The sequence below is a fragment of the Salvia hispanica genome, chromosome 1, assembly GCF_029641045.1.
Source record: "Salvia hispanica isolate PSC_SH4W2 chromosome 1, Shi_PSC_v1, whole genome shotgun sequence".
Lineage (NCBI taxonomy): Eukaryota > Viridiplantae > Streptophyta > Magnoliopsida > Lamiales > Lamiaceae > Salvia > Salvia hispanica.
The window spans coordinates 9,187,401-9,291,551 of record NC_142692.1 but is presented as its reverse complement, the minus strand read 5'-3'; the positions used below and the strand labels follow the sequence as shown (position 1 = coordinate 9,291,551).

Below are 104,151 nucleotides of genomic sequence, written 5' to 3'. Positions count from 1 at the left end.
CATTTGGGTAAGGGCTTAACTATAAACGTAGAAATGCTTGACCATGAACATGTATACGGAGCCTAAAACACATATAAATAAGAGCATAGGGGCGGTACCTTTGATGTTTTCTTATATCGTGGCACCAATGATTTGGATGAACAAGGCTGAAGATGCCGCAACCTGCGACGCGGAGGGCCGGACGGTGGAGGCTGGTCGACGGAGACGGTGGAGGCTGGTCGACGGATGGAGGAGTGAAGATATTTCTGCCGTTGTAAATCCTTATTTTTGATTTAGTGTATTAGGTAAAAGAGTATAATTTGATATGAGTTTGACTTTGATAATATTTGATTGATGAATATTTTGATAAAAGATAGTAATTTGATATGCCTTTCCTTTTATAATTAATTAATATTTATTTATTTATTCAATTATTATTTAATTCAAAATAAGGGTATATTAGTCCATATAATAATTTGGTTTATGTCAAATTGACATAGAGGTATTATGTCTTGAAGACATTATGTCACTGAATCATCCCTCAACTAACTAATGCCAGTCACTAGTAACAAAATTATTAATAGTTGATGAAGATAATATTAGACCCAAAATTATCTTGCCAACTTAGAAGAGAAATATAGAACTTGGGGTCAACTATGGAGTTATTATTTAAATATAACAAGATGTACACTTTTCGAATGAATTAGTTTAAATACAAGCTCTCTTCAATACATAAATCACTACTAGTTTAAATACAAGCTCTCTTCAATACATAAATCACTACCTACTCTTAATACAACATTACTTCCACAAAACTTAGAGATTATGCCCCACATCCCCACCTCATTGTAGTCTTTCTCCACTATAAAACACAAACTACACATTTCACATACACGTCCTATTATCAATAACACCTACTGAAATCAACATCTCTATCTCATTATGGTATCTCTCCACCGTAAATATATACAAACTACACCTTGATCTACACCCCCTCCTACTACCAAGAACTGCTATATTCCTCACAACTCACAATATCCACCGCACATTTCAAGTGAGTCCACTTGTGTTTGTTGGATTGAATAAAACAGTGTTACCGGATTTAGGTAACATTCCCAGCAACACATTATATACTGTACATAAATTAATATCAAAATTAATGTTGTGTCATTTTGAGTTATCAACTGACATGTCAGACTAGGCACAGGTAGTTGGTATATGAAGTACTACACGAATTCCAGTGAAACAACTCCAACACATTTTATCAAGTACAGATTCATTACCATTATGAAACATGACTCAATAAACATGAATTCCAAGTTATACAAAGCTCACGTCATTATTAACCTTTTTTTCCATCAATATTCTTATATACAGCTCACAAAAACCAAAGAGCAAAATAGAAAAAAACATCCTGATATTTGACATTCTTTGTTGCGACACTAGAATGTCGTCAACATCCTATGTACAAGAAAGTAGAAAACTACCCAATAACCGAAAAATGGGCCACCAATTTCAGCTTTTACCTCTATAGACTGTAATAATTCTCCTTTCAAAATTTGCGACATTGTCAGTTCACTGCAACTGCCAAGTCGATACGGCCTATGTGGCTTAATGGTTGCCTTCTTTTACGGTTGCATTCTTAGCTTTAGCACGCTTGAAATCTTCCATGCTACGATATTCCTCTCTCAGCAGCCTATCCAATTCCGGGTGCTTCTTCACTGCCTCTTTCTCGTCCCGTGCCTCCCGGAAATGGTGAAATGCCCTGATAGGTCAAAGTGAGAATTGTCAACAACACAAGAAAGTGAAATGGTGAAGGGTGTAGAATCCAAAAACTAAACCGTCTCGTGGTGTTGAATTTTCAACAAGTATCTTGTATTTTTTGACTCACTAGTTAATCGTGGTTTCTGAAATCACAATGACAGATAAGAGATAACAATTACCAGTACTTCTCCAGGCCATACAAGTTCCCTGTTTTGTAGAATTGAAGTGTTAACTGTTCAAAGTCATCATAAAGATCAACTTTGAATTCCTTCTCCAAGCCATAACTGAGAAAAGAAATTATAATATATGTAATTGTAAATGAAGAAAGATAAGTGTAGGAAAGATGCTGATGAAGTTATAGAAGCCTCCAAGTCTTATCTTCTATAACTGCATCAGATGCACTTGGTACATAGTCTATCTCAATATCATTTTTCTATAATTTTAATAGTAGTATTTTTTTAAAAATTTCAACTTCCAGTGTTTTAGTTTAATGTTACAGTTACAAATTAGGCTTCAATAATCTGAGTAGTGGTCCATCTATAGTAATTATTCTATTTTTATATTACATGATATTAAAATAGTGAAACTAATAGTGGGACATACTGAAGCACAAAAAATAGTGGGACATATTGAGGCACAAAAAATAGTGGGACATATTGAGGCACAAAAAATTGTGGGACATAGGATCCCAACTGGGAAAGGCGGCTGTGAAAGAGAGAGGACATGAAGAAAAGATGAGAGAATAAAAAGCTATAAGCATCAGGAAAAACAACCCAACACATGCAAAGACTGTACCTATAGAAGCGGAATAGACATTCTGTTCCGTAATTGTAACCAGCAGCAGCATCTTCTAGAGCCAGCTTACGGAACTCATTGTACATGGAAGGGACAAACATGTTCCTTAAGAAAAAACACCAAAACCTGTATAATGTGTTCATCTCCTGCAAGTAAAAAGCAGTTTGCATCAGCCTCAATGATATACGGTACCACCAAAACCCAATGCAGTTTAACCAGATTATTTACTAGCCAAAACCACAAGGGGAAACATCCATTACATCCATGACCTTAAATCTAATGAAAAAATATCTTCAAGCTGTTCAAAAACAGAAATTCATCTATAATTTCCAAGATACCTCACTGCAACCAATGCCCATTTTCTTTCGTTCACTCAGGCAGCGTTTTTTATATTTACTGTACCTGGACAAAGAAAATTTACCAGCTTAATATATAATAGGGACACAATTCAGCTGGCCAATTAACTAGTCCTTCCTTGATTAGGTATGCACTCAAGCAACTATAGCATAAAATTCCTTTAAATTGTGTATCTTCTTACAACTGCTGTTTGAAACCATTTTCCTCCAGAAGTTTATGGCTTGCATGCTGAAATGGAGGAAATGGCTTTGGTACTGAACCAACTGGAGGACTACTTCCTGAGAGATTGCTGCTTTGAGGTGAGGCACTCAACTTTGAATGCCTGAACCTGAAAAAGAAGGTTTTCATGGGACCTTGGAAAAAAACCAACAAATCTAAATAAAATTTAGATGTTTCACTCGTGGACAGCTGATCCATTAGTGTTTATGTTAAAGAATGTAATGTTGTGATACTCACCCATGACTATCTGGGGGCGTCGAACCAAAGAAAAAACCAACTGCATCACTAGGCGGACTTCCAGATATCGCTCCCATAGAGTTCCGGCCACTTACATGACCTTTTAGATTCCCATATGACAGTCGCTGCTGTTGCTTCAAGTTGATTTTATTTTGCTTTTTACGGGAGTAGGAATGTCCAGGCCCCTCGGAGCTGCTTTTTCCTGTGGAATGATCAAGAACCCTAGAGTTTAATGTGGCAGCACTTTCAGCAGAATTTCTGGAGTTGTCATCCCTGCCTTCACTAATAGGCTGATTATGTCTACGATTTGACCTTTTTAAGCTCAGTTCCTGCAAATGGAATGATAGACTGATAGTATTAGTAACAATTGCTTTCCGTTCAATATTATGTGTAAACAAATATACGAACCTGCTCATAATAGTATAGGCCATCATTTATCTCGGAAGCATGCTCACTGGACAATGGCTTTGATTTCTCCCCGGCTCTCATTCGACTATTCTGCATTGCAGAACCTAGTTATTCACTAACTTAAAGAATCTAGCTGATAACGCTTTTCAATTGCAACTTTTTATTAATGTCCTACCAGCAAAGCATGTGTTTAATGGACATTGGACAAAAGACATTTAAATGGGATAGACTCCTCAGCCTAACAAAACAAATTTGATGATAAAGAGAAATTGAATACTTCATAGACATGCATCAATGGGATAGGATCAATCATGTACCGCAGATCTATTTTACCCTATGACTGAACCTCAAATAAATAGCAGAGTTACAGAAACTGAATAGATCCAGAGAACATCAGCAGAGCGATAAGCATTTTAGAAGAATATTTAAAGAATATTTTAAATAACAGGCTAACAGAATGACTCAAACAAGCCTGGCAAGGAATCATGGTCTCACTTGAGTGACAATTACAAGCCTCTCAACAGCTTGATCACTAATACTGATTTCCTCATCTTCATCATCAACCCTGCAGACACCCACAATTAAAAAAGATAATGCACTGAGCACATATTATGAAGCTTACATGCAGCTGGGACTGTGAGAAAAAACAAGCACTTCAAAAAACAGCAGGATACCAGAAGGATGTAGACTGAGAGATGGAAATGAACAACTTAATAGGCACTACAGTACTAAAATTTAACAGGCGTTCAATCTGCTGGCAATGGAAAAAGGTAACAATTAGAATAAATCGATGTGAAAGATTCAACGTTATGTCCAAAAGCTTGTAGAAAGATTTAACTATGAAGCCTGAACAGTAGGTGTTCAAACATTTGCACAAGATTACATCAAGGGGGTCTGTAATAGAGAAAACTTCTACGATGATCACCCAATCATTGCAAATGAGGCAATAATACACACATGATTTTATAGATCCTCAGTTGGTGATATGGTCCACACTCCATAATATCCCCGATCAACTGCTTACAGAATTATTACTTGCAGAACTGTACTACTGAGTCGAGTGGAAACAGAGAAACTATGTAACTACAGGAAAGAAGGATTATATGAAATAATATACCACATCTACATGATTAGGAACTAATGACCTCAACAGCATTGCCAGAATTGAAGCAGACAACTGGAATTCATGTATTGAAACTCTACCTCTGATGTTGAGAAAGGACATAGCCAAAATGTATAAAGTGGGTCCAAGGGAGATGAAAATAATTAAATCATTTACAGAGGAAGGCAGATAAATGCAGAAATAATGTCTATGCGAATATCAGAAATGAACAACTCAATATAATGTAAGAACACATGTATAACTTAATTTAGTACGGAACCATAGATGTTTGCATAACCAAAATCACTAAGTAACATCCATGTTTCTGTCAAAATGACGAGTTTCATACTGGTTTCATTGTATAAATGCTACATACCGGATTCATTGTACATTTCTGCTACAAATATGAGCTACAGCTACCAATATTTTCATGTCCATCACAAGCATATGCATTTCCATTTGAACAATTTTACACGTAAGAAAGAAACAGATTGGTGCATTTAACAATACTACCACCGTCTTTGAAAAATAGAAACTTTTGAAATGGTACGGGTTTTAATGCACACTTGGTAAAGTAAGAGAGATGAAGAGAAAAATGGGTAAAGTAGGAGAGAGGAAGAGAAAAATAGTGGAAGTAGTGTTAGTGGATTGTGGGGTCCACTTCCTAAAATAGAAAGTTTCTATTTCTAAGGGACGGACTAAAATGGAAATAGTTTTTATTTTTTAAGAGACAACGGTAGTATTAGATAAATCAAGCAGAAAGAAAACCTAAAATACCTTCCAGCAGTAGACGGATGGTCATGCCCCGTCGTTTTCCGCTCCAACTCCAGCTCTTCATCAAGCATAAATGTGCTTGAAAAATCATCAGATGACTCAGCATAGTTCTTTACTTTTGGTTTTGAAAGAGCCTGCATTTTTTTGTTTTCACTGTTTTCGAATATGACTGACTTCACAGAATCAGCTCCTAGTGAATTTGCTTGGAAATTTGATCCACCGCTATGTACACTTGCATTGTTCTTAGAGATCTCTAATCTCAAATTACTGTTTCCTAAAGCAACTCTCTGTTCTTCACTTTCCTTGCTATGTTCTGTAGAACTTTTAATGGTGCTTACCAGAGTATCTGAAGCCAATGGCAAAGAATCCACTAAGCTTTCATCTGGAGGAAGCAACCCAGTAGTTCCATCAGGATTATCTCTCTTATTCTCATTCCGATCATCATTTTTTATGGAATTTCCACCTGTGGATTTAGACTCACTGTTTACAGATTTTGAAATCCACTTAGACCACTCATTGCGTCTTCTCATCTTCTCACCCTGCAGAGAATGAGATCACACATTCAAGAAAGAGTTCAGAAGAAAGGAACTGAAAATATGAAACAAAAGCATAAGAAATAGCTTTTTGTACAATCACCAAAAGATGAAAAGACATTTGACTGAAAAATGCGAAGGACGGGGAATTTATTGAACCTGCACTTCAACGGTCTCCGATGTTTGCAATGCGTCTATGATAAATGGTATCTCTACATTCATTTGTTTCACCTGAAACTCATTCCATGAAAGCTTTTAGAAGAAAAAGACTCAGACAGAAACAACTCACCCAGGAGAAGCAAGTCAAGTGTAAGAGACAATGGATTTGCAGCAGACCTAGGTTATATAATTATGCACCCTAACAACCAAGCTTACCAACCTATTGGACAGAATAGCAAAAGCTTTTTCTCCCTCAGTTCTTTTGTGAATTGGGGGGAGGGGAAGGGAGGATTTCTCCAAAGATCATGGACCCAAGCTCAGAGAATGAATAATGAAATATTACCCTTTTAAAGCCTGCAATACTCGATACAGGGACCCAGCCCTGGTTGTCCATCAAGGAGATCAAGTAGGGATCATTCTGCAGATTCTCATCACTGCCAAAGTATATTAATATTCAATGCATAGTTATCAGGATAAGTTCTCTCGGTAATCCCTTTGTTAGTTTAAAAAATCTCAAACATGACCAAATAAAATTAGAAGCATTAGCATGTTCTTGAAATACCACTAAAAACTAAAGAATGATCTATGAAGTTTTTCAAATCAAAGCTGATCAACATCAATTTTTACGAATGCAGTTGATGCACACACAACAGTAAGCTTGAAAACATGTTTTGGTTCTTATAGAACTAGTTCCAACCCCCCTGTTGTGTAGATTGAATTTCAGAGCATGAGATCAGTTTAAATAATTCACCTGAAATAATACTCAATTTGCTTAACAATGCTGGCCCTCAATGTTATCATTGGCGTGGGTGATATGGGAACTCCAGGGCTCAATGGATATGGAACTAAAAATGGTGGATAAGGAATCCTAACAGAGCCTGGGGGCGCAGCAGGATAGTAAAAGAAAGCTCCTGGTGGACCTGTATAAAAAAAAATCTATTCGGTAAGTGTTCTCCAATAATAATAGATGAAAAAGTGAGGAGAATGAAAAGAAAGTGAACAAAATGAAACAGAGAATATATGATGTCAACTTAATAAAACAATATGTCAAATATACTTCCACATTGTAGCACATATACCGGGATAGTTTGGCCCGTCAATAACGCCCGCAGGCCCAAAATATGGATGCCTTATCAAATGTCTTGGCCCCACATTTTGTTGCATAGAGAAGTTGTTAGAGGCAGCCCGTTGATTGTTGCGGGAAGGATTTGTTGGTCCATATTGTTCGTTCGTATTATGCCTTCTTCCACCAGAACCAGAATCCTGGCCACTTGAATCAGCACCCGCTGAAGGTTGAATATTAAGATTCATTGGTGGAACATAGGTCTGTGCAGGATCAGTACCGGACTTCGGCATTTGAGCATCAGCTCTAGGAAAAGGTCTGGCGGGAAACTGATAACCGTATCCAGGAACAGAAGTTGGTGAAATTGGAAACATATTATGGAAAACTGGGGTTATTGTTGGCGGATGGTAAGGTAAGGGAACGGCAAATGGAGGTATATTATTTGGGCCATGCTTGGGGCCGTTTTTATTATGATGTGTTGCATATGGTCTTCGGGGAGATTTTAAGTTACCACGGCCATGGAATTTCTGCGGCTCAACAGTAACCTGGATGTCCACAAGAACTGGAAGATAAGCTACCAATTTAAACAAAAGTATACTAGTTCAAACAGATATATAGCATCTTAAATAAAACATTTAGCAATATCTTATCCCAAACCAAGAAACAGAGTTTTAGTATGTCATGCCAAACCAAGAAAGAGGATAAGGGGCCAATATGCCTACTTAAGGTAGTTGAAAACATGATAAAACTGAGAGAATAAGTGAATTGAATAACCTATTGAATTCATATGGTCATTTTTCAAACACCTAGGGAGATTATTTCTTTATTACTTACCAGCACAGAGGCTCCTCCAATAATAGTTTCGTTGTCTATTCTCTCATGTGTTTGTAAGTTGTAACATTGAATTAAGTCAATGATAAAAAATCGACAAATCCTATAATCCATCAACAAACTAAAACTGCATACCAAATTTTCATATCAAGAAATTAGGCATAGTTTCCATGCTAAGAATCTCAGAGGTGTTTCGGGTATATGAAAAACAATGAGTGTTCCATAATATGATGTGCCCTATCATTCTATCTAAAATCAATTGTGTTGCCTAACACGCCAGCGATCTTACTCTTACTGTCTCCCCTCAACTTGCAATAGAAAGTGAGAATCTTTACAACCGAAAAAATCAGGCTTAAAATGTAGCTAAGTGCATTAATACACACAATAAAGCAACAAATTAAATCATAAAAATCGAGATAAGTAGCACCCACCGGCGCAGAATGCGTTGGGGGATCAGCACAAGCATCGGTCCCAGCCTCCATCGGCGGGGGAGGCGAGTTGGGAGGGTTAGAATCGGCACCCCCATTACACTTGGATCGCTGCTGCGCATCGGATAGTGCCGGCCAAGACTCCGAATCAGCACCGGGCGGCGGAGAAGCGGCGGCGGAAGTTTTCCACGGCGATCTCGGATGAGAATCGGCGGTGAAATTCTCAGGGCGATCAGGAGCACCATTGTCCCCCATCCCGAAGAGAGACTGAGCTGAATGAAATAGTAATAAACAGAAATGAAGGTAAATTTATGGAGAGAGAAGGAGGCGCCGGAATTGGTAATTCCGAAGGGCGAGTGAAGGCGGCAGAGAGAGAGGGTGGCGGAAGGCGAGGTAGGAGTGAGAGTGAGTGAGTTGGGGCGTCAGCTAGGGTTATCAACTGGTCAGAATAATGTTGACGGGATTGACTTCTTGTCTTACCAACTTTACACAAAATACAATCCTAAGGGGTCGTTTGGTTTCCCTGTTTGGTTTAACACATGTTTGGGCTTTATACGGGCCTATGTTGTGATAGTTGTTAATGTTTGTGTTTGGTAGCCATTTGGGCTTCTGCAAGCTAATCGTAACTCATTGTTTGGTATCCATTTTGATGAAGATAGTTAAGTTGTAATGACTATTTTACCACTAGGGTTGACTGTTCATATCAAAACGTGAGGTGCTGGGTATAAAGGCGCCACTTTGGTTTTTCATCCTTCCCGCTTTTTATTTTGCTGCATATCGCCTCTCTCGTCACATCTGCGACGTCCAGCAAAAAGACTCTCGTCGATTCCGTGAACCCCCACTTCAGGACAGGTATGATTCAGATTCCCGCTCTACTAAACGTATTTCGTGGAGCTTTATCTATGTTGGAGGTTTTGTGTACAGTTTGCTTGCTCAAAAATCTAACTAGTTTGCCGTGGATAGGTCCGAGTAATTTACATTGAGTCCATTTATGTGACTGTGCGCTTGGTGTTTTGTTATTGTTGGTTTTTTTTTTCTTTTTTGCTTGTGTGGGTAATAAGCATGAAATGGTTTTCTGCTGTTGGTGTGACATTTTTTGTAATTTTCCTACGGATGCTTGCTCAAATTTGTGGGGTATTTACATTCGTTGTCGCATTGAAAGCTGTGGACTTTGATTTATGCCTTAAACTTTGTGGTGTTAAGCTCATACTGTTGCTCAATTTTGTGATAGTTCGAAGTGATGTCTCAAGCTCGTCTGTTTACGCATAGCGTCGGCGCCACGCAAGGAACTCAAGGTTTAGTTTTATTCACATTCAACTTTGAACTGAATAATAACATGGATCTGCATCTACTGCATCTTTGATTCTGCTGTGTGTCTGTTGTAGGCGGTAGCCAATACCGTCGGTCAAGCATGCAACGTTGCGACCGATCTCGCCGGTCTTGGTCTGACCGTGAGGAGGCATTGTTGATCTCTGCTATGAAGGCTTTGGTGGCAAGAGGATGGAAGTCTGACAACGGCTTTCGAGGTGGCTATGCAGAAAAAATAGAGGACTGGATTAGGAATGAAATGCCAAACACTGATCTGAAGGCATCGCCACACATTCGTTCGAAGATAACATCATGGAAAAAGAACTACTACTCCTTGTCAAAGATCCTCGATCGCAGTGGTGTTGGTTTCAACCACCACAACGACTTCAAAATTGATTGCTCGGATGATCAGTGGGATCAAATCGTTAAGGTCAGTGGCATCATCTTAATCTTCTATGTATGTTAGTGTAAAATATGGAAGTATAACTGTCCAATTACCGTGTGTACTCTGAGCACGCCTTTCCTTTTTTCGCAGCAAGACCCAAATGCCCGCACCATGAGGTTCAGGGCCTGGCCCCTGTGGGATGAGTGGAAGATAATATTTGGCAAGGATAGGGCCACGGGGGGGACATGTGAAGGTATTGGAGAAGCTGTTAATAGCAATTCTGTTGACGAACCTATCACTTCTATCGGAGATAGCGGTGATTACTATCCAAGCTTTGAGGATTTTCTGGGGAACGAGCACGTCCAGCCCACATCCACACAAGAAGTTGCGGAGGACAACAGTGGCAGTGCCCAGAGTGAGCAGAACGTAGCTGCAACTGCAACTGCTCCGCCACCAAAAAGATTGAAGCGCAAACGCAAAAACTGTGACGATGATTCTGGGATGTTTGCCCTTCTTGGTCAGCTCCATTCCGATACTAATGCTCGTTTGGACACCCTGGCCGCACGTATTGGCTACGAGATGGACTTGGGGACTGCTAGGAAGGAGATCTTCCGTCATTTGGGGAACATCCCGGAGTTGACAGAGGATCAACGCTACGATCTATGCGACATAATTGGGAAAGAGAACACCAGGCTTGAGATTTTCACTGGCCTTCCCGACGCTTCAAAGGCTGGATATGTGAAGCGCATCCTACAGAAAGAAGGTCGCCCCTAGATGAGGGAGTGAAACGTTGGTCTGGTCTGCCACTTCAATTCACTTGTATCTGGTTCTTTTGGCTTAAAAAAACTTAGTTCTATTTGGGTATCCAAGCTACTATATATATATATATATATATTATGAACTTCGATGGCTTGTCTGTAACTTAAATTCAGCTACCTTTGAATAATAACTTCAGCTGATAGTTTTTGTAGGTGCTTGGTGGCATAAGACCCTTATTTTTTGGCTTGTAAGACTTTATGTCGTAGCTTATATGAATTGAAGTATGGCTTCTTACTTCGATTGTTAATTAGATTTTGCATGATTTTTTTGTACATAGCAGACTCATATGCAACATTTAACTCCATAGATAATACAACCACATACACTAGCATTAGCACAATTCGGACCAGTGTTGCTGTTCAGTATCAGTTGCAAGCGTTACTACCCAAAACAAGCATATAAACTACATAGCTAAATACATAACCATCCGACTAAATAAAAACAAATCATTGGTTTGATTTGTGATAGACAAAACACAGCAACATTGTTTGTAAGGGGCATCAAATATCCGGCTTACGCGGCATCCGAAACCAATTAACTGGTTTCGAAGAAGCACATGAGTATGCTAGCGAGGGACTCCGCGGTGGTGTTTCTCGAGGCAATACACGTCCCGTGTACTTCTCCTCAACAATCTCCATAATGCCATTAGCTGCGGGGATGAAGTAGCAGTCCGGCTTCCTATTTGTTGACTCTAGGTCTTGCGGTCCTCCGTCGTCGAACATAAGCTTGCGCCGTGCAAGTGAGAACTTGTTGGGGCTGCTGCCTTCGCCCCTCTCTGCAACTCGTCCATTCTTAATGGGTGCATCACACACATTGTCACGTGAGTCCACTGAATCAGACAACACAATCAAGGTGGCCTCCATCTGCTGGTTACCCGCTTTTACCTCAAAGAGTTCGCACAGTTGTTTATAAGCGGGATCGCCGTAGCTGTGGTAGGCCGCCATAAGATGGTTTCGCTATACGAAGATAAATCAATTACAATGATATCTGTGTGCATAAAAATCAGTAAGTACACGCAGCTATTGCATAGAACATACCGGTAGGTGTATCGCCCAAGTGTTGCTGGACACGGTCATCCCATTTGTTGCCTCATTCCAGCAAGTTCCTTCGATGTGGATGAGCTCGCAGAACGTCCTGTAGCGACGTGCCAAGAAGTGGATGCGATCCACCAATTCCCACCATTTGAACGTCACACCCACATGGTACTCAACCAACGACTGGACTTCGAAAATGAAATGGCTGGGGAACACACTCCCTTCACAGTCATACTCTTTTTTCAGGCGTACAAGTGTTTTGGTGATTATGGAGTCAATTTTTTGACTCCATTTTCCTTGGTAGAGAAAGCAGCTCTGAAGAGGGAAGCCTGGGGAGTTGCTCATTTCAGTCGTGGAGAAAAAAGTGATATGTTGGATGTAAGAGCTGCTCGAAGATGGTGAAAATATATAGGAAGCAATGCTCATTAAGAAGCACATCACCTTTATTCTTTGACATTTATCTACCACTCATTCAATTTTTTGCACCTAATGGAATGGTAGTGTTATGTCCAATCGGACATTACTGCAATTTAGTAGAATAGTCGATCTGCATATCTCTTAAAAGGAGATAAAATTCATTGTTGCACCAACTACTGCATCTACCAAATATTAATTGTGATTCACCACTCACTGTTAAAATGAAAATAAAATATAGGACTCTGGTATGGTAAAACAAATTGGTAAAATTTCCAGCATAATTTTAAGACAAAAAAGGCACATCACAAAATGCATGTTGCTAATATTACAAAAGCCATATATAAGGATAGTAATGTCTGAATTGTACTAACATAACAAAGAGTCTTTAGTGCACACACCGCACTATCAAACTAGAACACTTTCCCTAGCAGAAACCCAATCATCATAAGCATGAAGCCAACAGTAACAAACAAAATGGTCACCCGAGCTTCACCACGACAGTTATTGCGCACACCACACACGCTTCTTTTATTGCGCACAGCACGACAGTTATCACCAGAGCTCACTTGCTTGTTGGGGCGGTATAACTGAGTCCTCACGTAGGGTGGTTGCCTGCCATCTCCATGACGACTATGATAGTCATCGCACCACAAGAAAGACCCGGAATGCCTTGCATTTGCTGGACATTTATAGTAGAAACGACCCGCGTGTATGGCTTCTTTCCCTGCACAATACAGATTCATTGTGCCCCTGCCGCAGAGACACTCGGGTATCATATCAAGATCTTTAGTTACCGTCGACATTGGCTTGCTGCACCAAAACAAAAAAAAGGAATGTATAAGCTTAGCTGGATTGATTGAAGAATGTAGTTATGCAAGTGTTAGAGCAGAAAAATTCAAATAAAAAGGTTCTACACTAGAAGCTGGAACTGTAAGTCAATTAAGTTCAAAAGAAACACACATTACTCCACATGGAGTTAGCCAAGTCGTCACGCATTTGATTCCACTCTGTAGTCGACTCTACTTGATCAATGAATTCTAAGTCACCGTGCAACTCCTCAATTCCTAAATCATGTGGAGCATTGTCCAAGTCTTGTTCAATTGGATCGTTATGCATCTCAGATCGTATGTAATTGTGTAACAAGAAGCATGCCATGATTAATCGAATTTGGATCTTAATCGAATAGAATGTATTACTACGCAAGATGCCCCATCTCATCTTTAATACCGCAAAAGCCCTTTCAATAATGTTTCTTGCTCTAGTATGCCGTAGATTGAATAACTCTCTTGCATTTTGTGGACGTTGTGCGCCGACCCCCCATTCCTTCAAGTGGTATCGGACGTTTTTGTACGGTGTCAGAAACCCTTCTGAATTAGCGTAGCCATTATCACACAGATAATAAGTTCCTAAAAAAAGGCAATGCATAGGTTGGGGATGTGGGTATCAGCAAATGAGTAAGAGTTAAAGTGAAGATAAAAAAAAAATTCAAATATACTTTATATTCAACCTTTGCTTACACGCAAACCCCCTTCTCTAGTGACAGCATCCCTAAGCACTCGTGAGTCCCCTGCCGAGCCCTCCCAACCGGCTAGAAAATAAAGGAACTTCATGTTTCGGTCACAAGCTGCAAGGGTATTGGTCGCGATTTGACCCTTTCGCGTGCGATATCTTGGCTTATCTACGTTTCTCACGAGAACATTTATGTATGTTCCATCCAGTGCTCCAATGCAACCCTATGACAGTTTATGTAGCAAAGTCAAATCAGCATAATATGGTTTTTTTCGATCACAAAATTGCTACTAAGCCATTCCAATAATTTAGACTACCTTAAAGTGTTTCCATCGGTGGTCCGTACAGTTTTCTGTCACTGGATCAGGCCGGGGCAACAGAATAGTATGCAATATGAGTACCGCTTTGAGCACAAGATGCACATAGTGCGAGATAGTTTCCCCTGAACGTCGAAATTGAAATCCAGAAATTCTATTTTTCGTATGATGTGCTAAGATACCTAAAAAAATTGCTACTTGTTCTTCTAGTAATACAAAACGACCATCCCGTAGCCCACCCCGGTCTCTAAGAAGGATACACAAACGACCGAAAGCATTCCGATCCATACGGAGGTTCGAAAAACAATCCACATCACTAATTAAAGTGAGTCTGTTCATATGCCTAACTTGGGGATTGATCCGGTCAATTAGTGAATACCTAACTGCCCGTCTACGCGCACGACGGGCAAAACGTCCCCTTCTTTTCAAGTGTAAATATAGGATGATGATCGTTTGCATACGCATCAAAGTAAGTATGTCTTCAACCATAAGGATAACAGTTGGGGTGACACGGTCCATAGTGGCAATCAACACAGTTTTAACTACAATTACCTACAAACTGTAACAAATCAGAAAGTGCATGCACCGGACACCCAACAAATAGAGGATATAGATGCTCAGAAGAAGAGGCTCAAAAGATGCATAAATAACAGCAGCGACAACTATCAATATATTCAACCAATTTCGTAGTTGTGATACACTCACCCAGACCTAAATTTGCAGTTAAAAACACAATAGAAATTATAGATCTGTTCAATTCACCCAAGAATAGCACAACCGCACCAACAACCAATCCCTGGAAGGAACATTCGAGGTTAATTGGTTGCATTATAAAATCACTAACCGTACGCTGGCTGGGAAAATAACCCGATCCTTCAAGAAAAATTAGTGCTGGAGCTGAATCCGGCGAAGTAGACCTCATGTATTAGATATGCATTAGTCAGGGTAATTCTGCAGTAGCCGGGGTAATTAGAGAAAGGGGGGAGATGACTTGATGGGGTTTACCGTTCAGTTCAGGTTCGTCGAAGAACCCAATTTTGCTGCTGCTTTTACTTGATACGGTCTTGAATTTGTGGCTTTTTGAAATGAGGGGATGTGTTTAAATTAAAAAATTTTGACTGGAAGAAGGGCAAAGTGGAAAAAAGAGGACTTATCATACACATATAACGAGGCATGTTTATTAACGTTGCCCAAAATCTAAGTTAGATATCCTAAGTAAAGCACATCTACAATGCGGGCCCGTCGGGCCATGCGCGGGCTCAAAAAAAGGAGACATGGAAACCAAACACTCAGATAACTTGTGTTACGAGGCTGAAACTCGAGATAACACAGAAACCAAACGACCCCTAAATTTTTAAAAATTGTGGTTAATTTCTTGAGTGGGGATACTTGACATCTGCCATGTTGTTCCTTGTAAACCTATGAAGTATGAATAATATTGATAAATACTCCTCCCTTCGTCTCCAAAAAAATATGCACTTTAAATTCGACATAAATTTTAATATAAAATTGATAAAATAAAAAAGATGTAAAGTGAAAAAGTAATTAAAATATTATTAATAAAGAATGAGTCTCACCTTATTAGAGAGAAAAACTTTTCAAAATTAAAAAATACATATTCTTATGAAATGGATTAAAAAGAAAAAAATATATATTCTTGTGGGATAGAGAAAGTATGAAACAATTAATTTTTGATAAAAGATTTTATATAGTGTTGTTTTGTGAATTATTGAAAAAAGAGTAAAGTAAAAGAGAAGAAAAAATAAAAAGAGTATTGTTTCCATTTTAAGAAATATTTTATTTTTAATAGAATAATCTAAAAAGTAAAATATTTCATTTTTAATGAAATGAATTGAGTATATTTATTTAATTCATTTTATTGATTATTTTATTATCTTTTCAGGAATACCAGGACTGTTGTGCAAATCCCCACCCTAATTTCTTTTATCAAAGATTAACACACATTATTATCACTATTCTAAAACTCGTATAAAACAAATAAGTACTTCTCATTTCCTTTTCTAAAAATAATATATTTTTTTGAAATGACACGAATTTTAATATAAATAATAAAATAAGTGCAATAAAAAAATAATTAAAATGTTTAACTTATTAGACAATTATTTTTTCGAAAACAAAAAAGCATAATTTTAGAAAACATACGAAAATTAAATAAGTTTTGAATGACGGATGAAGTATCTCAATAATAAAAACACTAGTACTTATTAAAATTTACATGGTTTATTGTGAATGCGTGTGTAATCAATACTTCCTCTATCTATTAAAAATATGGGCTTTGGAGATGTGATTGATTCTAATGCAAATTAGTAAAATGCGTATGTGAGGAAAAAATGATAATTGAAGTAATGTTACTCCATAGTAGATATTGAAATCCACTTTATTAATAAATAAATTAGACATTTATTATTTGGCTAAATATATTATAGAAATTAAATATTTAAATTAGATTGAAAACTTAGAAGGATTTAATTTAGTATTAGTGTATAACTAAATAGGTAGTGAAGTTGTTTATAAATTTCACATCAATAAAATATACTCCATTTCTTTCCTAAATGCTATAAAGTGTCTATCTTTTGAAAATCTTCTAGTTTTGAAATTATTCAAAAATAAGGGTCATTCAAAATTAGTGAGTGTTAATTCAAGAATATCATGGCTTCTCAAAAGTCAATTTATTTCTCACTCTTTTGTTGTTTGTTGTGGTTTAGCATCTCTTTTCTAAGATCAAAATAAAGATAAAATAAAAAAATATATTGTATATAAATTATATTGTCTAAAGTCTATTGAATGTGTTTTCTGTAAACATATGAAAATGGAAATAGATAACTTGATGAATATATGTAGTACAGTATTATTTTTGGCCATTTTCACTGGTATTGGAAGACCAATTTGGATGTAGTTTCAACTTGCATATTCGAGTCGGTATCTATACATATATAAAAGGCGAGTTTTGGCCTTAATATTGAATATTTATTAGTTTTTGGGTTTAAATTTAAATATTTAGAACTTTTGAGCAAATCTAGATATTTGTAGTAAGTATAATGAATATAATGTGTAATGAATGTCATGAAATAATTTAGCCATAGCAGTTACACATATTTAATTTTTAGTTTAAATACTAGGAGTATGAATTTTGGGGCACTGATTAAATCATAATGTGATACCTTTTGAAACGTTTTTCTTCTATAAACTATTTACACATTTTTAAAAAACTATAGCCAATTTCACTAAATAATGATTAATGATATGATTAATGATTTATGCGTTTTTTACAAAACCATTTAGGCGTTTCCTAATTGATACTATTTGTATTAATTGTTAGGAGTATTGATTAACTATATAAATGAGGGATTTTTTTGTGAGGTATGATGGAATTTGAAAGGTTTAAAATATTGATGTTGTCTTTGGTTTGTATCTATAAATACATATTCTTTAGTTGTGAAATTATCTTCTCAGTGTGGTTTTGTATTTTTTTTTGTTTGCGTTTCTTGACGGCATATTGTATTAGGGAATGGGGTGGAGGGGTCGTAGACGAGGGACGGTTGATGATGTGGTGGCCTTTATACGTAGTATCATTTTTATGTCGGCAGACGCGTGCCCAATTTGCATTTTTTAGTTTAATCTTTTTTGATATTTTTATGATTATTAGTTTGGTTAATTGTATATTATATTTATTCTATGTTTGAGATTAAATGTGTAATATGTAAATAGTCGTAACCTACAAATGTTAATCTTATCTGCTAGAAGAATATTGATATTTTGACAACATTTACATGCATTGTTTTCTCTGCAGGTGTTTAGTCGAAAATAATACCAAGAGCAACACATTGGTAGAACCCGTAATGCTTCGCATATTTTCTAAGAAACAGCATTGTTCCTGGTTTTCCAAGCAACAATTTACATGCTTATTTTTTTCCAATTAATTATGTTTTCGTTCCGTTTCATTTTATTAATTATATTTTTTGTTTCTTAACATTTTTTAATTATATTTTTTGTTTTTTCCATTCATTTTTATATATCAATTTTGATAAAACATCATATTTGTTTCTAATATTATATGAACTTATTGGTATTTTTTTTCTTTTTAGTTATATTGTTCATTTCTTTCCATCCACTTTCATTCATTACTATATTTTTCTTTTTTAGATTGATGTTACCACCATTTTCTTTATTTTTGTATTTTAATAATTATAATTATAATTTAGCAATAATTAGATTTTTAGTCTATCTATGTTACTGTATAGTTGATCCATATTAAAAAATTTATGTTGAAATTATAATTGCCTAATTTTTTTATACATATCTATAAGTAGGTTGAGCCATATGAAAGTATTGTTCCAAACTTCCTATTGGTAAATAGAATGTATAATTTAATTTTTCTTTAATTTTATTGAAAACTATACAAATTGTTGGACGAAACTAGCTATACATATTGATTATTGATTTTATGTATTGCAAATTGATTTTGTTCCTTTTTAAAGTTATGGTATTTTATGGTAGTTTTAGGTGAGGCGGGGGACTTTGGAGATGACAAACGAGTTATTTTACCTATGGGTTCTGTTGGAGAGTGACGAGTTGTGAAGAATTGAAGGTTTTACTTTATAATGATGAGGTTGTTTTTAATTTTAATGTTAATGTGGTGTATAAAGAAGTTTTTAAAAATTATGAGTAATTATCCATTGTTTAATTTTTTATTGTGACAGCTTTTTATCTTCTTACTCCATGATTTAATGTTTAAAACATTATATAATGTGATTTGTTTCACTTTATTATGCTTCAATATAGATTTGTATAGATTTTTAATTCTCATATAACTAAAATTGTAACTCATATTGTTCATTGTTAATATTGATTCTAATTTTTTTTAATTAATTTAAAATTGAAAATTAATATTTTAAAATATTGTTCATTGTTAATATTGATTCTAATTTTGTTTAATTAATTTAAAATTGAAAATTAATATTTTAAAATATACTCCATGTCCCGCTTTAGCAGTCCCATTTCTTCTCTATATTATTCTCTCTCTTAACTTACCATTTCTTCTCTTTAACTATTTTTTATCATTTTTACAAAAAAATGACAGAAAAGTCAATGGGACTGATAAAGCGGGACGGAAGGAGTAATAATCTGTGCTGATGCGACACTAGTACAAAATAAAAGCGCCACAATTTATATAAATTGCGCTTGAATATGATAATGGAAAATGATTGTTCAAAATTAAATAATTAGACTTAGGGTGTGTTTGGTTATGCTGGAAAGCCATGTTAGTGGCTTTTATCTTGATATTCCATGTGTTTGGTTATGCTGTTTTCGTAACAGCATGGCCCAATAAAAAAGTCCAGGCCCGAGTTTCGAATCAAGAAACATGCTGAATTCGTATATTGACCAGAGGCAACGATTGTGTTTATGCCTCGAAGCTCGGACCCAGTTATCACCTTGAAATTACCTTACTCTCCCTCATCAATGCCCCTCATCTCCCCATCGTCAAAACTGCCTTTGAAGCCCTCTCGTTTCACTCCCTTCTCAAAAGCGTAGGTGTGCCCTCGGTTACAATAGCATATTTCTTCGACAAGATCTGAAAGACGAAGGCCAGCAGTTGAATTGGAGAGTCAATTTGAACAAGGTGGGTGTCGATCCATCGCTTTTTTCCTGTAATTACCGTCATATTCTTCGACAGAAATTAAATTGTGCCAACACAATGCTTGCAAAGTGGAGGAATGACTAACCGCCGTCGTTTGGTAGAGGACGTCGAACGGAAAAAATTACACACTGTTGTGACCTCTGTTGTGTGGGTGTTCTCCTTCTCCTTGCAACAATCTCGACGGCGGGAATAATGAGAGGGAAATGTAGATTTTAATATGTAGGGTTGGAGGGCAAAACTTAAATTTACCCATTTGGTGCACGGCAATTTCGACAAAGTTTAGGTTTATCTTGATATCAATTAGCACAAACCAAACCCTTGAAAACAAATCTAACCCCCTAATATTCACAACCAAACGACCGAGCAAGAAAACAAATCTTCAAGAAAAAAAACTCCTTTTCTCGGTCCCTTATTTTTCTGGAGTTAGGTGGCTGTGTAACCAAACACACCCTTGGATTTAAATCAAAGCAATTTACAAGCAAAAGTATCTGTATCTACATACAGAATTACAAATAGTTGTGTTTCAATTGTTAGCATGTTTGTGCGTATCTGATGTTATTAGAGCAATGACACCTCTATACATGGGAAAATTTAAATCTTATATTTACATTACTCGTTGATGCAGAACGTGCTATAGAATGGCTGGACTAGAAAGTTAATTAGAAAAATTTTCGTTTCTTGAAAACGAAATATGTTATTTATATTTAACATTGACTTCATAACAATAAAATTCACTATTAATAACTGGCTACGAAATCCTATGAATTCAAATTAAAATAAACCTAAACTAAGATACTATAAAAAATAAATCTAAAAAGGTAGTAAAAGAAATTTAGTCCTCTAAACGATGTATAATGGCCAAAATCCATTGTAAATCATGGCGATTTACTATTTTGAAACCAAAACACTGAGTAAGAAATATTTAATAACTAATTCAAACTCATAAAAAGATAATAAAAAAATTAGATAATTATTTTTGGGCTAAAAATATTATCGAATTAAATAATTAAATTAGATTGAAAAAATAGATGGATTTTTAAATTAGTATTATTATATAATTAAATAATTAGTGAAGTTTTTTAACAATTTCACATCAATGAATATTTCTTTCCTAAATGTTACTAATAAGGTTTTATCTTATGGAAATCTCCTAATTATCTGGATATTGTTGAAAAATAAGGGTCATTCAAAATTAACGAGTGTTACTTTCATACGAATTATGTAAATTTATCAATTTAAATGTGGAAAGTGTAATTTATTCAACAACTTGCATTTGATATATGTCAAAATGTAAAAGTCTATATAAAGTGAGTTACAATATTTTAATCCTCACTACAACAAGAATATCATAGGAAAAAAGAAATCATACGCCAAACAATTCAAGAATATCATGGCTTCTCAAAAGTCACTATTATTTCTCATTCTTTTGTTGACTGTAGTGGGTTAGCAACTTAGCATCTCTTCTCTGAGATCGAAATTAATTTCATAATTATTTATACTATTGTTTTTCCATTTGGAGCATATCCTTATAATAGTGTTTAGACTTGTTTTACTTAATTAAGTAATAGAGTATTTTTTATAAACACAGCAAGCTCATCAAGTCTTATTGTAAATAAGCCTTGCAAATCCTTTGAAGATTGCAAATATCTAGCTCCTATTTGCGAAAAGATTACCCCCCAACTGCCGATTTGTATTAAGAATCGTTGCGAATGTGGTGAATCATTGCGAAAAGCTCAATGTAATTATACTCAACTTTCAATATTTATTGTATATGCTACTTGTTATTTAAATTCAATATTTTTGCAGTTGGTCAAAGATGCAGAAGCGTCGAGGAGTGCAAAATAGAATGCCAAGTGGGTGTGAAGAAGTGCGAAAATTTCAAGTGCATTTGTAAAATATATTGAGGCGTAATTAGGAGATACTATTGCAATTACAAAAGTTTCTTCCAAAAAAAGGCCAATAACATTGTTTTGTTTTGGTGCTTCAAATACCTATAAAGGAATAAATTAATGAATTATATTGGAGATTTTGTTGACAAACTAATAAATTTGTGAGCCTTATAATATGTTGTTGTTATCGTTATACTTTCTATTTTAGAATATAGTATATTGCAAAAATTTCAAATTTCGATAGCAAAGAGAATCATTACTTGTCTAGGTAGAGATATCAAGTGGGCCGGCCCAGCCCAGCCCGGTGTGGGCCGACCCAGGCCCGGCCCGTTAGTGAAATGGAACGGGTCTGGGCTGGGCTTTGTTGTTTAATCGGGCCCCAATTGGGCTGTTTTCTAAACCCAGGACCGGCCTGGGCCCAGGACAGCCTGAAGCCCGGCCCAAGCCCAGGACCGGCCCAGGCCCAGGCCCAGCCCATGACAACTCACTTATGTAATTAGTAGGTAAATTTGTTCCATATGTCATTTCAATATTTCAAGTGTTCCACTTTTTAATAACTTTTAAAAGAATAATGCATACAATCAAATAATATAAATTTATTGTTACTTTTACACCACCGAGTTATTTGGCATAATTGATGAATTCAATTAACAACATCATGTGAACTAATATATTGATTTACATAGAGTTGACTATTCTTTTCCTTTCATGATTAATTGATCTTATTTTTAGATTTAATCATAATTTGCATAATTATAGGGATTACTTGTTCACTAATATATCCTATAATTAATCGTGTAATTGTGTTATGAAAAATTTGATTTGTATAATTGTAGAGACTAATTGTTACTTAATTTTTCTTTATGAAAAATATTTCCATAATTATAGTGATGGAATAGTTAATTAAGCGTATGCCTTAGATATATATGTATATAAATTATATATTGTTTAAATACTATATTTTAAGATCCAATATTGATGCATTCAATTACTAAACCTAAATCAAAATTATAAACAAAATTTATTTCCATAACCATAGTGATTAGTTAACTAATTTTTCTCTATAATAATAGTGGATCATATTCTTAGAATAAAATTAATCGTATTTTCATATCAATAGAGATTCTTTGTCAATTAATTTCTCTTTACAAAATAGTAAATTGTAAAGTTAAAAGTAGTGATTTACGTAATTATAGATCTATTAAAAATAATTCCATAAATATAGTGATGAATTAGTTAAATTTTTATAAGTGTTAGATTAGTAGATTTTGATTACAGATTTTGAGGGATTATATAAAACTATGTGGATATTTTTGCTTGTATATAAATCAATATACATATCAAGACATTAATATGGAGTATATTTTATGAGTGTATATATGCGTGTAGTATGTTCTTATGTTGAATCCTAAATTTGTGGGAAATGTATTTATGTGCCTATATATACTACTACTATTATTTCAATATATTTTGAGTAGATTTGACAATAAATCACATATTTTTAACTCTACCCAATATTCCAATTAACATATGTAAGTTGGCCCAGGACCGGCCCGGCCCAGGACCGGCCCATTTATTAACTGGGCTGGGCTCATCTATGCAAACCAAAACCCAGGCCCGGCCCGACCCGTTCTAGACATGGGCCTGGGCTGGGCTGGGCTGGGCCTAAATATCATCAGGCCTGACCGGGTCCGGGCCGGGCTGCCCGGCCCGGCCCACTTGACACCTCTATGTCTAGGTCATAACATATTAAGAACAAAATCAAACTGTAATTATGGCTTAGATTGTAGTTCACTTTTGTAATTGTAACCATCCCACGCCTTATTTTATTGAATAACCTTATATTCTTATTTAGTGCTTATGGAAGTAATATATAGAGCAATAAATAAAGGTATAAAAAAAATCTGCATATACATAATGTTTCCCAAAAAATATTAAAAGTATTTTCTAGATATTCGCCGATGGCTACTAAGGTTGTATTGTAGTAAGTGATATACATATATTAAAGACATTTTTTCTTAAAAAGGGCAATTATATTCTTAGTCATTTATATGGTGATTCTAATATCTATCGAAGAATTTATAAATTGAAGATTTTCTCTCCAAATCCATAAATTTGTGAGTTGTTATATGATTGTGTTAGTCTATTTTATAACTATACTTTTTATTCGAATATACATAAGAGATTTTTAATTTCGATAGCAAAGTAAATTCTTACTTATAGAAGACCATAAAATATTGAGGATAAAATAAATATTTAAAATAAACTAGTTAACAAATTCATAGCTTAAGATGTTCTTATGGGTGATTAATACAAGCTATTGAGTGAATTGATGTGTTAAGTATAGGTTTTCACCCACTTATTTGTCATATAGGTGATTTAATGAGTTTGTCGAAGTTTTAAAGTAAAAACATGTTAAAACGAGCTTAAACGAAGTTCAAGGAGCCAAGACAGTAAGAATGCTCGAGCTGTGCGACTGGAAAGCCTGGTTCGGCGTTTTGCACAAAGAACGCAAGGAGTCCAAAGACTTCGCCTGGCCAGGCGTTTGACACAGAGAATCGAGATGCCGTGAGTTCGCCTGGTCGGGCATTTGACGACTTGCGCATTGCCCGACCGAGCGATTACCTCTGACGCCTAATTTTGCCCATTTTCTCACTCGAAGTATAAATAGAGCTCACACACTCGATCTCCTCAACTTTGACACGCACAATTGAGGTTGAGAATCAAATATGGAAGGTGAATTGAAGGCCAAGAAGCTTCATCCACCCAAGAGATTGAAGGAGAAGACTTCCCACCAGCAATTCCACCCAATGGGAGTAGCTATTGCTTTGTTTACCATGTTTTCTTCTATTTTCATAGATTTGTCTTTGTTTATGGAAGCTATTATGAGTGGCTAAGTATTTAGTAGGGTTTTGGTGAAGATTCAATGGATTGTAAGGATTATTCTTGTGGTTTGATGCTTCTCTATCTCATTTCATGGTTTTGTTGGTTAATTGTGCATTTACTCTCTCTCTCCCACTTTAAGAGTCACATTTGAGTTCGGCACGTGTTTTAAGAAATGTAAAGGAAGTTGGTAAAAAACATAGTGAAATGCAGGTCTTACTTTTATATATTAGTTTTAGATAAAATGTGAGAGGAAAATATTAGTGTAATGTGAGGCATATTACCATTTATGGAATATTCCAACCAGAACTCCTAAAGTGACACAGCGAAAAGTGGTAAACCGGGACTGCTAAAGTGAGATAGAGAGAGTATAATTTAATTGTTTAGCTACCAACTAGATTTCATTGTATTGTTATCATAATCGAGAGATGCAGGATTAGGTGTGTTATAACAACTACATGACATTTTGCATTCAAGAGAAGCAAGAGCTACAGATAGGGTTTGACTCTTTAGAGTTAGGGGGGTTACCTTTGAATTGTAGGGAGAAGATTCCGACATTAGAGGTTAATCCACATGTTAGGTGCACTCGAGAGAGGGCCTGACTAATTGTAGTGACTTTGCTAGCCATAGATGAGGTTCATATAGATAAGCATGTTCCCTATGTGAAATCCCGTAATCCATTGCAATCAGATCCAAAGCCATATCCTCGCAATCTTGAGCATATCCTCTCAATCTTGTGTGAAACTCGTTCATTACTTGCTTTGTTAAATTCATTTGCTGGTTAAATTGCATTTAGAACTTATATTTAAAAAAAAAAAAAAAAAACCTTCCCTAAGTCTAAATAGTTTTCAAAGTCCAATCGTGATACTCAAACCGACTTTTAGTCATCAAGGATCGATAATTTTACTTGTCTCGGCCTACAAAACCCCGTACGCGTGTGGGTTATCTTTGAACATACAAATAGTTTGAGTCTCTAGTACTACTTGATAAGGATCCCGAATTATAATTCATTTTTTAAATTTTAATTACCGTACAGTTTTCACATACTAAACAATCTTATTTAATAGTAATGTCTATGAATAATTGAATATAATACATGGAACAGTAAATAAAGATAATAGTATAAAAAATGTATATAAATTATATTGTCTAAAGAATATTAAATAGTACTACTAGTATATTTTTTGTAAACATATGAAAATTGAAATGGAATAACTTGATGAGAATATATGTAGTACAGTATTGTTTTGGACCATTTTCATTGGTATTGGAAGATCAATTCAATTTGGATGTAGTTTAACTTGCATATTTGAGTTGATTTGATGCAAAATTCGGTATACAAATGAAAGCATCACAATTTATATAAATTGCGCTTGAATATGATAGTAGAAAAAAATTATTGAAAATTAAAATAATTAAACTTAGATTTAAATAGAAGAAATTTATAAACAAAAGTATATGAATGTACATAGTACATACAAATAGTAGTGTTTTAGTTGTTAGCATGTTTGTGCGTATCCATTGTTATTAGAGCAACGACGCCTATGTACATGGGAAAATATTTAAATCTTATATTTACATTATTCACTGGTGCAAAACGAGCTATAGAATAACTAGAGTAGAAAGCTAATCAGAAAAGGTTTAGTTTCCTGAAAATGAAATATGTTACTCCATTTAGTATCAACATTGACTTCAAAACATTGAAATCCACTATTAATAACTAGCTACGAAACCCTATGATTTCAAATTTTAAAAAACGTAAATATACTATGATATCAAAAATAAATTTGAAAAGGAAATAAAAGAAATTTATCCCTCCGAACGATGTATGATGGCCAAGAGCCATCATATATCACGGCAATTTACTATTTTGAAGTTGTTTAACAATTTCACATCAATGAAATATATCTATTTCCTAAATGTTATTGTAAGGTATCTATCTTTTGGAAATATCTCAAAATCTGGATATTTTTCAAAAATCAATCCGATTCCATTCACAATTAAGAGTGTTGCGGTTATACGAATTATGTCAGTTTATCATTCAAAATATGGAAATGTGTAATTTATTCCACAACTTGCATTTAATGTTTGTCAAAATGTAAACGTCTATATAAAGTGAGTTACTACGATTTCAATTTCACTACAACAACAAATAAAAAAAAGAAAAAAAAATAGTACAACTAACAATTCAAGAATACGATATGGCTTCTCAAAAGTCGGTTTTGTTGCTCACTCTTTTGTTGATTATCGTGGGTTAGCATCTCTTCTCTAATATCAAAATTTATTAACATTGTTTTCCCATTTGGAGTGCATCTATATTACAATTTACAGCGTTTAGACTTATTTATTTAATACAGTATTTTTTTATAAATACAGCGAGTTCATCAAGTCTTATTGTAAAGAAGCCTTGCAAATCCTCTAAAGATTGCAGCTATCTATTTATCATTTGCGAAAGGATTATCCCCAAATCGCCTGTTTGTATTAAGAATCGCTGCGAATGCGGCAAACCATTACAAAAAAACTCAATGTAATTAAACTTAACTTTCAATATTTCTTGCATACGTTACAACTTGTTATTTAAATTCAATATTTTTGCAGTTGGTCAGAGATGCAGAAGCATTGAGGAGTGCAAAATAGTATGCCAAGTGTGTGTGAAGAAGTGCGAAAATTTCATATGCATTTGTAAAATATATTGAGGAGATACAATTGGAATTACAAAAGTTTCTTCTAAAAATAAGGCTAATAATATTGTTTTGTTTTTGTGTTTCAAATACCTATCAAAGAACGCATTAATTGGAGATTTTGTCTACAAATCAATAAATTTGTGAACCTTATAGTATGTTGTTGTTGTCGTTACACTTCCTATTTTTGAATATATGTAGCAAACTCCAAATTTCGATACCTTAGAATATTGAGAATAAAATCAAACTATAGTCCACTTTTGTAATTTTAGTCCACTTTTGTAATTTTAATCATCCTACAACCTTTTTATTGAATTCATGGAAATAATATACGGATCGTCGGAGTATGAAGCAATCCAGAACCTCCATTGTCAGACAAGTTTGGCACCAAACTCATTAACTCAATGGTTGCAAAAAAATTAAAATCAAACCCAAAAAATATAGTGGTTTAATTCAATAAAATAATTTATCAACACTCTTAGAGGCACTGCCATCTTTCTCTACTGTCAGAACCGTTATATATAGAAGAAAAGGAGAGAAGAATATAGCGTGATTATGTTTGTTTTCTTTATAAGAATGAGATAATCGAAGACCAGTATATAATTTTTGTTTTAAAAAATTTCATAAATAGTTCGACTCGTGACTTGTGAGATAGTAGAAACTAGAATGTTACACATAAAATCTGAAACTGAAACATAAATCAAGAATTTAGATAAATGAAAATATAAGTTTATGTAGATGCCATGTAAAACATCGAAATATTTTTTTTTTCTTACTTGAATCACTAATCATATAAAATACTTCATTACATTTAGTCATTTTTGGTGTTAATTCGTAGACTACAATAGTATTTAAATGCGCTACTATTGCTACTTAGGCTCGCAATAATAATGCCAATAATAAATTTAGATTGGTAATTTTGTGGGCCTATATCATAAAATATGTGAACTCAATTTGTTTGGACAACCCATTTATGTGACCCAAGAAATGGAAATTTGGACGCCGATACAAATAATTGAATCTGGTGTGGGTGGTGAGAGAATTATAGCATGGGCAGTAAGCATTTAATGTAAATTGCCTTGGTTGCACTATTTCTTCCTCTCATTCATTTCCACAAATTGAGTTAACTGTATATTTATAATTTAATGTAAATTGGTGTGTTGCACTATTTCTTTCTCTCATTAACAAAATAGAGTTTGATTTTGATATTAAAACGGTACGAATCTGTTTCCTAATAAGCATATTACTCCTCCTTAATGTGCGACTTTCTTTAGAGTAGATACCATAGTATTAGTACTTTTGTAATAAAAAATTGTCAGAATATATATAAAAACGTTGGAATTCTTATAAAATTATTTTTAATTTGATATGGAATATATAAAATTTAATTTAAATGGAACAAGTTATGTCAAATTTAATAATTTAAGATATTTTAGATTTGTGATAAAAAAAAAAAGTCTCATATACCCTTGTCCTCATATATTTGATCAAAAGTACATGACACGTGACGACCTCTCGGCAGCGAGATTAATAATTGTGTTATCCAGATTTAGTTGTTGTTAGCTTCTAATAGCATTTTCACTCATTTACACTAAATTAAAATTCAAACTCATTTTAATGTAAATGTCACATCAAATATGATTTTACTTTAATAATTTAAACTTAATTCAAACTTAAAAGAATATTCTCTATATTATGCATTTTTTACTCACAAAATTTGAAAAACTTTTAGGTTTTAATTTAGTGTAAACCTAAAAATAGATATTTTTTTTCTCAAAAATCAAAAATGGGATTGGTTTTTGAGTATTATCAGTGCTAAATACCTATTCTATTTTAGGTTTTAGTGTACTTTTGGAGATGGTCTAAGGACGTAGTTATTTTTTTAAAACATTCAAGTAGTCATATTTATAAGTTTCTATAATATTCGAACTAAAATCAATCATCAAGTCGTAGGATTAAAATATAAAATTGTTATAGTAGGAGTAATTGATTTCCTGATCGAATGTGATAAATCATAGTCGTGATTCTCGCAATATTCCCATGATTGGGGTAGCTTGGCGTATGATGGCGTCTATTTACTGTTATGATGAGGTAGATTTTGTATTTTTAATAAAGTAAATTTAATATTACAATGTTATAGATTTTTAAAAAGGGAAATAGTCGTAAAACCACAAACTTTCTCTTAGATTTGGTATTTCTCACGAATTTTAAAAATCGTGGGAAATACTATGAACTTTGGATGATGTGTCGATTTTCCATGAAGTTAATTTTTCAACCAGTTTTAGTTGACGTGGCTTGCTAGACGTCCTACGTGTACCCTAGAAGGTTAGCCCTAATTTTGTAAAATAAGAAAATATCATTGCTTCGAACCCTCTGTAAAGAAGAAGAAGAAGCCTTGTAAAATGATGATTTTAAAAACAATAGCGTTCAAAACGATGACGTTTTCTTATTTAAAAATGGTGCGTTTTGTTCACCTTTCGGGTGTTACACGTAGGATATCTTGCTAACCACGCCAGATAAAATTGGCTGCAAAATTAACATAATAGAAAATCAACACTCGTCCATATTTCATGGTATTTCCCACCACTTTTAAAGTTGGTGGAAAATACTAAATTTTGGAGGAAGTTCATGATTTTGGTGACTATTTTCTCATTTTCCAATATAGAAGTCAAATGCCATTTCACTAATAACTAAAAATACTAAAATGTCTAAAAAAATAAATTTTATATAATTCTCTTCCTTTGTATTATTATTTCAACATATCATATAATAAATTAAATATAATTTTATGAAAATTCTAAGAAATCCGAATGCATATAACAGAATTTTATAATTTTGGTGCAGTCTTCTTAATACTTATAAGTTTATTGTATACTATAATAAACCACGCTCAGTGTTTATAATGACAAAATAATTTAAAGATTATGACTAACTTGAACAATTTGCATATAATAACTAATAAGGCATGTTGCAATATTAGTACTAATAATATAAATTCATTATATTTAATGAAGTACATTCAACTTTCTATAATAAAGTGTATAAGATGAATTAAGTTTATTGTTGTTTACTTGTTTTATTGCATAATTATATTCTTTAATGCTTTCAAATTAATTATGCAATGACTCAAAATTCCTTCTATTATCTCAGCCAATGAATGAGATTTTGTGGTTTTAGACTTTCACTTCAATATTTTCACTTCAAAGTGGCAAAACTAGAATACTCAAAAAGTTCAAAATGCCTTGATCCTTGATCAATTGAGGAATTTTTTTTTTTTTTTTAAAATGTGTTGGAAGTTGGAACTATTTATAACAAAGGATCTAGTATCATGTTAGATGTGGTAAATTCGAAAAAAATCCCACTTTTTCACAAGACATCGAAAAGGCCACTTGTACTATTTATAACCCAACTAAACAGAGAAAAGAAAAATAAATAAATAAATCAAAACAGCTATATACACAGAGTCAGAAATCAAAATCTAAGGAATTAATCATACTACTATTACTAGGAAAAAACATGAGTAAATCAATCATTGTTAGTCATTACTCATTAGAGACTGATTACATGAGCGAATCATCCTAAAAAGAAAATAAAAATTAAAACCTAAAATTTTTCCCTCAAACTAACACTTGGTTAAGTTAGGAGTCTCCAATTTTCTTTTTCTTTTCTTTTTTTCAGAAAATCAGGGTACAACCGCAGAGGGCGGAGGTACCACTCCACTAAGCGTAGACAGATGATCCACAGGAGAGCGCCATCAACAGTATCGCCGCTCGCTCTTCCTCTCTCAACTTGCTCATCAACTTCCCCGATCTCTGAAACACAATCTCGCTCTTGAATCGCATTTTCAAAATCTCTCTAACCTCGTTGCTCCGCACAACGCTCGTTCTCTTCTTCTTCTTGTTTGGCTTCCCTGTTTCCAATCCTAAGAGTTGCCTTCTCTTCTTGTTGTATTTTATCCCGCAGGCATTGCATAGAGACTGCAAAACAAACACGCGTTAGCACGAAAATTCGCAAAATCAAATCAAATTGAACAAAATTTGTAAAAATGTTATCATAAATTACCTTCGGTCCGGCTGGACCGCCGCGCCAAAGCGGAGTTCTAGTAGTGTGACAGCCGCTGCAGCTCTTTAATGGAGAAATGCTGCCATTTTTATCCCCAAAATCTGATTTCTGAAACAAATGAGAGAGATGTAAAATAGTTGCTGGTGATTGATAAACCGAGAAAATACTTGATCGATAGGTTTCTCACCTTATCTACTTTCAGATCCATGTGATTGGAGCGTAGATTGATGAAAATTAGAGGAATGATTTGAGAGGGATGATGAGAAGTTTAATTTATCCAGAAAATGGCATGATCATTAGATGGAAGAAAAAAGAAACTAAAAAAGAAATGTTTGTGAAAATAAATCAGAAATTGAAGGGGATTAGATTTTTGGCGAGGGTTTAGGGAGTGAATGGGCCGAGTGTGTGTAGTGTGTGTGTTTCTGTGGGCTGAGCTAATCGTTTTATATATCCGTTCACAGAAAATGGAGGAATGCCAGCGAAACGCGAAACCCTAGCTAACCCTGGATTTATTCTGATTGACGATAATGCCCCTCGTAATTTCAAAATTCGAAATGCATACGAGTAATCTTGGCCGTTGATTTCGCTGTTCCCTCATGATCGTGATTCTGCCGTGAGAGAAAGTCATTTGTTATTTATTGGTGATTACTGATTATATTTGACTACTAGTATTTCGTTTCTTAATTATTAATTTTATTTATTTATTTAACTATATAGAGTGTGTGTGTGTGTGTTGATTTTTCATTATATATTGTAGTAATTGTGGCACGAGGTAAAAGTCGTAACAGAGGGAGTGTACTATATAACTAATGATTTTTTTTATTATTTTAACAAGTAAGGTCAAATAGGCATAGCCGGTTTGGGTAGTGAAATAATGATTTTATGATTGAATATTGATTAATTGAAATCTATTAAAACATTGTAATAATGCTTGTATTCATGCATTTATGTGTGGTTATTTGTTATCGTTATACATTCCTATTGTGAACGGACGTCACGTTATTTGGCCATTTCTTTATGGATATTAAATTCTATAAACCCTTTTAATATTCCCTTTACCCTAAAAAAAATAGACTAATAATATATACTCCCTCAGTTTTAGATAGTTTGTCTCACTTCCTTTTTCGCACTCGTTTTGCAAAACAATAAAATAAATAAGTAAAGTTGAGAGAAAGTAAAATAACGTAGGTAAGACTATTCTCTATAGTATTCCCTCTTTTACGTTACTTTACTTTTTCTCCACTTTAATTTACTACTCTCTACATCCGCGAATAGGAGTCTCGGTTGGCCATTTTCATCCGTCCGCCATTAGGAGTCCCGATTAGACATTTTATCTTGGGAGTATAAAAAATGACTCATTGTTCCCTTAATTTAGAAGCCGCAATTAATTTAAATTAAAAAAAACTTTGATTGCAATTTCTCACTCTCTCTTAATATTAGATTTCATTATTCCAAAGAATAAAACAAATAATAATATAAATGAGTCTCGCATTCCACTGTCACACACTTCAATTATTAAACTCAAACTTTTCTTAAAACCCGCACCCAACTCAACTGGGACTCCTATTCGCGGACGGAGGGAGTACTATTTTTACAAAACGAGTACAAAAAAGGAAGTGGGATAAACTTTCTAAAACGAAGGGAGTAGTAATTTCATACATTATTAAAAAAAAGATAAAATAAAAAAGTGATTATAGTATTTTTAATGGAGGGAGTATTTATTCGTTTCATAAAAAATAGCCCTATTTTTTGTATTTGTCCATCAAAATTAATCTAATTTTAATTTATGAAAACTTCTTCTCTCTCATATTTTATCAATTATATATATAGTATTAAAATACACCTCATTTACAAATAAGAGTATAAGACTACTTTTGTGAATGGATACAATAAAAAAAAGAAATGTAATATCGACTGGACTTCAACTTCGAACTCATAAAATAAATTATTTTGAAGATTATTTTAAGTAGTAGTAGTAATTTGCAACTCAACACTAAGCCTTTTTTTTAATTTTTTTTTTTTTGCAAAATGAGTGCGAAAAAAAAAGTGAAGACAAACTATCTGAAACAGAGGGAGTCTCAACACTACCTATGAGATACTGACTGAAGTTAATCATTTATGGATCTATGGAGTAAGTAAGTATATAACACATGAGAGGTAACCCGAAAAAACCAACACAAATGGCTTAATCAATTATAGTAGTAATGTTTTGGTTAAAATTAAAATTCAAGAATCCAAAATCGTAGAAAAAAGTAGTGATACGAGATCAAATAAGTAGATATAGGACAAAACGAAGAATGGTACAAATAATAATATCTGTGCTGATGATGTTATGATGCAGAAGCATCTAAATATATGAATATGCTGCAGGTGCTTGTACTTTTAAAAACGAATATTAGTAGTAATTCCTTCTTGTTTTGGATTCTATATCATTTGTTTGAATACTACTCTATTCTAATTTTTAAAAAAATATTATATATGTGTCCTTGTAAGACAGCATGAAAACAAAAACTTGAAGTGAAAACTCAAATTCAACATTTTTTTAGCATATGTCCAAGAGACTAGACTGGACAGATAAGGAAGTACTACTATTTTTTTTTATATTTTAATATCAACTTTTGTACTAAAATTAATTAATTTGTAATGTTAAGATCCAAAGAGTTAAACATTCACAAAATAAGGATCACAAGTTCAAAATAAAAAATGAACTTTAACCTAGAATTAGTAAACAATGTGTATTAGTAATTGGATAAAGAGGGGAGTATAATACTAATGTCTAAGACTAAAATTACTATTTTCTGCGCCCATCAAAAATAATTCTAAGAATGAATAATAAATTAGTAAAGTAAAAAAGAGGCCGAGAAAAAAATGAATAAAGGAGAGAGAGCTTAAAAAAAATGTATGTGGGTAAAATTGAGAGAGAAAATTTATTTTTCGATAGGACTAGTTTTTATGGTCATCCTAATGTAGGGAGTATCAAATTAAACTATTACTGGAGTATCTTACTAGGAGTACCTTTTAAATTTTAATATCGTCCAAATTATCAGAATATAGAATAATTAAACTGATTTGACAATGACTGAATAATTCGAGACCACCTGGTGTCTAACCTGTGTTACTGAAAAAATATTGTACTCGTACATAGTACGGAGTATTATTTTAAATTAGAACTAGTATCTTAAAAGGTACACTTACACAAGTTACAGTAGCCATGCTATCTGCTGCTGTGTAGCTTCTACTTTGAAGACGAAATACAGATACATATACTTAGTTGTCATTTTTTGGCCTAAAAGTATCTGGATTGGTTAAATACGTATACTTAGTTGACCCAACCCAATTATTTCATGACCCAAAGAATATGCACAACCAATAAACGGGGAAGCATATACAAATACAAATACAAATCTCAATTTCAACTGTATTTACTCTGGCGGTCATGGAAAATGTTTTCCAAAAAATTTACTCCTACTACATAAGATTCATCCTACCTTTGCAGAAAAAGAAATGGTAAGATTACAAAAAAACAGGACTCTATTTTGCAAATATGGTTCTCCGCAGACGAAAACTTGTGAGATACACCTCCAGACAACCCCTTTCTGGTATCCTGTATCCGACCTCGTCTCTCATCCACATCTGGGATTACCATATGCTAAAAACACAACAGCCGACCAGACTCCAGACAAAACTCGACCAGCCAGAGAGATCCACATCTGTAAATTTCAACTGTTTTGATGTTACATATAAACAGAGATAGACACGCCCAACAATGTAGACTCAGACCAAGCTAAACATCTCAAAATGAGAACATTAACTTCACCTTCAAACAAATTTAAAGCCCTCCCTTGGAACAGGTAGGTCACCGCCTCCAAAATCAAAGCCAGATTGCTGTGTACCATCTCCAGACATCACCTGTTCATCATCGTCATCCAACCAATATGTTTCAATGATCTTCACCGACTTCTCATAGATTTCATTGTTGTCATGACTTTGAAGATTTTCAATCTTCTCCAGACCTTCTGCATCATCAATCATCTGAGCATACACATTCACATCGCCGGTCTTACCTTGGTTCTTCTCAGCTTCTCCAACCTTAAGAATGTTCTCAAGGCCTTCCAAGCAGACTGTGATGATTCTTGGATCAGGATATACTAGAAGATCACATATCGGCTTTATACACCCCTCGCCAACCAAAAACCTATAGATGTTGGATTAATGTTCAAGCCACATATTCTACAAAACAAAATCACCAGAAAAGAGGTTGCAATTTTTTTTACTTGATCTGGTCAGGAGTTCCACTACAAGTAGCATTTGAAATAGCCCAGGCAGCCTCTTTCTTTATGTCAAATTCAGCACTTTGAAGCAGAGCAATGAGAGGGCCAACAATACCAGCCGCAATCACAGCCTAAATCAAATTAAAAGCCTCAGAAATTACAGTATTATACCATAAAGCGGAGAAATCACTATTTTTTGGGAAGGAGAATCAACAGCTAGTCCATAAAGGCAATTTACGTATTAAAACACATTTACTGTCCATATCCCCAATGTCCGAGCAGGAATGATGATTAGTAACAATGGAATTGGAGAAAGTTCACTAGTCCAAGTGTGCGTACCTGGATCTGGTCCTTATTTCCTGCTGTTATGTTTGAGATGGTCCAACAAGCTTCTTTCTTGATACTTTTCTTTTGATTTTGAGTCAACAAGTTAAGCAGGCAAGGAAGAGCCCCCTTTTCAATGATTGCCTGAAAATGATCGCAAAGATCTGAGTGTCTGCATGAACATGGGGTAGAATCTAAAACAAAATACATCCATAAGACAACATTAGAATCTAATATTAGATGTCACAGTCAGTCAACTTGTGTGCATCTAATTCAAACGAGGACACTAGTTCGGTAAATGTTGTAATGGTCCATCACATAGAAACTATTCATATAGAAAACAATTATACATTTCTTAACAAATTATAAACTGAATTTGAAAGCCACTAGAGACTAACAACAAAATTATTGTCTTTCCAAAATAAATCAATGATAAACAGTAAATATCAATTTTAATATCACTAACAGGTTGCTTTAGTTATCACATGTCAATGTATCCCTACATGACGGAAAATTATGTTGGGAAATATACCACTGACCAGAGTAAGATGTCCGTCAAAATACCTGAGTCTGGACATCATCACCAGTCACAATATTGCCAACAGTTCGTAAGGCTGGTATCAAAATAGATGCTGATGGGTGTCTGAGAAACCAAAAAAAAAAGAATAAATGGATATATAAAAGTTAATCATTAAAGGAACAAACTAATTAACCAACGTATATAACTAAACCAAAAATTTGGGAAGACACTCTGCCACTTACAGTAAAAGCTCAATGAGACGAGGACAAACACCAGCATCAATCACAGCTTGAATTTTCTCATTAACACCATCAGACAGATACGAAAGAGCCCAGCATGCATCTGTTAGGACCTCTTCATCATTCATATGAATAAGAAGAGTGAGAGCAAGGAGGGCGGGCTTCAGCTGCTCAATGGTTATCATGACATGTTATAGGTTATTTAATGGGATTGTCAGCAAAAAGATGTACAGACACTAAACGCTACCGAATGACAAACCTGTTCAAAATGGGGTTGTGGCTTTCCCCGACATAAGTTTGATAGAGCCCATGTTGCATTTCTCAACATGGATAGCTTCGATTTGTCATTGAAATGCGACAACAATGGCACTAAGGCCCCATAACCAAGAACCAGATCACGGCATTTTGGTGAGTCACCTGCAATGTTTCCTAAAGCCCAGACTGCCTGTTTAAGAAAGTCAAACAAAATGAGAAGATGTAAAAATAACTAGTTCAACAGATATAATATTTGTCCATGCTGGTCAGCAATACAAGCATAAAGATAACGATATAGTTACATGTATGTATGCATACCTGCTCACGAACATCATCACTAGGAGAAGTAAGAAGTCTCACAAATATTGGGACAGCCCCATGATCAATCACAAGCTTGGTGTTATCAGTTGTTCCAGAGGCAATATTCGTGAGTGCCCATGCGGCCTCGAACTAAATAAAGAAAGAAGTCATTCGTCATTACATAATAAAAAATCATAGGCTCATAGCAAATATTACTTCAGCACAACTATACCTGAAGTTGCAGATAATCGTCCCTAGCAAGAAACTCCACAAACCTAGGAACAACTCCGGACCGTATTACTTCCTGGATTGGCGGAGCCCGCTCTATTGCTTACATAACAAACAATGTTAAAGCAATTCAGGTTGAGCAAGAATAGGACGTCTTCAAGAAACCCAAATTGTATCACTAAACAATTACCAAATGAAAGAAGTTTACGGAACTTAGTCATGGACTCCAGTTGTTGCGTAGCATCGTCAGACCAAACAGCATCAACCATCGCCGAAAGACTTTGTAGCTAAAAAGGCAGGGCATGCAACCGACAACTCAAAATTACAATCTAATTAACGGTTGGAATATGAGAAGACTCAATGAATTACAATTACAATCAAGAAGTAATCCAATTCGATGAGATCCAAAGTGAAGTGGTAACTAAAGCAAAAGAAACAATCGTCAAGTAGTATTACCTTGTTATCAAGTTGCGGAAGGTTGACTGCAGACTGAAGCCCCTCCCGGCGCTTCTTGGTCAAATTCTCCTCTCTTTTAGTCTTCCGGATCTCGACCATGATGTCCTCCCGCCTCCGGCGTCCCTCATCAGCGTCCACCGCCACCTTGTACCGGCTCCGGCGGGCCTCCGTCTTGGCGCTCGGCCTCAACGACATCGATCAAAGCAATAATTGCGTCAGATGGCAATGGGAGTGTGGACGAAAGCCTTCTGAATTCGAAGAATTTCTTTTTCTGCTAGAGTCAGAAAATGAGCATGAGTATGAGTATGACTTGAGTAGAAACAGAATTTGAGAAAGGGCCGAAGAAGATTCGATGGTAAATCGTTAATTGTATGATTTATGATTTATGCGCTGTGGATTGGCTCTCTGTACTTTATACTTATCTGCTAATATTTTCCTCTAAAGTAATTAAACCAAACTATTAACTCTCATCACATGATTCACATGCGTTTTTTTTATTATGTACTACTCCACTACTCCTACTACTTCTTTTGACAAATTATTTCTAACATTAATCTCCGTGCTAAAAAGAAATGTCTCATTACTATGGAACGGACGGAGTATTATATAAAAAAAGAAATAAATTTTTTATTTTATGAATAAAATAATGAAATGTGAGGAACGACATCTCCTAGTGTGCTTCTCTCCACAGTATGGGATCCAAATTCTCCTACGAGAGTATGCACTCTTTCATTTTTAGTTCGTCCTATAAGAAAATATGTACTGCTTTCTAATCATGGAAAGTTTCCCTTGCCGAACCTGTCTTAGAAGCCAAATAAACCGTTGATTCAGTTCTCCAATTTTGTTTGATAGAAATTCTCAATCGTGGGAAATAGTCTATGAGGCTGTAGATCCACAAAAGAGTAACTTTGATATTGTTTAATTCTCGACAAAATTAAGAATGAAGACAAGTTTTGATTCATTTTCACTTTGTTGATTTTCCAAAAATCATAATTTTTGCCTGCATATTATGAGTTTAGTATATTAACTATGTAAATAGTTTTTTAAAGATATATGTTAAAGAGCTAGGAGGTCTAAAGTCCAATATTTTGGAAACAAAGTATTTTAATTAAGATCTAAAATATAACTTGTAATATACTTACTAGTTAGAAAGAAAAATTTGATGGGGGTGCTTAAGGTCCCAGCAACATTATTATAATCTATAAAATGGGAGTATATCACTGTAGATATGTATATATAGATTTTAATATAATCGAACATTAATAAAATTAGAAATAATTCATTATACATGATTTTGATCCAACTACACTAAGAAAGCCTAGAGCCGTTGTATTTTGTAAAGGCCCATTTGTTGGACAATTTAAATAACTATATCCGCTTATCGGCCCTGCAACTTGAATAAGATAATGTGGTGAGGATAGAAAAATAAGAAAAAATGGAGAAATTATCGAGTGTGGCAAAGGCTCTTCAACCATCTGCAATTCAAGAATTATCTCTCCTGGCGCAACGATGTAACGCCATCAACCTCGCCGAGGGATTTCCCGATTTCGTCGCTCCCGCCCACATCAAAAACGCCGCCGTTTCAGCTATCAATTCCGACTTCAACCAGTACAGGTTCATTTATTGCATACCTCCCACCTTCATGTCTCGTAATATACTTTTAAATATTCGTATTTATCATCAACTACATTGTTTTATTATAAGCTCAAAGTTGGCACATAAATACTAGTACTCCTACTATGGGGAAATGGGTGATACACGAATACTGCTAATTTTTTTATTAATTAGACTGACAACCAGAATTAAAATTAACAACTTCTTGTATAATTTATATGTAAACTTCAAACTTTTTGTATATTTACCCCTATCTTAGTGATAGCCATATTTATATCTAAAGTCTAAACAAAGATTAGTATGGAATTATCATGTTTATATAACCATAAACCCCTCTCAAATTCCCACTTACTTCACTACATATTTTTTTTCATGATGCTGACTCTCACAACTGAAAAACAAGAAAGGAAAGATGCTGAATTTTATTTAATTGTATTCCATATATTAAAGGCACGTTCAAGGGATTTGTGATTACGTGGCTCAAAAGATGAAGGAGATGCATGGCATGAGCATTGATCCTCTCACAGATATTGTGATTTGCTGTGGCCAGTCTGAGGCCTTTGCTGCAGCTATATTTGCAAGTATAGTTTCCATTTATCAATACATTGTTTTATGTGAATGCTTTCATGCAACTTTGTTCATGTTGTTCTTCTCTGTTTGTGATACTCTTCTCTTCAGTTATTGATCACGGTGATGAGGTTATAGTCTTCGATCCATCGTATGAAACTTATGACACTTGTATTAGGCTTGCTGGAGGAGTCCCTGTAAGCTGACTTGGTCACACTTTTTCTGTTTTTATTTTTGTGTGTTTGCGTGTGGAGAGAGAGATAGAAAGAGCGATGATTTTCTCACGATTAAGAAAAAATGCCAGGTTTATGTTGGCCTTGATCCACCTTATTGGACATTGGATCCAGAGAAATTGGAGAAGGCTTTCACCGACAAAACCAAGGCGGTAGTTTTGAACAGGTGAGGGTAATCATCGATAAATCTAAATCTAAATTTTCATGTTGTGTGCTAATAATGTAACAAGAATAGGCCATTCGTGTTCAAAAGTGTAAATGGATAAAGTTGTGTTGTAATGCAACTGCACAAGCAGTTAAGAGATATGTGCATTTGTTGTGAAGTCATGCTTTAGACCTCTCCTTTGGCACAGCCCTCACAACCCGACAGGAAAAGTTTTCACCAAGGATGAGCTAGAGGTCATTTCTGAGGTGTGCACGAGACGAGATGTCCTTGCTGTAACAGATGAAGTATGGTAGTAAAATTTTATTTTCACTGATACTCAAGATTAGACATGTTATGCTTTTTAAGCTCTATTGTTTCTTATGTTGGGAAGTTTAATCGCTTAGCAAATTGATCATTGTCTATAGAGGTTTTTGGATTGTTGTTTGTATGAGAAATTACAGAAAAGCAACCAGATTTGATGATCTTACTAACATCTCATCTCTGCATTGTCTCCTAATTTCCTCATCAGGTATATGAGCATATAACTTATGACAGTCAAAGTCACGTGTCACTTGCTTCACTTCCTGGAATGCAGTCGCGCACAGTCATCACATCTTCCTTGTCGAAGACTTACAGTGTTACTGGTGCATATCATTTTTGTTTGTTTGTTTGTTTGTTTGTTATATCATGTTTTTTTCGTGGACCTCGTCCCTGCAGAAAGCCTCATGTGAGCATTCACACCTAAGATTGTTAGACGAACATTTGATAGGGTGGAGAGTGGGATGGGCGATTGCTCCTCCTTGCATTGCCTCGGCTATCAGAAACATTCATGTTAGACTCACAGACTCTGCTCCTGCGCCTTTCCAGGAAGCTGCTTTAACCGCTTTGAGAAGCCCTCCTTCATATTTTGAAACATTGAGAAGTGTGAGAATTAATTAACAAAGTAATATATGTCAGTTTGCTTGGAATGAAACTGAAATCATATAATGCAGGATTATGAGTCGAAAAGAGATTGTATCTTCGAGTTGCTGGTTAAGGTGGGTTTCAAGATGGTGTTGAAGCCTCAGGGCTCGTTCTTTGTGTTTGCAGAGCTTCCTGAAACGTGTTCTCTATCTGATGTGAGTGCTGATTATGTTTAGAGTTTCAAGTAATGAAGTGTTGAGTTATTGAGAGGGTTTGCAGGTTGAATTTGTGGAGGAGCTGATAAAGCAGGCAGGGGTTGTGGCAGTGCCAGGCGCGGGGTTTTTCCATGGCGATGGGTGTTGCGGTCGGAGATATATCAGATTTGCATTCTGCAAAAGTAACGAGACGCTATCAGCAGCCGCAGCTAAGATCAGCGAGCTTGCAGAGGGTGACGGCCGTCTCAAGATATTTTAGCAGGTCTTGCGTTGTAGGTTTTAAGATTTTCAAATCAGTTTTTGTTTTGAAGATTTTCAATTTGTGTTGGAGGCTCTCCTTTTCAGCTCGTTCCACTATTAGTTTGATCACATTATGTGACTCTTGCAATTTTAAATATAAGTTGGAAAAACCATTGAATTGATGATGTGGTTTAATAGATGTACTAATATGTATATGTAACTTATATGAATTGATGATGTGGTTTATAAATGTTGTCAAACTGATGAGGATTGTACATGTGAAGATTCAAATGAAGATATAAGCTTAAATTTTTATTATCACATACCCAAATCAAAGTACGTGGAATATATGCGAGTAATGTTAGACCTTATAGGTTTTCAGCCTTAATTTATAATCACGGGAAATACTAAAATTTGGCCAACTTTCATAATTTTTTATGAATATATAGCACGAATGTATGTGTGACTTGATATAAAATTAAATTATGGAGTAAGAAAGATAGTGGAGTACATTGTAAATATAAAAGGATTTTGTTGTGTTCATGGAAAAGGTGTATTTCAAGCAAATGAGGTAATTAAATGTAGTGTTTTAAAATTTGGATTCGATTGGTTTGGTCGTGAATCGGTTCATTGAATGGTCCGATTTAGACATAGAAAACTGTTAAATAATTGGGCTGCTATAAAGTATGAAATGAAAAAGTGGTTAGTTCGATTGTGTACCAGTCAACGATCAAAAAATTACTTTTAAAAAGTGAATTTAGTAGTAGTAAATACCAATTGTGACTTCTAGTCTTGTGATGACTTGAGTTGCATAACCTTCAAGTTGGAAATAAGAGTAAAACAGATAATTAAATACTACCAGTATTATTACTTTTTGGGTTTAAATTAATTTATGTTTGTCTTTATGTTCAAAATTCCATAAAAATTGTAGTACTACTTATTACTTTCTCCGTCTTCAAAGAGTATGAATTATTTCTTTTTTCGTCCGTCAGTAAAAAGTAAGAACTTTCTAATTTTGAAAAATTCAAACAACATATAACCCCTACACATCATTTTATTTTCAACTTATACAATCACCATTAATGTGGACTCCACACTCCACTAACATTATTTCCACTACAATTTCTCTCTCACTCTCACTTCTCCCCTTATTTATTAAAACTCTTGTCAAATCCAATGTTCATATTCTTTTGGGACGGAGAGAGTATTTGGTATTCGATTTATTTTAATGACTTAATGTTATTAAGATTATATTGTACTTACTATAATGGTTTTTGTATCATTACTAAATTTTTATATAGTAGTAGTATTTAATTAATATACGTAAGCATATGAGTATTGACACAATATTTCGTCCCAATCAATAAATTGTATGCATTCGTTTATTAGTGTGATTAAAAGAAGCGGTGAAGGAAATTATAATGAGTCGTCTGAGAAAGTGGAGGCAGATCGATGCAATCGAGGTTGTCACGATATGATGAATATAAACTTTTTCAATAAACTTTAAACAAAAAAAAGTAGGATGCTTTCAAAAAGTAGAATCATGTGTCATCGACTACATAAACCAATATCATTTCCCCACATCCTTTTTTTATGATTACAAAAAGATGGAATTACAGCTATATATTCTAAGCTTTCTGTTCAGGTGCTTTTCAAATTCAATATTTGACTATTTTTGCAATTTACAATCAAAACCTAAATTAGTAGATTATACTGTACAATATGCAAAGAATAAAGGAATAAGGATACTACAATTCAGTTTCTAATTAACATATTAAGAAAAGTTTTGGTGATAAAAATTATATACACATTTTGATTTTGTTCCTCATATAAGTGTACTTAGTAGTAGTATGTGACGTGTGCAATAGTCCGAAAATTATTGCATAAAAAACGGCACTTAGATTTAGCTAAGAATATAAGCACATACACATAGTGAGAGTGACATAGCTCTCTATAATTCTGTCTCTACAATATTAATATTAATATTAGTTGCAAGTATGGAAGAGAGTGGGCGGCCGAGTTTCCGATCGGTGGGCGGAGAAAGGAGGCTGGAAATAGTGAGCGGAAGAGGCAACTACCAAATGCAGCCGCCGGCGATATTCCGTGCTGAGTCGCCGCCGGTGCCGAGTCAGCTGCCGTGGGGATTCGGAGACCCGGAGATGAAGCGGCGGAAGCGAGTTGCTAAATACAAAGTGTACAGTGTTGAAGGTAGGGTTAAAGCTTCCTTCAGAAACGGTCTTCGTTGGATCAAAAATAAATGCTCCCACATCATCCATGCCTACTGATTCATCCCTTTTCACTTTCTACATTGATTTTTGTCATGACCAAATGTTTAATTAACTTCATTTCTTTGATGATTTTTTTATTTCCTTTTTCCGGTTTGGAAATCATCGTTTATCTATTGCATATACACATTATTAATTGTGTGTGATTTCGTAAGATACAAATATTGTATCCAATCAAAAAAATTTCATCCCTACATATTGTTTAGCTTTTACACTTACTTGTGGGCACTAATTTGTGGGCTTTGGCAACAAGTCTACATTAATGTTGAATTTGTGTGCCTAAAAAGTGTTGCATCCTCTGAATAAAATCCGAATATGTGATAATTAAAGGGAGTAATTAGTTTATTCTGGATAAAGTTGCTTCATTTATAATAATTAGATTTTATATGTACATAGAGAGCTCTCAAATTATCTGGTTCGACCGGATAAATCGACTGACCATTACTTAATTATGTATCTGTAACTCGAGAAAAATCATTTCAAATAAATGTTCTTAATTTATGTTGATTTTACTTGTTTCTTATATTCAAATTTATATCAGTTTCAAAACTTAAGTCTATTTTCAATTTTTATTGAAAATGAAAACAACACTAACGGATCAGATGATACATATACATGTTAATTTGCTACTACAACATTTGAGAAATAGGAAAATGTGTACATTTGGCTTAATGTGATTTCTTTTCAAACGGAAACAAAAATTATAGTACTCTACTTTGCTGAAATCATGAGACCAAGATGGTGTTAATTTTGATCGTGAATACGAGTGAATTAACAAGGGAGTACAACTCATGAGATTTCTCATTTCTGTGCAGTAGAACAATATTACCATCAATTTGGTAATTTTTGTAATTTATCTATGGTAAAATTTGTGTGCATGCATAAAACAGTTTGCACAATTCTGACTTTCTGAGATCAACCTAATTAAGATTAACCAAGCACTTTTTTATATTTAATTAAATACTGAAACTCATAAGAATCTTTTTTATATACCACCTCCTCTGCCGAATTCAAAATCCAAACATGTGATCATGTGCAATTGTCATGCATATATATACTATGGAGTACTATATATTAATACTGTGTACGGCTCTGAGAATATTTTGATATTTAACCTATGGAGTGTAATAAATTAAGCAGTACAACTTTTTAACTGTAATAAAAGTGTACAATCTCCAGGCTTAGAAAATACTAGTCGGAATTTTGAATCTTGCATATATAGTGAAAAGCTTCGTTGTAATTGCCAATATTTTAGAGTTTGATAATTAATTGATAGGTTGATATATTCCCAAATATAACCATCTTAAATCATATAAGTAGACATTATTGTACTCATGACATTTCCGAAATACATGTGGAGTATAATATTTTAACATACCCTAAGTACTAAAATTCAAGATAAGACACTTTAATGGAAATCTAACTCGTTGTCCAATTACTATATTTTATCACGATATGAAATTAACAGTTTACGTGTGTTGAGGGTTTTTTTTGACGTCTTTAGTGCTCAAACCCTTCCTGTTGCCACTGATTGAGTAAACGAGAAGAGTGCAAAGTGTCTAGGCCCGCGACTTATAAACATATTTTTTGTTGTGAATGTGGCTAATCACCACCAAACTTACTTTGGTCGCGTATGGTTTTCCCTATGTAAAAACAATCCACAACTAATTAAACCTATTATTGATGGTGAAATATTAAGGATTATAAACTTGAATCTATGTATGGGGATATAATGGGTGAGCGAGTTTATTAATGTTACGTCATGTGAAATTAAATACAATGATCCACCAAGCCACGCACATACATACCTACGTGTATGTGAAATATGAGTAATGTTGATTCGATGCTTAAACTCCCCTATCTTGGCGATGGATTGAGTTCTGGTGGTGAATCGATTTGTAAAATCGAGCGATGAATTCCTCCGCCTTGGCGTCGATCATCTCATCCCCTTCAATTGCATCGAACACCTCATCCTCCCTGCACAGATCCCGGAGATTATTCGCCGACGCGTACTGGCTCATCGTGCCGGACGACGACGCCGCCGGGGATTCCGCTCCGAAGGCGTGCACCCGCGGAGATGCCGGCATCTCCTGCACGTGCAGCGGCCGCATCGAATGGACGATCTTCTTCCACTCTCCGCCGCCGCCGCTGCTCTTCTCCTTCTTCTCGTCGTTGCGCTTGCGCAGCATGTAGAGCGCCGCCTTGAATATGCCGAACGCGCCGCTCTTTCTCTTCTTCCGCTGCTTTTCCGCTTTCACCGGCGGCAGGATGTCGTAGGCCGGATTGGATCCCGTCATTATATATATATACAGTAGAATGTGTATGTGTGTGGCTATGGCCCAGTAGTCTCTCTCTCCCTGCAATGCAGGGTAGAGATGTAGAACAGGCTTATGGGATGAGTTTAGGGGATGCGTATGGACTAGTATATATAATCTCATTTGACGTAATTACCCTCCTATCTTGACCTCAGAATACGTACATCTCCAAAGTCTTGGGGGTAAAATGGGAAATTAAATTTGGGAGGAGGAAAGTCCTTTTCGCGGGAATAATGGTGACCCGATATTGTATCGCCCTCACATAAGTTATGTATAAAATGGGAAAGTTTTTACCTTATTATTAATAGCCTCCTAATTTGTGCACACCATATTTTGTAGTCTTGTATAGAACTGGGCAACCAACACCCATGTTAATTATTACTATCGCGGATGATTATGTGTGTTATATTCCAACATTTTTTTTATTAAATGACTGCTTTGTAATTTCAATGTTGTAAAGATAGTGCAAAAAAAGTTCAAAAATTGAATATGAATTAGTAGCATACGATATTTCAAGTGATTAACGCACAATTTCGTTAGACAACTTTTTTGATCGAAGAGACAAAATAGAGCACGCAGTGCGGAGATTTAAAACTTTATAGAGAGCAGACCAGGAAAAGTAGAAAAAAAAAAAAGGAAAAAAGCGGAATTTGGTTAAACTTGATCGTAGCGATAATGCATTAACCAACGGCAATATGATAAATGTTCGTCTCCGAGTACAACCTCATATGCCCAGGGTACAAACTAAGGCTAACAGACTTGCAAAATTGCCCGGGGATCTAATACCAGGAACACATACTTACAATTGCCATAGATGACTTGTATAAAAACTAGTATAAAACAAAATAAACTTATTTCAACCAAACGTCACAGGTTGCATCGGCCTAACATATTCCAGCTGTAGACACAGTCGACCTTTCGATAGCAACCTCATCAAGTTGACTGTTTCCCTGCACCAAAACTACAAACTAAATTATATACTAAGAAACAATACACCAACACATTCTTCTCAATATAGCTTCAATACGCAAATCATTATATAAATCCAGCTTTCTTTTCATGATCCAAACCCAACTTAACCAAAAAATATAGCGAATGGGATGAAGAATTAGCAATTTCAATACCTTGAAATTTAGTATTAGCTTCTCTGCAAGAAGCAGCAGGACACCTACAAGCTTCCATTATGTGGATTTTGAAGATAAGATTCTAACTGTCCAATTGCCGCCAAAATGAAACCTAAGAGTAGTAATTGAACATTACAATAAAAAATCAATGCCTCAACTTAGTAAAACAAACCCACAACCATATTCATATTATGTATTTAGAGAGTATTATAAGATTTGCAGTCCCACTACCTAAAAATAGTGGTGAGGGCCTCCCAGGGCGTGACTTGAACTCTGGATGGAATTGAGCCCCGACATAAAACGGATGGTCAGTGAGCTCCAAAATCTACATAAAAGGATGGATGGAATTGAAGATATTTGACCAAACAAGGAGAATACATAAAAAAAAATATTACACTTATTCGATTAATAGAGCAAATCAATTAATAATACTATAAATGCTAGAAAGTATCAATAGACAGGAATATAGCAGGGAGATGACCTCCATCCGTTTTCCCGTTTCATCCTTCCCAACAAATTTTAGGCCAGATTCTTCAAAGTTATTGACCATTTCTGGGTTCACCTGCAAAATGCCACAATAAATAATGATGAGTTTGAATGTTTAAGATAAGTAGTTAAGTAATTGCAGTAATTTCTAACAAGTTAACCTCGTATCGATGCCTATGTCTTTCATCAACGTGCTCTGAGTTATGGTATCTGTAAAAGAAAATAAATAGTTAGAATATCTCAAGCATGAAATGAAACATTGCTAAAGGCTCTACTAATGAAACATTGCAAGGTAGAGTACTTGGTGTGGCCTTAATTTGGGAAGAAAAACTGAAACTGAATGGCAGAATATATGTATGTCAATTTAGCACTTAGAATACCATTCTGGCAAAAAAACAAAAACTACCAGCGACTTGAACCAATAGCATAATGAATTGGCATAACGATTTTTTTTACTAATCTTGGTGTAACAATTAGGGATCAAAGAAGACCAATAGATTTGCAATTTTAGGGAGATAAAAATGGTTTGACAGTTACAGCTTTGCGGCCAAGCAGTCTGGGGACTGAAATAGTGTTCTTCGACTACCAAGTCTCATTGTGCTTCCCATGTGAGTTTTTGAACCCTAGCAACAAGGAACATGTCATCTATCAAATAAGAGAATGGTTCAAAGTGGAATAAACCATTAATCATAAATGAGAATGCCAACTACCTCTGGCATGAATATCACAACAGGATTTGGGGTATCCTTATCAAACTCAGAGCTGTTTGCCCTTTCCATGCCCAAAACCTGAATATCATGTGATGGAATGAAGTCCGTATCTCCACAATTTGGTCATAAGAAAGGCAAAGATGATTAAGGTATATCTTACATTTCTTGCAAACTCAATCACGGATATCTGCATACCCAAACATATCCCAAGATATGGAACTCTGTTCTCTCTGGCATATTTTGCCGCCAGGACCATACCTTTGACACCCCGATCTCCAAACCCACCGGGAACCAAGACACACGCAGCATTCTAGGAAATATAGATAGCTTGATTTAACAAATTTCCACAAAAAATCATGAAACCAAGAGACGTAAACCATATTGGACCTTATAAACAGTGTTTGCTATAACAGGTGTAACAATCAATGGAGCAAATAAAGGACAGATAAGTGAAAAGTCAATACCCTAAGAGTTCTCCAAGCCGTCGCATGAGCTTCCGGTGTCTGCATTGAAAAAGTATAACTTGTCGGTTGTAAGAGATATGGTTCTCAAATCAAATTATGGCAAGGTAGATTATCATTGAACGGAAATTTCAAATATTCATACAGATAATGCATTATCATCTTCAAGATCTGAAGCTGCAATCCAATCAATTGCTGGCTTCAACGAACAGGCAATGCAAGCATGCAAAAGGGCCTGCGACAAAAGCAAGAGAATTAAATACCACACATATGAAATCAAGATGCATTTTTTCACAGCCCAAGGCTAGTAAATAACGGGAATTCCAGATAACAGACTACTATATTAAGGTGAGACTACAAATATTACTATTATGCCAAGAGATGCATGCTTGAACAAGTTTAAATTGCATAGCTCATGATAGATTAAAAGGTGAAAACACCTCTATTGAGAGAGGGGGAGAATGAGGAACCTACCTTGACCACTGACAGATAAGAATCTGCCATTCCAACATATTTCCCAACCATTGCAATTCTTACCTGTAATAGCACTGAGATTCTTAATTCTGATATTCGAAAAGAACATAACTAGTATACGCTAAAGGGGTACGGTGCTAACAGAGTTTGTGAGATTGTCAAAGGTTTCAGCTCTATCAGTCCACTCTTGTAAATTAGGAGGGTTGGCAACACTGAAACAAAGACCAACACCATGAAACAGCACTCATTCATGTTATATCTTATGCAACCTTCTTTCGAGTACTTCAAGATACAAAATTTGTAAATGAAGTTCTGTTTCAGATATAGAGAACATAGACCAATCAAACAACTGTCTCAACAACAAATATCTTGCAAAGAGACATGGAAACTGCAGAATGTGATGCTAAAAGAAAAAATAGAACTCACCTCTGTAGGTCCAGATGCGTTAGAATGGCATTGTGAGCATTTTGACTCTGCAGAGGATTAAAAAATCAAGACCTGAATAGGGTAAAGAGATTGGGAGTGCACATTTTTACTAGGATAAGAAATACCCACGCGAAGCAGCAGAGGGATGTGCCAAATATTTGGCACGTCGTGGATATTAAGTATATTGCCAACCTATACATATCATCGCACATAAAGTTGGTAGACAACATATTGCATATAGGACAGTAAAGTAAAAGAAATTGCAATAGAAACTTACGGGGACATGGCAAAATTGTGACAATTTTTGCCTTGTATTCTCCAAGAGAGGCTGAAACATGAGAAAAACCAAAATGAGAGACTAGTAAAAGTATCCATAAGACAGTACACTAAAATGCCACCAGGTATGGATTTCAGTGTGGGTGCTGTCTGAGGGATTTAGACTAGTGAGATGTGGTCTCTACAAGTTTTTGCATACTTTCAAGTCTCCAACTTCTCTTTAAAGATTTTAAGCTTAAAAAGGAAAAAATCTTTCCCACAGAAAAATATACCTCTGCTGAGCGGCAAGCCAGAAAATGCGGGGTCAAGCCTAATGCTCTCAACTCGCGCACACTATGCTGTGTAGGTTTAGTTTTCTGCATACAGTGGAATGTGGGAAGACAGGAATTTAGCTTTTAAAACATCATGTAAACAGCAAGGCGGTATAGAAGTAGTAAAAAAGTAATAAAAAGCACAAAAGTTACTTGTTCGCCAACAACTCCAAGAACAGGGATAAGGCTGACATGAATCAGACAGAAATTATTTGGTCCTAAAATAGAAGCAACCAAATTGTAGTGAATAAACTAAGACTATGAGACCCATAAAGAGGTGTCTAACTCTTAAGCAATAGAAAGAAATGAATGATTAGTAACAAAAAAGAAGGAATATAATATATGAAATATTATCCTCCACATGAAGATAATTCATGCAATCTTACCCACAGAGAAAAGTAGTTGTCGCAGAGCTTCAATGAACGGCATTGACTCAATATCACCTAGAAAAGGAACATTGAGATTACTGAGAGAAAACAAATATGAAGATCAACTTATAATAAAATAAAGAATTAGGATCTTGGCCAGAAAAATATGTACCTACAGTTCCACCCAATTCTATAACACAAACATCTGCAGGACCTTCTTTCCCATCCACAGGGATATGTGATACGGATTCGATCCAATTCTTAATGGCTTCAGTAATGTGGGGTACCACCTGAACTCAACCCAGAACATAACAAAGCACTACAATAAGAGTCAACATCACCAGATCTGTCCAAACAAATTAACACTAAAAAATTACAACCTGTACTGTCTTCCCAAGATAATCCCCTCTTCGCTCCTGTTCGAGGACAGACTGAAAAGGGATTTCAAAATTAGCCCCGATGAAAAAATATATAATCATGTACACTAGGAACCTAGCATTACTAGTACCTGATATATCTTTCCGGTGGTAATATTGTTGTCTCTAGTTAGTCTTACATCCAGAAACCTTTCATAGTTACCTAAATCAAGATCCACCTACCAAAGAAGTTGCCGAAAAAGGAAACTCAGATTGTAGCTCTGCATCTCAATTAAGCAGGATGAAGCCACATAAAGACTATACATGAATACTTTATACAAGTCTAAAATAAATGTATAATTCTTGTTGGACGGATAGTGTCTAACAAGTTTAATGCAAGCGTAAAGCTGATACTTTTGGTTTGCAAGGTTGGGAATACCTCTCCTCCGTCATCGAGAACAAAAACCTCCCCATGCTCAAACGGGGACATCGTACCAGCATCTGTATTCAAATAGGGATCTGCAAGCATATCAAGAGAATAAGCATGCACCAATTAATAAAGTGTGCAAAAAGTCCATATTACTGAATGAACACATAAATTGAAATGCCAAAAGATTAATATACAAACAAGGCTACGTAACAGAATTAGACAAAAAAAAATTATGATGCCAGAATCAACCTTCTCAAACAATAGAAATACCTATCAATAGAAAGTATGCAAATCAAGAAATAACAGGAAAACACATTAATCTCGAAATGGAACTCCAAACTGAAGAAAGAAAGTTGTACAGACGGTGCAGGGATACCACTAATGAAACTAGTATTGGTCATGACCGAAAAAATAATTTATTTTAACATTTTTCTAAATTTTCCCACGAGGTCGAATTTGAATGAAAATGTACAGAATGTGACACCCAAAAAATTCTACTTAGACAACACCCGAAGGTGAATTTTATTATTTTTCTCAACGCACGCAATTTTGAACATCACTTAGTCATTTCGTCAATCTGAAAAATACGCTCGCCACATCAATGATAAGTATATTACAAATACGCAGCCGAAATATTTTGCTACTGGAAAAATTGAGACAAATGTTAAATTTCATGGTTTTTACAACCAATTTCGAAAGTTGCCAGACGGATCCAGAATTCGACCAAAAAAAAACGTGCTTTTTCCGACAATTTTCCCTATACATTATGCAGTGGTTTTCAAGCATTTTTTTTTTCTAAAACAACATTACAACCGAAATTTCATTGCACTTAGCATGCAATAAAGTATCGAGAAAACGTATGTTCATTCTCATCCAAATCTGAATTGGCCACATCAATCATCACGTCCATACTCTGGAAATACTATTCAAGAAAAATTGAAATCATGAACAAATAAATGCCTCGTGCAACTACGTTCAGGAGGCATTACTTCATGAATATACTCGAAATCCAATTTTCAAAATCCAAGGTCCCAAGGCCAAACTAATGCCATTAAAACAGGAAATTTTAAAAAAACAAACAACAATTAACATATCAAAACAGCTGTAACAAACACACCAATTTTAATGGAGGTGACGCGCAAGCCGCAAGCCTTGAGCACAACGCCGATGCTGCTGGCGGTGACGCCTTTTCCGAGGCCGCTCACCACGCCTCCGGTGACCAAAACATACTTCATTTCAAACCGTTAATTCCTATCAATTGTAAAAATGTGGTCTACGAGGAAGGAATCGAATATTCAATCGATTATTCGGCGTGTCGAGATAAGAGCGGGAAGGGGACTCGTACAATAAACAACGCTCTCCCCTGTTTCCGCAACGGCTTTCAGTTTCCACTCGCTGAGGGTTTAATAAAACAGCTAAAGCCCTAATTTCTAAAACCTTTGAAACTGAGAATTGGCAAAATGTGGAAATGAAGATCTTTTGGACTGAAACCATGATGGCCCATTGCCAGTGGGCCCTGTATGCTAATATTTCCACATCTGCCGATGTTTTAAAATCAAATGATTTAAATTGAAAATATAAAGATTTTAATAAAAATACTATTAGCTATACACCTATACTTCATTGATTATCACTTAATTATTATGAAAATTACTTTATCTCTTCTATATAACTCAAAATTTTTAAAATTTGTTATATTTTGAATTTATTTTTTATAAAAGTATAATCAAATTAAATGTCGTGGATTCTACCGAAATTTTAAATGCATAGGTTATAAAGAAACATGATGATATAATGTGGTGGTAATAATGATGATAGGTTAGAGAACGAATTAGAGGTCAATGAATTGCAACCATGTCTTCATTTAAATTCACTTCTTCAGTCCACGTATCTTAAAATCGTATGCATGTCACACTTGTTACATTCACATAGCGAATCAACAATATGCACGCAAAAACGTAGAACAAATTTACAATATATCAAATGCAAAACTTGAAAACAAAAATAGAAAGAAAACTAAATAGAGAGAAAACATAGATGATTAATCAGAATGATTTTTCAATTGCTGGCAGTCGGTATTAGCTTAAGCATATGCCTCAATGGACTTGAAAGTGGCCATGGCCTTCTCTTTTCCTCTCCCCTAATCTTCTACATATCATATTCATGTTTACTGATCATTGAGGAAAAAATTAAGTTTAAACGACAGAAAAATGCACTATAACAATTAGGCATGCCCACCGTTCCGAAAATTTTTAAATGGAGTCGAATCTTGAGTGTATTTCATGGTTACGGTTACGGTTACGGTTTTTGAAAACCGCCGGTTCCGATTTCGGTTCTGAATCTATGGTTTTCTGATGATTTTTTGTGGTTATGGTTCAGTTTCTTGATTTTCCGGCGGTTACACGATTTCGGTTCTGAAATTTTGGAACCTGAACCGGCCCACAATAGTTTCATTTAAATCTCATGGTTACGATTTCACGGTTAGCCGCTCGAACCATAAACATTAGGCATCTCTAATAACAATGATCAGCTGAAGCTACAAAACAAAATGGAAGTACATTCTAACAAAAATAATTCTCACTACAATTGTATTACTCGCTTAGTCCATGAAATGTTGTCCATATTTGACTCAGTGCGGGTTTTAAGAAATGTGAAGAGAAGTGAGTGAACAAAATTAGTGGAATGTAGATCCCACATTTATAAGTGAACAACATTTCACATAAGAGAAATGAGTGTAAAAAATTAGTGGAATGTAGATCCCACATTTATAAGTGAACAATATTTCATGGACGGAGGAATAATATACTCTTCATATAGTATATAATAAAAAAGTTTATAAAAACAGCAAATCCATAAACAAGAATCTTACTAGTAAACATTCCAGTTGTTCAAGCAATAAATTAGATATCAAATCAACAAATTGTCGGTAAATATATTAGCAAAAATTAGGATAAAGCACTGCTTAATTAACTAAACGTCTCCAATCATGACATTCTTTGTCAAGAACAATGTCATCTTCATCTCTTTCACATGATTTTATTTTCTGCTGCGGAATTTGCAGGATAAAAGAAAATGACTGGGTTATTTTTTGCAATGCATTCAAAGTAAAAATGGCATGAATTATTTAGAAGAGAAAACATGAAAACAAAATTGGCTGAACGTATTGAATTAATTGCCAACAAGAACTATAATTAATTTCTGCTGTTCAGTGTTCACACAGTAATATAGTGTATCTCAATTGGGCCACAATATTTTATTATAATTATTACTCCAATTAAAAAAATAGTGTAAATATTATTGGGCTGATCTAAAAATGGTTTTATTCGACCTTACAGCTTTATTAGACTTATTTAAAACATTTAAGTAAGTATTTTTTTCATAGCCCATTAGTAAAATTACAAAACCCGAACTGTAGCTTCATAAATTAAACTAAAGAATAGGAGTTCTACATTAGCCTAAGTTACTTTTATGAAATGTCTCAATTATAATGTAACAATATAAAAATAAAAACTCTACAAATCAACTAAAGAGGGAAGAATGGAGTGTATGCCAAGTGCCAACAATGGAGTGGGGGAAACATGGGTGTGACCGTGAAGCAATCCACTCTTGAAATTTGTAACCACTAATCAATGGGATTATGCGGGTATGGAATTTAAGTTTATTAATCAAAACGATTATATGTCTATCAAGTCTTAAATTCATAATCACAAATTCACAATTATTGATGGGGGTATGGAATTTAAGTTTATTAATCAAAAGGATTACAGTTTATCAAGTCATAAATTCACAATCACAATTTTAGGAACCGACTTAAGTCAAGAAATACTTTAATTAATTTTGCTCTATATATTTTTACTTTATCAATTTTATATTAATCTTATACCAATTTTATCAGTTTTTACTTTATCAATTTTAGATCCGACTTAAGTCAAGAAATATTTTAATTAATTTTTTTCTCTACTTTTTTACTTTATCAATTTTACGAACTGACTTAAGTCAAAAAATACTTTAATTAATTTTTCTCTCTACTTTTTTACTTTATCAATTTTATATTAAAACTCTTGAACGTATGCATCAATCTAACACAAACAATTGATCATACAATTTTGATCTTTGAAAAAATTGACGAGAACGAATCCAAGTAGTACTACAGTATTTTGGTAATAGTGGACACAATTCATGTCATTCCTGTCACTTGCTATCTCATTTAATCAGTCTACCGCATAAAATTCCATTGAAAAAAAAAAGAAAATCACACTTACAGATAAAAAGTCATTTTCTTTCCAAAATTGCGCAGACATGATAAATAGGGCAAAGCTTATCTTGTCATTTCAGTAGTCGCACAAAGCATGAGAAAAACAAGTAGAGTGAAACTATAGTGGACTTGTTGCATATATGAAACAAATTTGAATAGGAGTAAGTAGTTCATCCACAACAGTGATATATGTGTATAGTGATCAACTCTTAATTATTTATGACTTATGAGCTTTCTAACACTTTTAAGGGCATCCACAATGGGATGCCCTAAGCGACGTCCTATGTACCGCCACGTCAGCATTTTTCCATCCTCATATTCAACTTACAGTGGGACGGACTATAGCCCATCCTAAGCACGCCCTAAGCATTTTTCTATTATTTGAATATTTAAATATTTTAAAATTTGGAAAACTAACTTCATTTCATTAAAATTCAAACATTACAATACGAAAAAAAAAACTACAATTTCTCAACGGCGGCGGTTGCGGTTCCAAACTTCTTCAATCATGTCGGTCATGAGTTGAGTATGGTCTTGTTGGTTGCGCATTGAAGCTTGTCGCTCTAGAACCGCACCGAAGCCAGTCGGTAATCCTCGAGTGACCGGCGAGGTCGTCGTGCTAGAGCTAGATCCGGCTTCATCATCCACCCAATTGGTGACATAGCCACGTTCTTGTTCGACTATCATATTATGCATGATGATGCACGCATACATGACGTCGGTGATGACCTCCTTATACCAGAAACGCGCCGGACCTTTCACGATTGCCCACCGCGATAGGAGCACCCCAAAAGCCCGCTCCATATCCTTCCGCGCGGACTCCTGCTTTGCCGCAAACAAGACTCTCCTCTCACCAATTGGGCAGCTGGTCTTCAAAACAACAGGCCACCTAGGGTATATGACATCGGCCAAGTAGTACCCCGTATGATGTGTGCGGCCGTTGGCAGTGAACTGAATGGTCGGACCGCGACCCCTGCACTGATCAGCGAATAGGGTGGACGGGTTGAGGACTTTGATGTCGTTGTTTGACACGGCTACACCAAAGTAGGCATGTCAGATCCAGAGGCGGTGGTCAGCGACGGCTTCTAGGATCATCGTCGGGTGGCTGCCCTTGTAGCCGCTAGTAAATTGGCCTCTCCAAGCCGTCGGACAGTTCTTCCACTGCCAGTGCATACAGTTGATGCTCCCTAGCATCCCAGGGAAGCCGTGCACCGTTTCGTGCATCCGCATCAGGCTCTGGCAAACATCAGCAGTCGGACGTCGCAAATATGTGTCGCCAAAAGCCTCCACAACTAACTTACAAAAATTCTTAAGACATTCGCGGCCAGTTGTCTCCCCGACGTGAAGGTACTCGTCGAACATATCCGCTACTGTGTCGTAGGCCAACTAGCGGATCGCAACCGTGCACTTCTGCAACGGCGTAAGTCCGGGTCTGCCGATCCCGTCTTCCCGGTACTGGAAGTACTCATCACGTTCCTCCAACGTGTGCACAATGCGGAGAAAAAGATCTCGGCTCATTCTAAAACGTCGGTGAAAAGCATTTGGGCCTCACCTTGGATTATCGGCAAAATAATCTGCGACCAGACGTTCGTGCGCTACGTCGTGCTCGCGGGGGACATACGTCCGACTTCGTATTGGGCGAGGGACCCACGCCTCCGCCTCCGCCTCCGTCGTCGCTGCCGTTGTCGCCGCCTGCTCCCGCTGCATTTGTGCCAAGCATTCCGCCTTGGCTTCGTTAACGGCATTGAACAAGGCTCGAGTCAAGGCCCGCCTGCAGCCATCCGATTCCCTGAAAATCGTAGTCGTCGGGATTCATTTTTGAGACGATGAGAGAGAATAATTGAAGAGAAATTGAAGAGATGTGAAATTGGAGTGTGTGAAATGGTAGAGAATACTAGTGTTTAAATAAGAAAATTTTTTTGAAAAAATTCAAAAAAAAAAACGAAACGTGTGCCCATCGTCCGCGTCGTCCACAGTGGCGGACGATGCGACGTACGATGGCTATCCTCCGCGCATCGTCCGCGGACGATGTATCGGGCGCGGACGATGGGTTACCCATCATCCCCCCCATTGCGGATGCTCTAACCATTTATATTTCATTTTTTAACTAAGAAATAACACCTACAACAATTTTTCTCACCTCTTCACAATTCATAAGTTCCACTATTCTATTCTTCAATTTAAAAATGCAATTAATAAAAACATTTCATTAAAAACTTCAAAATGATATTACAAATCCCTAAAAGTAAAAACTTACATCATTTAAATCCTAAAATTTTAAATTGCATAATTTAAATCCAATAATTTAAAAATTACTCAATTCGTCAATCATCAATTGTCCACTTTCACTTTTTACTATAAATAAATGGTAAGCATCTCATTCTATCAAATCATTTCGCTCACATTTTATTATAAAACTAAAATATAAAAGTGAGACTTAATTCTCATTAACTTTTTTAATCCACTTTTTTTTTACATTTCTTAAAACCTGTGCCGGAACTAAAGTGAACAATTATTGAGAGACGGAGGGAATACATGATAAAATCTTAAAAATGAAAAAATTATTCTTCCGACGGTGGCATCATGTTCGACAAGACATGAGGTGGTGGGTAATTGTTTAGTGATGTGTCGCTCGTTTTGACCGCGTCATACAAGAAATGTCTGCCCTTACAGCAGCGAATAGCATTCCCATTAAAACAGTTGTGTAAGTTTGGAAGGTCGTTTGGTTTCGTCCGTCTCGTCTCTTGCCTCTAAACAATACTTCAATTAAGAATGCAAATAAAAAAATTTTAGAGAAAAATGAGCGAGAGATAGTGTTTTTACGTGAAAGAAATGAGTGATGCATGAGTGTTTACAAATGATTTATGGATGAATTAGAGGTTAAAAAATGAGCAAAATAAAAAATTTTGAAAAAATGGTAATATTTGAGAAAGTGAGTTTATTTTTTTGGTATATACTGTAGTTTTTAATTTTTTTTTTTAAAAAAAATGTTCAGAAAATCGATGCCCCTCGCTGAGGAGAGTGTGCATCACCACACAACTAGGCATGCGCCATGTGGCAGGGCGCGATGTCTCGCTAATAAGAGATGAGTCCTTTGCGGAGAGCAACCCTCTTGAACGAGCCAATAGTAATAGCATCTCGTCTCGCCACGAAGAGCATCGTTGCGAATACAGTATTATCCTTTTATCAATATAAGAAATAAAATAAATTATCCGAAAAAATAATAAAGTTTGCTAATCTGCTAACAGCCCTCTAGAACAAGCCACTCGCAATAGCATATTGACCCGCCACCGAGAGCACCGCTGCGAATACTCTTATTATCCTCTTACCAATATAAGAAATAAAATGAATTATTCAAAAATATAATAAAATTTGCTAAAATTATGGTACGTCTCTGCAAATATAAAATTAACTGTAGAAACTGGAAACTAAACTCTAGTATTCCTATTTCCTATAAACCAAAAAAATGTTGAGGCAGACGCAACCCAAAGTCGCAAGGCCCCAGACAGAAAAATTGCCCTCGTCCTGCTCCCTCTCTGCAACTGCGTACAATAATTGCGTGTCCAACAAGATTAGTCAGTCTTTCCCTCAGAATCCCCATTTCCCCATGCTCCCCCTCCTTCCTTTCTCTTTCCAATAATGCTTCTCTCTCCTCTCCCCTCCGCCGCTGACCCGCCGCGCCTCAGCCACGACATTGACTCCTCCTGCTCCACTCCTTTCGTCAGCGCTCCCTCCAGCCCCGCCCATGCTCCGCCCTCCGGCTACTTCCACAGCGCTCCTGCCAGCCCTATGCATTTCAAAATCAAATCATTGCAGCCGGACTACGATGCGCCCGTGTTTCTCACCTCTGATTCCGCTTCATTCGAGTTCGAGTTTTCATCTAGGTTTTCTCCTACCGGCTTGGGCAGCGGCTCGATGACGTCGGCGGACGAGCTGTTCTTCAACGGTCAGATCCGGCCGATGAGGCAGTCGTCGCATTTTCCGAGGCCGGTTTTGGATCTGTGCGGCGGAGATCTGAAGGTGCGCGAAGCTGCGAAATACTCGCACCGCAAAGCTAGATCCATGTCGCCGCTGCGTACCGAGTGGCACGGCTTCAGCTGCGGCGACACCGCCGGAGTCCGGGAGAGCGAGGCGAAGGAGATCAATGAGTCGGCCGAGACGACGCCGTCCTGCTCGGCGTCATCGTCGCGGTCGTCGTCGTCGTCGGGGAGAAACTCGAAGAAGTGGATATTTCTCAAGGATCTTCTGCACCGGAGCATGAGCGAGGGGAGAGCGAACAACAAGGAGAAGTTCTGGTCGTCTATCTCGTTCTCTCCGGCGAAGGAGGAGAGGAAGAAGGCGACCGCCGAGAAGAAAGGCAGAGTTGAGACGAAGAGAGAAGCGAAGGCTCCGGCGGTGGGAAAACCTGCGAATGGCGTGTGGCGGAGGCCGTCGGCGCACGAGCTGCATTACACGGCGAATAGAGCGCAGGCGGAGGAGATGAAGAAGAAGACGTTTCTGCCGTACCGGCAAGGCCTGTTTGGGTGCCTGGGGTTCAGCTCCAAGAGCTATGGCGCCTTCACTGAATTTACCAGAAAACTTAATCCTTTTTCATCCGGTTGAGATCGATCGATCCACTTTCAAACAATAATTATTATCAAATCTTTGAATTGTGGAGATTTAATGAAGAGTATGTGTGGGATGTTTAAATTTCCTATTCTATGGAAAAGAAAACATTGCTGCTATGTGCGGGAGATGCTGATAGTCACTTATTGTGATTTTTGTTCCAATTCATTTCCCATGGATGTATGTAGCTTCATTTATTTAATCCAAATTTGCTGAATCAAATAGTACTATTGAATAATAAAATCGCTGAAGGGGGTATTTGTCACATTTCATTTGAAACAAACGTATGTTGGGCATAGATGATACATGTGCATGTTTGAATAGTACCCATCTGATCTCAGTATATTTGTTATTCGTGGAAGCTAATTCTTTCAATATAAGTAAGTCTATTTCATTTTGTTTTCAACTTAGAAAAGTATTTCACCCGTAAATTAAATTCGCGATCTAAATTCTATTTATATCTCGAATAATATAGAGTATCACCACATGTGAAGCCATGTCAAACTGTCTCTAGCATTAAACTACGTGCTTCGTGGATTTATGGAACTCCCAAATTCATTGAATTCAATGTGCATTGGTCCCCTCAGTTGCAATATTATAACCAACATTTTTGAAGTCGTGATTTGAGATAAAATTTAAGATTGTATCAACGTTGCAAAGCTAGATTGAAGTGTTTAACCATTTATTTTTTGTTAATATCTATCATAATTTACAACTCTTCATGTCTGCTATTGTACTAGCATCTTAGTTGGGGTGATATGCAACATTTCTATAATGAATTTCATAAAATATCTTGTCCTATATACAAAGATAAAATAATAGAGCAAATTTATAAGTTGCCCCATGAGTCCATGACACAGGGCATCCAGTCCTCCCTATGCTCCGCCACACCATCATTCTATCATCCTATCCTTCCCACCTACAATGGGCGGACTATAGCACCCCTTATAGTTCGCTCTAAACATTTTTTATTATTTGAATATTTAAACACTACAAAAATTGAAAAAAACAACTTCATTTCATTGAAAGTTCAAATTACAGTACGAAATAAATTTTTTTTACAAATTCTCAATGGCCGATACGCTTCCAAACTTTTTCAATCATGTAGTTCATGAGCTGAGCATAGTCTTGTTGGCTGCGCATTGAGGTCTGTCTAGCTAGAATCTCACTGAAGTCCATCGGTAATCCTCGAACGTGAGGCGGGGTCGCCGTGCTGGAGCTAGATCCACCTTCATCATCGGCCCAATCGGTGACACGTCCAACTTCTTGTTCAACTATCATGTTATGCAAGATGATGCACGCATACATGACATCAACAATGACTTCCTTGAACCACAAACGCGCCGAACCTTTCACTATTGCCCACCGCGATTGGAGCACACCAAAAGCTCACTCCACATCCTTCCGCGCAGCCTCCTGCTTTGCCGCAAATAACACTCTCCTCGCATCCATTGGGCAGTTGATCGTCTTCATAAAAACATGCCACTTTTGGTATATGCCATCGGCTAAGTAGTACCTCATATGATATTGGCGTCCGTTGGCAGTGAACTCGATGGCCGGGCCGCCCCCCCCTGCATTGATCGACGAAGAGGTTGGACGAGTTGAGGACGTTGATGTCGTTATTCGACCTCGCTACACCGAAGTATGCATGTTGATGTGAATCAAATGATACTAATTATACTCCAAGTTTTCTCCTATTTTGTATATTTAAATCATCTATCAATTGATCATTAAGGTTTGATTATTATATATTAGTTGATAGATGTACATGTGGAGTAGGGTCTGATTGAAACTGTTCGTTGCCTATCAAGATGGTGTCCAAATTCTTTTATCTTACCACCATTATCTTCGCCTTTGAAATAGCTTCGCGTGAGTATATTGCACGCCTCAATCGGAGCTCGGATGAAGAAGTTATGGCCATTTGACGAATGTTGCGCGAAGCAGTCAAAACCGGCAAAAACGCCCGGGTCGGGCGTTTTCAGCATTAAAAACGCCCGGGGACAGTGGAAACGCCCGGGTTAGCATAAAAAATGCCCGGGTTGACACCATTTTGCCCGGTTGGGCGTTTTTCTCAAAAACTGCCGAATTTTAGGTTTCAAATTGGTTTCCAGGGCGGTTTTGGAAGATATTCAGACATATTCAGACACGAGAAAAGGGAGAGGAAAAGAGAGAAAGAGAGGAGGAAGAAGAAAATGAAGAAATTCTGGCCAACATTCCTACAATCCGTTTCCAAATCTCAATTCCACTCAACGAGAGCATGTTTCCTATGGTTTTTGTTGCAAATTCCACCATGTGTTTAGGCTAAACTCTCTATGTTGCTCCAAGTTGTAATCTAGGTTTTGTATGGATGTTTCTACACCTTTGAACTCATGTGTTTTGTTACCAACAATGTGCTTAATGTTTATACACTATGTTTTTGGCTAATAATGTAGTGTTGTTCTTTCCTTTGCTATTGTCTCTTTAACGTAGTTTAGGAATGATTTATTGTTGGTATGCTATCGAATTAGAATTGTTCAGAGGATAATTTGATAGTGGATTAAGTAGGTGATTATAGTAGATGTTTATTTCTCTAGCGCTTCCGCAGGAGTTTATAGACATCGAAGATTGGTTCATAGGTTATGTGTTCAGCTAATTATGAACTACTCATCGTGTACATGTTCAGTGTATGTGATTAGGTTGATGGTTTAATCCCTTCATATGTCTCGTTGATAAAGGTGTAGAACAATACAAGCCTAGTGAGTAACTTGGAGTGGCATATTTTCTCATTTGAATAGTCTTTCTTTAGTCAACTTGTAGTTTTATTTTGTCAACATCTTTCAAAACCAAAAATCAAATCTTTATGCTACATCTTTTTAAGTTTTTAAGTTTCAAACAATCATCTACCTCCCTGTGGATCGACACTTGAAATACTACTAACGACGCTGTAATCTTGCAGTATCGTAGTATTATTAGAGTTAATTAATTAAACTTGATTTCTTGTGTGAACTGAATTAGATACTCTAAAATACGCATCACATGCCAGATCCAGAGCCGATGGTCAGCTACGGCTTCAAGGATCATCGTTAGGTGGCTGCCCTTGTATCTACTGGTAAATTGGCCTTTCCACGCCGTCGGACAATTCTTCTACTGCCAGGGCATACAGTCGATGCTCCCTAGCATTACAAGGAAGTCGTGCACCGTCTCGTGCATCCTCATCAGGGTCTGGCAATCCTCAGTAGTCGGCCTTCGCAAATATGTGCTGCTATAAGCCTACACAATTCCCCTACAAAATTCTTCAGCCAATCGCGGCCAGTTGTCTCCCTGACGTGAAGGTACTCGTCGAACATATCCGCATGGTGCCGTAGGCCAACTGCCGAATCGCAACCGTGCACTTCTGCAACGGCGTAAGTTCGGGTCTGCCGATGCCGTCATCTCGATACTGGAAGTATTCATCACGTCCCTCCAACGTCAGGACATTGCGAAGAAAACGATCTCGGCGCATTCCCGAGGGATCTGCGCCGCCGCCGCCTGCTACGCCCCTTCACGCTCGCGCTCCATTTCTGCCAAGCATTCCGCCGCAACATCATTAACGCAATCGAATAAGGCCCGAGTCAAGGCCCGAGTAATGCCTTCCGATGTACTCCATTCGTCGCTGTCGGGATTCATTTTTTTAGTGAGAAAGTTGGAAAGTGAGAGATGAGAGAGAAAAAATGGGAGATGAGAAATTATGAGAAATGGTATGGGAATTGAGTGTTTAAATAGAAATTTTTTTTTGAAAAGAATTAAAACAAAAAATAAAAACGCGTCGCCCACAGTCACCGCGGACGATGCGACCTCAACGCGTATCGTCCGCGGAGGATGCATCAGGCGCGGACGATGAAGAAGTCATTGTCCGCGAGGCTACAGTGGCAGACGAAAGAGCGGAGGATGCATCGTCCAAGCTATCCTCTGTCCCATTGTGGATGGCCTTAGCTCTCTCTTTTAATTTGTGAATTGGGATTACCTCCGACATCACCTACAAAACAAATATTGTTAGGTACATATGCCCCATTGAAACTAATGTTATTATTTTAAAAAAAATTACAAATAAAAAAGATGCACACCCTTTCAGTGGTAAAATAGTGTTTTCTTGGTAAACTAAAATTTTAAATTTAGGTGCGTCAAACTTTACCAAAAATTCGGATTAAGATTTGTTAGTAGTAGTAGTACTTATAACTTATCACTTTTTTGTCCATTTTAAAAAAATTATCACCTTTTTTTTTTACTGTTTTGATAATAGACCATTTTTTATTAGTATATTTTTTAAAACCTGTACCAAATTATACCAAATTAAATGATGATAAATTATTATGGACAAAGAGAGTATATATGAACGATCATATGGGCTGCATGCAACTACATTATATGAGCCCATTACAGTAAACGGACCATTGAATTCTAACATGACCCTACCCAATTCACTACCCATTTCCAATACATGGATCCAACCAGTAAACCGGGATAGGACCCGACAATCATTGGAAAACAAAATGTCAAAATACAGCGATTAGTAGTAATATTTCAATTCAATTTAATCAAATTCCGAAATTCCAAATTTCCCGAAGCAGTTAAAAAAGTGAACGTCTGATCGTCCGGCCCTTTACTTTTTCGTTTTTTTTAATCTCTTCTTCCAATCACTTTGCTTTTATCAGGGTCAAATGCAAAATTTGCTTTTTTGTCGCACTGCAATTTGATTTAAATTTGGTTTTTTGGGGATGTTATGAAGTGACGGGAGTGTGTGAAACAAATTAATTATTGTGAGAAATGGGACCGGAAGGTAGCTCCGCCGCTTCGCCGTCGTCTTCTTCGCCGGCGCCACCGAGCGCTAAACGAGGCAGAGATCCGGAAGATGAGGTTTACATTGATAATCTCAACTCTCACAAGCGGTATCTTAGCGAGGTCTGAATTTTCTTTCTATTTTTCTTCTGGTCTCTCTCTCCCTTTTTCGTGTTTCCGCGTCTAGCTTCCTTGACTGCATGCTCTAGTGATATATTTTGAATATATATCTTTCCAACTATGGATCGATGGAAAGTTTATGCAGGAAAATTATTTTTTCAATTATGGATCCATGAGAATTTCGAGCAGGAAATTGAGCTGTTTCCGTTGCAATTTTTCGAGTTAAACACTATGCCGAATATTTTGAGTTTTTTCTGATTTCAAAGTGATATTTTCGTACGAACAAGTTAAATTGAGGCAATTTAGTTTCGTATTTTATGCGCTTTTTTATGGCATTTCAACATGTATGTTCATTTCATTTTGCTTAGCTGTTAGGATTGTGATCGGCGTGTGACTAGAATTGTGGCTGAAAATAGATATTGTTGTTGGGAATTCGCCTCTTGTTTATGCTCTCCCACTTTTTCGATGCGGTCTAGTTCATGGATTTGAGACCTCCTAACAGAAAGGTCATTGGATTTGAATCCCACAGATGCCCTTGGTCAATCTAACTAGAGTGCACACATGGTAGTGGGTGCAGGTAGCTAAAATAGGAGTGGTTTGGTTGGTGGAGTAGATGACCTTGTCATTGGCTTTGAACCCGACCAATGCCCTTAGTCAATTGAACTAATAGATTGAATCCAACCAATTCCTTAGGTCGATAGAGCATTGGAGCTTGTTGTTTTTCCACCTCTCATATGGGATGGTTCTTCATGTGTTTGCTCTGCTCCTGGATGAGGTGTAATTTATGTGCATTTTTTGTGCTGGAATGTGGCGTTGCACATATTACATATAAAACTGGTTCTTGCAGATCATGGCTTCAAGTTTGAATGGGCTGACCGTTGGAGATACATTGTCTGACAATCTAATGGATTCTCCTGTAAGGTCTGATACGATGATGCCGTATCTTAGGTGAGCGTGGTTTCCTCTGTTGGTATTGTATATAGTCACAGCATGGGTCTTATTGGGTAGTTGTTTGGTAAAGTCGCACAATTTGCGGCCAAGTATATTTCGATTAGGATGACTTGGAACTAGAAATCAACTAAATCCTCGGTGACTCTTAGCATATGCATTAATACTCCTTAAAGAAGACTTTGAAACGCTAAGGGGTCGACTAAGTATTGCTCCATCTTGATGTTTGATTGTTTCTTGCGAGGATGTTGATTGTCTGGTGAGGGTAGTAAGTACACTCGATGTAGTTTTTGTTGGTTTGAGAGTGCTATATTTCCCTGTCTTCTAATGCTTTGGCATGCATCCACAACCTTGAAAGTTGATTTTTGTAGTCATATCTGATTTCAGGGATGAAACATCTGTACAGTATTCACCAATGTCTGAAGATTCAGATGACTCGAGGTACTACGAGAGTTCTAACACCTGTTCTTCTCAGCCTGAGAGTGCTCCCACTAGCCCCGTATCTCCTTATAGATACCAAAAGCCCTTCGTGCCAGGACCTGCTACCACTTCATATCATTCCCATGGATCCATCGTTTCTTCTTCAGCTTCACCACAGTCTCGCCAGCGTGGTTCTGATACCGAGGGTCGTTTCCCGTCATCGCCCAGTGACATATGCCACTCAGCTGACTTGAGACGGGCTGCCCTTTTACGATCTGTCCAAATGAGAGCGCAGCCTTTAGGGTTGGCTCAATTTGAAATGCAGCTTAGTCCCGGACAAGAGTCCGGTAATAATTTAGAACTTGAGGAACGGCCGTGTTCCTACTTGAAGCTCGAAGTTGATGAGAGGGGAGACTATCCTATCACTGAATCTACACCTTTGAGCATGTCGGAGAGTGAAGACAAGAAGAAGTCTTGCGGGGCTCTCGGCGTGGATATGAAAGAGGACGAATCTGCTGGCGAATGAATGAAAACAACGTTACCCAGTGGCACTTGGTGGTTGGCTTTTGATATGTTTCGTAATCTTACCTGACATAGAGAGATCAAAGAAATAGTCTCTTGCCTCATTGATATATGGCCACGTCGCATGCCAGTTGGATCATCATCGATCCGCTTCATTTCAGGTTATGCTTCTGCAAGTACGAAAATTTCTCATCTATGTTTTATGATCTCAGTCATGGCGTATTAACTAACATATTTTCTGGGAATGAACCAACCAAATTTGATTCGGTCATTGTATGTGATAAGAGATGCATCTTTTAAGCCAAGAGCAGAGTTGCGTGTACATATTCGCATCTTCGCAGCTTTCCTGATATAAGCCCACATTTAGTGGATAAATGTTAGTATTATGGTTTATTTAGTTTCAGTTTTAACTTTATTGTTAATAATTTGCAGTTGCATTACCCTATGATTGGCTTCACGAAATACCATCCATTCCTGTGTGTTTAGTTTGTTTTTATAGACGTTGAATTTGTATCTATACGGAAGCGTGATTTAGATAAGTAGTTAGATATGCTAAGAGGATCACAAGTAGACTGGTGGTAGCTTTCGCGTTTTGTATGTTGAACCTACAAGCCAATATGGAGAGAAGAGTTGAAGCAAGCTTGCAATCTAGGGAAATGGCCTGCAATCTAAAGATCTGGACTTGCTACTGACTCCTTGTTATCAATTGCAGAAGATCAGGCGAGGACTTGATCAAATCCATGTAATCTGTTTATATGGGAATGGGTTCTATGTAAATGCGAATAACAACACACAGTTGAACTTCTGACTAATGATCAATGGTTTAAGTAAGCTTCAATAAATTTCATAAAACAGCAAACGTCATTGAGAAACGATACAATCATAAAGCAAGAACAATACTATAAAAAAACATAATAAAATAACATAAGCAAGCACAATGGTAAATATGTGTCGAGTCAAAACTAGTTTTTAAGAGTGTCCACGATAGGGAGCTGCGGCTCCCGCCTGAGGACACGGCTGGGCTGCGACTCCCTATAGGGGTGGAAACCGAGGGCCGCGGCAGCCGGACAATTTTTTTTTTTTTGGTTTTTTTATGTGATAAAATAATGTGATTTGTGCCATCAATTGATAAAATAATGTGATTTGTGGCCGTGACTTTGTACTATTGGGCTGGATAATTTTTTTTTATTTTTTTTTTGGGCTATGGACAAAATTTTGTGGTCTCACGCCAAACCATTGTGGACACTCTAAATGGCTGATGGGAGTAACTGACAGCCGGTTTTCTATCTGATTCGATTGAATGGGCTGTGGAAAAATTGGCATTCGACCTTTGCCACACGAAATAAAGTCAAGATATACAAATTAACGGTTTTGATTGGTGCAAGCAAGCAGGAGGGTGCTCTGATTGGCCAGTTGTCACATGACCACGTTGTGTATGGAAGTGGAACCTTCCTCACTCGAACTATCGTCGGCACTGCACATATGAAAAGCTCATACAGCATCTCTCTGTTACTCGCGAAGAGAGAAATCTCTTGGCAGCGTTCCACTTCTTACGTTTACGTCCAATCGTTTATAGTACAGTAATAGTACTGATTCCAAAAATTCGGTAATTTCTTCAAGCTGTTCGCATTGCTGGCGTGAAGACCCACCCGTTTGGAAGCCCTAGCTTTTCCGTTTGTGATTTTGATTTCCGTGCCTCTTGTCATGGCATATCGGAGATCAAAGTTATTGCTGTTTTTATGCTTCGCGGCATACTGCCTGATCGCCATTGCAGCGTAAGCGTTATGATTTCCGATTCTCTTGTGAATAGATTGAAAGCTGCGGTTTGATTTATTTTACTGATTTTTCACATCTAACAGGAAGAGCTACTATGATGTGCTCCAAGTTCCGAAAGGCGCCTCGGATGACCAAATAAAGCGTGCGTATCGGAAGCTCGCGTTGAAGTATCATCCGGATAAAAATCAAGGGAACGAGGAGGCGAACAAGAAATTTGCGGAAATCAATAATGGTATTCCATTTTTTTGGTCATGATTTCCTTGTTGTTTGATTTTTGTGTTAATCGAATTGTCTGGGGGAAAATGTGCTATCATCATTCGGCATTATTGAATTATTCCGAGGACTGTGATTGTTTTGCATCATTCGAATCTGTAGCTTATGAGGTTCTGTCGGATAGCGAAAAGAGAGGTATATATGATAGATATGGCGAGGAAGGTCTCAAGCAGCATGCGGCTAGTGGTGGGAGAGGAGGAGGCGGCGGTATGAATATTCAAGATATTTTTAGCTCGTAAGTGCTTGCATATTTATGTTTATTTTTAACTTCTCGTTTTCAATATTATGCCGGTTTCCTTGTGTTCATTCCATTCCATCAGTTGGAGCTGCTTGAATGTAATATTTTCAATTTGAAAATGAAGGAATATTGCAACTTGTGTTTGGTATGCATAGTACTAGTACTTAAAGTAAACATCCATTCTTTTCTCTTATGTACATAAGTTTACGATGACATACATTTACTAAAGGACACCCAGACATACTATACTGACTTTTGTCTGTTTGTATCTTGTGCCTCTGAATTAGGCGAGAAGTGCCAAATAACTTGCAGAACTAATGTGTTAACTGCTACTACTTATTTAACGGTTTAACCACATCCCATCAGATATATGAAACTCTCTCAATGGTCATTTTCTAGCTGTTGCTCTATCAACGTTATCTTGAATTGAAAGTTTCTAACATGACTATTCAGTTTTTCCCTGAACATTGGTATCTGTGAACTCCATCCTATCACATAGTGCTGTATTTGTAGGTTGATAATCAATTTGTGCAATACTGTGTTTGTCGTCTAAGGTAAATTTATGGTACCCTGCTTCAGTGATCTATGTTCACCATGAAGGAGTATCTTGAATCAAATTGATACTTGTCCACTAAGCTAAAATGTCGACATGTTGTAGAGTTGATGCTTTCTATGTGGATTGGAATTGTTCATGTATAAACTTATCCCTGGTTTGGTTATGCAAATTGAAATATTGTTCATGCTTTCATGAGATATTTTCTGATAAACAAAGACTTTTTAGTTTCTTTGGTGGAGGTCCCATGGAAGAGGAAGAAAGGGTTGTGAAAGGTGATGATGTAATTGTTGATTTGGATGCTACACTTGAAGACCTGTATATGGGGGGTACTTTGAAGGTACTGAATGTTGAAACAACAATATATACATATACCTCTACTAATATATTTGAAATTTATGAAGAGATGATGATATAATGTCTATAAATATGCAAAATAGAAATTATACTGCTCAGTTGGCTGCTGTATCTTCCACCTTCTGATCTTATTTGAGTTATGGAGATGAAAGTTTGCTTGCAGCTATGGTTTTGCAGCACATATTTAAAAGGAAAGGATATGTTTTTTTGAACTGCTCATAGTCTGAATATGCCTTTTGCATGTTTGATGTATTTGATTCATTCTGGTTCTATATGTCTTCATCTGCATGAAACGTTGACGTGCCTATGCCTGTTAGTAATAAATAAATAAAAACTTTTGCAAAACACTATAAAATTTTGGATTTTCATAACAATTGCATGGCTGCTCATAAATATTTGGGATGTGCAATCTGTCAGGTTTGGAGGGTAAAAAACGTAATAAAACCAGCTCCAGGGAAGAGGAACTGCAACTGTAAAAATGAGGTGTACCACAAACAAATTGGTCTTGGGATGTTTCAGCAGATGACAAAGCAGGTATATCTTTCGCAAATGAGCAAATGCAATCACGTTTGGAAGTGCAAGATGTCACTCACCAATCCCGTTTTATTTCTTTTCCAGGTATGTGAAAAGTGCCCAAATGTGAAGTATGAAAGGGAAGGTGATTTTGTTACTGTGGATATCGAGAAAGGAATGCAGGATGGACAAGTAAGCAATCCCCCCAGCAGTTCTAAATTTAGTTCCAAGTTTCAACGTAGCTTCTAAAAAATCTGTCATACTCGACTGGTTTTACCTTCGTTGCTCTCATTTCATGAATTATTAATCCCACTCTCTTTAAGCACTAGTCTCCAAAGTTTTTAGATGGAGTCAAACTAGGTTAGCGAACCTTAACTTCATCGAGTAATGAATATGCACGGAAAACAAACTTTGCCTTTTTCTTGAAAAGCTTCTCTAGTAATCACGATCAGCAACTTTGATCATTTTTATGCTGAGTATGTCAACTAAAGCAAGAAAGATCTCATTTTCTGACAGGAAGTGGTATTTTATGAAGAAGGTGAACCAATCATTGATGGTGAAGCAGGAGATCTTAAGGTTTGATTCATATTTTTCATTTTACTAATTTTGGGGGACAGGCGGTAGAGTGACTGACTCTCATAATTTTATTTCATTCTTCAATCTGACGGTTTGAAACTTATATGGCAGTTTCGCATACGTACTGCACCCCATGACCGGTTCAGAAGGGAAGGCAATGATCTGCATACAACAGTCACTATTACTTTGGTAATGTTTCCATTTTGGAAAATCTTACATTATGTGAGATCTGTTGTTCTCAAAGGTAATACGTAATGCCAAATTAAAACTCCCTCTCTATCTCAGGTTCAAGCTCTTGTTGGTTTTGAGAAGACCGTCAAACACCTGGATGAGCATTTAGTGGACATCAGCTCCCAGGTGAATGAACATTCTTAGCCGCAACATTTACATACTCATGAATTGTTGAGCATTTTGATATCCAAGGAAAAAAGATGAAGATCATCTGAGTTTCTGAATTTTGTAACAGGGAATCACAAAACCGAAGCAAGTGAGGAAGTTTAAAGGCAAAGGCATGCCGTTACATTTTAATAACAAGAAGGGCGATTTACACGTGGCCTTTGAGGTTGTTTTCCCGACCTCATTGACGGATGAGCAGAAGACAAAGATCAAGGAAATACTAGCGTAGCTATATGGAGTAACATTTATATATTGTAGCACGATTTTAGTTTTACAGATCTTTGGCTGTAGGAACTATTTTCTTACTCCTCACAATTTTGTTAAAATTGTAGAGATCCTCTGTGGAGAAAGAGATGTAGCCATTCTTTCCTTTGTGCTCAACTTTTGCGACTACAAGCCCTTGACCTGCTCGGTGATTGGGGCCGGGATGCAAATAGTGTTGCTGCTGGTTCTGGTTCCAAGGGAAGTTGGACCATAACCAGACCCGATTCGCAGTTCCAGTTTGAATTCATGGGCTTTAGGAAAACAATTAAACCAGTTTTCTCGAACTCAAAATCTAGATTATGGAGTAGTAGTAATTTGGATTTTTGTTGATTTTACAAATAATGACCATTAATTTTATCACAGACTTAAGGTGTATGGATCACATTTTTTTTTCTTTTTTAGTTGTCATAATTTTTAAGGTTAATAGTTAAAATTTTGTCAAAGGTTTATTACATAAACTTTAAAATTGGAATATCAAATCATAAAATTTCAATTTTTCTTAATTTTCTCATTCATGCACAAAATGTCATCTTTTAACTATACTATGCACAGATTAATATATATTTAAAATATTACTTTTTAATTTAAAATTAGTTAAATAAAATTAGAAATAATATTAATATGAGAATCAAAAATTTATACAAATCTAATATAATGTTTAAACATTAAATCAAGGAGTAGGAAGATAAAAATCTATCACAATAAAGAATTAAACACAATAGATAATTACTCATCATTTTTTAAACTTCTTTATAAGCTACATTAACTTTAAAATTAAAATCAATGTATACATTATAAACTAAATCCTTTAATTCTTCACAATTCGTCACTCTTCAATAGAACTTATTTGTCATCTTTAAAGACGCCCGCCTCACCTAAAACTACAAAACTTACTAAGTGAACAAAACCATCAATTAGCAGGGAAAAAAAAGAAACTAAGACACTTGTATTGTTATCTTGCACTTTCACTTCGGACCGCAAACAATTAAAATCACTTTATCCAACAACTGAGCTAGATAGGATATAAATTGACCACAAACGCACAAATCCGAGTTTGAGATCCGGAAGAATTTAGTACAGACATACCAGCATGAATCGCAAACGCTGCCATCCAAATTAAAAAATGAAGCGTATTTATGCTTAGAAGAATCGTCAATCTGGACGTTTTCGCCGTCACAGCATGGATCCTTAGCAGGAAGGACCCCATTCGCAGCACCGGTCTCAACTGGTGCTGTAGCAGCGGTGGCCACGGCTGCGTCAACAGCCGTAGCCGCCGGGGTAGGAGCCGGCGCGCCATGATTGTTTGACCAAGATGCTACCGCGACGGTTTGAGCGACGCCAATATTGTTGCAATTTCTCAGTGTTATTAAATGACATAGTAAAAATATTTTAACCTCCCACTCTTAATCCCACGTGTCTCAATATTATTAAATGACATAGTAAAAATATTGTAACCTCCCACTCCTTAATCCCACGTAAAACCCAACCCACTCATTCCATTAATCACTTGTTTAATAGCCTTTAAATTATAGTATATATTTAATTTAATATAATTTTTAAAATTAAATGGCAATATTGTAAATTTCTCCAAAACTCCCATTTTATATATTGTATAGATTCAAAACCACGTGTTTAATTAAGTATGTATTTTTCTTTTATTGTAAATTAAATGGCAATATTGTAAATTTCCGTCCCACATTTAGAGTCACATTTAGAAATTTCCATATTTGGTCATACAATTTTACCCCATTGTTTATCAAAATTACATCAAAATGTCATTATCTACATTAAAATAAACTAAAACAAAAATAAAAAATCAAAAAGTTAAAAAGGGACTCACCTTCAACTAATTCACTTCATTTATTACACACTCCACCATTTCACTTCATTAATTACACACTCCACCAATTCTTTAAACCCTACCATAACTAAATGTGACTATAAATCTGGGACGGACGGAGTAATTCTTTATTTTCTCGTTTCTCTTCTTGTTTTTATTGAAATATTTTTGTTTTTAACATCACAAAAAGACATCGATTTGTACATGATGAGACAATCAAGAAAAAAAAATGAAATGTTGTGATTTAATATTCTAATTTAAGAATTTATGGGAAAAACTATAATTTGACCATACTTCACGATTGAAATGGGTATAATCCCTAAACTTTTATCGTAGAGTTAGATGTATGTATAGGCAAGCTTTGACACATGCCTGCATAAATTTGTGGACGAAATCAAATGCTTATAGCGTATTATAATCGTAGAGTTAGATGTATGTATAGGCAAGTTTTGACACATGACTACATAAATTTGTGGTGGACAACAAATGCTTGTAGCATACATATAGTAACTAGCAGATGGGGGCCTAGTTTAATTTGTTTAGAAATTAAATCTCTGAGATCTAATATTACGTGGTAATTAAATGATGTGCTTTTTATTTTGTAGCACTCCACTAAGTAGATGTGGTAAATGAACAAACCAATCCATTTTATATAATAATATAATTATAATAGTAGGAGTTTCAAATTATACATGATACATCGAATGTCATTTTTAATTGCATAACTATATACTAATACTAATACTACAATAGTACAATGACATTTCATTTTGATAATTGTCGTTTTCACTATATTTCATCCTCGAAGCCCTAAAGGTGTGCTATTTAATTTTTTACGAATAATACGTAGGACATTATATAATTGAATTTTTTTTATCCTAATTCAACGGGATAGAAAAATTGATACTAGTAGATTTTATAATAGGCATTGGGATATCTCGAAATTTCGACCAATTTTAGTAAACAATGAATTAATCTGTATAATTTTTTTTATAGCATCTAGATTCATCCGAAAAAGTAAATGCCCCCTACCAGTGTTATAAATTAGACAAAATATATCTAAAGGTTTAAAATGCATGAATCACGTTTTTAATCTTCATTTCCTTTTATTCAAGGTTTATGCTATATACTAGAACGTGCTTTTATTTACAGTCGTAATTTTGTCAAGAGCTACTTGAATGAAAGTGGACAAATCATATGTGATACCATTTGAAATCCGAACTTTGTCTAACATAAAAAATTACTCTTTGCACCACCACACATTAAGAAAGTCTTTTTCATTTCAAGTTGTCGCCTTTTGAGTGTGCAATTCAAAAACTCGTACATCGTTATTTTACGTGATTTTCAGTGCGAGAGTTTCTTGCAACTTTAGTTTGTTTTTAATGTTTTAGAGGAACCATCAAGAGTGACGTTCATAAACTTTAATTTTATTTTTATCAATAGATAAGAAAAATAGATATTTTTAAAGGCTATGTCACAACGAACTTGAACCCGAGATCTTTGGCACTAGAAATTAACTCGGATTGGCAAATCTTATGAGTTCAGTTATTATTGGATGCCAACATGATATCGACCTAACACAATAAAGCTTAACTCAAATCCAACTTGAAATCCTAGGATTCTTATTGGGCCGACCTCAATAAGGCTTGACCCAAAGCCATTAACATGGCGTGTGTTCGTGTCAAATTTTTGTATTATATCACAAAATTTCTAGCCCTACCATAACGATACGATACATTCAAGTTGACACAACACGTAACAACTAGAACTTGATATTAAACAATTAAAACTTGATATTACAAGATAAAATATGATACTATTACACAATTAAAACATAATATAACACAAATAAAACTTTATCATGATTTAAATCTAAAACGATATATGTAATTAAAATAATAATAGTGTTATTTTTTTATGGGTTATCGAGCCTAACCTGAATCAACCCAAAACCATCAGATTCTTATTTGGTCAAACCGATAAGGACCCAAATCTATTAATTAACTTTATGTGTTCGTGCCATGTCAAAATTGTCAGCCCATTGGAGCAACATACATCACACAATGTTCACAATATTTCAATTTTATGCTAGAGGGATCACATGGTGAGTGGGTTGTTGTTCGCACTTAGATAGCAAGTCATAGTCTTGTTGTCGATCGATCGTTCACCACGAGTGAAATTTTGGAGAAGTTCGAGTGCTTAATTGGGTGAAGTCTTTTTCTATAAGTTGTCTTGTACTTTAACTTAAAATAGTGATCGTTTTTTATGTGCACAACGTGGTAATATATAGCTACTACTCCTTACTCTATATCTTAAATTGACTAATATTTTGAATATGACCACTATTTTTTTTAAGAATATTAACTCTTTTTAAAATAAAAATATCTACAATTAACTAATAAGACAAAATGTATAGTATAGAAATCTCTAAATATATTTTTCGGAATGTGATTAGTTGATATAGTAGGTGGAAATTTGTTTGGACGATTAAATAGTATAGTTACTAAATCTCATGGCCCATTGTTTAAATTTTATGAAGAGTATGATTTGAAAATTGGTGCTCACAAAATATATTTCCAATTTCAAATTTGTTTCATTCAAATCGTGGGATTCTCCCCTTCGTGGATGTCAAATGAATTATGGTGAATAATTTGTCCGTTTTCTTAATTTACAACGATGATACGATAGTGTAATTACATTTTACATTGTTGACAAAAAAGAAACTTCCACATACCAAAATAAATACTAACATTAATCACAGATCTGGCCTCTCATGGTTTGGTTTACTTTATGTTATTTTTCCGATAGCATTAATCATAATGAGTACTATATTCGTGTACTATTACTTCATATAAGTGTCTTTATCACCGAAAGAAAACTGAGTTACCGGGCACCGGCAACCATTACGCGACTAATCTAGCGCATACAACACTTTACCGACACGTCACACGATCTTGGTAGTTCATCCGTAGCATGATGACGTGGCAATAAATATCATATCGTGTCTTGACTAATATGGGCCCCATTTCTCTCACCACGTCAGATATGCATCCCAGGCGAGCAAAACAATGAAAACACTTTATTCTTTTACTGTTGAGGTATATTTATATTTGACTCCTTGTTATTAGGTTTATGTCACGTAATATTCGAAAATATGCGATACAAAATATACACTATTTATTATAGCATTTAACATGAACCTCTGTACTATTAACTTATGTACTATTACTTCATATAATATTTTCGCATAGCATTAATATTTTTTTATGAATGTATGAAATTTTATATTTTGTTTTTTACTATATTTACCGAGATTATAATTATTTTTTATTCAAAATCTTTATTAATTAACTGATTTTTATTGACATTTGAACATATTACTAGTACAAAATAAATTTAGAAAAAAAGTCTATGCGCGTGTTCAGCGGAGGATCTAGGGGGTGGGAGGTCTGTGCGACTAATTTTCCCTTATCCGGACGTGAAATTGCCATGCCTGTCCTATCCGTTTGCCTAAAAAAAAAAGACACATCCGTCTTAAACCAAATTAGTAATATAAATTCCGCTTATTCTATTTTTGAATCTTGGATCCACAACTGCTCGTATTTCGTTCTTAATTGTTTAAACTACTAGAAAACAGTTGGCAGGAATCAATGTTAAACTAGGACCAAATCATTAAAAAACACATATTCTAAAATTTTGCTCCAGATAATGAAAGGGAATCATTTTAGTAATAATAGCCAATAAAATCGAATAAATGTACATCCTATTTTTCCATGATGTTTTGAGTCTTGAGATCCTATCTTCTAAGATGGTGTTAGGATACCAAGATATAATTTAGGATTGAACTGTGAGATTATTTTAGTCATAGCAGGGGGTTAGATATTACTAATTATCTCATGATTATCCATATAGGATTAAGTTATGAGATTGAATTTCATGAACCAAACACACTAGAAATTTAATCTCGGATACAATCTTGCAAACTGAACACCTCCAAGCAATATGATTGTGTACGGTCATAACATTTTCACCTGTTACACAATAACTATCTTATAAATAAAAGTCAATTTGAGATTTTAAAATATCTCAATTATATAAAATATTTGATCTTAATTAATTATCACATAATATGAGAGTTGGATAAATATATAATCTTTTTGAATAAGAATTATAAATTAAAATTAATTTTCATAGGATGATTATCTTTATTTAAAATAACATTAAAGTACAAGATATAATTAGAAAAAAAAATATAAGGGCATAGAAATATTAAGAATTGATAAGTGGAGCCACGACGTCGTTTGATTGCTAAGTTTCCAGTTATTATTTAATTACTTTTATGCCCTTTTCCCAGGAAAAGTGGAGTATTTGTAGTTGCAGGCTGGCATTACAGAAATCAAATTACAGAAAGAAAGGGGAAGAGGGAGAGAGACAGGGGTTTATACAAGTTTGGTCGTCTGTAGCTGCACTCTCTCTAACCTCCTCAGAGGAAAGATTGTGGCTGATGTTATCATTCTCCGACTCCCTATACATACACAGACACAAATAATCTTGTACACTACATACTATTTACAGAGCAAGATTTATTTAGAAGATCAAACGCCAACAAAATTCGATAATGGATGCTTTGTGGTTCAAGGCGGGGATCCACGCCATGGCGGCGCCTCCGATCGCAGCGGCTGATCTCCGCCTTAGCGATAGGCCGTCGATCTCCGCGGTGCAGCCGAAGAATTCGCCCTGGGGTTTCACTTTCCGGCACCCCCTCAGATCTCTATGGCCCGGCGGAAAAAACCGGCGCGAACCGGCAATCGCGGTCGACGACGCCGTTTTGGTGGACGAGAGGGATGGCGTCGGAGAAATCGAAGAGGAGGGGCGGAATGGGAATGGGGATAGGAATTGGGTTTTTAAGATTTTGCATGTGAGATCTCTGTGGAAAGAGGAGGAAAAACACGGTGATCTGGTGGAGGAGTTGGGGGTGAAATTGGAAGAAGATGGCAAAAATTGCGGTGGAGAGAATGAAGGCTGCGATGTTTGCTGCTACGACGGTGATGATGACGAAGAAAAGAAGGAATTTGATAGAGAATCGTTCTCGAAATTGCTGCGAAAGGTGCCTCTTGCTGAAGCTAGATTTTATTCGCAGATGTCTTATTTGGGGAATTTGGCTTATTCAATATCCCAAATTAAGGTATATTTGTTGCTTATTTCTTATGAATCTATCAATGTAGGAATGCTGATTGAATTGTATGATGACTATTTCATGAAGCAGCAGTTTTGGGGATTTTGGGCTAATTTTGATCTTCTTTATTGAGTTAGTCTTGATTCTTGAGGCTTTCTCCAGTAGAATTTAGGGTTGCAGAGTTTGATAGCTTTGTGATTCAACTGTTTATTTCCTGGCTACTGTTGTTAAATTGTGCGAATTTCTAAAACTTATGACAAATCATACATTGAATCCTAGCTTTGTTTGTTGTTCGAGTTGTTGATTCATAGTTGAGTTCCATCGTGCTGATTGGTTTCTGTGGAATGGTGTTGCAGCCAGGACATCTGCTGAGACACCACGGACTACGGCTTGTGACTTCATCGTTGGAGAAAAAGGAACAAGCGATGAGAATCGAGAAAGAGAAGATGTCAGCTGAAGAGAGGCAAAGAGAACTAAAGACCGCAGCTGAAGCTCAGGATGACGAATCTGATGGAACAGAGAGTGGAGATGTTGGTGAGGCGAAGGTTGATGGAATAAGACTGTATGCTGCCTATCAAATTGCAGCCACTGCGGCTTCCTATCTGCACTCACACACCAGAAGCATTCTCCGGTTGAAATCATCCAAATCGACAGTGAGTAACGAGGACTTGGCTGAGGAAACCATCAATGAGGATGTGGCCTCATTGATGGCAACCACAGACTCAGTCACAGCAGTTGTTGCTGCAAAGGAGGAAGTAAAGCAGGCCGTTGCAGATGATCTCAACTCCACGAAATCCTCACCTTGTGAGTGGTTTGTTTGTGATGATGATCAAAATGCCACGAGATTCTTTATCATACAGGTAGGGGTGTGATGCTCTCCTTGGTTTATCCACGTTGCGACTAGCTTGTTATATGTTAATGTTGCTTACTCAAACTTTCCAAATCTGTCATTTTCAGGGGTCGGAGTCGCTGGCTTCATGGAAAGCTAATCTATTGTTTGAGCCCATTCAGTTTGAGGTAATTATACATAAACTAACCATATCACAAAATTTCTTTTATAATTTCTAGTTGTTGGCCTTCAAATGTATATGATGATTTCTGAGAAGTTGCTTTATAGTAAGCCCTTAGTTATAATCACTGTTCATCGATGTGTGTTTCGTGACATTGAAAATCTGATGCATTGTGTCTTTATAGGGTCTGGACGTACTCGTGCACAGAGGTATCTACGAGGCAGCAAAAGGGATTTATGAGCAAATGCTGCCTGAAATCCGCGAGCATCTCAAATCTCACGGTGAACATGCCAGATTCCATTTCTCAGGTCACTCACTTGGTGGAAGTCTGTCGTTGCTAGTAAATCTCATGTTGCTGATAAGGGGCGAAGCGCCTCGTTCTTCTTTACTTCCTGTGATAACTTTTGGGTCACCGTCTATCATGTGTGGCGGGGATCGCCTGCTGAGCGATCTGGGGTTGCCTCGCCATCATGTCAAATCGATCACGATGCACCGGGACATCGTTCCACGAGCTTTCTCATGCAACTACCCCAACCATGTTGCTGAATTTCTCAAGGCTGTGAATAAGAACTTCCGCAATCTTTCATGCCTCAACAAACAGGTATATATATACATACACGAACAACTGTTTAAGAGCATTTTAATCGATACACGAATAATGTTGATCCATTTAGATGCATGAAACTAACTGTCTACACATTTTTCCATCAACAGAAGGTGTTATACACTCCAATGGGGGATTTCTTGATTCTCCAACCAGACGACAAATTCTCACCCAGCCACGACCTCCTCCCCTCGGGCAGCGGCCTCTATCTGCTGACATGTCGGGAAGCAGACGATGATGACGAAGCAGAGAAGCAGACCCAAGCTGCACAGGACGTATTCATGAACTCACCTCACCCTCTCGAGATCCTGAGCGACCGTGCTGCATACGGCTCCGGTGGCTCCATCCAACGAGACCACGACATGAACTCTTACTATAAATCCGTCAGGAACGTCATCCAGCTCGAGCTGAAACGCATCAGGAAGGCGAGGAGAGAGCGCCGCAGGAAAGCCTGGTGGCCGCTCGTAGCACCGGGAGGGATAAATGCCGGCATCATAGTTACTAGGCCGAGCAGCATGGTCAGGCAGGGGCAGTTGAACTTTTCCGGCGTCTTTCATACGGGGCGGGAGTCGTTGAAACGGTTTAGTCGGTTAGTTGCTTCTCAACACATGCATCTGCTGGTGGTGTTCTTGTTTCCTGCTAGATTATTGATATTGGGAGCCTTTAGTTTGGTCAATTTGAATTGATCAAAAACACCTTTTGCAAACTTTTGGTGATAATTTTTCACAAGGGTTTGCAATAATAATAGAAGTAGATGATTCTTTATTCATTTTACCAATGGAGGGGCAATAATTTGGTTTGCAGTGTGGAAATTGCAGACGTGATGGAAATTTACACGGCTATTGGTCTTATATATATGAATATCTATTTATTTATATATGTGTACTTTGATTTGGATGACTTTGTTGTGTTAATTTGCATTAGCATTTATGACAGTGTATTGTCTCGAATGTTGAATGAAGTAAGATATCACATGCAATTGGTAAAATATGGGAGAGAAAGAAAGACATTATGAGATTGTCACATAGAGCATTGTCACGACCAATTTGCTAAGAATAAAAAAAACAAAAAAACATTAATATTGAACAACATGCCTTTTTAAATGAAATTGAGTTAAGTATATGGGAAAAGGAGAATTGAAGTACAAGATAGAAAGAATGAAAAAGTGGTTAAAGTGATGGTTAATGACGATTTTGTAATTTAGTACTCCCTCTGTTTCATAGTAACGGAGGCAAAACTTTTCGGTACGGAGATTAAGAAAAATTGTGTTAGGTGAGTTATAAAGAGAGAATAAAGTGGAAAACGGAAAAGGTAGAGAGATGAAGAGAGAAAAAAATAAGAGAGAGTAAAGTAGGTGTGGAAAAATATGTTGACTTTTACTAAGAAGGGAAATGACTCTATTACTATGGAACGAACGGAAATGGAAAAACGTCCATATTACTATGGAACGGAGGAAGTAAATACCACTCCAGTACTTTTATTTTGAGTTTTACCAATATTTATTGATTGAAATATTGCGAACGATAAAAAGGTTCGTCAAAACATCGATATCAATGTTTACAGGCAAAATACACGTTTAAGGTTTCACTGACAATAAATAGGCCAAAATAAAATAACGTTGGAATAACAGCATAATGTCAGCTACTTGCAACAGAAACTTACAAAAAAATTGTTGTCTACCTAAATACTCCCTCCGTCCCAGATCAAGAGTCACTTTTTGCCATAAAAGTCCGTCCCAATTTAAGAATCATTTTTAGAATTTTCCATATTTGGTCATACAATTTTATCCCATTTTTTTATCAAAATTACATAAAAATGACATTATCTACATTAAAATAAATCAAAACAAAAATCAAAAGTCAAAAGGGACCCACCTTCAACTAACTCCACCATCTCACTTCATTTATTACACACTCCACCATCTCATTTCATTTATTACATACTTCAACTTTTTCTTAAAATTCGAGCCATAACAATAAGTGACTCCAAATGTGGAACGGAGGGAGTAACTTTCAACCTCACAGTCAAATTTAAATGGCAATAGAATGTTGCTGCAATTTCCAAACTTGACGCGAGAAATGTGTATATTAAACGGACTATATAAATACTTCCAAGAAAAGAAATTCTTACCTAACTATAGGAAAATTTCAGTCATTTTATTTTGGCAAATGAAAAGCATTACTAATAAATGCTTCTACAAGGCCCGTCGTGATATTAAAGACATGGAGTGAACGTCATAGACACCTCAAATTCACTATGCACCAAGGAACTTAAAAATTTAAGGAACATAGTTGTAAGGTTGGTTGCTAAGGTCATCCACAACTAGGGACGTCAATGTAGCCCCCAACTCGTGGGCCGGCCCGAATAGCCAGCCAATTTTACAGGGTTAGGGTTGAAATTTTCCAGCCTGATAAAATTACAGCCCGACTAACCCGCAACCGTTAGGGGCCAGACCCGAAACCCCGATGGGCTGGCCCGGGAACCTGATAAAATTTCTATTGTTCTATTTGTTTGACTCTAATTCGACACTTCATTGGTTATTTTATGATATAGATTACTAAAAAAATAACTTTCAATTTTATATATTAAATTTTTATTAACATAATAATAGATATATAAATTAGAAACTTCAAATTCACTAAAATATATATTTAAATTTCTAAAACATGCTTTAAAATTTCTTGATGTTTATGTTTTATTTTGCATAAATCTCAAATATTATTTGAGTATATGATCGTGTTTATGTTTTAGTTTAAGCATATATCTCAAATATATCATAATTAAATATTTTGCATTTTATAAATATAACTAATTTTCACCACTATTTATTGGATTGGTCGCATGTTAATTTTATCGGTAGCAACCCGATTAGCCCGTTGGGCTAGCCCGGAACCTGAGCTTTTAGGGTTAGGGTTGAACTTTTATAACCCGAAAAAAATCACAACCCGATTAGCCCGCACCCAATTGACCCGCAACCCGAATAGGGTTGACCCGAAACCCGGTGGGCTGACCCGATTGACATCCGCCCACAACCCATTCTTTAAAATCAATTTATTCAGTACACTATTTATAGCTCATAAGCTGCCCACTTTTTTACTCAAGAAATATCACCCACAATCCACCATTCTTTCACTTAAAACATGTTTTGATCATCCTCATTTATTGATTCATCACAAAAATCTCAACTTCCAATATCAACCATAAAGCAACATACTGATATCAGTTATGCACTTGCAATATTACCCAATTCCGAATCCATCATCAGCAAAAACACACAATCTAATTTATCATTCTTGTTTATCATTCTTCCCTACCAAACTGCTCCTAATAGATTTAAACATATTGCTTCACATATTCAACACTCACAAGTCACACCAACTGCTATTTGGGGCTTATGTGTAATCTGATTTTTTATGGACCAAAGGTATACAAAAGTATGCCAAGAAAGAGCAGTGCCAACTTCCCAAACTGTAAAATGTAAACATATTATTTTCAAAGTTCAGTCCTGAAAATGAGGTATAATGTTTGATGTTACATGTAAATACAGCCAAGCATTTTTTCCCCTAATGAAATGGATATGCAGCATATTTACAGATTGAGTTTACCAGCTAAATACCACGAGTGGAGGGCAAGACTACCAAATGCGAAGATATTAGCAAGAGAAGATAATCCATGGATCATACCAAATTTCTTGTTCATGGCAGCAAGCTTCGGATTTTTCTTTGCAACTTCTTGGTTCTTCGTCCAACCAACTTCTTCCCCAATATTTACTTCTCTCTCAATTTTGTGCCTTTGTTTCATTATCTGCTTGCACCACAAATGAAATCAGATTCAACATGCTTGTAGCTACACTGACCAGAAGATGCACGATATAATGATGCCTAGTGCTTTCCTATCATATAGTTCACATCAATAAAATAAAACTATAGCTAAATGAATCACAAATTTCAACTTTCTTCACATGAAGCAGCAGAGCAACAGCCAACAGCACCGAAGGGGAATTAAAATATTTTAAAAAAAACCCATTCCCTCCAACAATGCCTTCTCCTTGTGGTTACAAATATGCAACTAGAATCCTAGATACAGTAAACACATCTGAGGTCACGACTCTAATCATATTCACTATCAAAGAACAACAGAAACCTGAGACATGAACAAAATCAGAAAGCAAAAATGTCAATCAAGTCCAGCAATTGCAATTCTTGCACTAATCATATACTCCCCCGTGGCTAGATGCAACTAGAATCCTAGATATAATAAACATGTTTAAGGTCATGAGTCCAATCATATACTACATCACTATCAAAAGAAACATTGGAAACTTGAGACATAAACAAAATCACAAATAAAAAAGGTCAATCAAGTCCAGCAAAGCAATTCTTGCACTAACTGCAAACAGTCCTAGAAGCTAATTGTTTGTACCTCAATGGTCATGGGCGTAAAAATAACGAGATTGCTCAGGTTGAAAGCGAAGGCAGCAAGCAGGAATCCGAGCTGGTATTTCTCAGTCGACCCCGACGTCTTCCATGGGTGCAAGTATCCAAAAGACCCTACTGCCACTGCACAGCACACTCCCACCATGGAAAAGTATGCTGGAAACATCTTACTCTGTAAGTTGCCAAACTGATGCCTAGGCAGATTCCTTACAAAAAAGATAAAACCAAAATTGAGTTTTATAGGAATAATTCACAAGCATTAGTCAATAGTATAACTCATTTCTATGTTAATAAATAATACTAACATATAATTCCACTCACCAATTTCACCACTGACAATCAACCATTAAAACTAATTGGATTCTCTTACCAAATAGAGAGATGCATAATTAACATAACACCAAAAGCTATATGCATTATCCTTAGCATAATTGATAATCCAACATAACAACATGTGCAAGACTATATTCGCAAATGTGTGGCGTATATATACTACACACACTCACACAGTGTATCCTCCCCAGGAGATTAAAATTACTTTCAATTACTACACCGTTTCAATGAACAATTATAAACAAGGCGTAGCAGTTAAAAATTTCTAAAACAAGACCGCATACGTTCTGAAATTAGCTACCAAAACGAATTCATATTGCAAAATATAGCATCATCAGCAACGAAGAAGCGGAGATTTGACTCTTTGGATAGAGAAAAAGCAAAATAAAGAAAAGCAGAGTAGTTACTTGAACATGATGATGCCGCCGATGAAGGTAACCCAGAGAGCGGCGCCCCATGCGGTGGAGAAGCAGAGCAGGTGCGCCAATTTCAGCGAGGAGTGGAGCAATTGCGAGTGCTGGCCGTCCGATTTAGATCCGAAGGTTTCTGGCGAGAAAACTACGCCGATCGCCAAAAACGCCACCGCCGTGAGAAATCTAGTCAGCCACGCCATCTTTAACCGGTTGACTGAATCAGAATTCAGGTAAAAGTGAAGTGTAATCTGCAGCTGCTCACTACCGATTGGAAATTATTCACCTTCCTCTCTATAAAAACCTCACCATTAAGTCGGTCCCGATCCCCCGATGCATTCTCTAATCCATTTCCTACTCCATCCCTCACAAACATATTACTCCCTCCGTCCCTCATTAGGAGTCACACTTTGATCGGGCACGGGTTTTAAGAAATGTAAAGAAAAGTTGGTTGAAAAAGTTAGTGGAATGTGAGACCCATTTTTTTATATTGGTTTTATAATAAAATGTGAGTGAATTGAGTTAGTGGAATGTGGGACCTACTTACTATTTATGGTAAAAATGAAGTGTGACTCTTAATTGGGGACGGACCGAAATGGAAAAGTATGACTCTTAATCGGGGACGGAGGGAGTATATTATAGTGGGGGGTCCCACTCTCATGTATGTGAGAGGTGAAGTAAGAAATGAATTAGGGAATGCATTAAGTCCGGATTGTTGAATAAGAAATCGGCTTTAATTGACTGGATTGCCCTTTCGAGTTACTCCATTTTCCTGTTCATGGTTTAGAATCTACACCGTTTGTCGAGGGCTAAATCGACACATTTAATTAATAGGACCGCTCTTCGTCCTTTTGTTAGGCCGTTTGCAATGGTTGGCCGTTGGAGAGGCCCTCCCGATCGGCCCCATTGCCTACCATTGCAGGTAAGGGCATCCACAATGGGGCGGACTATAGCCCGTCCTAGCCCCGCCCTATTCACTGCCACATGGGGCGGACTATAGCCCGCTCTAAGCCCCGCCGTAAGCATTTTATTTATTTTTTGAATATTCAAACACTACAAAAATTAGAGAAAACAATTTCATTCCATTAAAAGTTCAAAATTTTACACTACGAAATAAAAAAATTACAAATCCTCAATGGCCGAAATGCTTCCAAATTTCTTCAATCATGTCGTTCATGAGCGCCGCATGGTCTTGTTGGCTGCGCATTGAGGTCTGTCTCTCTAGAACTTCACCGAAGCCCATCGGATTTCGAGCGACAGGCGGGGTCGCCGTGCTGGAGCTAGATCCGGCTTCATCATCAACCCAATCGGTGACATGTCCAACTTCTTGTTTGACTATCATGTTATGCATGATGGTGCACGCATACATGACATCGGCGATGACTTCCTTGAATCAGAAACGCGTCGGACCTTTCACTATTGCCCACTGCGATTGAGGCACACCAAAAGCCTGCTCCACATCCTTTCGCGCAGACTCCTGGTTTGCCGCAAACAAGATTCTCCGGTCATCTATTGGACAGCTGATCGTCTTCACAAAAACAGGCCACCTTGGGTATATGCCATCGGCCAAGTAGTACCCCATATGATATCTGAGGCCGTTGGCAGTGAACTCGATGGCCGGGCCGCGACCCCTGCATTGATCGGCGAAGAGGGTGGACGAGTTGAGGATGTTTATGTCGTTGTTCGACCAGACTACACCGAAATATGCATACCAGATCCAGAGGCGGTGGTCAGCGACGGCTTCGAGGATCATTGTTGGGTGGCTGGCCTTGTAGCCACTAATAAATTGGCCTCTCCACGCCGTCGGGCAATTCTTTCACTGCCAGTGCATACACTCGATGCTTCCTAACATTCCAAGGAAGCCGTGCACCGTCTCGTGCATCCTTATCAGGCTCTGGCAATCATCAGCAGTCGGGCGTCGCAAATATGTTTCGCCAAAAGCCTCCACAACTCCCCTACAAAAATTATTCAGACAATCACGGCTAGTTGTCTCCCCGACGTAAAGGTACTCGTCCAACATATCCGCTGTGGTGCCGTAGGCCAACTGTCAGATCGCAACCGTGCATTTCTGCAGCGGTGTAAGTCCGGGTCTACCGATGCCGTCTTCCCGATACTGGAAGTATTCATCACGTCCTTCCAACGTCCGGACAATGCGGAGAAAGAAATCTCGCCGCATTCTAAAATGGCGGTGAAAACCCATCCGGCCCCACCGTGGTTGCTTGGCAAAATAGTCTGCGACCAGACGTTGGTGAGCTACGTCGTGCTCGTGGGGGACATACGTCCAAGGGACCCGCGCCGCCGCCACCTGCTCCGCCGCTGCACGCTCGCACTCCATTTGTGCCAAGCATTCTGTCGCGGCGTCCTTAACGCAATCGAACAAGGCTCGAGTCAAGGCCCGTCTACTGCCATCCGATGTACTCCAATCGTCGCTTTCGGGATTCATTTTTGTAGTGAGAAAACTGGAAAGTGAGGGATGAGAGAGAGAAATTAGGAGATGTGAAATTGGAAGATGGGAAATGGTAGAGAATTAGGGTGTTTAAATAGAAAATATTTTTTTGAAAAAAACGAAAAAAAAACGAAAACTCGTGTTATCGTCTGTCGCATCGTCCGCGTCGCCCACAGTGGAGGACAATGCGACGACGATGGAGCATCGTCCGCTTCTCCATCGTCCGCGATGCCACTGTGGCGGACGATGCATCGTCCGCCCCATTGTGGATGGCCTAAAGGGCCGATCAACCGTCCCCTCCCAAAGGCTAATATGTCGGCCAAGCCGATGGAATATGCCGATGATCGAATATCCATTGTGGGGATGGGCCGATCATCGGCATATACCTTTCTTTTTAATTCTATTTTTTCTACTATAAGTACCACATCTCATTCTTTACATTTTCCATACCAACATCTTATCTTCTCTCATTTTATTTCAGTACTCTTTCTCACTCTAGTAGAATATCAATGTCTTCCGGTAGCGATTCCGACGACGAAGTAATAAACCGAGTGGTAGAGGTATATGAGCACTGATGCTTTATTTTAGTTTTATGTAAAATTGCATCTCGTTGTATTCTTTTTTCCATTGTCATAATACAACGAAGATTTGCGTATTAATATTTTAGCTTTTAAATTTATTTACCCCCAAAGAAAAAGTAGGGTCAAGTCCACATGTCTTATTTTTAGTGGTTGAACATTAAAATGTTTTATTCAATAATTATTATTCTTTCAAATAAATCATGTGAATTATTCTTCCAAAAAAATCATGTGAACCAATCTTCCAAAAAATGACATGAACTACTTCATTTTTTTTATTTATTACTCCCTCCGTCCACAAAAAATAGAGCAATTTGTGTATGACACGGATTTTAATGTAGAATTGGTAAAGTAAGAGAGAAGGAAAAAAAGTAAGTGAGAAGTAGTGTTAGTGGAATGATGTGTAGGGTTATTATTTGTTGAAAACTTTTCATAAATGAATGTGCTCTATTTTTTGTGGACGGCAAAAAATGGTAATTGTGCTCTATTTTTTGTGGACGGAGGGAGTATTTTATTTATTTATTTAATACCAGTACTATATTGTGCTTCATTTTTCTATATATATCCCACTTAATATGTAGAACTCATCAGAAAAAAATAGTTGAATGTGTAATGTTTATCCTTTTCTTAGTATCTCTCTGATTTTTCACTTTAGTTTGTAGTTTGGTTTATTTATTTTCTATTATTGTAACCTTATTTCTTTTATTTTTTAATTTTTTATTATGTTGTACTTCAATTATCTAAGAATGTGTAATAATTTTTATTATAAATTTGAATACAAAATAATTTATATAATTTTTATATCAGTCTTTTAATATATTTGAATAAAAATTATAAAATTTACATTAATTAAAAGTATATAGAAAAAAATATGTATTGGGGTTGAGTTGGGGTAATTGATGGAAGTAAAAGTTTTAATAAGTTGGGATTGTATGTGTGGATGAAAGAGAATTGAGTAATTTATTAAAAAGTTGATTGGAGTTGGGTTGGGTGGGAGTCACTTATGAGGATAGGCTTAGGTCAAATGTTGATGTGGAATGGGAGGGCCTCTGGGAAGGCCCTTTGATAAGTCGTATTCTAAGCCTTGGTTACTGGTCAGTATGTAGTGAAATGCATGTATTATCTGCAAAACAGTTGTTCAAGTGTGTAGAATTAAAGGATCCAAGTCAGTAGGAGACGATTCAGGTGACGCAAGTGAAAAGGGCGCTAGAAGGGAGCAATACTGACCAGGATGCATGCCAGAGAAAAAGCTCGAGATGGAGAAGAAGGATAGCTGGGATGATCATTACCAAGGGCGGAAAAGTCAAAACGTGAAGGAAGTCTACCCTAAAAGCAAGGGTAAGCCTCCCTATAAAAGAAGCCACTTGGAGAGAGAGAAAGAGGTTCGAAAAAAAGTCCAGCCACCACACTTAGTTAGAATTCTCTCTAGAAGATCAGTTCCTTCAGCATTGTCCAATATGTCGTTCCTCGCCACAGCCATGGTCACTTGACGTCTAGAAGTCTGCCGGAGAAGTCATCGATCCACCGTTCCAGCCAGTTATCGTAGTAGTATAGTAGTATCATCGCCCGAAGTGGCCAAACAATCGTTACTTTGCTTTCTAGTTTAATTCTTACTTGTTTTCGTCGTTGGTTTTGTTGTAAACACTAATCGTTGTTGCCTTTTGAAATACTTTGTGAAGTTCCAAAGCTTAAATTATGAAGTTTCTATTTCGTATGTCGCTTTGGTTCGAGTTTGCTTCATTCTGCCTAGGAAAATTAGATCTAGTTGTTGCTTTTAATTTCCAAGTGTTTTCTTATCTGGAGTTGTCGATTTGAAGTTGCAGTTATGTTTAGTCAAATTTCCGTGCATGAGTTTCTTTTCTGCGCCGTGATTACCACCTTGCATGTCAGTCAGTAGAAGTAAAATTGCAGTTTCATCGTTTGTTCTAAGTTGAGCACTTTAATCAATGGATCTTGAGTTTGAGGTTATGAATCTGAATTCAGTTATGGTGTTTGTGTTCATATGATTTTTGTCAATACTTGGTGAAGAAGAAAACGTCAAAATCAACTTTAGTTTGGACCACTTTTACTTTTAAGTTACTTTTGCTTTTGTTCCCTACTTTTCAGTTGTACTATCCAGACCTGTCAGAGAGCCCCCAGCCACCAGATATACCTTGTTGTCTAATTTTCCTCTTTTAGTAACTGTCTACTTTCCATATGCCTCTGAGACACCTTGTCCCCCATTTTCACGAACACCACCACATGCCTGTTATTTTCACGCCTACTAGTACTAGTCAGTAGAGTACCACCTTTATTTCTTGCCTAGGTAAAATCTCAACCCAAGCGTGGTAGCTACCCAAAAACACCCAGGAAAGTCACCGCAGTTATCAAAACGTGTCCATCCTCGTGGGATTCGACCCTTACCTCTATTATACTAATCAGTAGAAGTGGGTTGAGGAAACTTGTTTGAAGCCAGGTCCCGGTTGTCGTACCAACGACTCAGCTAGGTCAGGAATCTCTTCCTGATCAGTTGAATACACACCAATTTACATACGAAAACCCGAGGAATGTACCTGAACAGAACCTTCACCCTTCCATTGTGAATGCTCTTACTCCTTATCCCATAAAAATATGGGTATATGATACTGCACAAGAATTGAGACAAAATTGAAAAAGTAGGAGAGACTAATGAAAAAGTAGTGTTAGTGGATGTGATATCATTATTAGTGTTTTAATGATTGTATTAACACTAATTCCTATAAAGACGATTATCTTTGTCTTCGGTTATGATTATATTATTGATTGTTTCTGTATTTGATTCAATGTATAATAACATTTACATATTGCATAACCAATCTATATCTATATAAATATAAAGGTGCAGTTTTTTAGACTGCCACGTGGCACTGTTTTGGCAGGAAAATGAAGTTGTTTTCTTTTCTTTCTTTTCTTTATAATTTTTGTAGCCTTTTATGTTGCACATTGTAGATGCTATACATTTTAGCTGATTTTGGTCATGCTTCGAAAATTGTGGTGTGCATGATGTAGCCTACTTGTTTTAGGATGGATAGGTTTTATAAAACAATATTACTCCTATTCTATTTTAATACATAAATCTATTCTATTAAACAATATTACTCCTATTCTAATTATTCCAAATATCATATTCATCTTTTAGGTGTTTCTATTTCAATTAATACCTTACATTAAAAATGATATTAAGGTGAGTAGAAATCACAATTTTACAAGATTAAAAACAAGAGACTTGGAGAATGAGAGAGAGAGAGAACGAGAGAGACTACTGAGAGAGCTAGAGAGAGAGGGGGGGGGGGAAGAGAGAAATTCATATTTTATGCAGTTTCCAATAGATAAAGAGAGATTTATATTTGATGCTATTTCCAATGCAATTAATACCTGGACAAATATCAATAATATATTAGTATTCATATGTAAAACTTATAATGTGTAATATATATTTGAAATTATGATTTGTAAGTACTGAGAGAGAGAGGGACAACTAATTAAATACAAAAATCACTCCTGCAAATCAATAGAAATTAATCTCTTTGTTCCCAATGCAAGGTCTAATTGAACAAAGTTAAATAATGTGTTATAGTATTTATATTTAAAATCTACAATGTAGTATATGTTTGAAATTATTTATGAAGCATCATTATGAAATCATTAGTACAAAAGGAATATGGTCACAAATTTAGAATATCTAAGCAACGTCACAAATTTAGAATATCTAAGCAACGAGAGAGAGAAAATAATGTGGAACCATTAGCTATATTGTTTATTTGATGTATTGTTTATCTTGGCATATTGTCTACCCGGTTTTTTTTTGGGTCGTCTATCCGGTTTGGGTCGGGTATTTGGATACCCGTATTCTCACCCCTAATTGATACAAATTTGACTAAAGATCATTTTTGGTTCTAAATGTATGATAATTTTACGGTTTTGGTAAAAAATATTACCTTTTGAATTATTGCATCCCGAACAAATGAAAACGATATAAATTTAGTCTATCAATTATAATGACCTTGGAATTATTTTAAGTTGACAAATAATTTATGCTTCATTAATTGTATCTTATTCGAGTGAACTACAAAAATGGTCCCTGGACTATGGGTTTATCTCGCCCATAGTCCCTGGACTTTAAAAATATCGCCAGTAGTCCTTGGACTAAGGGTTTATCTCGAAATTGGTCCTTTTGGCTTTTTTTGGTACGAAAATACCCTTTGATATTATTTTGGGGGGTTTGGGTCACTTTTAACATTTTAAATCTGATATTATTTTAGTTATGTACTAACTTTGATATTATTTCAAAATTATCATTCTTCTTTCATTTTGTTATCCTTCACTGAATTTTTTTTTATTTCAATATTAGATTTAATTTTATAAAATTAAATTTAATATTTAGATTTTTAAATATCAATAAATTTTTTAATGAAAACTATTAATTCATGGACACTATAAATATTGATTAAAACTATTAATTTTTGTTATTTAATATAATATTCAATTGAATTGAAGAAGTACAGAAAAATAATATTAATCATGATGGAAAAATAAGAGTTATTCTATTTAGCCTCCGTTCGGTTGTTATAATTGCTTGTGATTAAATATTATGAAGTTGACTAAAAATTTGATCCTACTTAAAATTTTATATAGGAGTATTTTTGTTGAAATTTTCTAGTAAATTTTGATTGTTTTCAAATTAATAAACAAAAATTATATTAGTCTTACATTAGATGCATATTTATTTCAGAATAAATTGTGTTATATAATCTATTTACGATTAAAGCTATTTAAATATTGATTAAAACTAAGGCGTTGTCATACCTTATTGATTACATAGTACTATACACTAACAAATATTGATTATAACTATTAATTTTTGCTATTTAATAATTTTTATAATTAAAAAAATTTATTGATATTTAAAAAATAATATTTAAAATTTTGTAAAATTAAATCTAATATTGAAATTAAAAAAACAAATTCAGTGAAGGATAACAAAATGGAAGAAGAATGATAATTTTGAAATAATATCAAAGTTAGTACATAACTAAAATAATATCAGATTTAAAATGTTAAAAGTGTAAAAAGACCAAATTGCCCAAACCCCCCAAAATAATATCAAAGGGTATTTTCGTACCAAAAAAAGCCAAAAGGACCAATTTCGAGATAAACCCTTAGTCCAGGGACTACTGGCGATATTTTTAAAGTCCAGGGACTATGAGCGAGATAAACCCATAGTCCAGGGACCATTTGTGTAGTTCACTCATCTTATTCTATCAATATTAGAAAGGATGTACATAGGAGAAGACCGTGGCGCATGAGAGTGTATGAAGATGGACTTTAGGAAAAGATTCAATAAAACTTACTCTTTCAAGAAGAGTACCAATATACTTAGGTGAAATGTTTATGTCAGAATGCACTGCGGCGCGTGCAAGAGCTTGCAACAAAATGGTGACAGGAATAGGATCCAAGGGTGTGCAATTAATAAGAGTAAATATGAGAATAATTTAATAAAAAAATATTATAAATAAAGAGTTATACCTGTAGAAGACGAACTATGATTCCCGCTTCAGAAGTAGAAGTGGCTTTAAACAAGGCAATCAATATCATCTTATGGTGTTTTATCCGGCGGCTAAGGTTATCATTGGATAAAATAAATCATAACAGTTTTTATAAACATAGTTACATATCCTAAGTTACTACCTTAACAAAGTTTTCAAGCTTAATAAGGAGATGCTCCACATTCAAAGGATAACATGCACAAATAACAACTATGATGGCTTGTTACACTCAACCACTAGGGCTATGTCACCAATCTCTTGCAATGATACCTTTAGAATTGAAACTTTAGAATTTAAACGTAGCATTCCAAGTAGCATTCCAAAACAGAAAAAAGATGGGTATACCTTTCAGATTGAAAATTGACGAGAATGAAGAGAACTTCATACTGCTATCAAAAAATACCCTAAATTCCCTAAATTCAGAATAAAATAAAAAAAAATGTTGTATTTATAGGAAAAATTTAGGTACAGTTCGAGTTGTTGTAATGAAATGAGTTTAGATGGGCTTACTATAAGAATTTTATATAATGGGCTTTACGCTAATTCTGTCTTAAACCTTACACTTTTGTAATGGGTTTTAAATCTTACTACAAGAATTTTATATAATGGGCTTTAGCTAATTCTGTCTTGAACCTTAAACTTTTCTAACGAGTTTCTTAAAAAATTGAAACAAATAGAACAATAAGATATATAGATACCAATTTTATGAAACAATATAAATATGAAAAGCTCCGTTCAATCATTGCAACACACTAGTATGCTATATTAATCAGAATAATAATACCCAAGAACTGACTATTTATATAACATCTCACATTGGCATCGGAGTTACCTAGTCCGATGAAAGTGGTCAACAAAGTAGTTCGGTGAAAGTTGGCCTACAAGTAGTTTGGTGTTTAGTTTGATGGCCGTCAAACATATTCTTAGTATTTAAAATGCATGTATTAGGTCCAAAATTATAATTAATATATGAATTTAGTCTAACTAATCTAACGAGTATTACTAATTTAATTCGAGATTTCAACTTAATATTGGGTGGAGTAATGAATTTGTACTTATCCCAAGATTCAATATACAAGTACTACTTAGTGTGGTTTTCCAATGCCGCACTTTGATTTTCCAAACAAAATATGTACTCTAGCTATCTGCAAAAAATATACTTATAAAAATTGAGAATTTCTAATAATTAAAAAAACGGAAAACTTAGTCATTTTTTTCTCAAATAAGTTCATAATTCATTCCTATTCCATAGTAGATGTCACACGTTCCTTTTTAATTTATCCCACAAAAGATGTCACATTTCCTTTTTTAGAAAAAAGTTTCCTTTCACATCAATATAAATATATTATCTTCTCTCTCCACCTAACACACAAAAAACTTCACCTAAAATCCCATGTCAATCCTCAAGTGTGCCATCTATTATGGGACGGAGAGAATACTATATAATAACAAATCAATAATTATATACTCCTCAATTCATTTTTACACCTAAAGACATAAAATTAAACATATTAAAAACGGAATTAAGACAAACATAATTATTTGGACAACGATCTAGAGGTGACACTTTTTGGAAAATATGTTTAAAACAATCATTCTCTCTACTAAATAATATAAATCACACTTTTAACAAAATAATAAATCGATAACTCATATTCCCCCCGTTTTTTAAAAATAGGGAGGTTTGAAACGACACGAGTTTTAATGCACAATTTAGCAAGTAAGAGAGAGGAGGAGAAACATGGTAAGTAAGAGAGAGGGAGAAAAAAATTGGTAAAGTAAGAGAGAGTGAGAGAAAAAAGTAATGAAATTAATGTTAGTGGATCATGGGGTTCACTTTAAGTAATTAATTGTAGTGGTATAAGTGGTAAATAAATGATGTATAGGGGTGTAAAAATTTCCTAAAATAGAAAGTTTGAAAGTTGCTATTGATACGCCCGGATTTTGCACTGTTTTAAGGCCATTATTTGGTCCGTTTTTGTTATCAAAATCACTCTACATGTCCATTATTTGCATATTCTATACATTTTGGTATTTTGACGTGTTTTGTGAGAAATGTGCATATTTGAGCCGAAAAGGGGAGTAAAAATGCATAGTCTGGAAATCTGGAGTCAGACGGCGACCAGCGACCGCCGCGAAGTTGTACGGCGACCGCCGGCGCCCGGCGGTCAGAGCTATGTGGCGGCCCGCCTCGGAAATTTACGCTAGGAGAAGAGTCTCGCCCGGCGACCGCCGGAGGACATGTGGTGGTCCGCCACCGAAGGGTCAGAGTCTCTGGACTCCAACGCGGCGACCGCCGGCCAAGGTGCGGCGGCCCGCCGGAGAAAGGCGGCGAATCCGACCAGCCCTAGATTTGCTCCAAGATTTACCAAACTTTGAAGATCTTTTCCTTCTATGATGAGGAATAATCTTCTCCTATAAATAGGACCTCAAGCTTCATCAAAAAGAGTTTCACACAACAAGAACACATTCATAGAGAAAGAGAGTGACTACTTGCAACATTCATAGAGATCAAAAGCTAGAGTACTTCAATTGTGCAAGGAGTTGGAGAAGGATTTCAAGAACATCAAGAACGACAAGGATTCAACCTACGGGTTTTATTTGCTTTAGTTTTATGTTCAAATTGTTTTCCCTTCAATCTATGTTTTTAGTTTATTCAGTCATGTGTAACTAAACTCATAGGATTCTAGGGATGTGTTAGTAGCAACTTTGGTTATACAATTCCGTTTTCTATTTAATATCCGTTTTGTTTTCCCTTCAATCTATGTTTTTAGTTTATTCAGTCATGTGTAACTAAACTCATAGGATTCTAGGGATGTGTTAGTAGCAACTTTGGTTATACAATTCCCTTCAATCTATGTTTTTAGTTTATTCAGTCATGTGTAACTAAACTCATAGGATTCTAGGGATGTGTTAGTAGCAACTTTGGTTATACAATTCCGTTTTCTATTTAATATCCGTTTTGTTTTTACTTTGTTTCTTCCCTAAGTTAATCATGATGCTTCATAATTGAGTGACACAATTATGTATGATTCAATACAACTTGCTTCATAACTGTGACAGAGTTCTAGCGAGTTAGATCCACTTAGTAGACACTACAGTTAGCTTCCTTTAAAACGGCACTGTTAATTGAGAGTGAGGACTTTTCAAGGGTCTTAGGAGCTTTTTGGAGTTACGTGTTAGGATTGACAACCCTAATGTTAGTAATCAACGTTTGTATCGCATGAGCATAAGTTAGGTGACTCGTCCTTTCAAAGTATTAACTGTGCTAGGGTATTGTAGTTTGGAATTTGTATAACCATAAAAGTGAAAGCACATCCCTGGAATTCCCCTTATCTCTATACTTTTCTCTCCGTGATTTGCTTGCATTTAGTTGTTTACTGTTTTTAATATTTACTGTTTTCAAAAGTTTCCAAAAATTCTTGTTTCTCCAGATAGTAATTGAGTTCTAGTAGAAGATAGACACTTTGTGTACATCTTCCCCGTGTTCGATACCCGGTACTAACCTTTTGCTATACTATACCTACTCTGTATACTTGCAGGTATTTATAGTGCAAATAAAAAGTGCATCAGCTATTTTTAAAGAACAGACTAAAATGGAAAGAGTAGCTATTTTTAAAAAATGGAGGGAGTAATATTTAAAACGTCAAAATTGTGACAATAAAAAAAATCCGAATGATAAACTACACGAAAATAACCTTACATTAATGGGTTGAATTGACATTATTACATTATGACTTTTTAAATGTTGAAGCATTTATCTTTATTAAACGTGGCTTGTTAAAACACGAAACATCTATATTTTTTTTATGCTACTTTACAATTCTCAATAGTCAATATTGCAAATTTTCTTTTTTTTAAAAATATATTTAATTACTCAACATGCTCGCCTATAGATAAGATAATTAGATTCTAACTATAAAATCAGTTGTATCCTAGAATAATTAAGTGTTAAATCCTAATTTTAAAATATTAGTAAACCAAAATTTGGTAGCAGATTATTTTATTTTATTTAAACAACTAAAAGTTTGATGGACTCGATTTTGTTAGGCTTAATTATCTCATTTCAAATATACGTGCTCCATATACTTATGTATACGTGAATTTATTAATTCATCATAAGTGATCCAATATTATTTTTTTGACACCACTTAATATAATTATAGCGCCAGTGGCAATATAAATATACAAATAATAAATTGTGTAAAGATGAAGATAAATATTATGTATATTTCGAGTTAATGATATTACAACTCCTCCCTCTCCAAGAATTGTAGTAAGAAATATTGGGATAAAATTCTTAAACCATATATACACGACACGATGTACTCTAACTATTGCAATCAAAGAAAAAAACAACAATAAATGAAATGGAAAGTGAAAATTATAAAAATAAATAGAACTATTAAGTCTAGTCCAGAAAAATCCTCTTCCCGCAAGACAAATTTACGGTTAGTGCTCTCAGATTGGCATATTATCTCCAAAGATAAAACGACTTCCTCTTAACGTATATTGCATCTCAAATCTGTTAGGCACCGATGAACTTGATGGGGCTCCAAAAATTGAGCAATACAATGTTCCTAAAATGTACAATAAAATGTTGAGAGCTTGAAAGTGAATAGAGAATGCTTTTGTTGGTGTGTAATTTATCTACAACTCAATGCCTTTTATAGGCACAATAGTAGAACACGATAGATCATGGAATTATCATAAATTATAAAATTAAGACATGGAGGTTATGAATGCTCAAAAATCTTATTTAAATAAATATTCAAATTCATGGGCATGCATTAGTTATTTGGACGTTACTTCTAATCGACCATAACCGTCGAACACCTTTAAAAGTTCCAAGGAACATGAGTGAAATTGTGTAACGGCTGTTGCACTCTTACAGAAATATATTCTCATCATTAGAGAAATAAATTTCCCTCACCATAACCGTCCATAGGGGAGTGTTATATTACTAACTCATAACTTAATTGTTAACTACAACTAAATAATAGCCATTAGATATTCAAATTAAGGGCTTAGATCATCGATCCCTAAATGTCAATACGATCAACGAAAAACGTCAATAAGGCCATAGGATTAATTCAAAAAAATATCAATAGGGGTATTAATGTCAATTAACTACATGTTTAGTTATAACTAACTTTTAAAAGAAATCCCAAAACTTTAAATTCATATAACATATATCAAATTAAAGATAATTTCATAAGGATTCCAACGATATCCTACATGCATATGTTCCGACGTCAAAATTTGAAAAAAAAATCAAAATTTTTAAATTTTTTCGTATAACCCTAAATGTCAACATACTATATAAAACATGTCAATATAATACATGTAAAATGTCAATATAAGCAATGGGTTAACATTCTTAAAGCATTGTGTTGACATTCTCAAGGCATTGTGTTGATATTTTCGAAACACTATATTGACATTTTCATCCAAAACCCTAATTTGAAGTTTTTTTTTTATCTTTTTTTTTTATTTTATTAATAAAAATGAAAATTACACGTGGCAAATTGTAGACCACATGTTTTCTAAAATCCTATGGTCTTAAATTAGTTGTAGTTAGCAATTAAATGATGAGTTAGCAATTGATCACTCCTCACCGTCCATATATATAATATATATATAGAGATATAGGGTCTTGTTAGGTTGAGATAATTTAGCTAAATTGAGAAATGAGATGCAATATGGGCCACTCATCCAGAATATTTGGGAAATGTCAACAACATGTAGTTTATGTCAACAGAGGGGCATAATTGTAATTTTATTAATTTTATTAATTTATTTTTTATTTATTTTTTTAAATTTTTTATTTTTTAATTTTTTAATTTTTTTTCAACTATATGTACAATTCATGTCAACTACACATCAAATGTCAACAACTTTATTCAATAAATACTATTTTACATGAATTGTACATGTAGTTGACATTATATTGTGTAGTTAACATGAATTGTATATGTAGTTGACATGGATTGTACACATAGTTGACATTATATGTGTGTAGTTGACATGGATTGTACACATAGTTGACATTATATGTGTGTAGTTGACATGAATTGTATATGTAGTTGAAAAATAATTTTTTTTTTTTAAAAAAAAAGAAAAAAATTAAAAAATAAATAAAAAAATTTAAAAAAAATTTAAAAAAATTTAAAAAAATAATAATTTAAATTTTTTATAAAAAAAATAATAAAAAATTAAAATTAAAAATTAAAAAAAATATTTATTGAATAAAATTTACTATGATATTACCATTCTGCCCTTGCAATCTAAAGATATTTTTCATGTGGAAAAATCTGGGCCACTCATTTAATAAAAATGAGTGGCTGATATTGCAGCTCATTTCTCAATTAGCATAAAAAATCTCAATTGATCACAATCCTAGAGATATATATAATTATGGGGAGTGTTATATTGCTAACTCATAACTTAATTGTTAACTACAACTAAATAATAGCCATTAGATATTCAAATTAAGAGCTTAGATCATTAATCCCTAAATGTCAATACGATCAACGAAAAACGTCAATAAGGCCATAGGATTAATTCAAAAAAATATCAATAGGGGTATTAATGTCAATTAACTACATGTTTAGTTATAACTAACTTTTAAAAGAAATCCCAAAACTTTAAATTCATATAACATATATCAAATTAAAGATAATTTCATAAGGATTCCAACGATATCCTACATGCATATGTTCCGACGTCAAAATTTGAAAAAAAAATCGAAATTTTTAAATTTTTTCGTACAACCCTAAATGTCAACATACTATATAAAACATGTCAATATAATACATGTAAAATGTCAATATAAGCAATGGGTTAACATTCTTAAAGCATTGTGTTGACATTCTCAAGGCATTGTGTTGATATTTTCGAAACACTATATTGACATTTTCACCCAAAACCCTAATTTGAAGTTTTTTTTTATCTTTTTTTTTATTTTATTAATAAAAATTAAAATTACACGTGGCAAATTGTAGACCACATGTTTTCTAAAATCCTATGGTCTTAAATTAGTTGTAGTTAGCAATTAAATGATAAGTTAGCAATTGATCACTCCCCTATGATTATGAATGTATCAATTATCTAATTTAATAGTTTTTGTTTATTGCATTTACATCCTTTGAACAAAATAGTTAATCAAAACAATCCAAAACTCTCCTTTTATATATGTATAGATAATTGAGGTTAATTTTCCATAAATAAAAATACTCATTTTTATGATACGGACAAAAATATATGTGGGTCAAATGAAATATAAAAATATTTAGTTTGACACAGATTTTAATACTCTTTCCATTTCATTTTATATGTCTACATTTTTTAGTGGCACGAGATTTTACGAAGAGTTGTTAGGTGGAGTATGTAGAGAGAAAAATGTAGTTCAATATTTTAATAAGGAGAGATGAGAGAGATGTTTAATTCCAAATATAGAAAATGAATCGACACATTGAGTGAAACAAACTAAAAATGAAATATGGACATATTAAATGTGTTGGAGATAGTATATAATTGGTAAAGTTAGAAAGACATAAATGGTAGTGTAAGTAATGTTAGTTGAACGTAGGCCCCACATCAATAGTAGTGTAGTGTAATGGTATAAATTGTAAATAAAACTATATGTAGGGTAATATGCTATTTAACTATTCTAAAATTAGACAATTCATATTTTTCAGGATCAAACTAATAAGAAAATAGTCCATACTTTTCAGGGACGGAAGAGTATAAAGAACTAAACTAGGTCATTTACATGTAAATTATGTTGGCAATTGAAACTAAAACAATATAATACAACTATCCCACATCTGGGGTACACTATGGTCAATAAGTGAAATCCTGTAAAAAATCAAAGCAAATCCCATCCATTGGATCATTAGATTGGATGGTTGTGATAATAATATCCGAGCTACATTATTATAGTAAAAACGTTACATTATTAGCTAAGCTACATTATTAGACTACACAATCTACATTATTCAACTAAATCGCGTTACATTATTAGACGAGCTATATTATTAGACTACATAATCTACATTATTAGATGACACGTGACATTAATCTAACGGTTACATCACAAGATCCAATGACTGAGATTTACTTTGATTTTTGACAGAATTTCACTTATTGACCTGATCACATCCCTCCATATCGGTGTACAAAGAGAATTGAAATCACTATATAAGTCTCATGGACCCTCCTCCTATCACTAATTGGTTTTAGGATGGAACCCATGGATTTCTATCATGGTATTATAGTGAGCCGTCGACTGCATGTGGGTCAAATTTTACTGGTCCATTAGTATATCTGGGCTATAAACGAAAAACTGACTGACCCAACAGTATAGTTCTGGACTTAAAATTTGGGCTAGTGGCCCAACCGGATTTCTATCAAATTGCATGCACAACTCTGCTCGTTCTTAATTGAGAATACAAAAGTAATAGTAGGTTGTAATACAACTCAAAAGAAGAATGAAACAGTTAATATTTTAAAAGGAACTGAACTAAAACAAAAACAATAAAATCGTAGAAGTAATATGCCGGTGAAGGAGTTCTTTTTTTCTAAGGCAAGATACGTCCCAGTCATGTTCTCAAATTAACGTGTCAATGCTATGACATTTAATTTCACAATATTAAATGTCTCGTCACATCCATTCTTGGTCAAAACCTTTAACTTACCACATTATTCCAACTCGCTCCTCAAAGTACTATGAATCATAATTTTTAATAGAAATTATTATAATTTATACAAAGTAACCTCTATATACTAATTCTTGGATGGAAGCTCAATTATAAAAAAACCTCTATATGCTTTTTTTCTACTAGTATTTTGACTCTATTGTGACTAGAATAATTGTATAATTGAGATAAATAGAAACATAAAGAGACACAGATTTACATGGTTCAACAATGTTGCGTTGGCTACTTCCATGAACAGGAAAGTAGAACAAATTGTATTATGGTAACGGTTTCAGATTAC

At 35.6% G+C, this 104,151-nt stretch overlaps 12 protein-coding genes and 1 pseudogene across 20 annotated transcripts; 6 read left to right on the top strand and 7 right to left on the bottom strand.

Annotated features, from left to right (window-relative positions):
* Nucleotides 1-1,299: 1,299 nt before the first annotated feature.
* LOC125221723 (la-related protein 1A) lies at nt 1,300-9,097 on the bottom strand. Of its 4 annotated transcripts, XM_048123940.2 has the most exons (16): nt 8,653-9,097; nt 7,407-7,935; nt 7,079-7,247; nt 6,671-6,761; nt 6,328-6,399; nt 6,117-6,174; nt 5,974-6,017; nt 5,639-5,769; nt 4,255-4,324; nt 3,760-3,849; nt 3,352-3,680; nt 3,077-3,223; nt 2,877-2,940; nt 2,539-2,684; nt 1,923-2,027; nt 1,300-1,744 (listed from the first exon to the last, which is right to left on the bottom strand). In XM_048123940.2, the coding sequence occupies exons 1-16, from the start codon at nt 8,902-8,904 to the stop codon at nt 1,591-1,593; spliced, it is 2,451 nt and encodes an 816-aa protein (XP_047979897.2). In that variant the 5' UTR covers nt 8,905-9,097; the 3' UTR covers nt 1,300-1,590. The 4 variants fall into 4 exon arrangements, with proteins under 4 accessions (XP_047979897.2, XP_047979896.2, XP_047979895.2 ...); XM_048123939.2 differs by having other exon boundaries at nt 5,974-6,174; XM_048123938.2 differs by having other exon boundaries at nt 5,639-6,017.
* Nucleotides 9,098-9,889: 792 nt separating this feature from the next.
* On the top strand, nt 9,890-11,375 carry LOC148933203 (uncharacterized). Its single transcript, XM_089064028.1, has 3 exons — nt 9,890-9,944; nt 10,035-10,387; nt 10,493-11,375. Exons 1-3 carry the CDS (start codon nt 9,890-9,892, stop codon nt 11,114-11,116), a joined length of 1,032 nt encoding a protein of 343 aa, XP_088920154.1. The 3' UTR covers nt 11,117-11,375.
* A 19,585-nt stretch (nt 11,376-30,960) lies between these two features.
* LOC125223877 (GATA transcription factor 15-like) lies at nt 30,961-32,056 on the bottom strand. The gene is made up of 3 exons (XM_048127189.2): nt 31,800-32,056; nt 31,613-31,720; nt 30,961-31,527 (listed from the first exon to the last, which is right to left on the bottom strand). Exons 1-3 carry the CDS (start codon nt 31,818-31,820, stop codon nt 31,270-31,272), a joined length of 387 nt encoding a protein of 128 aa, XP_047983146.1. The 5' UTR covers nt 31,821-32,056; the 3' UTR covers nt 30,961-31,269.
* Nucleotides 32,057-34,998: 2,942 nt separating this feature from the next.
* On the bottom strand, nt 34,999-38,598 carry LOC125217854 (importin subunit alpha-1-like). Of its 3 annotated transcripts, none has more exons than XM_048119415.2 (11): nt 38,206-38,598; nt 37,940-38,036; nt 37,754-37,851; nt 37,540-37,671; nt 37,226-37,411; nt 36,970-37,133; nt 36,772-36,850; nt 36,223-36,351; nt 35,887-36,014; nt 35,430-35,807; nt 34,999-35,335 (listed from the first exon to the last, which is right to left on the bottom strand). In XM_048119415.2, the coding sequence occupies exons 1-10, from the start codon at nt 38,398-38,400 to the stop codon at nt 35,432-35,434; spliced, it is 1,584 nt and encodes a 527-aa protein (XP_047975372.2). In that variant the 5' UTR covers nt 38,401-38,598; the 3' UTR covers nt 34,999-35,335; nt 35,430-35,431. The 3 variants fall into 3 exon arrangements, with proteins under 3 accessions (XP_047975372.2, XP_047975371.2, XP_047975373.2); XM_048119414.2 differs by having other exon boundaries at nt 34,999-35,322; nt 38,206-38,597; XM_048119416.2 differs by having other exon boundaries at nt 34,999-35,322; nt 37,754-37,845; nt 38,206-38,597.
* A 999-nt stretch (nt 38,599-39,597) lies between these two features.
* On the top strand, nt 39,598-42,304 carry LOC125218947 (uncharacterized). 2 transcript variants are annotated; one of them, XM_089059158.1, is made up of 9 exons: nt 39,598-39,819; nt 40,270-40,400; nt 40,498-40,583; nt 40,691-40,785; nt 40,973-41,069; nt 41,294-41,408; nt 41,534-41,688; nt 41,757-41,801; nt 41,947-42,304. In XM_089059158.1, exons 1-9 carry the CDS (start codon nt 39,641-39,643, stop codon nt 42,139-42,141), a joined length of 1,098 nt encoding a protein of 365 aa, XP_088915284.1. In that variant the 5' UTR covers nt 39,598-39,640; the 3' UTR covers nt 42,142-42,304. The 2 variants fall into 2 exon arrangements, with proteins under 2 accessions (XP_088915284.1, XP_047976719.1); XM_048120762.2 differs by having other exon boundaries at nt 39,601-39,819; nt 41,757-41,882.
* Nucleotides 42,305-46,129: 3,825 nt separating this feature from the next.
* On the bottom strand, nt 46,130-46,811 carry LOC125221316 (uncharacterized). Its single transcript, XM_048123437.2, has one exon. It carries the CDS (start codon nt 46,702-46,704, stop codon nt 46,255-46,257), a length of 450 nt encoding a protein of 149 aa, XP_047979394.1. The 5' UTR covers nt 46,705-46,811; the 3' UTR covers nt 46,130-46,254.
* Nucleotides 46,812-47,371: 560 nt separating this feature from the next.
* LOC125224442 (uncharacterized) lies at nt 47,372-53,605 on the bottom strand. Of its 2 annotated transcripts, none has more exons than XM_048127842.2 (23): nt 53,262-53,605; nt 52,154-52,233; nt 51,867-51,953; nt 51,739-51,789; nt 51,531-51,648; nt 51,377-51,433; nt 51,144-51,208; nt 50,952-51,035; nt 50,681-50,731; nt 50,533-50,595; nt 50,404-50,450; nt 50,120-50,189; nt 49,978-50,040; nt 49,649-49,738; nt 49,507-49,545; nt 49,203-49,352; nt 49,043-49,120; nt 48,870-48,955; nt 48,494-48,542; nt 48,328-48,408; nt 48,078-48,171; nt 47,847-47,958; nt 47,372-47,683 (listed from the first exon to the last, which is right to left on the bottom strand). In XM_048127842.2, exons 1-22 carry the CDS (start codon nt 53,377-53,379, stop codon nt 47,891-47,893), a joined length of 1,689 nt encoding a protein of 562 aa, XP_047983799.1. In that variant the 5' UTR covers nt 53,380-53,605; the 3' UTR covers nt 47,372-47,683; nt 47,847-47,890. The 2 variants fall into 2 exon arrangements, with proteins under 2 accessions (XP_047983799.1, XP_088919323.1); XM_089063197.1 differs by having other exon boundaries at nt 47,372-47,672.
* Nucleotides 53,606-56,870: 3,265 nt separating this feature from the next.
* On the bottom strand, nt 56,871-58,106 carry LOC125221317 (uncharacterized; annotated as a pseudogene).
* A 1,794-nt stretch (nt 58,107-59,900) lies between these two features.
* Nucleotides 59,901-61,226, top strand: LOC125224563 (uncharacterized). The gene has a single exon (XM_048127982.2). It carries the CDS (start codon nt 60,039-60,041, stop codon nt 60,999-61,001), a length of 963 nt encoding a protein of 320 aa, XP_047983939.1. The 5' UTR covers nt 59,901-60,038; the 3' UTR covers nt 61,002-61,226.
* A 4,331-nt stretch (nt 61,227-65,557) lies between these two features.
* On the top strand, nt 65,558-68,253 carry LOC125223204 (pollen-specific LRR extensin-like protein). 2 transcript variants are annotated; one of them, XM_089062680.1, is made up of 4 exons: nt 65,558-65,921; nt 66,612-66,693; nt 66,766-66,866; nt 67,254-68,253. In XM_089062680.1, the coding sequence occupies exons 1-4, from the start codon at nt 65,872-65,874 to the stop codon at nt 67,810-67,812; spliced, it is 792 nt and encodes a 263-aa protein (XP_088918806.1). In that variant the 5' UTR covers nt 65,558-65,871; the 3' UTR covers nt 67,813-68,253. The 2 variants fall into 2 exon arrangements, with proteins under 2 accessions (XP_088918806.1, XP_047982185.1); XM_048126228.2 differs by lacking the exon at nt 66,612-66,693.
* A 650-nt stretch (nt 68,254-68,903) lies between these two features.
* LOC125223203 (dnaJ protein ERDJ3B-like) lies at nt 68,904-72,924 on the top strand. Its single transcript, XM_048126227.2, has 11 exons — nt 68,904-69,583; nt 69,668-69,816; nt 69,960-70,092; nt 70,877-70,988; nt 71,423-71,539; nt 71,624-71,710; nt 72,035-72,094; nt 72,206-72,283; nt 72,380-72,451; nt 72,561-72,728; nt 72,823-72,924. Exons 1-10 carry the CDS (start codon nt 69,513-69,515, stop codon nt 72,717-72,719), a joined length of 1,038 nt encoding a protein of 345 aa, XP_047982184.1. The 5' UTR covers nt 68,904-69,512; the 3' UTR covers nt 72,720-72,728; nt 72,823-72,924.
* Nucleotides 72,925-78,990: 6,066 nt separating this feature from the next.
* Nucleotides 78,991-82,259, top strand: LOC125222195 (phospholipase A1 PLIP2, chloroplastic-like). Its single transcript, XM_048124688.2, has 5 exons — nt 78,991-79,779; nt 80,127-80,630; nt 80,728-80,787; nt 80,965-81,381; nt 81,495-82,259. Exons 1-5 carry the CDS (start codon nt 79,213-79,215, stop codon nt 82,068-82,070), a joined length of 2,124 nt encoding a protein of 707 aa, XP_047980645.1. The 5' UTR covers nt 78,991-79,212; the 3' UTR covers nt 82,071-82,259.
* Nucleotides 82,260-84,850: 2,591 nt separating this feature from the next.
* Nucleotides 84,851-86,896, bottom strand: LOC125222196 (uncharacterized). Its single transcript, XM_048124691.2, has 3 exons — nt 86,561-86,896; nt 85,807-86,026; nt 84,851-85,188 (listed from the first exon to the last, which is right to left on the bottom strand). Exons 1-3 carry the CDS (start codon nt 86,764-86,766, stop codon nt 84,973-84,975), a joined length of 642 nt encoding a protein of 213 aa, XP_047980648.1. The 5' UTR covers nt 86,767-86,896; the 3' UTR covers nt 84,851-84,972.
* Nucleotides 86,897-104,151: the final 17,255 nt, after the last annotated feature.

Bases quoted from the DNA above. Each gene is read 5' to 3' on its own strand.
- LOC125221723 (XM_048123937.2), bottom strand. From the start codon at position 8,904: ATGGGGGACAATGGTGCTCCTGATCGCCCTGAGAATTTCACCGCCGAT. The intron at 6,762-7,078 runs GTGAATTATTTA...ATACTTTGGCAG, and splicing joins CAAATTGAGTATTATTTCAG to TGATGAGAATCTGCAGAATG. The intron at 6,175-6,327 runs GTTCAATAAATT...CATTCTCTGCAG, and splicing joins CGGAGACCGTTGAAGTGCAG to GGTGAGAAGATGAGAAGACG.
- LOC148933203 (XM_089064028.1), top strand. From the start codon at position 9,890: ATGTCTCAAGCTCGTCTGTTTACGCATAGCGTCGGCGCCACGCAAGGA. The intron at 9,945-10,034 runs GTTTAGTTTTAT...TGTCTGTTGTAG, and splicing joins CGCCACGCAAGGAACTCAAG to GCGGTAGCCAATACCGTCGG. The intron at 10,388-10,492 runs GTCAGTGGCATC...CTTTTTTCGCAG, and splicing joins AGTGGGATCAAATCGTTAAG to CAAGACCCAAATGCCCGCAC.
- LOC125223877 (XM_048127189.2), bottom strand. From the start codon at position 31,820: ATGGATCTGAAAGTAGATAAG. The intron at 31,721-31,799 runs GTGAGAAACCTA...CATTTGTTTCAG, and splicing joins TGGATCTGAAAGTAGATAAG to AAATCAGATTTTGGGGATAA. The intron at 31,528-31,612 runs GTAATTTATGAT...TTTGTTTTGCAG, and splicing joins GCGGTCCAGCCGGACCGAAG to TCTCTATGCAATGCCTGCGG.
- LOC125217854 (XM_048119415.2), bottom strand. From the start codon at position 38,400: ATGTCGTTGAGGCCGAGCGCCAAGACGGAGGCCCGCCGGAGCCGGTAC. The intron at 36,352-36,771 runs GTATTTTGACGG...GATCATTTTCAG, and splicing joins GTGATGATGTCCAGACTCAG to GCAATCATTGAAAAGGGGGC. The intron at 36,015-36,222 runs GTACGCACACTT...AATTTGATTTAG, and splicing joins GAAATAAGGACCAGATCCAG to GCTGTGATTGCGGCTGGTAT.
- LOC125218947 (XM_048120762.2), top strand. From the start codon at position 39,641: ATGGAGAAATTATCGAGTGTGGCAAAGGCTCTTCAACCATCTGCAATT. The intron at 41,070-41,293 runs GTATGGTAGTAA...TTTCCTCATCAG, and splicing joins TCCTTGCTGTAACAGATGAA to GTATATGAGCATATAACTTA. The intron at 41,689-41,756 runs GTGAGAATTAAT...CATATAATGCAG, and splicing joins ATTTTGAAACATTGAGAAGT to GATTATGAGTCGAAAAGAGA.
- LOC125221316 (XM_048123437.2), bottom strand. From the start codon at position 46,704: ATGACGGGATCCAATCCGGCCTACGACATCCTGCCGCCGGTGAAAGCG.
- LOC125224442 (XM_048127842.2), bottom strand. From the start codon at position 53,379: ATGAAGTATGTTTTGGTCACCGGAGGCGTGGTGAGCGGCCTCGGAAAA. The intron at 51,790-51,866 runs GTACTAGTAATG...ATCCCTTTTCAG, and splicing joins CCACCGGAAAGATATATCAG to TCTGTCCTCGAACAGGAGCG. The intron at 49,739-49,977 runs GTAGGTTCCTCA...CTTTTGTCGCAG, and splicing joins CTTATCTGTCAGTGGTCAAG to GCCCTTTTGCATGCTTGCAT.
- LOC125224563 (XM_048127982.2), top strand. From the start codon at position 60,039: ATGCTTCTCTCTCCTCTCCCCTCCGCCGCTGACCCGCCGCGCCTCAGC.
- LOC125223204 (XM_048126228.2), top strand. From the start codon at position 65,787: ATGGGACCGGAAGGTAGCTCCGCCGCTTCGCCGTCGTCTTCTTCGCCG. The intron at 65,922-66,765 runs GTCTGAATTTTC...TGGTTCTTGCAG, and splicing joins ACAAGCGGTATCTTAGCGAG to ATCATGGCTTCAAGTTTGAA. The intron at 66,867-67,253 runs GTGAGCGTGGTT...ATCTGATTTCAG, and splicing joins ACGATGATGCCGTATCTTAG to GGATGAAACATCTGTACAGT.
- LOC125223203 (XM_048126227.2), top strand. From the start codon at position 69,513: ATGGCATATCGGAGATCAAAGTTATTGCTGTTTTTATGCTTCGCGGCA. The intron at 69,584-69,667 runs GTAAGCGTTATG...CACATCTAACAG, and splicing joins TGCCTGATCGCCATTGCAGC to GAAGAGCTACTATGATGTGC. The intron at 71,711-72,034 runs GTAAGCAATCCC...ATTTTCTGACAG, and splicing joins AAGGAATGCAGGATGGACAA to GAAGTGGTATTTTATGAAGA.
- LOC125222195 (XM_048124688.2), top strand. From the start codon at position 79,213: ATGGATGCTTTGTGGTTCAAGGCGGGGATCCACGCCATGGCGGCGCCT. The intron at 79,780-80,126 runs GTATATTTGTTG...ATGGTGTTGCAG, and splicing joins ATTCAATATCCCAAATTAAG to CCAGGACATCTGCTGAGACA. The intron at 81,382-81,494 runs GTATATATATAC...TTCCATCAACAG, and splicing joins TTTCATGCCTCAACAAACAG to AAGGTGTTATACACTCCAAT.
- LOC125222196 (XM_048124691.2), bottom strand. From the start codon at position 86,766: ATGGCGTGGCTGACTAGATTTCTCACGGCGGTGGCGTTTTTGGCGATC. The intron at 86,027-86,560 runs GTAACTACTCTG...CTTTTTTGTAAG, and splicing joins GGCGGCATCATCATGTTCAA to GAATCTGCCTAGGCATCAGT. The intron at 85,189-85,806 runs GTACAAACAATT...TGGTGCAAGCAG, and splicing joins TTACGCCCATGACCATTGAG to ATAATGAAACAAAGGCACAA.